This window comes from Phytophthora infestans, genomic scaffold (genome assembly GCF_000142945.1).
Source record: "Phytophthora infestans T30-4 supercont1.8 genomic scaffold, whole genome shotgun sequence".
Lineage (NCBI taxonomy): Eukaryota > Oomycota > Peronosporomycetes > Peronosporales > Peronosporaceae > Phytophthora > Phytophthora infestans.
In genome coordinates, this window is record NW_003303751.1 from 1,217,501 (window position 1) to 1,339,396 (window position 121,896).

A 121,896-nucleotide genomic window follows, 5' to 3' on the forward strand; every position below is an offset into this window, starting at 1 on the left:
GCAGTAACAGCTGCGTTTCCACCCAATCGTTCCAAGTTTAATTATGGGGGACAACCCCGCCATGCTACTTCCTCTCAGCCTGTGTCGGCGGGACGGCGCCTACCTCAACGAAAGACTAAAACGTGGGAAGAGCGAAAGAAGATGCTAAAGCGCATAAGCCTGTGGATAACTTTGTGCCAGAGCTTCCGTTCAACGTGTTTTTTACTTTCCTTCGATAAGAAGAGAAATACTGCTATGCAAAAGCTGTGTTTGAACCTGTGATGGAACATCTAGCGGAATTGTCGAGTCCAGTATTCTACTCCGCCCTGAAGGCCTGGAAAACAATAGTTAACAAAGGTCTACACGACGTTGGATCAGCCGAAGAGCAAACATCAGACGCTACAACAGTGCCAGATGAAGACGGATCAGGAGAAGACTTGGATGCTATCGACACTACGTCTGACATAACACCAGCAGATCTCATTGAAACTATAAATTTCATTCGTGAAATGGAGAAAAGTGAGTTTGTTCTGCAAAGAAATACTAAAAGGGCCGAGTCGTCGCAGGAAAGTGAGCTTGGTAGTTCAACCGCACGGAATAAAACAGCTCCATCCAGTGACATTGACATCGCCACCTCCACTTCGGTGAATCCGGGCGTGAAGCCCGGATTAACGAAGTATTACCCGACAAAAGCCGCGGTCACGGTAAAATCTACGGAAGAACCACCCAGTGTGAAGAATGATTACCCCCCAAAAGCTGCTGTAAAGGCAGAAGCGCACAAGAAAATATCGAAAAACGTTGGAACACAAGGAGGCCGTCTGGAAGTGCTACGTATTCCAAAACCCAAACCACGAAGCAACCAACGAAAAAAACTAAAGCAAGCTCGGCTGGAGAAACCCGCAAAGCCTAATGAGCTAGCCATTATTACGTTACCGGACATACATGTGCCATCTGTGTCTCGCGTCATCGTGTGGGCAACAAATACTTCCGACCAGAATCGTGTCAGCGAGATCTTGGCAGGTTACCCAACGATCTTGGACGACGATTTCATGAATGCGCGTGTTGCACACAGCTGTCGAGAGTCTGTGTCTCCCAAGGACTACGTCTACAACTTTGTAATTCCCAAACCGCTAGTAATTAAGCTGAAAGCGGTCATTGAAGCAGAACGGAAGAAGCGACCCAAGTCGAAGTATTTCAACCCCGTGGTTGAGCACCAGGACAGCAACACCGAAGCAAATTATTGCATATTTTCCTGGTGGAACGGCCACGATTTACAAGGTAAGCTTTTGTAGTGTTGCTCGGTGTGTGCTCGGTGTGTTGCTTGGTGTGTTGCTGTGACTGACTTGCTTCTACAATGTTGTTGGCTGCTGTACGAATCTGTTACAACAGTGAAGCCGTCTTCAAAATGTCGGAGTTTTACAACGTGGTAAAAAAAATTAACGCATGGAGAGCTGACATGGAATGGCTGCAAACGACCAAGTGGAGCAATATCCTTGCAAACCCCGAGTTGTTTAAAGCGGAGACTGACTCGGACGACATATTCTTACTGTCGGCGGGGGAAAAACATCAGGAGCTGGCAAACGAAGTGGTGGTACAGATCGAGGGTGCTTGCTTAAGTTCTACTTTCCGACTATCAAGTGGTGAAGGCGCCGTTAAGGTCGACACGCTCGTTGGAATGCTTGCGCGTGACAGAATGCTCTCTGATGTCATTATCAATTTCAGTGTTCGATGCATCTGCGATGCGCTGGGAGATTGTTACGCATTGGATTCATTTTCTCCAACTATGGGCTGTCCGAAACCACCACCGTCACGGATTTCAAGCTTCCACTACCTTGTGTTGCCTCTGCATTTAAGCAACATCCGTTGGGGTGTCGTCATCGTCGCCATTGCTTACAAAAGAGAAGATCCGTGCTTTACACCCTACTACTACGAGTCAATGTGCGGATCTTCGTATAGCGATACGATGGAAGCGACTTACACGTCTACGGTTGTGCCATTTTTGAAAAGAAGTGGCAATGATAAAACCATGCCGAATGAAGATTATCCAGTGGAGAACAGTAAAGTATGGTTAATGTCGCCCAAAGCAGCTCGATGGAACTTCGTGTGGTGTGCTGACTATTGCCCAAGTTTATTCCGTGTTGAAGGACAGCTTCCCAGCTTGCACAAGGTGCCGTTACAACAGACGATATCGCAATTATGCGGCTTCGTATCATGTGGATGATAGTTATGCAGCCAGAAGTTAACACTGTAGCAAACCAAATTGCTAAGGAGATAGAGGCGACTGACTTGGAGCTACTTGCGACCATAACACATTAACACGAGCAGTTGCCTTCGCCAAATGGTATCGATTTTTTAAATAGTTACGTCGTCTCGTCTTCTTCCTGTGAGTTTTGTATTAAGCTTATTTAAATGTGCTCTAATAGAGCTTCGCAGCACTGTTCGAGCGCCACTGAGAACGACATCACGTAGCCTGTTTCGTGCGTAGGTACTCCAGCAGCGGCGGCAAGGCGGATAGTCTGTTCCTTCTCGTGAGCTATCATCAGAGCCAACTCGTCTCGTTCATTCATAAGCTCTCGTGAAAACTGTGAGATTTTCTCCAGCTTTTCTTCTATCAGCTTGATATTCTGGAGGCGAGAGCGCAGCATTTGCTTGCAAACCATAGCCTTTCGAGTACGCGAGAGAGTGGTGCCTTCATTACTTCGTGGCTGTAGCGTTGGGGGGGACAGTGGCGGTGGCAGTTGATCGGAGTAAATGCCGTCGAAGTGTTTGCTGCTGCCTTGGTCCATTTTGTGTGTGCGCCAACAGCCGCTATTCCTCTTGGGCAACTGTGATATTTGTCAAATGGCTTATGGAACTTTCACAGTTCCGGTATTTTATTTCTCAAAAGAAGGAAGCCCTAAAATAAATTACGCCGTGTGTTGCTTCTGGGGGTTGCTTCTTGTGTACAGGAGGCTGGTAGGTTGCTGCAAGACCTGTCGTTTTGTCGTAATTAGGTTGCAGTAACGGGACCCCTCTAGTGTGGTACAATCTTCATCGGTGATGGGCAGTCCTGACAACGCATCGGCAGCGACGTTGCTGCTGCCGGGAACGTAATGTAAAGTTGGACCAAACTCCTCAATTCCCAGTCTCCACCGCATCATGTGCACGTCGTGGAACGTGGAGTAGGTTAGGTTGAGGTGGTCGTTGTACAGATGCAGTTCCTGCCCCAAAAGCAGTGTCTGGATTCCAGACACTGTTCCAGAGTTCCAGACTCTGGAACTCGCGCAATACCGCACGATGCTTAACAGCTCGAGTCTGTTAGCTGAGTATGAGGCCTGCACGGAGTTACACGTCTTTGACTATAAAGCCAATGGTTTGCCATCCTGAAAAATGACGGCGCCAAGCTGAAGATTCGATGATACATGGAACGGGCGCCCGCAAGTCGGGAACGCTAGAAGCACGCACTCTGACAGTGCTGCCTTGATTGCGTCAAAAGCTGCCTGTTCCCCTGTCGACCAGCGAAACTGTACTACTGAGAACGAGAGTCAAGTCAGCGGTGCCAGTAGTTGCGCTTTGCGTGGTAGCATGTCGCTGTAAAATTTGATCATACCAACGAATCGACGAGCTTCACGGCGGCTGCTCGGCGGGGCAATCGCATTAATCGCAGTTACTTTGTTAGGTAATGCCGAGATCCCATCATTCGAAATCTGAGATTCTATCACTGAGGCACAGATCTTTGACTTCGTACGGTGTAGTATTAGCCCGTGGTCACGAAGTCGGCTAACAGCCAAGTGCTGCAGATGCTCCTCAAAGGTACCAAGATGTCGTCCAAGTACACGTGGACATAGTCCAGGTCCCCGAGGATCTCGTCCATCGCAGCCTGGAGCTCGTCCGGAGCGGTCGACACGGCCATAGGCAGTTTTAAGAACACGAACTTTCCAAGCGGCGTCGTGATGCACGTAGCGGGTTGGCTGTTATGGGTGGGAGCAATGGTATAGTAGCTCGAAGGTACGTCAAAGTCGGACTTGTACTTCGGTCTGTCGACCGAGCGAATCACCTCTTCAGGATCGCGCGTTGGATAGTAGTTTTGCTGCAGGAACTTGTTCAGCCGCAAATCGAACGCTTTCAGCCTTTTTGGGGGCCACAAAAGTCGGGGAGACTCAAGGCGACGTCGTATCTCGCTTCAGCACACCAATCTTAACAAGTCTCTGGATCGCATGACGAGTGGCCTCGTAGTAAGCCCGTGGGATCGGAAATGGCCGTCTTGCAAATGGCTTCGCGCCAGGTTTGAAGGCGAAGACGTACGGCTCTCTCTTCATGCTTCTTAACTGGCTCGTAAGCAGGACTTCAAACTTCGATATCAACATCATGATTTTAGCCTTTGCATCTGCTGATAGTGTGCTGCCTTCACGCCGCCTATCCAGTGGCACTTCCTCGGGTGACGTCACGTCAATCGCTGATTTACACTCCATGCCAGCTTGCAGCACTGCTGCCGTCGTGTGACTAGTGCTTGGCTTCCCAAGCATCCTTACTTCCAGGCCATCCCATTCTACACTTCCCCGGTCAACGTCTGCACCATTCGCTGTTGTCTCTTGAAGTCGCTTCCGAGGTAGAGCAGTTTCTCTCTCACGCGAAACTCATGCGAGCACACCCTGCTCTGCAAGAAATCCAACAGCTTGAACGTCGCGGGCGCACAGTACGTCGTCGTGCCAACCGAGCCATCGGCGTTCCTAAATTTGGCAACATCGGGCCGTAGAACGACATCGGACGTCAGAAGTTCCGCCTCCGTGCGGTCCATGGCCGAGCGAGTGCAGCCTGTGTCCAGCAGCGCCCCTACTCGGTGCTTGCTCATGAGGATTTGCACCTCCATATTTAGGACCAGCGTCGTCGATGTCGGCTTCATACAAGCCTCCGTCCTCATAGCCGCAATTGTGTCAGAATTGCCGCTGTCGTAGAATCGCATGACTGCGAGCTCCTCGTTCTGACGCTTCTGCATGGCGCTCACCATTTCCACCATGGCAGTCAGCTGCTCCTGCATCGCATCCATTGTGCTGCCACTACCACCATCGCTAGGCCGTCCTGTGTGGTGCTTCCCAGTGCTACTCACATCCTCTTCTCGGTTTTCGCTGAGAACTGACATCACTTTCTATTTAAACCAACTGAAATATCAGCACACACATAATACTTTGACATGTTTTCAAAGATATCTAAGTATACTAAATAAGAATTGGAGCACTTTTTCGCATTAGTATCAGGGAATAACAATATTTCACAACAACCATTGTGCTTTGCAGTGATTTTGGCGAAATTTTTAGGAGTTAAAAATGGCAACCCGTCATCGTAGTAATTTCGAGGGTTTTACTTTCTGTATAGGGATTAAACTCCTTAAATTTATACAGCACACGGCACAACTTTAAAGCAAGTACATTCCTTAAATTTAGTGGGATTCGAACAAAATATTTCAGCTGGGAGTTTATGAAAAATCTGATAACACACCAGTCTTTCCGAGGTCTCTGCTGTGACACTTAAGAAGCCGACTTCCGAAGAAATTAGCGAATTTGATGTCGATACGAACCTTAGAATTCATCTACCATAAAGTACAAGAGAGTTGGGCTGGTAGTTCTGTTTTATTTTTTTAAAATTATTGTGCTTTGCAGCGATTTAGGCAAAACGAGGTGAGATTTGCTGGATTTAAAAGAAACAGGGCTGGATTTACAAAAATGTGAGTTCATAAAACCGTGACCACGATGATTTACAGTATAGTTTCTAGAATTGCACTTTTGAGAGTACAATTCTGGCACAGATATTGCATTTTGTTCCACTACACCCGTAACTGTACAATCAAAATGGAAAGCATTTACCAATGCAAACATAAGGCATTGCTTGCTGGTGTGGCCTAGTGGTCACATCGATTACAATTTATGCAGGTGCATTTAGGAAGTCATTTAGCTAATTACCAGGATTATAATACTTTTTCACACGCATCTACGCAAAAACGTGTTATGTGTCATACATGCCCTTCTATAAGTCAACTTGTTGTTACGCAAATAGCCTAGACCAATACGAACCAGCTGCTATCGGCGCGACTTGCCTTGTAAGAGGCCAGCCTGCCCAAGCTTCGGCATTCTTGGAATGCACATTTGTGTACAAAATGTATTATAGACCAGACTGAGTCATAAATTACATATTCGAACGGACCCATGCACGTACGAGGATATTACCTTTTGATTTTGCAGCTAAGGAATATTGTGTTCATTTAGAATTACCAACGAACACCAATATCTGAAACTAGCACCCATTTGCGTTGCTAGTTGTTGCAGTCTTCTATCTAAGAGCTGGTTTCTTCTTGTGACGTTCGCTCGGGCATGTCGATGTGAGTTGCTTGCCACGCGCCGATGACACCGCGTACGCCTAGTAATAGCGTGTCGCGCATTGGCTGGGGGTCGTCCGCCAATACCACCTGTCGCCTTATCTTCGTGTCCATACAGAGATTTGCTAGAGTGTCTGCCGTTTTGTCGTGGGCCCGATAACGATAAAAGCAGATTTGCATGCTGCATACATTCGCAAGTGACCTGCATTCCCTATAAATATTTGCAAAAAGTTGAGATATTGGCGGTTTCCGTTTTTCAAGTTGTCGAATGATCATCTGGCTGTCACCCACGACATGTAGCGGGCTCAGTCCATCTCGCTTGGTGTATTTCGGTCCATGAGGCTATTACCTTTGCCTTCGTAATGTGTGGTGAAGGTGGCTTCTTAGTTTAGTTAACGTTTTGTAATGAAGAATTTTATTTAGACACTCGCCTACGCCGTGTTTCTTCCGAGTAGCGCGTGCAAAGACCCATTAGGGCTTTGGAACCGCGAGCTCGGCTATCATAACATCAAATTCGTTACCCGCGTTTTTTGCTTGCATGTCATCTTGTTCCTATGTCGAGGTGACGTTGGTCCTAATGGCATTACGAACGTTGGGATTAGATAACTGCCACCGTTGCTCCAGCCCTCGCGAAAGGTTCCAATGGTCGATCTCGCGGAATTGTGTAGCTGCGTGCTACTAGACACCGTCTTTAAGCTGTTACAGCAATAGCACTTAGTACTATCTTCACGATCTTTACACTTTCACTGCTGATAAGCGCCGTATGGCTCTCAGTGTGATCGAACTGCGCGAGTGCAATTAGTTGGTAGCTCCGCGATCAGTCACCCATATCGCCTGAAGCGATGAAAACAGACCGTCTGCGCAAGTAACTTTAGAAAATGCGATTACCACGCGCTCACTAAACACCAGAATCCAGAGCAGACGCGGCTTTCAATCATATACGCCTTTTACGTGAACACCCTACCGAGGCGTTTCGTGGACATTCCACTCTCCTAGCGATCAATGACACAGATGGTGTCGGACGCTGCTATCACGCGCGGGATGATATAAGATGCGCAGCGGTCACTTCGCTCTCATAGTCTAGTGCACGACGCTTCGCCTGGCCCGCCATCGACATTGCCGTTGATCCCAGCCGACAGAATCAATTCGTGTCGCGTGATGTTGGCAGGACCTTTCACAACGACACAGCAGGCGTACGTCCATAAAATGCATCGTGGTCGCCGCCAGACCGCTGCCAACGTTCTGATATTTTGTAGGCAGCAGAATCCGTTGTACAAATCGGTTGTTGTCGGCTATTCTAAGTCCCAGATCATACAATTACAGAATACTTAATTCTCGATAAGGCTGCTGCTGACGTCGAAGTCTTAGAAATAAATGCCGATCACGAGCGCGTCGGCGGCGTGTCCGAAACTGACGCGTCTAGTACCAAGACATATGTCGTTGAGAACCGAGTTGTTTTCACTTCCTACGATCATAAGGAGACCACACAGGATGATTGAAGCGGGGCCGCCGTAGCGTTCGCGTCAGAGGAAGACATCTGACTCAAAGAGTCTGTAATACTAAGTACCTTATCCGAAGGCGACTTATACAGCCCAATGATCAGGCTGTTGTCAACACTAACAACTTTCTACCTCAGATCCGAAGTGATTTTTTTTTCTTGCGGCCAAGCCGCCTAAGGAGTAAATGAATTTGGTAAATATAAAGCATCGTTTAATCTAATCAAATGGCCTTCAGCTCACATACTGGGTCTTAGCTCAAAATATTATGTACTGAGATTCGTTTAGCTATTTGGGTACTTCGTAACCAGTGTGTCCCACACAGTGTAGCCCCGTTACACTCACCCCCATTGAGACGAGAACTCGCAGGTTCTCAAAAATTCCTCAGCGAGGCCCTGTCTTGTCAAGCCGTTTAAAGTAACTTCCTCTCAGCGCTGCGCTCCACTGCTCGCCGAGTTCGCGAACGCTTTCGCATTGTCAATGCACACCTCCACACCATTGGCCATGGCCCAACTGCTTCCGCACCAAGCGACCTCAGCCACTAAATGGCCTCTGACCGCCAGCTTTCTGAACCCCTTCCGTCCTCTCCGTCAAGGGGTATCATGTCAACACCATCGCAGCCACGTCATGCGCTCAATGAGCCGCCACCCTGATAAGAGTCGAACTACCAGCTCGCCGGGGTCTTGTGCGCCCAGAGTAGCCGATCATTTGTTTGAAGAGATCAAAGCAGAGCAGGTAAACTTAACGACCCCATGCGAAGTACGTCACACACTAACGCAGTCTCTCCTAGGGCTAATGTCAGTGACCCTCGCTCTCCACTGCAGTGTGCTTCAAACGCAAATCCATACCCAGAACGCGCCAACCCAGTACACGCTATGTGGGATGCTCCGCTCTTAGTGTCTCGGTATGATGAGACTGTTCGCTACGATCATGACGTCATTACCAATACCTTGATTGTGGCGCAAAGCCTATAAATGTCCAAGGCGCCGCGCTCACTACAGTCGCATCGATTCGTGTGCCAGCCACTCACGAATTCGTCGCTGTGTGAATATGGTCCTCGGGCTCCACGATCTGTCGAGATGCGCGCCGTGCTTCCCAGTAAACCATGAACACGTATGTTTGTGTGTCAGACCTAGGTACGTAAGTCCGGTCAAGTTCAAGGTTAAGAAGGGCCTTGCGTATACGCCCAACACTTCAAGGAAGATGCATACACCCGGTCCATTTTGCCGGCTTCAAAATTCATCTCATGATTGTGAGCGCACATGCGTTGACGCAAGCCCGGCATGTGGCTGGGCCACAACAACAGGCTGGACAGGAGGGAGTGGCGGGACCACGGAGGGAGAAGCAACAGCGGGCGATAGGGTCACAGGCTGAGGGGAAATCTGCTGGCGATGCAGCAACAGGTCAAACAGACCATGCGGTTGATCTAGCTCACGCTCGAGAGCGAGACCCGGCGACTACAGCTGGTCAAATCAATTCATACATTTGTTGATCTCTTCAATACCATCCGCAAGTCGTTGCTGTGCACCATTCGTATACCAAATATATGGTTCAAGGAGCCCACGCGTCGTTCTAGCTTAAAAATGTCGCTTAGCCCTGCGGCGCGGTTGTTCAGTGGAGGTTCGTCCTCTTCGCGCGTTGCTCGACGAGCATGGGGAGCTCCAAAATTGTGTGGAGCGCCTGGTGGTGCCAGAGCCAAACCCAGTATCGTGTGAAGCGGCGAGGTCATCCTCATCCACAAAACGTGTGGGAGCTCGAGCTCTCCTAGTGGCAGACGTCGTGGGCGCTTCTGATCATCACATCCGATGCCGACGCGCCACTACGGCGCACGACGGTGTGGCCAGGTGCTGAGCGCTTAAACTAGACTAGGAGGGGGTGGGGTTGTAAGCAGGGATGTGCCCGCAGCATGAGCGGAAGGCGGAGATGCCTCATAGTGCTGGGAACGAGGTCTGGGATGCGACGTCGAGCTTTTAACGTTGCGCAATCCAAGCGCAGACGTATCTCCAAACGAACGCAATCTTCGGAGAAATTACGGTAAAAATCGCCCCCAGTGCGACATACAGACCAAGTGCGACGTTTCCATTTTTGTGGGTAACACATCCTCCAGAGACAGTTCGTATAAATATGATATGTGGCCTGTTTAGCAAGGATGTCGTCAAAAGGGTTCATTAAAAAAAAACTTGCTTAGGTTTTATTTTTGACTTGACTTTGACCAAAAATCGATGTCGCACTGGGGCCGAGTTTTACGGTAGCGCAAAGAGCCGCATTTAAGAGGCGCCGTCGAAGGTGCTTACCCCAGATCAGGAACTGCGCTTCATAAGCGACTGTAGTATCTTCTGGGTGAATGACCGCAGGGGCTATTCGCATGGCTGGAACCGACTGTTAATTTAGCCGGAGGCGAGGGGAGTCGTGATTAAGAGAGTCAAGAAACGCCCCGGAGATGATGCGCTCAGCCTCATCCGCAATAGCGACTTCGCCGCTTAGCCCTAAAGACTACATACACTGGATATATAGGAAGGGTTTTACCGTTTAATAAATTAAAGCCACCAACCTCAAATCTTTCCGCATTGTCCCTGCCTCGACCATCCGCATGCGCCTTGTGCAGTCTCAGCCATAGCGTTCGAATCTGACGCATGACGCTTTGTCTCGAGTCGAACTCATCTATTTGCTGTCGAGTCGCAACAGGGCTGACATCAGCTAGCCGCTCGACTATTCCCACTCCCTGTGCCACCAATTTGTGGTGTCAGTGGGATGCAAGGATGCACTAAGCCGCTCACGTAAAACAAAGCCTGTCGGGGCATGAACAGCATTGTTCAATCCGAACTCCACCAAAATGTTGGAACATCTTGCTCTAGCGTTTGGGCGCCTCAGCGCATACGCCTTAGAGGGCATTCTCCATAACGTGATTCACGCGTTCGCTCTGACGATTGTTCTAAGGATGATTCGCTGTGGGCATGTCCAAACCACTTGAGCGTGGTTTTTCATTATGTTGCAAAATCCAGGGGTGGTGACCGCTAGGCTGGGGTCGTTTCTCGTTTCGAGACCGCGTTCTTCGATTATGTTTAAGAAAGACGAGCACCGTAATGGTGGCGACATAGGTCACGCGTGACAGACCTCGGAGACGAAACCCGCTATTACAGAGTGCGAAGACCTTCGGGGGTCAGGATGATAAAAATCCTTATCTGTGGAGCAAGGTCACTATGGCCATGGGGTCGGCCTTGCTCCAGGCTGAACTACAGTGCGTGGTATTTGCCATTTCCAAGCTTGGTGACCACGCTAGCAAGTGGGCACTTCGTCGGTTGACGAAGCCTTCCCCAGTTGAAGCATCAGTTGCCGCGCATGTTTGTGCCACATAACGAGGTGCTTCGGGCTGGCCAAAAACGCCTTACCATCCGGCAAAGTAAGGAGGCGTTGCTGGACTATGTCCAATATTGAGAACTTTGATCGGTGGGATGGCGACGGACACTCTGTCAGAGCTGGTCACAGCGACCGTGGGCGGAGCGGCCTAAACGGACGTGTTCCGTGTGCACCCTACCTCTTCTGGAGAGGCGGTGAACGTGGCATTGAATGCCCAGCACAACTTTATGTCAGCTCGACCCGGCTGGTTTGCTGGTAACGCGGGCCCTTCGAGCGGCCCAGAATCGATGGCGCTCAGCTATGCTAAAGATGAAGACGCGGAGCTTTTTGTCGCGGAGCAGCGCGTCGGCATCGGACGATGATTTGTGTGCAGAAGCACCAAACATTTTAGGGCTTATTGTTACTTGCGTATTAAGCATAATACTCCGGTCACCATTCATTCGGGACATTGCCGGGGAACATCAACTCCGCGTAGGTCGCCTCGCGCGCCTACGGGGAGAGAACTGAGTTCCGTTGCGCCTCGTGGAGGTAGATGGCAGCGGGGCTCAACCTCAAAGAGAGCTGGAATATCTAACGAAAAGAGTGTGTGCAAGTCGGGCTTAATGCTCGCTTAAGCGATCGTGAAGTATCGTGAAGAGTCTCGATTGACTCGGGAGCCTTGGGAAGCTACGACCGTCGCTCCACCTTAAAAAAGCGTTTGCTGTATGATGAGGCACGGAATGTGCAAACGAGAGATATCAGCGCTGTACGTACCGCGACGGGGACACTTGTGACTATTTCGAAGGTGCTAGTTGACCTTGACGTAAAGTGGACTTTGCCAGCGTGGAATGCAGTATGGGCTTAGGCCGGAACTCGAGGTGTGACCTCATCCCGGCATGACATACCTAGAACGTCATAAATTATAGATCGACCGGAGGTTGGAGGCACCGGGTGATACGCTCCCTTCCTCTAATGACGCTTTAACAAGGCATTAGCTCACCTCTGCTAGGACGCATAAGGCTTCTGGCGCAAGAATGATGCTGAAGCGGCCACGGTGATGGACATTGGAATGTGGGAAACAGCGAGCGTTCTGTTCGACCTGAGGGCGGTTGCGCTGTAATACATTATCTGCAGAGTGGTGTTGGTCTAGTCAGCGACGCAGCGCTGCGTTATGGTGAGGGAGAACGCGGAGTAGCGTAATTCCCTGGGTGGTATGAATGGGCTTGATGACCGACCGCAGCATGGTTCTAGGGCCGCGGACGACCGCGGATTAAGGCATCGTGGACACGGCTCAGAAGATACCCGCGGTGAAGTAGTATGCAAGAGATCCCGTCGATGGGTCTGTCTTCGGGTCGAGGCGTGTGTCATGCGATTGACTTGGTCACCGGAACCAAATACTACGTGACACGGCAGTGGTCCTTGCCGAAGGAACAGTGCGACGTCATTCACGTGCTCTTCCGTGTGAAGCACAAGGCTGTGCTGGTGCGTGAGAGCAAGTCTCCACATTGGACACCCCCTTCATATGACAGAAGACGAATGGCAACTGGCTCATTGTGGGTTTATTTTTACAAACTGTATGCGACCACGATTTCGGTGCGAAATTCTATCTCTCGTAAAGTTGTTTTGCAGAACAACATGATGGGCTGAGCGTTGCACAGTGCACTCGACTTAGTCAATGGTTAATACCAATTGCTCATGCAAGCGCCATTCCGCTGACAGTAGTGTGTACTCCGAACATGATGATCTGGGAGTGGCTGGTGATGACCCATGTTGAATAAACCAGCAGCATTTAATCCGCTTCTGACGTAGTTGGTCAGGCCCCCTCGGGCATACAGAGGTTCTTTGGCGACATATTCGCCCATAGTCGTGCTGATCACGGGAAGTCAGTCGCATTAATCATCTACAAGCGTTGCTTAAGTATGCGCAATAATAACTGGTATGCCAGCTTGGACGAGTGCGTCTTTGACACGGATAATATTTCTTGCCTCGATGGCTTCATTGGGAAGCGGGCTTGGGGGCAGATCCTGCCAAAGTCAAGGCCATTGTGGATTGGTCTATTCCTAGGAATCAAAGGGACTTACCCTAGTGGCTAGGCAAAACTAAATAATTGCACAAGTACAACGCAAACTACGCGAAGGTGGATCGGCCATAATCGGATCTCCTTAAGAAAGATGCATCATGGTACCAGAGTGTCAAGCACGACATAGTCTTTGCGTCTGTAAAGGTGACCTTTTTCGGTCTCCGATCCTAGCGCTATCGGACGTGGTTTATCCAATTAGCGTCGTCAGTGTTGTCTCCAAATTTGCAATCGACTGTGATAATCTCCAAGCAACCGCCGAGGGCGTAAAAGTGTGATCGCGTTTGAGTCTTGCCAGCTCAATGTTGCAGAGAAGAACTGACCAGTATATAACAAAAAGCTACTTGCAATCAAGTATGCTCTAGTCAAGTTAGAATACACCGGCTATGCTCTAAGTGTTTTGTAATTGTTACTGATCCTGCGTCGTAATGAACTGCGACACAACACCTCATCTCTCTGAGAGAAAGGCAAGATGACTTTACTTTCTTGTCGAATACAACTGCTAGGTGAAGTACAAGCCGGAACGGACCCCCAGGCTACATAAAGATTGACCCGTCGCTCTTGTGGACACCTGGTACGCGGTACCAGGTGCTCTAGGGGTCAGTCAGGGCATAACTATATAGCTCCACTATATGTCACTGGCATAGGGTGCGGGCGGGTGTCGCTATGCCAAGCGACGGTCCGGCGGCATATCAACGCCTCAGAACGCACCAAACGCTCAAGGGGCCCCGTAGCCCCGTACACCGAGTGTACTACCAGCATACCATCACCGCCCTTCACCGGTTTAAGAGGATCACGTCTCTCTGGGCTAAGTTCCGTGGTTTGTACAGCCTGCACACCTATCACGAGGACTTCGCCCTCTTCAGTAGGGCATACCGCCTCTACTGATGATCTGGGAACCTTCATCCACCTGTCCGTGGTCTGTGCCACCAGACTTGGGGCTCACGGACTATGTTCTTCCCAAGGGCTGGCGAGGGACATACACGCTGGTGTCCATGTTCGCCGCATCCGTAGCAGCGAGCCAAGCTCTTGGCTGAGCTTAAGTCCATGGGCTCGGACTCGCTGTACGCACCGGTATCAACGGGCTGCGTGACAGCAGGAGCAACAACGTCATTGTTGCGATGCTCCTCCTCTCGAGGAACGCCATCCTCATCGTGACGATGTTCCTCTTCCCGAGGAGTACCAGCCTGTTTTTGGATATAATCTTCTTGGAGGACGCTTTAAATCGCCTCCTCCATAGTTGGCGCTTGCACCCGGAAGAGCTGGGTGCGAGCAGAGCCGGTCTTCCGGTCGTCCATGAAGACTGTTGTCTTGATGTCTTCGGGCAGAGGATTTCCTGCCAGAAATACCACCAGCTTACGCATCTCTTGCACGTACTCCTGCAGCTCACGTTTACCTTGCTTACACGCGAGAAAGCGTGAGCGCTGGTGGAACTCGTTGTTCGCCGGTTAGAACGCGGCTCGAAGCTGTTGACACAGCTGAGCCCAGGATGCAAAGCATCCAGGAAATGTCGTCTCCGTGGCGTATGCCCAGTGCTTGGCACGTCTACCAAGGTTGGACAGATAAAAATGCTACACGAAGTGGCTCGTCCGAGATGAGACCCGCCTTCATGGCGATATCCACTTCACGGACCCAGAAGCTAAGGCTCGCTCCTTCCTTCCCCCCATACACGGGGAGCTTCAGCCATACCGGCTTAGATTTGGTTGCCTGGGGTTTCGGCATTCAAGCTCCCGTGGACGCGAGCGATGAGACCACGCTCGCAGGCCTCAAACGCGACCACACGTTCGTGTAGCTCGGCAGGTGCTGCTGTCGCCAAGCTGCGAAGGACATCTTGTCCAACGATGCCTCCCATCCTCCGAGCAGACTCGTACTGTGAGTCGCTCAAGCGAGGAAACTTACTCCGGTCCATCGTGGCTTAGACGTAGAGCACAGATAGGGTTCGGGTAGCTCGATCTACCCGCAAAGGCATAGGATTGGCCAATAAGTGCTACCAAGTGTGACGGGGTTACACAGCACCTTGCACAGAGGAAGTGCTTAAGGGTTTTTACTACCCGAGTGAATGTTAGGCCACGTATTCCCAGCCTCAGTAAGAACGGTTTGCCACTTGGAAGAGTAGATGTAAGACTGATGTATTTATAAGCAAGCTTAGCTTGATTTGTTTTACAAACTAGAGTGTGACGGTCGTGGGCTCGTCCTTGGTGGACTAGCCTTTGGCATGGCGAAGAAAGTACCAACGGTCCTCAATGGACCTGAGAGTTTTGTTTGATGAACTTGAGCACCGCAGTGTGGCTCGCAGCTCTCGCCATGAGCAACATGGCTGTGTCGACCTTAAGGCACAGCCCAGATTTTGGTGTGTCAAGGTTGGGAAGGGCCTGCCAGACCATGGCTATGGTGGATCATTGGTGAGTCATGTGTCCACCTCCGGCATGCCTTGGGCGTCTGATACAAACCACCAGGACGTAAAAGCGTCCCGGAGCTGTCAACGCGCCGATAGCTCTACATGCAGCAAGGCCATGCTCCGCTGCGTCAATGCCATGGGCATGGGTCTTTGCCCGGCGTCTGAACCTGCTACACCAGCAGGGTTCAACGCCAAAGATCGTTGCGCCGTCCGTCGTCATGCTTATTAGTGCTAGCCAGGTGAGTAACTTTGGTCCACACGGGCGCCCAGCATTAACGGAAAAAGATAAAGCTGGATGCGCTTCCTGTGTGGGTAACACAGTACCATACGCAGTCGCCCAGACCTTAGCTGAAGAGGAAGGCTTTGACTTTGCTTCCTGTGTGGGTAACACAGTACTAGACGTAGTCGCCCAGACTATAACTGAAGCGGAACGCATTGACCATGCTTCCTCTGTTGGTAACACAGTGCCACACGAGGTCTTGAGTGCCTCTGATGTCATCAACAAGACAGCTCGACGTGGGTAACGAAGTACCACGTCACGTTAGCCGCCACAAGTCCGGTCGGAACCTTGTTCTGGCCGACGTCAGCTCATGCGACACGGACGCCATGGCCCGGACCCCTCTGACGCCGTCGGTGGATGCCAACTCTGTCCGGTGTGTGTGCGGGTCTGCCACACCAGCCGATCCCAATACCGAACGTCGTCGCGCCGTATGGGCTTCAACAGTGGTGGTGCCGAAAGGCATTCACCAGGTGGGTAACATAGGTCGACATTGCGGGTAGCAAGTTCCTCAGGCAGCACAGCTGCTGAAGGAGACTGCCATTCAGTGCTCCAAGCGTGGGTAACAGAACTCCACGCAAGGTAACTTAGGCCATAGCCGATAAGAAAGTCGCTTTATGCGCTTCCTGGGTGGGTAACACAGCTCCACACATCTAGGCGGGTAACGAAGTTCCGCAACCACGTTGGGTAACAGTGTTTCACAACAAGGAGGGTTACATAGTTCCGCACACAGAGCCATTGGCTCGAGACGCAAGGCTGTCTTGGCCTCTCCAGACGTGAAAACTCGCTCGACGTCAAGTCACGCAGACTCAAACTGCGGACGCAAAGCCTGGATGCCTTCGTTCAGCACGGCCGACGCGGTGGTTCATACTGGCGCAGTGCACGGGGCAAAGAGCCGTCGCGCCTGCCAGTGGCTATCAGAAGCCACGAGAGACTCAGTAGTCTCAAGGTTAAGTGGGGGAGTTGCTCGGAAATACCTTTCCTCCCTGACTTCCCGCGAGGCCGGTAGCCGTCGTGCTGCTAGTGGCTATCACAAGCCACGAGAGACTTAATGGTCTCAAGGTGAAGTGGGGGTGAGGTTCGGATATACCTTTCCTCCCTAGTTGTTAGATAAGCCCAAGTTCCTGACGCTGTAGATCGACTGCAAGCTGGAGGCAACAGCCGGGTTAGAACGGCGGTAGCTCTAGCCAAACGAGCCAGGGTGGCGACGGAAGCCACTGATGCTAGGTGCCTCGGAATCGCTGAGCGAATCAGCCGTTTTGAGACTGCATGCAGCTACGAACGAGGCAAAGCATGGCCCTGGTGCAATCGCCGCACAGGTCCCTTGGTCATGAACGACCTGTCGAGTAGGGTGAACGGAAAATTATACCCGCTAACAAGGCGGTTGCGGTACGTGATATACACAACTTGCCGCGTATAATGGGCGGAGAAGCTATGAGTGCACCAGCGCATCCAAAACGGACCAGGTGGTGGTCGAGGCAACGCACGCAGTCGTAGCTGGTGCCGCGCCGAGCATGCCATCGTGGGGATGTCTGCTTGCCTCATCATAGCTTGGTACCCGTGGGTACTCGATGTCAGTGATAGCCTTCAACACCGCAGTGGCATGGTGGTGAGATATGCCTCACCACGGACGGGCACCATCAAGGTACATGGTGTCTGTGAAAGACTTTGGTATGGGTACAAAAGATATGCCCCATATCACGACCCGATGCTGCTCCATGCACGTAGCGTACATCGGCAATGGCTGCTGTCGGCAGCCAGTGGGGGTGTTCCGCACAGTGAGCTCGTCGTGCATAACACACATGAAGTCCACAGAGCACTTATGATAGCTGTTGTACGGGCTCATGGACCTGTACACTGTGCGTCATGCACGTTGCGAGCACTGGCCATGATTCCGTTCAGGCGACAGCACGGCAGAAGCTGTTGCCGCCAAGCATGGCAACCTTGTGGTGGGCGTACCGCACCAAAGGTTAGTACCGTCACGCTACATGGTGTCGATGAAGGACACCTACGCGCCGTTGGTATGACGGCCAAGATGCAAAAAGAGCGTGGCAGAAGCTCTGCCCGCAAGGATGGATCCTTGCTGGAGCCAAAGTCATCGCCTGAGGTGAGCGGAGAGCTCCCTCTAGTGCTGGGGAATGTGTTGCCCTTCTCGGCGTCGTCCCTCGCGGGAGACACCATGCTCCGGACGCGTTCACGAGGACTGGCGTGTCCTCTGGTGCGAGCTGTGGGCGAATGCCTTACGTTCTGATGCTATTGCACCCTGTGCCAAAGCACTGTACGCGCTGGCGCAAGAGCTAAGGCAGCTCTGAGAGTAGACTTTGCGGCCAACACAGTTGTGAGCATAGGGATCCCAGTGAGCTTTGGGAGCACAAGTCACTATGGGTGTGACTGAGAGCCGCGCCAGTCTCGTGGCTGCTCAGTGTGAGAATTCACCTTTTGGTGTTTTAATTCTCTCACTTCTGATTGGAGAATCAGGTGATTCTCATTTAAGTGGGGGAGGATGTAACGGGGTACAATCCATTGTGCCCCAGGTTACATAAAGAATGACCCGTCACTCTTGTGGACACCTGGTACACGGTACTAGGTGCTCTCGGAGCCAGTCAGAGCATGCCTACTTAGCTCCACTATATACAAACTCTCAGTGAACGGCAGTTCACAGGTCCCCTCTTTATCAAAAGAGAGCGAAGTGACCTATTTAAGGTAGAATGTAAACGGAGTATATTTATAGGTAGATAAAGCTTGGGTTTAATACAAACTATAAGTCACCTATAGAAATGCAATGTCATCAACCAATGGTCGGCTTTGGACGACCTTGGTACTTTGTACCAAATACCCCGAAGTATGACGTGTCATACTTCTGAAGTGTGATGTGTCACACTTCATGTAACCAGGGTACACTTAAGTATACGTACCCCGTTACATCCTCCCCCACTTAGGTTCGGCTTACCGACCAATCAGAATGAAGAAGTGTTCGTCACAAACTTTCATTCTCAAAGTCGAAAACCATCGACTTGGCCGCGCAAGCGCGGCGGAGGCTCACTTCACAGCTAGAGCCTCAAGCAGCAGTCTGTGCGCTCTTCTTCTAGGCCTTCCACTTCGACCGTTATCCATGCCTCGTGGCACTGCTAAGAGCGGTGCGAAGACACGCTCCAAGGCTGCTGCCGGAAAGACGCAAGCTAAGAGCACTATGCCTTACGGCAAAGGCTCGGCATTTAAGGAGGCTACTCAGGTGGCCTCCGAGGCGATCGGTCCATCGGGCGACAAGGCTGTGGAAAAAGCGAACAAGCAAGAGCCGCAGCCCGTCGCCCTCGGCCTCGGCCTCTCCAGACAAACGTCCGAACCCTCGGTTCGTAGAACGTGAGTTCGACTCTGGCAGTGAGGACAAAAGTGAGTCCGAGAGCACGCACGATGCTCCTGCGGGCTCTGTGGGAGGGCACAGCCCAGTGCCAAGCGAGCACAAGGACGACAGCGTGCAGTCGCTCGCTAATGATCAAGGTGATCACAGTCCGAGGACGTCTGTGCGCTCTGAGAGTCCGGCCGTCAAGGCTAAGGGCACTCCCAAAGCTGGTAGCGATGAGGAAGAGAATCCTCGCAAACGTCTCTTGCTTGCTGAGGGTCTTGCGCGTGATAAGGCCTCTAAAGCCAAAGGCGCCAAGCCCTCAAAGAAGCGTACGGTCTTTAAGTCCCCACTCCGCGAGGAGAAGGAGACTCGGCATTCCCATCGGGGCCTCTTCGGCTCCTCGGATGAAGAGGAGGAGAAGGAAGAGGAAGAGGAGGAGAAGGGTGCTATCACTGAGTCCCGGGAGGTCACGAATGACCTCGACCAGCAGCAGGAGGACTTCCAAGCTGCCCAACGTGTGCGTGGGGGTTCGGTGGTGGCACCCGTCAGCCAGGGAGCTGCCATCAACGCAAGAGGGTATTGGCCTCCCGAGGAGAGCGCTGGGGCTGACCTCTTCCTAGAGCTTCTCGTCGTTCCTCGTGGCCTTGTGGGTGACCACACTTCTAGGGGCATTTACGAACGTGCCCTTGTACAGAAGGAACCGTTGTTCGTTGACAACTTGGAGGCTGCTCGGTGTGTGCTTCTCGCGCCACACCGCACCCCCCCCTAAAGGATTTTACGACTTGTCGTAAGAAGCCCGAGATCCGGGGTGGACTCTATCCTCTTTGGGGATACCCCTGGGCTCTGCCCGAGAGCTGTCTCACCTGGGGTTCTTGTGAGGACATGTTCTGGGCATGGGTGAAGTCTCTCAAGTACTCACCCATGGAGTTACGGGAGCTCCATGAAGATCAGCTGCTGTCCCGCATCCTGGACCAGCGTGATCTTCGTGTTCGGTTTGCCCACTAAGTCCGCAAGCGTATGCTGCCAAGGACATCCTGAAGCGTGCGGCTTCCAGCGCTCATGATGAGCGCAGGTGCGGAGTGTCTTCTACGGCCGTACCCCGTTCGGGCAAGAAGCCCCGGACTACTTATGAAGCTGCCGCCGCTTCTGTTCCAGATTGCGACAGCCTTCGGGCAGTCAATCAGGCGCCGTTCAATCGGCTCCCACGAGTTTTCGGAGTGGGCATAACCCCTCCACTTCACGAGGAGCTGTCGCTTACCGCGACGCCTTTGCTCCTGGAGGATCCGCTCCACGTGAACGTGGACTTCTCTATTCCGGTCAAGCAGGTCCGGAGGTGCCCTTGTACGAGTACGAGTACTCGGCGCCTCCCAAACGCCACTCTCGTCCGAGTGCTCCGGCTGCGGGTCCGACACAGGGCCCTGAGGTTGACCGCCTCCGTCAACGTGTCCTCGTGCTTGAGATTGCACTTGGCCTTGGGACTGGCGGTGATGCTGCAGCCCAGGCCGGGAATCAGGGCGAGCTCGCTCGTCTTGCGGGCCGCCTGGACTTGCTGGAGCGTGAGGTCGCGAGCCTGCATCTGCGGGTGGAGCGCCGAGCCTCTTCGACCGATCTGGACGAGGCCTCCCGCATGATCCGACGGATCGAGGCTCTGTTGCCACGTCCGAAGCCGCCTTCGACGCACTCTTAGACGTTCGCGTATGGTGCGTACCCGGCGTACTCAGCGTACTCGGTGTATGGCTCCGGGGTCCGTTCGTACGGAGCCCCTCCTGCGTACGGTCTTGACCGCAGCGTTGCCGCTCCGACCGAGGCTTGGGCGCCTGCTCCGACGCCCTCGTCGACGTCTGTGACCCACCCTCGCTTTGCGGAGCTGGGCCAAGGTGGGTCTGCGAGTCAGCAACTCCCTGCGGATCAAAGTACCGCTTAAGATGTCCAACATAGAACGTCGGGTGCGTCGTCATTGCCTTTGGCAGGTCGATGGTGTACGACGCACCATGTCTGGCCAGGACAGCAAATGGTCCGATGAAGCGGTGCTTCAGCTTGTTGCTGCCGACAGAGCTGACAGTGTCAAGAGGTAGGCTCCTCGTGTCTAGTAACACTAAATCCCCCACTTTAAATACACTTAAGTTTCCTCTTCCATGTTTGTCGGAGTACTCCTTTTGTTTATCCTGGGCCGCTGCCATGGCACCGCGGACCCTGCTGACAACGCTCAGCTTGGTATCCATAAAGGATTCCACTTGTTTCCGCAGCGAAACTAGTCTCCCATCCGAGACCTGGGAGGAAAGGGCTTTCCGAGCCCCTCCCCCGCTTAGAATAGAGGAGTCAGCGTCTCCTCGAAGAGTGAGAGGCACTCTGGGGTGACGGAAGCCGTTCAAGTAGAACGGCGTGAGCCCCGTGGACGCGTGCACCGCGTTGCTGAGCGTAAACTCAACAACCGGAAGCTGCGTCGACCACGTATGTGGTGCTGCCGCGCACACATGTCCTCGAGCACTCGATTGACGCGCTCTGTCTGGCTGTCTGTCTGCGGATGGTCCGCAGTGGACATCTGCAGACGAGTTCCCAGTAAAGGAAACAACGTTTTCCAAAACGCTGCCGTGAACCGCTGGTCTCGGTCGGAGACAACCGTCTCCGGGAGACCGTGATAGCGGAACACGCCATCGACGAACAACCTTGCGGTTTGTTCGCCCGTAACAGTGACGGGAAACGGAACAAGATGTATTATCTTGCTCAGCCGACACACGATCAACAAAATTTCGGTGTTGCCGTGTCCGTGGGCGGGAAGTCCAAAAATGAAGTCAAGACTGATCGACTTCCAACAGTCAGCCGGGACGGGAAGGCTCTGTAGTAAAGCCGAAGAGGTTTGACCTGCTGACATGTTTCACATGTCTTCACGTATCGGGCGGCCCACTTGTACATGTCGGTCCATTAGAAGGCCTGAGAGACCGACAGAAAGGTCTTCTCGCGGCCCAAGTGGCCGCTGGAGGGCGCGTCGTGCGCCTCCGCAAGGATGTCGAACTTCAGATCCTCGTCGTTGGGTACACCACCCGTGGAGGTTCAATGGGCTCCACCCGGCAATAGAGAAGGCCATCCTTCAACTCATATCGGTGGATCCGTGAGCGCTGTCGCGGCGAGAGCCAGTCGGACTTCGCGCTCGTTCCTGCCATCAGGAACTTGACGATAGGCGCGACAGCCTCATCGTCCCGATACGCCATGCGTATCCGATCATATAGATCCGTTGTCACCCGTGTGATGTGGGCCAATTCAAAGTCAGGACGCCGAGAGAGGGCGTCCGCAAGCTCGTTGAGCTTGCCCGGTTTGTATTCGACGCGGAAGTTGTACTCCGCGAAGAAGGACATCCACCTCGCCACCCTTTGGGAGAGGTGAGGCGAGTTAGTCGCCGTCCTCAAGGACGCGTGGTCTGTGTAGATCACGAAGGGCCGGGAGACCAGAAGGTGAACACGAAACTTCATAAGGGCATATTTCATTGCCAGGAGCTCCTTGTCGTGGACAGGGTAGTTCCGTTCGGCGGCTTTGAGCTTCCTGGACTGGAACGAGATGACTCGTTCGTGTCCAGCCGTGTCGGCCTGCATCAATGCACACCCGATGGCGTAATCGGAGGCATCACAGACGACGCTAAATGGCTTGGTCTCGTCCGGCAGGGCCAGGACAGGGGCCTCCTGGCGACTGGCCTTGATGCTGTCAAAAGCATCCTAGTGCTCTTGCCTTCAGCGCCAGTCGACGTCCTTCTTTCGGAGGCCCGACAAGGGCTTAGCGAAGCCCGCGTACCCTGCGCTATACTTGTGAAGGTAGTTGGCCAACTTTCGAAGATCCTTTTGGGATCGGGGGGGGGGGGGTTGGTCATGCTGCTATGGCCTTGACCTTGTCTGGGTCATCCCGAACGCCCACGTTGCTTACGAAGCAACCGAGAACTTTAATCTGTGGTGACGCAAAAACGCACTTGTGGATGTTGTCGTAGAGCTTGTTTGCTCGCATTACGCCCAACACTCGACGGAGGTGCCCCAAATGCACCTCCATGGCCGTCTTGCCTCCCTCGGCACGGCTATGGACGAATATGTCGCCGAAGTACGTATGTACGAAGGTAGGCAAAGGGCGGAACAATTGGGTCACCAGACGATTGAACGTCGCCGGGGCGTTAGACAGGCCCTGCGGCATGACAAGCCACTCCCAAAGCATGCCGCTTGGAGTGCTCACCGCGGTGAGCGGGATGTCACTCTCTCCCATCAGGATCTGGTAGTATCCGTCTACCAGATCCAGCGCACTGTACAGTACGCTCCCGGCCATGTTAAACAACACCCTCTTTCGTGGGATTGGTGTTTGGGCCGGTACCGATGCGTCGTTCAGCTTGTTATAAGCATGACCTTGACGCCATTTCCCGTTCGGCTTCCGAACGCAGAAAGTTGGCGTCGAGTGCGGGGATTTCGACTCCCGCACCATGCCTGCCGCCGCTTTCGCAGCGAAGAAGGCATCAATGGCCTCGAACTGTTCGCGCGGAAGAGGTCATTGCCTCGTGACACAGTACTTTGTGCCAGGCACGAGATCAATTTCATGCCGTACGCCTCGATCTGGTGGGAGTTGGGTCGGTGGATGTTTGTTCACCACATCCGCATACTCCGTTACCAAAGAATACACCGGATCCTTGGGGTTCTTAATGAACTCAGAACCCAAGCGCGTCTGACGCTGCTTGTTTAGGTCTTCCAGGACGTTCTCGTCCAAAACAGAGGAGGCGTTCAGCTCCTCCCGAGTGGTCTCAGGTCTCATGAGTACCATCTCAGCAATCTCTTCAGCCTTGAGGTTGGTCAGGAAAGCCTCAGCCTTAATTTCCTCGTGGTGCAGTATCTCTGCAACCTCTGGCAACGGTTTCAAGTGGACACCAGATGCCTTGACGGGCAAACCGGTCTCTCCATCGAAGATGTGATAACACTCTTCCACCGGCCTTGTCGGAGGAGCCCGGGCCCTGGACTCCGAGTCGCTTGAAGCGACGTCGATCTGAACGAAGTTTGGATCCGACTTGAGGCGGCGGCTGCGTCGTCGTCGGCGGCGACTGTGACGTGGAGCTTTGCTACCCACGTCTGGGGCTGTCGGTGCTTCGACATCCGAGGCACTCGTGGCCTCGTGTGGTACTATGGTACCCACACAGGAAGCGTGTTCGACGCCTTCCTATTCAGTTAAGGTCTAAGCGACCGCGTGTGGAACTCTGTTACCCACACAGGAAGCGTATCCGACGTCTTCCTCTTCAGTTAAGGTCTGGGCGACCGTGTGTGGAACTCTGTTACCCACTTGGCCAGCGCCTCTTCTGGGCGCTGTCACCATCAAAACATCCTCGGAGTCGTCATATACGTCGACGACTCCCAAGCATCTGCCGGGTGCTTTGGTACCCTGGCAGCCCTTGCGGGCGCCCCGGGTCCTGACAAAGGTGTCATCAATGCTCTGTCGAATTGTGCAGGGCGGCTGGCACCGATGGCCTTGCCTCGCCAGTCGATCCAGGGTTCGTGCTTCTCAAGCCAGGGCATGCCCAGGATCATATCGTACGGATCCATGTCAAGAACAGTGAACTGTACGAGGATGTCAAAGTCTTCAAACTTGACGGCCAGATCCACTTGGACACTGGGGACAGTGACGACCTTCCCGTCGGTCAGTCCCACTGACACTGTCCCGTTGCCCTTGCTTTCTCTCAAAGCATCGGACAACTTGTTGCTGTTTCGAGCAACCGTCTGGCGGCGTGCGAAATTCTTCGACGCCCCAGAATCGACCAAGATTCTAAAGGGATGATCGTATCCCCGTACACATCCGTGTACTACGAGCAACCCGCCGCTGCTCTTCGCCGATTCGAGAGTGCAAAGACTCTCAGGGGCTAAGTCCCCGTGGTACGCGCCACCCGCGCACCCATAACGAAGACTTAGTTCTTCCCCAGTAGGGTGTCCCGCTCCTACCGGTTCCCGGTGTTCCCCTGTCCCCGGAATCCTGGCTTCTGCCAGCGACCCTTGAGGACGGGTTTGGGGAAAGACCGACTGCGAAGTCTTTCCGCGGGACAGTCGCGCTTGAAGTGGTCCATCTTCTCGCAGCCGAAGCAGCGGATGTCACGCTGTTCGGCGGACCCGAATTCCATGGGAACTGGTCCGTTGGGGCTTGTTCGACCGGGAGCCGACAAGGAACTCCCAGGCCACGCTGAGTCCGGCGTACGCGCCTGGCAATGGCTGTACTCTTCTTGAAGAGCCACTTGAATCGCCGCTTCAAGAGTCGTCCATGAACACAGTCATCTTGATGTGTTCGTTGAGTGGGTTTCCCACTAGGGACGCCGTGAGTTCCCGTATCTCTTGCACGTACTCGTGCAGTTCACGCCTCCCTTGTTTGCGCGAGAGGAATCGCGAACGCTGGCGGTACTCGTAGTTCGCCGGGAGGAACGCGGCTCGGAGCTGCTCACACAACTGAGCCCAGGATGTGAAACATCCAGGGGATGTTGTCTCCCGTGTGTACACCCAACTCTTAGCACGGCCGCTAAGCTTGGAGGGTGCAAAAGCAACACGAAGTTGCTCGGTCGAGATCAGAGCCGCGTCCATCGCGAGCTCTACTTCTCGGACCCAGAAGTGAAGGCTCTCGCCTTCCTTCCCTTCATACGGCTTAACCTTCAGTCGTATTGGCTTCGGGTGAGGCGGATTTGCTTCCGCCGCCGGAGCCTGCAGGTTCTACCGCACATGCGCGATGAGGCCCTGCTACGCGTCGAATGCATTGACGCGCTCGAGCTGCTCAGCCGGTGTTGATACCACCAGGCTCTGCAGGGCCCGAAGATGCCTGCCATCTTCCGAACCGACTCAACTGAGAGTCGTTCATATGGGAGAAGTCGTTCCTATCCATGGCAACGAACTTCGGAGAGGTTCAGGTAGTCTACCCGCGGTGGCGTGGATTGACTACAAGTGCTACCAAGTGTGACGGGGTCACACAGCACCTTGCGCTAGAGGAAGTTAGCTTCCGAGAGTATACAAACCCTCAGTGAACGGCAGTTCACAGGTCCCCTCTTTATCAAAAGAGAGCGAAGTGACCTATTTAAGGTAGAATGTAAACGGAGTATATTTATAGGAAGATAAAGCTTGGGTTTAATACAAACTATAAGTCACCTATAGAAATGCAATGTCATCAACCAATGGTTGGCTTTGGACGACCTTGGTACTTTGTACCAAATATCCCGAAGTATGACGTGTCATACCTCTAAAGTGTGACGTGTCACACTTCATGTAGCCAGGATACACTTAGAACTACATACCCCGTTACACTTATAAATACATCAGTCTTAATTCTACTCTTCTAAGTAGCAAACCGTTCCTTTTAGGCCGGGAACACGTGGACTAACGTTCACTCGGGTAGTTAATACCCATAAGCACTTTCTCTGTGCAAGGTGCTGTGAGACGTGGTACGGTTCGGGGAGCCGGCAGGCTCTGACGACTCGTCCTGTCCGTCGTTCTGCATTGAGAAAAGGAAGAACGCCTACGGACACCGGAGTAGCAAGGCAGAAGCCTTACAGGGACTTGAGGGGCTTGGCAGCGCAGTGGTGGATTCGGAAGTGAGACTCTAGGAGCCCCGAGTGCGCGCAGCGCACTCCACCTTCGCCGTACCCTCGCAACCCGTATGTTTATATTACTGTTAGAGTCCTCTTTAGCTGATCTTGTGCTGGTCGTTGAGCGTGCGCAGCAGCACTCGGGAGTCTTGTCCGCAGGACAAACTCTGCAACGGGCAGCGCCTGTGCAACGGCAGCAACGGCAGGGGTTCCGTCAGCGGGACGGCTTCAGCAGCAGGCAGCGCCTGCATAATCGCAGCAAGCTGGGACAGCGCAGCGTCCCGTTCCGGCACGTTGAGCGGTGCGGCGCACCAGCTTCAAGTGGCTTCTCCAGTGCTTCCAGGCTGGGCTTCGGCGGCGCCAGCGGCGTTCCAGCGCTGGTCTCCTCTGCGGTAGTGCAGCATACCCAGCGTGGTATCTCACACTCCCACTCGCACTCGACGCGCGTCGAGGCTTCACAAGTGTCGAGGGCGGACAGCACTTGTAAGATCGACGCAGGATCTTAACAGGAACCGGAGGCACCTGATCGCAGCAGGTCTCCGTGGCTTGAGTAATCAGCATTTGTAGCATAGCTTGACGCTTCAGTAATACAACGTTTATTATTACTCGTCCACACCGTCTTGGCATTCCTCGGCGTTTGTAGCTAGTGCTGCATAAGCAGTAGCAGCAGGTGAGGGCAGGCTGATAGGCATCACTTTCAGCTGGTCGCGAAACTGGCTGAATTTGGCACGTGCAAGTGGCTTGGTCATGATGTCAGCCGTGTTATCGTTGGTGGGCACGTGCAGTGTCTTCAATTTGCCGTCTTCGACCATGTGACGAATAAGGTGGTACTTGTTGCGAATGTGTTTTGTGTTTGAATGTTTCCAGGTTTCTCGGTCAGGTACAGCACCGCCTGGTTATCACCGCGCAGCAGTGGTGTGGCCGCAGGCCACTTCAGTTCCTCACACAAATCCACGATCCACAGAATGTCCTTGACTCCTTCGTTCATCGCAACGTATGCCGCCTCCGTGCTCGACTGGGCGTTGATACCCTGTTTTCTTGAAGCGTAGGAAATGACATTTCCATCAAGTAGAGTCACGTAGCCAGAGACTGACTTGGAATCATCAGGATCATTTGCGTAGTCGGAGTCCGTAAACGCAGTAATACAGACGTCCGTGCCGAGCACTTGATCCATGTGCAATGCGTAGTCTCGTGTCTGCAGAAGGTAACGCAGCACCCGCTGGGCTTCTCGGAAATGGCTCTCTGTGTAGCATGACAGATACTTCCCAAGACGACGGACTGCGTGAGCAATATCCGGTCGCGATCCGGATACAAGATACTGCAATCCTCCAACCAATTCACGGTAAGGCATGTCGACAGGCTTATCTTGGTCCTTGGCTTGAGCTCTGGATTCAGTCGTCGCTTGAGGTGTCCAGCAGCCGTAGGAATTAGCCAGTTCAAACTTCTTTAACAGCTTGTCAATATGAGATCGTTGACTGTAGATCACCTTGTTGTTGATAGCGTCCAAAGTAATCTCGATCCCAAGCAGGTATTTTGCCTCGCCCATGCTAGTCAATGTGAACTTGGCTTCTAGCTGCGCAGCAACCTTGGTACACAGCGCCGCTGGTCCCATTAGCAGTAGATCGTCAACGTAGACGGTCAACAGCATGTCGACCTCATCGTTGTTGTACTTCACGTAGAGTCCGTAGTCACTGTCAAGTCGTGTGATCCCGAGGTCCACCAGAAAGTCGTGCAACGTCTTGTTCCATACTGCAGGAGCTTGCTTTAATCCATACAGTGACTTGATCAGTTGGCAAATCATTTCACCTCCAGGTAATCCTTCAGTAGATCCAGCAGGTATCTCCATGTAGATTCTTTCCTCCGATCGATCGTAAAGAAAAGCAGTTTTCACGTCGTATGGGTAGACATCCCAGCCACGTTTCCTAGCGTAGAGAATAGCAGCTCTGATGGTCTCGAATCGGATCACTGGGGCATAGGTTTCCAGCTAGTCAACACCAAAGCTTTGTTTAAAGCCGTGAATGACAAGACGCGCCTTGAATCTCTTGATTCGTCCTTGGGCATCTCGTTTAACCGTGTACACCCATTTGTTTGTGATCACAGTTTGCGACTTGGCTATGGTTCTCGATACAAGCTTCCAGGTCCCATGCTGGCGCTGCGACGTCAGCTCGTCATTCATGGCTACTTCCCACTCCGGCCAGAAGTCGCTCTTTTTGGCTTGTTTGTAAGTGGTAGGGATTGGAACATCTTGCTTCGAATTGACGACTGACCCAACGATGTACTCCTTCAGGTGAGCAGGCAGCTTCTTCGCGCGACGAATAGTATTTGCTCTTGGCTCTGCAATAGCAGCTGCAGGTAGCTTCTTTGAAGGTGTGTATGCTTCGTTGTCGTTTGCTTTCCGTTTCACTAATCGGCTTGCCGTTCTGGTCTTTGTCTGCGCAGCAGATCACTTCAAGCAGCTTGCTTTAGAAGCGTTGGACGGCGCTATTGACAGCTGAGCGGGTACGTCTTGCTCTCCCACTTGCTCTGGACTGGCTACTAACTTGGTCTGTTTATCAAGTCTTCCAGCATTCGGCAATAAGGACGATCGCAGCGGATCTCCGGCATCGGGAAAGAGACGGTCTTCAAGCGAGTTCACGATCGGCACCACTGGAATCTCATCAGGTAAGTCGGCGTTACCATCCTTGTAGGTGCTCAACAGTAGCTGCTTCACGTAGGCTTGAGCAGCAGTAAATCTCTCATGACACAACACGTTTCCACTTCGCTTTTGAATGATGCAGCCGGTCTTCAAATTCAGCAGCTTGTAGCCTTTCGTGTTTGTAGAGTAGCCGAGGAAAAGAGCCAACTCAGCACGCGGGTCGAGTTTGTCTCGGGTAGACGTCCTTTCCTTCGGAATGTGCGAGTGCACCAAGCAACCCCAGGTTCGCAGGTACCGTAGCGTAGGTTTCTTGTCGTATATAGCTTCAAAATGTGACTTACCATCCAGCGCAGCTGTAGGTAGCAGGTTCACCGTGTCCACGACATGAAGGAGAGCTTCTTCCCACAACAAATCGGTCTGACTTGCAGCATGTAGCACAGCACGTAGTCGCGGTAGTACGAGTCCGTTCGCTCGCTCGACGATGGCATTCTCCTCAGGAGAATAAGAGTTGGTGTTCTCACTCTGGATGCCAAGCTCTTCGAAGAAGTCTTTCAGTCTGCTGCTCATAAATTCGCCTCCTTGGTCTGAATGCAGCGTGACCACCGTGCGCGACTGTCTCTTGAACTTATTGTTAAGTCTTAGAATCAAAGTCTTGATCTTGTCCTCTGCATCGTTCTTGTTTGCAAGTAGATAGCACCATTTGTACCGCGTAGCTTCGTCCACTACCAATAAGAACATCGTTTCACCTGTGATCGTCTCGTCGCCGACGGAACAAAGATCCACAGAGAGCTTCTCCAGCGGGTGTTTACGACGTTCTGGATTACGTTTGTAGGACATGTGCTTAAGCTTAGCAGTAATGCAGGGTACATAGTCGTAGGCAGAAAGCGAGTTCTCATTGATCTTAACGCCGAGGTCGGCCTTGCTGGATGCCAACTCTCGAATTGTCTTCATGTTCACATGGCCTAAGCGGTTGTGCAATAATCCCATCATGTTGGTACGAGCTTCGACCGCAGCAACAAGTCTGTGTGAGCGCTTCGTTCGTAGACGATAGAGCTTATCATGTTGATCAAATCGCAGCTTGATCTCGTTCTAGGTTAGCCATGCAGTTCGCTGATCCTCACTGATATGCACGACAAAGCCGCAGGCTTGCATGTAACCAAGACTTATGAGGTTAACGTGAGCATTCGGTGAGTAGTGCACGTCATCAAGGCGCCGAGGCTCCCACTGGCCTGAGAGCTGGTTCTTGACGCGCATCACGACACTCCCGCTCGCATTCAAAGTCTCTGTTTGGCCAAGGGCCATCTTTAGTTCTCCAGAGACTCCACGTTCAACGTAAGAAAAGCACGACAGATCTCCACAAAGATTTACTTGCGATCCGCTGTCAAGTAGCCATTCCATTTCATCCGGTGCCAAATCCGGAAAACAGTTGTCTTCATGACTGCCCATAACCATGCTAACCAATCCCCCTCGAGCTTCAGCAGAAGATTGTGGAGGTGTAGAGGTAGGCGAGAACTGTTCTGCACCCACCGCAGGCACAGGAGGCTTCGTTTCCAGCTCATCACGTAGCTGTCTTGCCGCTTGTTCACCAAGAACATGACGAACTTCATCGAACGTATAACCAGCAGCAGCGGATCGAGGTTGTTGGTGCGCAGCACCACCCATAATATTCGTGAATACACCACCAGAGAAAGCTTGTACTCGCTGGTTTCTTTCCTGGCTTGCAGCAGCTTGCTGGCTCGCTCCTTTGCATTCTCTGTCGCCCTTCCAATGTCCCTTCTGTCCACACACTTTGCACGTCGAGTTTTTCTTCTTCCTAGCCATAATGGGTAGTCCTCGAGCCTGTAGACGAGTTACTTGAGACGGAGCGACTGCGATTACCACCGTATCTGCCATTTCGCTGGCGTGGCTGTTTCCCGTTTCCACTCCGCTGAGTGAAGTTGGTTTGTAGTTGAGGCCGTCCGCTGGATAGCCCTCTTCCACCGCTAGAAGCACCGCCGCTGGCAGCTGCGCCATGTTGCTCGCGGGCACGGGCGGTTATCTCGGCGTTTACCAATTCTGCACGTGACGCATCGATAGTGAATTCATTCGGTTGAATACCACGGCGGGTTACGTCGTCGGTGATCTTAGGGTAGCCATTCATGGCGTTGGTGAGCATCAACCTTGCCACACGACTGACATGCATAGGATCATTGTTTTTAGCAAGGATGCGCTGCATCCGGAGCAAGTCCTTAATGTATTCTTCCACAGTTTCATCTGACTGGAGCTTCCTAGCGTAAAGGTCCGCCATCACCATGTCAGTGTTAACACCAGGTCCACGACCGAAATCCTGAAATATATGGTCCCAAACCTGTATAGGATCCGCCCTGAACACGATGTCCTCGTAGCGTAGTAGAGCCTCGTCGGAAATGCACGACACCAGCAGTCCTTGGGCTTTGCGACGTCGAACGTCCCAACAATTCTTCTGGGCAGGTGTCATGTTGTCGCGCAGCGGCTCATTGCCCTGCACCAGCTGCTCCAAGCGAGACATACCAAGTCCGGCCATGACACGCATGCGCCACGTCGGATATTCGGACGGCTGGGAAAGCTTCTTCTCTACGTCGAACTTAGTGATTGCTTCGATCTTAGGCATGTCTTCTTCTTGTTCTTGCACGCAGGCGGGATTCACCTCACCAGCAGGTACGTGTGCTTGGTAGATGTTTGCAGGCTGTCCGTAGTTCAGAGGGCGCGACTGAGGCCGAGTGATCGAGCGCGGCCGATCTCCGTAGCTTGTCTGTGAGCTTGGCTGCGCTCCAGGAAGCCGAAAGTCTTGTGAGGCTCCGTCGCTGACGGAGCGTTGGACAGCTAACGGGGTTGCTAATGGCGTCAGTTCTCCAACTTGAGATTGTGACAGGCTTCTGACACACAGCCAACCGATGGTGTGCTTACCCCCAAATCTTGGTGCTGATTGGTCGATGTTACCGTAGGGTTTGGGCTCATAACCTGAGACGTGGTACGGTTCGGGGAGCCGGCAGGCTCTGACGACTCGTCCTGTCCGTCGTTCTGCATTGAGAAAAGGAAGAACGCCTACGGACACCGGACTAGCAAGGCAGAAGCCTTACAGGGACTTGAGGGGCTTGGCAGCGCAGTGGTGGATTCGGAAGTGAGACTCTAGGAGCCCCGAGTGCGCGCAGCGCACTCCACCTTCGCCGTACCCTCGCAACCCGTATGTTTATATTACTGTTAGAGTCCTCTTTAGCTGATCTTGTGCTGGTCGTTGAGTGTGCGCAGCAGCACTCGGGAGTCTTGTCCGCAGGACAAACTCTGCAACGGGCAGCGCCTGTGCAACGGCAGCAACGGCAGGGGTTCCGTCCGCGGGACGGCTTCAGCAGCAGGCAGCGCCTGCATGATCGCAGCAAGCTGGGACAGCGCAGCGTCCCGTTCCGGCACGTTGAGCGGTGCGGCGCACTAGCTTCAAGTGGCTTCTCCAGTGCTTCCAGGCTGGGCTTCGGCGGCGCCAGCGGCGCTCCAGCGCTGGTCTCCTCTGTGGTAGTGCAGCATACCCAGCGTGGTATCTCACATGTTGTGTGACCCCGTCACAATATAGCTCCACTATAGGTGATCTCTAGTTTGTAAAACAACCAAGTTAAGCATATTAATAATACAACAGTCTTACATCTACTCTATCAAGTAGCAAACCGTCCCATCAGTGGGACGGTTTGGCCTAACATTCTCGGGTAGTAAATACCCTTTAGCACTTCCACTGTGCAAGGTGCTGCGTGACTCCGTCACACTTAAAGATGGTCCGTGCATTCGTCGTGTTGAGTATTGACCCAGCTGACGTAAACTTACGCTTCTAGCGGTCGTTTTACGCTGATGTGGGGTAGATACATGCATAGGTAAGGAAACGTGGGTGCAACTGGAATAACACTTCACGAGCTTAGTGCAACCATGTCGGAAAAAGCGCTCGATAAGGTACTGACTGACAGGCTCGTATCACCCGGCGATAGGATATGATTGACAAACTCTATAGAACTCGATCTGCACGCGTAGTGAACAGTAATCCAAGTGATCGATGAAAATTGCATTCTGGAAAACAAGTATTGTGCGTTCTATTCGAAATTTCCGCGATCGTCTGAGCACTCGCGTGAAACCTGTCTTAAAATATAAAACTATTGTTTCTTCGGTCACCACAGGCCGTGCGGGGCATGCATATTTTTTGGTCGTATTATAGCCAATAGGATAACGTAAGACCGCCGCATCAGCAATTTTGGACGGAATTGACAATATGAAATGACGGGTAAGTTACCATGGGCCGTACTAATACTACACAATTGAGTTAAATCTCGTGAACCAGCTCTGGAAATTGCTGCCACTTTAATCAGCTCGGGGAAATGGCGACATTCACTACTCTCGTCATTTAAAAAGCATCATTGCTTCAAAATCATGCAGGGAGTGACTTAATTCTTTTAAAAAAAGAGCAGCTATTGACGATGTGGTTTCGTTGAAGAATATGCGAATTAATGGTACACAATTCTTTTGGGTTTTCTTTGGAAAGCACTACTGTGAATCATACCTGACGGTCCATTCGATATTTATACATGTGCATGTCTAAATGGAAAACTTATACTTCTAAAACGATGACATGGAACCGTATTTGTGCATATACCATCACGTGTGAGCCGCCGTAAGGCAGAGTCACTGTTCTGCCTTCAACCACTAATGTGCTACATGTATAATCCCTCCAAAAAAGACTCCTCCAGTTCGTGAGACCTGTTGCAGATACTCTCTGTGATCCAGAAGGAAAGACATGTAGCTCGCAAGACTCTGTAAAAGAATGGTTGAGCCCCAGCCTTTAAAGCTCTAAACAAGGGCCGTTATCTGATGCGTTGAAATCTGATTTAGATGAAATAATGTTGCGGCGTTGAGCTCAGCCAAATAAATCAAGTGGGAGGAGATCTGAGTTGTTCCCGTGGTAACTCCAAACAGTGGCACTGTAGACGACACAAAATGGGTAAAATCACGAACTGCTGTTATACATGAACAATACAACAGCCTGTAAAAGTACCCATTTTAAAGCTTCCTTTTTTTGTAGACTCAAGTGAGACTCCCATTTCCGGTGGTAGGATTATCATCACATACTGAAGACGTGATCAAATGAAAAACCAACTTCGCTTATCGCTTACCGGTACATGTACTTCAAAGATAAATGCAAAGAAAAAAACGACGCATACAAAAGACTGCATCTGTACGTCGACTCCCTACAAAGTGAACATCTTGATCTTCATGAAGATGGCGGTCGTCAGGAAGCCCAACGTGGTCATAATGCCACCGATGAACACCGGCAGCTTGTAGCCGAGTGAAGTATCCACAATGGCCGTGCCGATGGCAAAGTTGAGTAGCTGGCCAAAGCAGTTGGCCGAATTCAAAGCCCCCACGTACATGCCGATCTCCACATCGTCGCCCATCACGTGGATAATGATTGGCACGATGAAGGAGAACCACACCGCAGAAGTCATACCGCAGATAGCGACGACGAAGACGTCGAATCCCTTGTTGCTGACCCATGCCATGGCTAGCAGGAACATCTGCGGCACGGTGGACAGGGTGAGCACCCACTTAAGGCCGAACTTGCTTACCAGGAAGGGCAGAGTCCACGAGAAGACGTAGCCGACAATGTTGTAGGCCAGATCGGCGTCACCACCAGCAAGACTGACACCGTCATTGTACGCGTCCTGTTCAGCCGAGCAGGGGTCGCAGCTGTCGGCGTTTGTCGCTGTTCCGCCGTACACTTCAAGGCCGAAGAACTGCCCCTTGTTGCCGTTGTAGGCCGTGTAGCCGTACTGCACGAAGAAGAAACCAATAGCGTACGCAATCAGATCCTTGGGTAGAGTCTTAATGCCAAGCCACACAGAGTAGAAGGCGTCCTTGACCTGAGTCCACGCTGAAACCTGCTCCACCTTGCTGGGGTCGAGCGGGATTTCGTGCGCGAAAATCGTCGCGACTGCCACGCAGACGAACATAATGACGGAAAGCGTGCCCATAAACCAGTGCATGGACAGGTAGGCAGCACCGAAAGAGCGGATGTAGACGGCCACAACGATCGATCCCAGGGTCGACCAGGCCTGGCCGAGAGCAGCTCCGGTCGTCTGGCGGTCACCGGCGAAGTCGGCAACTAGGAGCATGGCCGGGGTCTGCACAATGTTGACGGTGATGTCCATCCAGGCATAGAAGAAAATGGTGAAGACGGACGTCCACGTACGGTCCATGTCGTCATCGCCGCCATTGCCGTGGTCTCCAAGAGCGTCGCCAATTTCGCGCGTGTAGCCCATGGCAATCCAGCAGATGATACTTAGAATACCAGCGATAACCAGGTACGGACGACGACGTCCGAACCGTGAGGTGGTGCGGTCACTGAAGACGCCGATACTGGGGCCGACAATGACTCCGACAATTGGGCCAATGAACTGTGTGGCTTGCACAGCGGAATTGGACAGCATTGTCGACAGATAGGGACCTAGAGCTGCCCACTGAGCCGACCAGGCCATGTTGATTGCCATACGCGGCATCGAAACAGCAAGAAGCAGCCAGATCGGCGGATGCGATGGCGGTGGCTCGTCACCGGCCATCGACCCAGGCTTGGGGGATGCATGAAGCTCGTAGCCCGGTGTTCCGGCTTCAACGTCCTTCATAGCACGAAGCGTTCCCGGAGACAAATTGGTGAGAAGAAGCGGAGTTCTGCTTCGGAGGAAGCAAGTTGAGGAATGAGATCGATCAGAAAGCGCTTCAACCGATCGGCAAATCGGTCAAAGACGACTAGAGCTTCATAAAAACACAAGGCGGCAAGTTTCAGTCTAGCTTCAGTTGAACTTCAAACTTAACTCTACCGAAGGGCAATAAGTCGCTTGAATTTTTAGTAACTCCGTTTTCGGGTCGACTGTGAGTCTACCTTGCCGTAAAGTACTCCTACTTAATTAGAAGCATCATAATTACCTACAATATTAGATACAATTTGATATTACAGGTAGCAATATTGGAAGAATGAGATATAGCGCAAGTTTTTTGTTGTATTATATGTAGAAGGCTATCACGTTTTATTTATTTCTTAGCTGACAGAGATCATATTTAAGGGGGAAGATGACCAAAAAAGTATGCACTTTGTCAAATGTGCAGAGTTGTGTCCGTACGCGTATGTGAATGTTTCTGAGAAGATATGAAATTTTACCACACTAGTAACAGAAAGTGTATACCAGACTGGGGCTCTGGCAGAAGGTTACCCTCAAGGGTATCGCCAAGGACAAGCGAGTATGGCCGGGTACTATTTCAGATTATAGTGAGCATCATTCGATTTTGGCGACAGGTACACACCTTTCTGTGAGCTTTGCATCCATCTCGGCTACATCTATCTCCCCTTAACCCAAAACATTTGCTGCCACGACGGTAAGATTGTCAGCTTAGGAGCTACGACACGAAGAGCGTTTGTTTGCTGTTGCGTGTGGTCACGTAAAGACCGTTGGGCTAGAGGTGGATTCTTAGGACGAAGAGTATCTCACATTGAATGTATCATTCCACCGCATTTGATGATCTAGCTCACGTTTGACGCAGATGAAAACAAAGTGGACAATGCCTACCGCTCCTGAATCCGGACACAACAAACATGCAAATGACATAAGTATGTAGGCAACTCTGTGTCCACGGCGTCGATCTGTTTCTTTTGGTAAAATAGTCTTTGTGATTGGAAGTTTTGTTCGTAGCAAAGGTTGAGTAAAAGGCTATCCATTTTAAAGGATTATAGAATAAACTCGTAGGTATAGCCCGATCGTGTAGGTTTAGCCAGTTCAGGCACCAGTTTTTTATTTTCATACTTCTTTGGGCAAATTCCGATGACATGTAGAAAATGCACACCTGCAGATCATGCAAATCTTAAACTCTGGTCATTTTCGAGCCTTTTAAGCCACAGTTGCCGAACGGTGTTGGCTTGTTGTTGAAGTGTGGAAGCCCAACGCCGGACTTGGCTCTGCATGTGTCTAATAATTTGAGAAGTCTATGCAGGCTTCAGTAATTTTGGTCACTCATTTTTGAATGTAATTAGTTTTTCTACATGACAAATTTATTTTGCTCCTGGTCAGAGCAAATCGAGGCCCGATGCCTGTACCGTACAGTGTACCGTACGTGCTGATGGGCCATGCCGATGGGCAGCTGTAAGAACGGTGTCTTCGCACCCAGAGCTGAGCCAAAGGAGGCGAAGCGATTAACAAATAGTGGGATACTTGTACTTTGGTGACAGACGGTTTCAGTAGCTGCAGGCGCTGCGTCTGAGTGCAATCATTGTTGTGTGGAGGCTGCACACGCATTGCACCTTTCTTAAGTTGCAGTTAGACTTGAAGCCGAGATGCGGTGCCGTGCTGTGCTTTTTGCTCTATGTGGCTCATCAAATCTTACGCAATTATGAACACTGAACAGCGTCTTCAAGGTGCGATCGCGTGATGCTTTGGTTGCCACTTTGATCTTCGTGAGCTTACGTGAGATCCTGAAAAGCCGCTACTGTAACGGAAATGCACACGTACTGTACATATTGGGTCTTCACTGGAGACTCGACATGAAAGAGTTCCCTGTACAATGAAATTTGCATCTACACTGGACGACAAGTCGCTTTTCTATGGGCTGCAACGAAAGTCGCACCTCGGCAAATGAAAAAGGTTCCGGTACATGTACTTGTAGAGAGAGATCTGAGCCGGCGCTCCCTTTTGTCGTCTGGCAACGGTTGCGCTCTTCAAACAAGCGGAAGCCATTTCGACGCCATGTAAAATAGAGCTACCGGTATGGGCACTCATGTGCTAATTGCAAGCTATCTTTTATAATTGCCCTACCAAAATACATGCTTCAGTGTATCACAGGCGTTGGGCTGGCCCCAAACCGGTGGCTCGTTGCCTGCACCAGCATTTTATAATAGTGTTCTTTTTTACAAGCCTAAGAACGATGCAGCTTGGGCAACGATACTGTATCAAGGTTAAATAAACTGTATTCGTCTTCCCGAATCAGGAGAGCTAGACCATCATCCCCATCAACTTAAACTAAATAAGTATCCATGCACATCTCGTCGACTGTTACGATACCGAAAGTCTTCACAAATATTCGATAATCGAGCTCTTCGGCAGATCGAGTAGGACATGTCCGCAATGTAGACTCTATAGAGAGTTTGGGCTGCAAATGTCATCGCTGCTGATCTCATCCATGCAGCCGAGGCAAACGTGCCATTGGCCCATGAAGCTGAGCCGATCAAAAATTCGGCGTAGGCCATGTATCCTAAATGCGACCCCATGCCGCAACCTCACCACTTCAAAACATGTAGTACAGCTCAATCATCCAGATAATTCAAAGAATGCCCCTGCAGGTTGCGTACCGCACTACGTTTGTTTACTACCTATTAATACAGTACTGCACCCCGTTTTCGCGGGGGTGGACCATATAGGATTTGCAAATAAATCAGACTTTAGCTTACAAACTCTAGTTCTTTTAGATTCAGGACAATCGCATCCGGAAGTTTATCAAAGGTCCCAGGGGGCAGAGGCTACGTACACATTATGAGTCAGCAATTTTTGCAGTGTCTTGCAGAGCCTGCACAGTATCTGGTGGATAGCCTCACCATGTGCTGGGTATAGCTGCCAGATGGGCCATCTGGCAGCCATCTGATGGCAGCCAGGTTTCTCTTCATAGAGCGAGCAATTTGGACAGCCCTTGGCAGCTGTGGTCACGCTTCTCTTCATAGAACAAACAGCGCTATCGGCTAAACTGTCTTCAGACTTGCATCTTAGAGATTTCCAGCATTAAAAAAACACAGTGTCTAATACGGCTGCCTAAAACAACGAGTCCGCTACGCAGCTAATGATCAATTCTTATACGGTAAGCAGCGATGCAATAGTGTAGGCAATATGAGATTACATTGTGCTTACAATCTGACTGATGTACCTATAGCGGAAGTACTGCAGCGCAGTCGAAGTATCAAACCCGGCCGGAACGACATCTAGCAGGAGCATTTCAAAAACATTATCACGAAGACTCCGCAGTTATTGTAACGGGGTACGTAGCACTAAGTGTACCCTGGTTACATGAAGTGTGACACTTCACACTTCAGGAGTATGACATGTCATACTCCGGGATATTTGGTACAAGGTACCAAGGTCATTCAAAACCAACCATTGGTTAAATGACATTGCATTTCTATAGGTAACTGATAGTTTGTATTAACCTCAAACTTAACCTACCTATAAATATACTCAGTTTACAATCTACCTTATTTAGGCCACTTCGCTCTCTTTAATTAAAGAGGGGACCAGTGAACTGCCGTTCACTGAGAGTTTGTATACTCTCGGAAGATAACTTCCTCTAGCGCAAGGTGCTGTGTGACCCCGTCACACTTGGTAGCACTTGTAGTCAATCCACGCCATCGCGGGTAGACTACCTGAACCTCCGAAGTTCGTTGCCATGGATAGGAACGACTTCTCCCATATGAACGACTCTCAGTTCGAGTCGGTTCGGAAGATGGCAGGCATCTTCGGGATGGAGGCCCTGCAGAGCCTGGTGGTATCAACACCGGCTGAGCAGCTCGAGCGCGTCAATGCATTCGACGCGTACGAGCAGGGCCTCATCGCGCATGTGCGGGAGAACCTGCAGGCTCCGGCGGCGGAAGCAAACCCGCCTCACCCGAAGCCAATACGGCTGAAGGTAAAGCCGTATGAAGGGAAGGAAGGCGAGAACCTTCACTTCTGGGTCCGAGAAGTAGAGCTCGCGATGGACGCGGCTCTGATCTCGACCGAGCAACTGCGTGTTGCTTTTGCACTCTCCAACCTTAGCGGTCGTGCTAAGAGTTGAGTGTACACTCGGGAAGCGACATCCCCTGGATGTTTCACATCCTGGGCTCAGCTGTGCGAACAGCTCCGAGCCGCGTTCCTCCCGGCGAACTACGAGTACCGCCAGCGTTCGCGCTTCCTCGCGTGTAAACAAGGAAGACGCGAACTGCACGAGTATGTGCAAGAGATACGGGAGCTCACGGCGTCCCTAGTGGGAAACCCACTCAATGAACACATCAAGATGACTGTGTTCATGGACGGCCTTCGAGTGGACCCCGCACGCACTCAGCTGTTCCGGGTGCACGCAAGCACCCTTGAAGAGGCGATTCAAGTGGCTCTTCAAGAAGAATACAGCCATCGCCAGGCGCGTACGCCGGCCTCAGCGTGGCCTGGGAGTTCCTTGTCGGCTCCCGGTCGAACAAGCCCCAACGGACCAGTTCCCATGGAACTCGGGTCCGCCGAACAGCGTGACATCCGCTGCTTCGGCTGTGGGAAGATGGGCCACTTCAAGCGCGACTGTCCCGCGGAAAGACTCCGCAGACGGTCCTTCCCCAAGCCCGTCCTCAAGGGTCGCTGGCAGAAGCCAGGATCCCGGGGACAGGGGAACGCAGGGAACCAGTAGGGGCGGGGCGCCCTACTGGGGAAGAACTAAGTCTTCGTGATGGGTGCGCGGGTGGCGCGTACCACGGGGACTTAGCCCCTGAGAGTCTTCGCACTCTCGAATCGGCGAAGAGCAGCGGCGGGTTGCTCGTAGTACACGGATGTGTACGGGGGTACGATCACCCCTTTAGAATCTTGATTGACTCTGGGGCGTCGAAGAATTTCGCACGCCGCCAGACGGTTGCTCGTAACAGCAACAAGTTGTCCGAAGCTTTGCGAGAAAGCAAGGGCAACGGGACGGTGTCAGTGCGACTGGCCGACGGGAAGGTCGTCACTGTCCCCAACGTCCAAGTGGATCTGGCTGTCAAGTTTGAAGACTTTGACAGCCTCGAACAGTTCACTGTTCTCGATATGGATCCATATGATATGATCCTGGGCATGCCCTGGCTTGAGAAGCACGAGCCCTGGATCGACTGGCGAGGCAAGGCAATCGGTGCCAGCCGCCCTGCGCAGTCCGACAGAGCATTGGTGAGTCATGTTCCCACCTCTGTCAGGACCCGGGGCGCCCGCGAGGGCTGCCAGGGTACCAAAGCATCCGGCAGATGCTTGGGAGTCGTCGACGTATATGACGACTCCGAGGATGTTTTGATGGTGGCCGCGCCCAGAAGAGGCGCCGGCCAAGTGGGTAACTTAGGTCCACAGGCGGGTAACTTAGTTCTGCAGACAGCTGCAGCTGTCATGAACACTGAGAACAGCGTGTTCAGAGTGGGTAACAGAGTTCCACTCACGGTCGCCCAGACCATAACTGAAGAGGAAGACGTCGGATACGCTTCCTGTGTGAGTAACACAGTGCCACACGCGGTCGCCCAGACCTTAACTGAAGAGGAAGGCGTTGAACACGCTTCCTGTGTGGGTAACACAGTGCCACACGCGGTCGCCCAGACCTTAACTGAAGAGGAAGGCGTTGAACACGCTTCCTGTGTGGGTACAACAGTACCACACGAGGCCACGAGTGCCTCGGATGTTGTAGCGACGACATCCCTAGACGTGGGCAGCAAAGCTCCCCGTCACAGAAGCCGTCGGCAAAGACGCCGCCGCCGCCTCAAGTCGGATCCGAACTTCGTTCCGATCGACGTCGCTTCAAGCGACTCGGAGTCCAGGGCCCGGGCTCCTCCGACAAGGCCGGTGGAAGCGTGTTATCACATCTTCGATAGCGAGACGGGTTTACCCGTCAAGGCATCTGGTGTCCACTTGGAACCGTTGCCAGAGGTTGCAGAGATACTGAACCTCGAGGAAATGACGGCTGAGTCTTTCCTGGCCAACCTCAAGGCTGGAGAGATCGCTGAGATGGTACTCATGAGACCTGAGACCACTCAGGAGGAGCTGAACTCCTCCTCTGTCTTGGACGAGAACGTCCTGGAAGACATGAACAAGCAGCGTCAGGCGCGCTTGGGTTCTGAGATTCTCAAGAACCCCAAGGATCCGGTGTATCCTTTGGTGACGGAGTATGCGGACGTGGTGAATAAACACCCACCGACCCAACTCCCACCGGATCGAGGCGTACGGCACGAGATTGATCTCGTGCCCGGCACAAAGTATTGTGTCACGAGGCAATGCGCGAACAGTGCGAGGTCATTGATGCCTTCTTCGCCGCGAAAGCGAAGGCAGGCATGGTGCGGGAGTCGAAATCCCCGCACTCGACGCCGACTTTCTGCGTTCGTAAGCCGAACGGAAAGTGGCGTCTGGTTCACGCTTATAACAAGCTGAACAACGCAACGGTGCCGGCCCAAACACCGATCCCACGAAAGGATGTGTTGTTGAACAACATGGCCGGGAGCGTACTGTACAGTGCGCTGGATTTGGTAGACGGATACTACCAAATCCTGATGCGAGAGAGTGACATCCCGCTCACCGCGGTAAGCACTCCAAGCGGCATGCTTTGGGAGTGGCTCGTCATGCCGCAGGGCTTGTCTAACGCCCCGGCGACGTTCAATCGCCTGGTGACGCAATTGTTCCGCCCTTTGCGTACCTTCGTACAGACGTACTTCGACGACATTTTCGTCCATAGCCGTGCCGAGGGAGGCAAGACGGCCATGGAGGTGCATCTAGGACACCTCCGTCGAGTGTTGGACGTGATGCGAGCGAACAAGCTCTACGCCAACATCGACAAGTGCGTTTTCGCGTCACCAGAGATCAAAGTTCTCGGTTGCTTCGTAAGCAACGTGGGCGTTCGGGCTGACCCAGACAAGGTCAAGGCCATAGCAGCATGGCCGACGCCCCGATCCCAGAAGGATCTTCGAAAGTGGTTGGGTTTGGCCAACTACCTTCACAAGTACAGCGCTGGGTACGCGGGCTTCGCTAAGCCCTTGTCGAGCCTCCTTCAAAAGGACGTCGACTGGCGCTGGGAGCAAGAGCACCAGGATGCTTTTGACAGCATCAAGGCCAGTCTCCAAGAGGCCCCTGTCCTGGCTCTGCCGGACGAGACGAAGCCGTTTAGCGTCGTCTGCGATGCCTCCGATTACGCCATCGGGTGTATTGCTGCAGGACGACACGGCTGGACAGGAACGAGTCATCTCATTCCAGTCCCGGCAGCTCAAAGCCGCCGAGCGGAACTACCCTGTCCATGACAAGGAGCTCCTGGCAATGAAATATGCCCTTGTGAAGTTCCGTGTTCACCTTCTGGGCTCTAAGCCCTTTGTGATCTACACAGACCACGCGTCCTTGAGGACGGCGACTAACTCGCCTCACCTCTCCCAACGGATGGCGAGGTGGCTGTCCTTCTTCGCGGAATATAACTTCCGCGTCGAGTACAAGCCGGGCAAGCTCAACGTGCTTGCGGACGCCCTCTCTAGGCGTCCCGACTATGAGTTGGCCCACATCACGCGGGTGACAACGGATCTATATGATCGGATACGCATGGCGTATCGGGACGATGAGGCTGTCGCGCCTATCGTCAAGTTCCTTAAGGCCGGAACGAGCGCGAAGTCCGACTGGCTCTCGTCGCGACAGCGCTCACGGCTCCACCGATATGAGTTGAAGGAGGGCCTCCTCTATTATCGGGTGGAGCCCACTGATCCTCCACGGGTGGTCGTACCCAACGACGAGGATCTGAAGTTCGACATCCTCGCGGAGGCGCATGACGCGCCCTCCAGCGGCCACTTGGGCCGCGAGAAGACCTTTCTGTCGGTCTCTCAGTCCTTCTGGTGGACCCACATGTACAAGTGGGTCGCCCGGTACGTCAAGACATGTGAAACATGTCAGCGGGTTAAACCCGCAGGGCACTCTTCGGCTCCACTACAGAGCCTGCCCGTACCGGCTGATTGTTGGAAGTCGATGAGTCTTGACTTCATCTTTGGGCTTCCCGCCGACGGACACGGCAACACCGGAATTTTGGTGTTCGTGTGTCGGCTGAGCAAGATGGTACATCTTGCTCCAGTTCCCGTCACTGTGACGGGCGAACAAACCGCAAGGTTGTTCGTCGATGGCGTGTTCCGCTATCACGGTCTCCCGGAGACGATTGTCTCGGACCGAGACCCGCGGTTCACTGCTGCGTTTTGGAAAACGCTGTTCCCTTTACTGGGAGCTCGTCTGCAGATGTCCACTGCGGATCATCCGCAGACAGACGGCCAAACAGAGCGCGTCAATCGAGTTCTCGAGGACACTCTGCGCAGTGTGTGCGCGGCAGCGCCACGTACGTGGTCGACGCAGCTTCCAGTTGTTGAGTTTGCGCTCAACAACGCGGTGCACGCGTCCACGGGGTTCACGCCGTTCTACTTGAACGGCTTCCGCCACCCCAGAGTGCCTCTCACTCTTCGAGGAAACACTGACTCCTCTATTCTAAGTGGGGGAGAGGCTCGGAAAGCCCTTTCCTCCCAGGTCTCGGATGTGAGGCCAGTTTCGCTGCGGAAACAGGTGGAATCCTTTATGGATACCAAGCTGAACATTGTCAGCAGGGTCCGCGATGCCATAGCAGCGGCCCAAGATAAACAAAAGGAGTACTCGGACAAACAAGGAAGAGGAAACTTAAGTATATTTGAGATTGGTGACTTAGTGTTACTAGACACGAGGAACCTACCTCTAGACACTGTTAGCTCTGTCGGCAGCAACAAGCTGAAGCACCGCTTCATCGGACCTTTTGCAGTCCTGGCCAGACATGGTGCGTCGTACACCATCGACCTTCCAAAGTCAATGACGACGCACCCGACGTTCTATGTCGGACGTCTTAAGCGGTACTTTGACCCGCAGGGGGTTGCTGACTCGCAGACCCCCCTTGACCCAGCTCCTCGAAGCGAGGGCCGGTCACAGTCGTCGACGAGGGCGTCGGAGCAGGCACCCAAGCCTCGGTCGGGACGGCAAGGCTGCGGTCAAGACCGTACGCCGGAGGGGCTCCATACGAACGGACCCCGGCGCCATACGCCGAGTACGCTGAGTACGCCGGGTACGCACCATACGCGTACGTCTGGGAGTGTGCCGCAGGCGGCTCCGGACGTGGCAACAAAGCCTCGATCCGTCGGATCATGCGAAAGGCCTCGTCCAGATCGGACGAAGAGGCCCGGCGGTCCACCCGCAGGTGCAGGCTCGCGACCTCTCGCTCCACCAGGTCCAGGCGACCCGCAAGACGAGCGAGCTCGCCCTGATTCCCGGCCTGGGCGGCAGCATTACCGCCAGTCCCAAGGCCAAGTGCAATCTCAAGCACGAGGAGACGTTGACGGAGGCGGTCAACCTCAGGGTCCCGTGTCGGACCCGCAGTCGGAGCACTCGAACGAGAGTGGCTCTCGGGAGGCGCCGAGTACTCGTACTCGTACGAGGGCACCTCCGCCCCTGCTTGACCGGAATGGAGAAGTCCACTTCCACGTGGAGCGGATCCTCCAGGAGCAACGGTGTCGCGGGAAGCGACAGCTCCTCGTGAAATGGAGGGGTTATGCCCACTCCGAGAACTCGTGGGAGCCGATTGAACGGCTCCTGATTGACTGCCCGAAGGCTGTCGCAAACTGGGAACAGAAGCGGCGGCAGCTTCATAAGTAGTCCGGGGCTTCTTGCCCGAACGGGGTACGGATGATGAATACATACCGTACCCGCGCTCATCGTGAGCGCTAGAAGCCGCGCGCTTCAGGATGTCCCTTGGCAGCATACGCTTGCTGATCAAGTGGGCAAACCTCACACGAAGATCACGCTGGTCCAGGATGTGGGACAGCCGCTGATCTTCATGGAGTTCCCATAACTCCGTGGGCGAGTACTTGAGAGTCTCCACCCACGCCCAGAACATGTCCTCACAAGAACTCCATGTGGGACAGTTCTCGGGCATAACCCAGGGGTATCCCCAAACAGGATAGAGACCACCCCGGGTCTCGGGCTTCTTACGACAAGTCGTGAAGTCCTTAAGGGGAATGCGGTGTGGCGCGAGAAGCACACACCGAGCAGCCTCCACGTTGTCGACGAACAACTGTTCTTTCTGAACAAGGGCTCGTTCATAGATGCCCCTAGAAGTGTGGCCGCCCACAAGGCCACGAGGAGCGACGAGAAGCTCTAAGAAGAGGTCAGCCCCAGAGCTCTCCTCGGGAGGCCAATACCCTCTTGAGTTGATGGCAGCTCCCTGGCTGACGGGTGCCGCCACCGAACCCCCACGCACACGCTGGGCAGCTTGGAAATCCTCCTGCTGCTGGTCGAGGTCATTCGAGACCCCCCGGGGCTCAACAATGGCACCCTCCTCTTCCTCTTCTTTCTCCTTCTCCTCCTCTTCATCCGAGGAGCCGAAGAGACTCTGATAGGAGCGTCGAGTCTCCTTCTCCTCGCGGAGTGGAGACTTAGAGGCGGTACGCTTCTTTGAGGGCTTGGCCTTCGGCTTTAGAGGCCTTAGCGCGCGCAAGACCCTCGGCAAGCGAGAGACGTTTGCGAGGACTCCCTTCCTCATCGCCACCGGCTTTGGGAGTGCCCTTAGCCTTAACGGCCGGACTCTCAGAGCGCACAGAGGTCCTGGGACTGTGATCACCGTGATCACTAGCGGACGACTGCACGCTGTCTTCTTTGTGCTCACTGGGCACTGGGCTGTGCCCTCCCACAGAGCCCGCAGGAGCATCATGAGTGCTCTCGGACTCGGCATCGTCCTCACTGCCCGAGTTGAACTCACGTTCTACGAACCGAGGGTTCGGACGATTGTCTGAAGACGAGGGCGACGGACTGCGGCGCCTGCTTGCGCGCTTGTCCGCAGCCGCGTCACCCGAGGATCCGATCGCCTCGGAGGCCACCTGAGTAGCCTTCTTAAGTGCAGAGCCTTTGCCGTGAGGCTTAGTGCTCTTGGCCTGCGCCTTACCGGCTGCAGCCTTGGAGCGTGTCTTAGCACCGCTCTTAGCAGTGCCACGAGGCATGTTAACGGTCGAAGTGGAGACCTTGACGAAGAGCGCACAGGTTGCTGCTCGAGGCTCTAACTGTAAAGTGAGCCTCCGCCACGCTCGCGCGGCCGAGTCGATGGTTTTCGACTTTGAGAATGAGAGTTTGTGACGAACATCTCTTCATTCTGATTGGTCGGTAAACCGAACCTAAGTGGGGGAGGATGTAACGGGGTACGTAGCCCTAAGTGTACCCTGGTTACATGAAGTGTGACACTCCACACTTCAGGCGTATGACACGTCATTACTCCGGGATATTTGGTACAAGGTACCAAGGTCATTCAAAACCAACCATTGGTTAAATGACATTGCATTTCTATAGGTAACTGATAGTTTGTATTAACCTCAAACTTAACCTACCTATAAATATACTCAGTTTACAATCTACCTTATTTAGGTCACTTCGCTCTCTTTAATTAAAGAGGGGACCAGTGAACTGCCGTTCACTGAGAGTTTGTATACTCTCGGAAGATAACTTCCTCTAGCGCAAGGTGCTGTGTGACCCCGTCACAGTTATAGTCATCCACTTGCGTTACCCCTTCAACTCGCTTGAATCGGTAGCGCTTTGGTGACGGCGGCAGCGGCAACAACGGGACCAGCTCATCACGAAGATATCTTCTTAGAGTCTCGAATCTGTCTCCGGTTAACTGGGGGTCGAATATAGTGATAGTGGGCTCATTAAAGTTTACAGCGGTGGCACACCAGTGGTTGCTAGCATAGAGAATAACAGCAAACAACCACACTGGTTTTTCTGGGCCACTGACGGCAGTGTCAGGGGCGGTTTCCCCCTGTTTTGAAAATGCGCAACCTGTGCTTGGCAGGACTCAATCCTGCGTTGTGGCAGGATCGACCGAATTTTTGCGGGTTCTGTGAGAGGCATCTTTGCCATGTCGGCCACTACAATCTTGGTAAAGCGCGTTTGATTCAGCACAGTCATTCCCAACAGAGCCTGGCGATCTTTAAAACAAAACGCGGTCCTGTAGGCCACCAAAACTTTCATCATAGAGGGAATTACTCCATCCGCGACAGCTTCGACCAACCTCGATGTCTGCTTCAGATTATCTCTGTGGGTTTCTTTTCGCGCTTTTTTCGCCGCTTTAGCGTGACCATCCCTCTTCTTTGATGGAGCAATCATCCACGTTACAGGTTGCGGTTGGTGGGTTTCTGAATCCACTGGTTTGTCATTCCGATCACTTCTGGCTTCGTCGGCCACCGCTATTGCTCGTACAGTCTTGGGTTGTGCATAAGTTCAGACTGTGAACTAGTCTGAGTGCAAGTCATATCTTTCGCCGGACCACTACCGTCGCTCAGGTCTATAACAGAATCGGCAATCTCGTTCATGAGCTCGTGCACGGCGCGCTGACTTGGAGACGTGAGGATATTGTGACCATCACATGGATTCCCGCGTCAGTCTGGCAACCAAATTGTGAGCGTCCTTCATCGTTGGCTGCACTTCGGTGTTTTCTGAGATATACTCCAGAATCCGCTTGCGATTAGCGCCTGCTCGATGCAGCGTATTTGCTTTGTGACGCAAACTTCCCAGCCTCCGGTTTCTCTGACACAAGCATTAATCTGGAGTAATCACAAACAACAACATGACGTCACAATACTTGCCGTAGCAGCTCAGATAATAAATGTGCTCACCTGAGCAGGACATCCGATCTTTCGGGAATGCTGTTTGGGACGCTTGCCCTTGCCTCTGCTGCGCCGTGGCCTGCCGTGGTGCGTACAGACGTACGTTTTGTTGTAAGAAGAAAAAGTCACTGGAATCGGTTTGATTGGATTCCGACTCTTCTTAATACGCTCATTTCGTACTTGAACAGGTGTGGCAGTACGCACGGAATACAACTGTGGCAAAAGCAGTAAGTTCTCATTTGTTAATATCAAGACTTGTACACAGTCTGAGACTGACAGACATTTAGATCCACACAATAAACATACCTGGTGCGTTCGCCTGCTGTAGCTCCCCAAGTAGCGCTCTAGATCCTCCCAGTCCGCAAAGAGTTTCACATCCAGTTCTGGAACGCGGATAGTGTTCTCCAGAGGGCTAAGACGCATTGGTGTAGGTTCATGTTGATCTTCAGAAGACGAATCCGATTCAGCGTCCGAGTCGGATGATGAACTATGTCTCGGCGGCGACGATAAGCGCCGCGACCGCCTCTTCTTTAAACGCGTGCTCTTCTGGTGCCTCGGTTGAGAGCTGCTCTTCTTTCTTTTCTTGGACTTCCGAAACGTAGCAGGAAACGGACTCTGAAAATCGCTGTCTCCTCTCTCTTCTGTTTGCTCTCTGGACGACGAGACGTACCCTGAGCTTTCGCTCGCTGACGAGGCGTCTTCTCCACCCTCCGAGCAATGTGACACCTCTGCTAGGACGCCGGCGTGCCGGCGGCGAGACATCGTGGAGCTCCGGAGATGCTAACGGTGCTGTCGGAGCGCATGGAGGGAGAGGCACGCAGGACCGCAGATTTCTACGACGAGAAAACCACACAAATCTGCGTGGATAGGGGATACACTATCCCACAGTTGACATCCCACTTCGAGTTAAAAAAAAACCTTTTAATTACTGTGTACGAAGCCACTCTCGGTCCCAGGGCGCGAAAACGGGGTGCAGTACTGTACCTAGTCTGAGAGCTGAGATTAGTCTACCTACTGCAGCGCAGGCGCAACTCCCAAAAAAGATTATCTGCCAACGCAAAACAATTTGCCTGAATTTTGCGTTGTGAATGCACTGTAGTCTTCTATTTTTAAGGGTATTTATTAATCCTCCCGTAAATTTTCAGACGAGATCTCCAAATTTCCATCTTGCATCATAATATTGTTTGTTGCAATAGATCTGTTCTGGCGGACAGAAGGGGAAATTGGAAGTAAAGTAGCTGTTTAAGTTCTCTCACCAGCTCTTACAACCGGTAAAAGGACCTCGGTCTCTTCTCATGCAAAAGCCCGTGTCTCTCAGCTTCTCAGACGACTTGGTCTAGCCCGTTGGCCAGGTCTCATGTAGATGCTCAAATCACTCCGACATCGGGTCTCCAATATGCAGTCCAACACATCTTTTTCAAAGCAAAAGCTTTGATCTTCAGGTTGCAGGATGGAGGGTTAGCTTACACACACACACACACAAATCTCAACAAGGCCCTCTACTTGACCTTGTCCAGAGATTTGGTTTGCGAATCAGCCGGGTTCTAGTCTCCTTTTACCTTATAAGGATCCAGAACGCCTTTTTGCACTTGTTCACGGAACAAAACGCAAGCGGAGTTCAATGTAACGAGCTCGACGGCTGTAGGTTGGATTGGTCGCCAACCCATGTGTTTTTTGTTATCAATACCAAGTTCCAGTTTCACATCTTGATGTTTAGCACTTCTTGCACTATGTTGCTCGCTGCTGTGGCTTCCATCGTGGCTTCGTACGCTGCGACGTACTCGGCTTCAATCATAGAGAGAGCTACAATGGATTGCCTGCGAGACATCCACGAGACTGAACCACCTTTAAGTGTGAACACAAATCCTGTCGTACTTTTCCTCGACTCTGGGTCGTTCGCCCAGTCGCTTTCGCAGTATCCATCCAGTACAGCCGTGCTCGGCACCTTCGTCGAGTACGCATAGGTGATACCATGGTCATTTGTTCCAGCAAGGTAGCGAAGCGCACGCTTCAGTGCTCCTACGTGCTTTGCGGGTGGTTTGGCTACGAATCGACACAATTGTCCAATCACAAACGCTAGATCTGGACATGTTCCGGTAGCTAAGTACATCAGCATCCCGATCGCTTTTTCGTAGTCAAACTGGTGTCTGACTGTTGATCCTCTCCCAGTGGTATTAAACGCACATTAGTCTCCATCGGATTATCTACAGCGTGCGCGTTGCTGAATCCGAAAGTGTCCTTCACATACTTGCTCTGCTTTATAGTTTTCTCACTGTTGCTCTGATCCCCCTCAATGTCTAGATAATCCTTAAGAAGGCCTGGATCTTTGATTCCGCACTCATCATCTAGATACGCAAACAGCTGGCACTTGCGCTTCTCCTCGATAGTTGCCACCATGATGTCATCAACGCAGACTAACACTAACATGTTAAAATCGTTCTCAAAACTTGCAGTATAGACACGGTTCAGTTAATGAGCGTTGGTATCCATGCTCCAACAGCATACGGCTCAACTCCGTGTTCAATTCTCGCCCAGAAAGCTGAGGCCATATAGCGCCTTCACCACTACGTACACGTGCCCATCATCACACGGGTAGCCCTCAATCGAATGCAAGTACTGGCAAATTTCAAGCATCGCATTCAGATACGCCATGTTAATATCCCCACCGCACCACATGAGATGCAGTACTGCTGCCATTGCCACAAACATCCGAAAGGATGACATCCGCGCAACTGGCGCAAACCTTTCTGAAAACCAAATTTAAGGTCGTTGGTGATTGCCAAATGCCACAATTCGTGACTTAAAGCGAGCCACATATCCCTGTCGATCTGTTTTCACTGACTATGCCCACCAAGTGTTAGCTGGCTTTGCATCCGTTAAAACGTTTTCGTACGGTATCTCCATGACGACGCCTTTTGCATGCAATGCACTCATCCCTTCTATGTCGGCTTGCAGCCAGAACTCTCGATCCTTTGATATGCTTATCTCTCGACGGCCCCTCGGAATTGCTATTGAACTCGCATGAATGGATTTACCATTCTTGTCCATAATGCGCTCCGTTCGTTGAGCAACGTAGTCGTCTAGATAACGTGGTCGCTGCCGCTCACGGTATTCTCGGAGCCCAGTTCGTGTCTTCTTAAGTCCCTGCTTGTCAGCCCTTTGCTCCACCCGCAGCACTTCTGAGTCAGCCTCATCGCGATGACTTCGTTTTCCGGTAATCACAGTCGATAGTACAGCATCCTTGACATTCTCTTGGTGCTGCTCAATCATATTCTGGACGTTCTGAAACGGCTCGTCGTCGGTGATGTATTCATGTGTATCGTTCGTCTTTGAACCACAGACACTCGATACAGAAACGTCTTTATCACTATCTGTCTGCTTGAGCTGGACGTCGCCCACTTTTACACTATTCTGACCATCGTCCTTCGGCTCTGATATTAGTCTTCCTCTTGTGTGCACGTATCTTGTTCACCATCGATGTCCGACTCCTTGTCCCCGACAAACTTCGTGTCTTTATCCTCGGCTGTAGTGTCCAGTTTGACGATAGTAATTCTGAGATCTCAGTTGCATTAATTGGCTGTGTCTCCGCCTCATCAATGGACAGAGACTCCGTCACATCCTCCACAACTCCAACTTCAGTAGGTAACGCAACGGTCACTTCGTATACTTCGATGGCAGCGCCGGAATACAACTCAGCCGTGCTTTGCGACCCCTTCTCAGATTTAATATCAAGGCTAGCACTTATACACGTCATCGCTGTGTGACTCGCATCGCCTTCTCCATCATTCTCATTACCCGCCTCCTCGAGCTCCGAAGGATTCCGTTCGAAAATCCCGCCGGTGGTTTTGTTGTACACCCTGTTCTTTACGTAAACTGCATTTCTTAACGCTTCCGGACACAATCTGTTTGGGTACCCAGCGTGACGCATCGACGCATTAGTCATCTCAAGAAGAGATTGATGCATCCGTTCGCATAGGTTGAGCTGTGAGCTCTTGGTTCCGACAAGAATACGCTCAATCCCACGAGTTTGATACCAGTTTGGCATGGCCTCATTCACGAGCTCTCAACCTTTGTCCGTCAATACCTGGCGAGCTCGGTACTTGGCTCCTTCGCCTTCATTTTCAAGGTCTCTCCCTGCTTGACGTTCCGCCCAGAAAATGTCGTCCTTAATGCGCTTATTCCCCAGCTCACTCGACTTGGATGTCAACATATGCAACGTTACGAAGCGCGAATATATGTAAATGGGCCTACTTTCAGCCCACTAGTTCGGCTTACACGTTAGCGCACACGTATGAGGAAGCGTAAGTTGCGTTTCACTTAGATGAACTATACTTTCGTCTGAAAGTATAGATTAACTTAAAGAGGAAAGAAAGCCGATTTCTGGTAAAAATGAAAACTGTTTTGTTTGTTTGTTTGGGTTTCCTCCTAATCTAATATTCTAAATAAAAGGAATTTATCAACGAATGGCTGACAGAGTCCTATTATTCTAATTGGTTGAAGATATTGACTTTCAGCTAATGAATGTCTTGAATTCATGCAGTCCAACAGTCTGCCAAATGTAACCATTGGTGTACCTCACACCAATGTGAAAAAAACTCTTTCGTAACCAAGTGGCTATGTGTAGCCACTTTGCGTGTAACCACGTTACCCCCCCCCCCCCGTTAAGCTAATACTTCTCTGGTCTTAGCACATCATTCAAAGTATTGACGAGGTCGTCAAAACGTTTGAGAAACCTGAGCTCATTTTGCAGTGAGCTCGCCAAGGAAGACACCTGCGCAAGAGTCTGCTTCGGCAGACTCTGTTACGTTTGTGCCTGCACTGGCAGGCACCACCACTTCTGTATCCGCGCAAGCGGACACGCCCGCAATAGAAGGTAATATTTCTGTCACTCAATATCACGTTATCCTTAAGCAAAAGCGCGCACAAGCTACGACTGACAAACCGTCAGTCGCCATGGAGGGGTCGTCGCTTATGTCTACTGATGGAGGCATACCCATTAACTATGGATCTGACATTAAAACCGTTCCCATTGGAGACAAAGGAGCCTGGTCTACAGCTGTCGACTCTAAGTCAACCGTATCAACGCCCGATCCCCCTGTTGGGTCGCGGCGTGGTCGTGACGATGATCCAGACGCTCCTGAATCGAAGCATCCACGTAATGGAGAAGAGGTGCAGCCACCTGTGCCGGTGCTGCCTTCTTCTCCGCGTACTGCAGGTGCAGTACGCGCTCCCTGGATGTCAACTGCATCCGAAATTGCTGACAGGTTCGGCGCGACATCGCCGCCGAACCTGATATGATTGTACGTGTGCAGCGCCATCAATGACGACGCTGAGGCCGTCGACAGTTTGATGTGTTGACGGACCAAAGGCGCGACTACTACATCGGACTCTTCCATGAGCTTCGAAAGAATGCGTCAAAGAAAACTTTGCGCAAAAGCAAAGTGCCTCTTGGAACGCATTTGCTGTGAGCTTCAACAACAATGCGAAAGGCTACCGCGAGCGTTTTGTCACGGCTCGCCAGCGCTTCGGGACCTTCTCGAAACGTCATCTCATCGATCGCCTCCATCTTGACGCTATGGAAGCGGGAATCCCCTGCACAGTTTCATCTGAAACTGCGTGTTCGCACTATCGCCTAGGGGCAGTGCGCCTTTCTGAACGCGATGTTCTCGGGTACACTTCCGTACGTGTACCGGCTCCTCTGCGAGACCTCCGTGCTCAGCTTGAGCACTGTGATGCACCCCGTGCTGGTAGCTCTCGCAGGTGTAGTGCAGGCATTATGATTGCATTCCGTTCTAGGCCGCGTACGCCCTCACCATTTTCGAAACGTTCTTCATCAGGATGTTCCGTGGCTCCCATGTATCTCGATGGGGAGGAAATCATCCCCAAACAATACGAAGACAAGCCTGAGCTCGGTTCGTCTTCGGGGCTTCATAGTCCACGCCTCGCTCGACAATCCAACATGTTAAGGCGTGTGCGTCACATGGCGGCGGCGGTGGGGCGGAAAGATACCCTCCGGATGGTCAACCCCAGGTTGACCATGTCTCTCGCGCTCTGCACGATCGTGGTGTCGCTCTGGAACAATCCCAGAGCGTGGAGCTCGCTATCCGGCAACAGAGGCTGCGCCTACAGAAGGCGCAGGTCGGTGCGGCTGCTCATACTGCTTCGAGCATCCAAGTCGCACTTGGATCGAAGCTAAGGCATCTGCGCGACTGCTTCGTCGTCCTCGAGTCATCAAAACTAGATGGCTCGTGTTGCTCGTGAGGCTTCAGCCGCCCGACGTAAAATGTCGGATGGAGTCGCATGCTGGACGGTATGTCCAACATATACGCGTTGCCATGTAGTTCAAGTACTGCGAACGGGTCGACGAAGCGCGAAGCAATCTTACTTACATTGAAGTCAGAGACGGCATGCCGTAGTATGCTCTCTGTAGCTAACAGAACTAACGAACCCTTTTTGAATTTATTTATGTTGCCTCTACCGATATTGTCTGCGTTCAGCTTCTGTTCGTCTACAGAAGCTGCTATTGTGTCGTGGACTTACCGTATTACGGCTTGTCGGCGCTGGACAAAGCCCAGTGATTGCGTGCTAAATGGCTTATTCAACACGGCTTCTTTCTCCGCAGCAGGCCTGGCCTGCGCGCTGTCTGTGCCCTGCACAGATGTCTTCTTGTTCGCGATGCATGTGCCCTCCTCAGACACAGTATTCTTTGTCCTCGTCTCGTTCCTGGAAAACTAGACGATTGACTTCGCGTCGTCACCGCTGACACCACGTCGGAATCAGTGTTCGTCTGTGGTTGTTTCGACGCAGCCGTAGACCCCCCCCCCCCCACCCCCACCCACACACACACACACACATATATATATGTATAAGGAGGAACTCACTGTTTCGAGCAAACTCGGAAGGCGTGGATGCCGCATGACATTCACGTAAAGGGTGTATGCCCTGTCGAGGCATGCACCGAGCTGTTGATGGCAAACACTGCCATCGGCAAGTGGTCACTCTACTGCGGGAACAAGGGTGCGTAGCTCTTCAGTACGTCATCGAGCACGCATTTCATGCGCGCAATCTGTCCGTCCGTCTGCGAATGATCCGCAGTCGACATCGACAGCTGTGTTCCACGAAGTGTAAAAACCGCTTGCTAGAACCGCGCTGTAAAGCGTGGATCACTGTCCGACACAATGTCGAGCGGCATTCCGTGGTGTCAAACTACCATGTCAACAAACCGTCGTGCAGTCTGCACGGCCATGACTTCAGCCGGTACTGCAGCAAGATGAGCCATTTTGCTGAATCGGTCAACAAAGCCCACAACGCCAGTCCCCCGTTTGTTATTTAGCGGAAGACCGAAAACAAAGTCTATAGAAATGGACTGCCAACACTCCGACGGTATCGGAGTGGTTGTAGTGAAGCCTGCGAATACGCAGCAGGCTTCACGCGTTGACACACTTCGCAAGCACGTACGTAAGGCCTTGCGCACCCACTAGTACTGGTGGCTTCAGTTGAAGTCTCTCGTGAAAAGAGTGTTTGTCTTCTCACGGCCTGGATGCCCTGACGCAAGAACATCGTGATACTCGTACATGATCCGCATACGCAGATCATAATCATTCGACACGACGATGCGATTAGCATCATCGTCCACTGCGCTGTAAAGCAGCCGCGCTTCGTGCACACGATATTGGTATGCACGAGCTCGCAGATGTGGTGACAACTTCCGACGTGACACGTCGGAAGGTGCTAAGACAAAGTCTAGCAGTATGTTTCGCGTCTGCGTCACTCGCGTACGCGCTCTTCACGTCGTCGATCAATCTCGACGACGGAACACTTACTCATTCGACGCCAATTCGATTGACGTCGGCGGTCTTAACAGCGTAATCAGGTCGACGCGACAACGCGTCGGCCACCATATTTAACCTTCCAGGTTTGTACTCAACGTGGAAGTCGTACTCCACAAAGAGCGATAACCATCTCGCCATTCGTTGCGAGATGTGCAGAGTCTTCACTACCGTTCGCAGTTAAGCGTGGTCGGTGTAGACAACGAAAGGTCTACTCCCAAGTAAAAACACTCGGAGCGTCGCGAGTGCATACTTCGTGGTAAGGCGCTCCTTGTCATGTACAGGTAGTTACGCTCAGCTGTCTTCAGCTGACGCGACCGGTAGTCGACCTCACGATCACGGTCCTCGTGATCGTGCTGAATCAACGCGCATCTGATCGCAAAATTGGACGCGTCACACACGATGTGGAATGGACTATCTTGGTCAGTCATCCACTGCCAACATCGGCGCCTCAGTCAAGACGTTCTTGACTGTAACGAAGGCCTGCTGACACTCAGCAGTCCGAATCCACTCAGCCTCCTTTTTCAGGAGCTGTGACAGCGGGTGGATCTTGCCCGTGTAATTCTCGACGTACTTGCACAAGTACGTTGCAAGTCCAAGGAACTGCCTCAGTTCCTTACGTTGGATGGCGTAGGCCATTGATTGATCACTCTGACCTTTTCTGGGTCAGGGGGTACGCCGTTCTTTCCGACGAGACACCCAAGGGCGGGTATCTTGCCGAAGATACAGCTCTTCAGGTTTGGGTAGAGCTTATATTTACACATAAGCCCTAGCAGTTGACGGAGGTGCTCTTTGTGCGTCTCAGCGTCAGACTTCCCGTCCACAGCCCGGTTATGAACGAACACGTCGTCGAAGTAGCTCGGTGCGAAGTCACGCACTTCGGCGCGTTCGCTTGCAGCTTAGCCTGCTTCAGGCTAAACCCTTCTTGTATCGCAAGAGCAATCGCAACTTCATGTGCACTTGGGTACTCGCGGAAGAGATAGGTCCTAACCGATCCGTCCTTCAAGTCCTTCATGAACATGACGATCTGTGTCGTCTCGTCAATCGGATTGGTCACGATGTTCGAGACCAAGTATTGCACACGTCGGACGTAAGCATGAACGCCATGTTTATCTTGCTGCAGATCGAAAATTCTGCTCTCGACCGGAACTCATTCTGAGGGGGCTCAAACGATTGTCTGGGCTCCTCCTAATATATCGCATACGTGCTCAAGCACGTATGATCTGTGAGCCGGCGGCCATACGCCCAGCTCCTCGCTCGTCCGCCAAGACATGACAGGGCGAACGCAACCTTCGACGGTTCGCCAGTGGTATAACGAGCTGTTATGGCAGTGTCGACCTCGACAAGCCATCGGTGAAGAGGCTCGTCCTCTTTTCCCACATAACTACCCACGTGCAGTTTCAACAACTGCACGCGCCGTGTCGCCCCGGACGACACTTTCGTAGCTGCAGCAGCATCGCGCTGCTCGCTCACGATGAATCCCAGATCAACACCGTGTTGCTCTGTCGGCGACAGCGTACGTAGCATTGTCGCTACGGCTGCCTCTCCAATAATTGTTGACAGTCTTTGGAGAGCTTCTTCCACTCTGGTTCTACCAGATGGAGACCCTTTGCACGCACAATTGGCGCGGCAGAAGCACTTGGACTACGCATGGACGGATTACCGTCCATGGGCTGGCCATCCGCCTCGTGCTCGTATTCCATACGAACTCGTCAGTGAGTCGGTCGTTGGGCGGACTACAAAGTGCTACCAGGTGTAATAGGCCTACTTTAAGCTCACTACTTCGGCTTTCACGTTAGTGCACGTGTAAGGGGAAGCGTAAGTTACGTTTCACTAGATTTACTATACTTTCGTCTGAAAGTATAGCTTTACTTAAATAAAAAACAAAGCCGATTTCCGGTATAATGAGAACTATCTATTTGTTTGTTATGGTTTTCCTCCTTATCAATCATACTAAAGAAAGGTATTTATCAAGTACGGCTGAACTGAGCGGGTCGGTTTCCTATTCGTGTTCTGATCTATGCGTGGGGCATAACGCTTAAAGCATTCTAGAAGGTTTTCAAAGGCAAGGCTGTGAGTAATGTTTGAAAGCATATTTTGAGAGCGTTCATCATGTACACTTTATTTTTCATGTACTCACAGCAACATTGCACGTGGCCAAAAAGTGCCTCACTTCATTTGTGCCTTGAGTGCCCTGAGAGCATCAATGGTTGCGTCAAATGCAGAGGTACCTTAAACTTGAAGCGTTGCTCTCCACGCATATTCAAGCGACATCTCACTTGCCTTGCAGATTGGTTGTGTTTAAGCGTCGATCGAACGGCAGGATAATAGCCGAGAATAAAAACCCGAAAAAAAAACTAGTTTAAACCTTTTTTCACCACTGTCACTATTTATCAAAGAAAATGGGACTCTGACGTCGGTAGTTAAATTACAACTTATCGTCTTGTGGTGAGAACTACATCGGTTTCTCCATGAGATACCGCCAGATGTTCTGTGAATCGTCTATCTGTGACAATGAAGACGAGGAGTGTAACGGGGTTACACGCAAGTGGCTAAACGTAGCCACTTGGTTACGAAAGAGGTTTTCCACGTTGGTGTGAGATGCACCACTAGTTATATTTTGCAGACTGTTGGTCTGCCTGCATTCAGGGCATTCATTAGCTGAAGGCAATATCTTCAACCAACTAGCATAGCAGAATTATGTCAATCATTCGCCCGTCTTATACTCCTACATATGCTGCATGGCTACAGTAACACATCATACGCTACGAATCTAAGACGAAAAGCTCCTACCTTACTATCATTTGTTCAGGACAAAGGCTCTTTCACAAACGCCAAGAAATACACGCGATCGAGATAGATGAGCCAAATCGCGTTTGAACATCTCTCCCGAAGTTGATTATTATCTACCCCCCCCCCAGTAGAGGCAGGTGCCCGGTCTCCAAAGTCCGTAACGGGCTAGGGTTAATAAAACTCATGCAAATACGCGCGTTCTACTGGCTAGAAATGCCTTAAATGGCTAGGACTGACATTATGTGGTGTACATATTTTATGTGGCTCACATATCGTTCTTAAATACACCGTCCGAACTTCATGTGGACCTCATTTCCAGGCGCGAAGCACCACGACACGCAAAAGGCGCTGCCTGTGTGCGCGTCAGTAGGCGACGCTGAGGTGTACACTCGTAGAATATGGTCTTAAAAACTGTTAATGAAAAATTGTAAACCCTGTTGACGCATAAACCGGCTGAAACAGAATTTTTAGTACGTTTTGCCAAAATCATTATGTTTTAAGGCTCGTAGTACTTTAATAAAAGATTTATCTACAAAACGTTTGCTTAATACTATTCTTTATATCTTTCAAAGTTATTTTTGCAATTTTTTTTGTAGCAGTAGTACACGTAGTTATTATCTTGGCATTTGATAAAAAATACAACAGTTTTATAAATAATATTATCTACTGTCTAATGAATAATTCTAAATCAAACGCTAAACGCATTTAAATGCTACAATTTCTAGCTTTAATTGAGTTTGGTATGTAAAGGTCAATATTTAGTTAGTTACAGCCTTGAACGGGCAGTGCAAGCGGGTAATTAGTGCAAGCTGGACAGGTCATTACTATCTTTTTCGCTGATGTGAGCTAAGTTTCATAGCGGCTCAGAAACGGCCTGTGATATCGAGCACGACGCTAGACTAAACATATTGTGCAACGTTTGTATAAATGTTATTTAAAGTGCAGATGATCTTGGGTGGAAGGTGTAGACACAGTGATAGCCAACAATAATCTGGAGATTACATCAAAACTTAAACTAATAATCAAGGTATGCATGATGCTGGCGGATCTAAATAATTACACGGTCATTTCGTGCCTGGTAACCAGATTTATAAAATTAAAAATGTCGATTTAGGCACTTAGGTTCGTTTTTTTTTTTTTGATTAGTTATCCGGAAAGGGCAGTAACTATATAAGGACTGCGTGCAGTATTTTCAGTTCTACTCTAGAATATACAGTCTGCTGTACTTCCAGTAAAAGAAGGTGGTCAAGTTAGTCCTAGTGGCACTGGGCCAGTGCTCAAGATTCTAAACTTAAGAACCTATCGTAAGAGTAAAAGTCCGAGCAGATCACTTTCAATCCGCCTCTTGTCGACCACGAGTTGGGGCTAGTGTGTTGCTTAGTGCCTAAAGGCTTAGCTCGTCGTGAGCTTCGATACATGTCGGTTTACCATAGATGCCAAATGCAGCGCATCGGCAGTGAGTCTTTCCATATGAGGTGTAGATTGTACATTCAACGACGCTTGTTCTTAAGAAATTTAAAATAAAAATCTGGCATTGGCGAAAGTCTTGGGGTGTACTCGCCGTGGGACTCCACACAAAAGAAGCATTTCAATCAGGTTGAGCCATTCGCCCGCCGCGTACGTGTACATGTATTGCGCGCGCCGCCTTCTACATGTAAACGCCCACACCTCGAAAATGGTCAAATAGGCCTTCAGTGACGGCATCGGGTCTGATCACTCGACCAAGAAATAAAGTTCAAGTTGAAGTGTTGAAGCGCCTCCACTAATATCTGATTGCCGAATTACACTCGCAGGATTTGGGGGTACAGCTGGCAGAATTTACATGTAGACTCACGTGGGTGAACTGGAGAAACTGAGTTTTAGAGATGGAATCCAAGCAGCGCTCGCCAGCTGGTTCAGAAATACGAGCCCTGCTCAGCAATTCCCTGCAAAGCTGAAGGGGATTTGTGTGAGATGAAGGTAAAAGCAATATTGTGGCCAATGCGAGTCAAAGCTTGCGGCAATCCAGGCAAGCGCCGACGCAGATATTGGAGCGCTAATCTGCATTAAGAGCCGATACAGTTCTCTCTTTGCATCGCGGCAAATGACATTCCTACCGCAAACACCATCTGCTGAGCACCTATCCGACGTTGCACACAAATCTACGCGTTCCGGACCAAAGCCTGAAACAACTTCGATAAAGAATGCAGGTCACCTCTGTCTCCCCTCTTGCTCATTCTGAGCGTTATGCACACTTCATCCCTGGCCTTTGCAAGTCTCGTGTCGTCCTACAACATCGCCGACGCGTCTGAGGTCGCTGTTCATTCTTCTCAGGAGCATAAAACGATTTTGCCTCATCGTCTGAGCCTTCGACGACCACAACACCATGAAGGACATTGAAGCTGGCACCCCTGGCTACGAGCTCCATGCGTCACCGAAACCAGGCTCCGTGGCCGGTGCTGGCAATGAAGAGCCGCTGCCGCACCCGTCGATTTGGTTACTACTCGCAGTGTCGATGCCGCGTATGGCTATTCAGATGGCCTGGTCGGCACAATGGGCTGCACTGGGCCCGTACCTGTCGACGATGTTGTCCAACTCTTCTGTCCAGCTCACCCAGTTTATTGGCCCTATTGTCGGAGTCATCATCGGCCCAAGCATTGGTGTCTTCAGTGACCGCACTACGTCTCGTCTTGGACGTCGCCGTCCGTACCTCATTGTCGCCGGTGTCCTCAGTGTGATCTGCTGGATTGCTATAGGCTACACGCGTGAAATTGGCGGGTAGGAGAGAATGCGTCCTACTAGGAGTCCTAAAGTGTCCTATTGTCCTAAAACCTGGGATAAAAACTAGCAATTCGGCTCATAAACAAACCGATATTTAGGACAACACAATGAGTTTTAGGACGAAACAAGCCAGGGTCCGCGTGTCCTAATAGGACACTCGACAACTGGACACTCAGCTGTCCTATTAGGACAGACTGCAACTCAGACCACTGTCCTATTAGGACAACACCAAGCCCAACATGTACTGTCCTCAAAACATCCTCAACTGGCCTAGCTAGAAACAATAATCATCTTAACGCCCCTCTCTTCAAGAGCAGTCGACTCTTTGTTGTGCGCGAAAAGCACCTCAACGAAACTTTTCTACTTCAAAGTGTGTAACAATATTTTTAAAGCGTTTCAAAGGATGACAGTCATTGAAGCCGCTAATAACGGTTGAGCGACTTCAACATACACATAGCAAACGACGGTTAATAATCAGAACGTAACGATATAGGGGGGGGGCTCAAAAAGCAGCAAAGTACTCGCAAGGGCTACTTGGCTGCAAGTCGATCCGAAGACGCGGTTAGCAAGCGATGGGGGTCTTGGTTAGCGCGGCAGTGTGCTCGGCCTGGTTCGTCGAGTTGTCTGGCGTCGTCGGGGTGTCGACAACAGGTGCGTTTGTGGCAGGCGAGTCCGGGCTTGGAGCCGACGTCGATGAGCAATTGGACGGCACGTAGACTACCAGGTCGGCCTTCAGGTTGGAACTGACACCGACCGGCAGTTGGCACTTCTCCAGGTTCATGGCCTTCACGTCAGCGAGCAGGGTGTTGCAGGCAGTCGAGGCGCACATCTTGTCAATGGTGGCCTGGTCCGAGATCTCAGTGGTTCGTGCCGCACTGTTGAACGTTCGCGCTCGTGAGCAGAGCGGACAAGACATTGCTTCCGCAGGTGGCAGCAGAGGCCAGATAGACGAGCGCCCTAGCTGCAGAAGGAGTAGCCGCGATGGTCCATGATGCTCGAGGAGATTCAGAAATTGTGCCCCAGGACAATAAGTAAAGCCAATGTGAGTTTTAAGTAACTCTTACGTAAATTTACGTAGATAGTCCGGAAAAAGTTATTATTTGAGGTTTAGGACAATCTGGAGGACACAAATTATAATATTCTGTAACGAAGGATTAGTCGCTTTTTAGGACACATCTCCAAAATCTCCCTGTAAAATTTAGGACAAATAGGACAGTTTAGGACGTGTCTTAGGACGCATTATCCTACACCAATTGGCGAGGCTCTTGGTGACCACGGTGACGGCGGTGATGGCAACATGGACCGCAAGTGGACGTCCGTGTTCACTATCATCTTCTACGCCTGGATGGATATCACTGTCAACATTGTCCAAACCCCGGCCATGCTCCTTGTTGCCAACTTTGCCGGTGATCGCCAGACTACCGGTGCTGCTCTCGGCCAGGCGTGGTCGACACTCGGATCCATTGTCATCGCCGTGTACATCGACATCTTTGGTGCTGCCTACAAAACGATGCACTGGTTCATGGGCACGCTGTCTGTCATCATGATCGTCTGTGTGATCGTTGCCTGCATCTTCGCGCACGAGACCCCACTCGACCCCAGCAAGGTGGACAAGTCGTCGGCTTGGGTCCAGGTAAAGAAAGGGTGCTCTCTACTCCGTGTACCTTGGTATCAAGACCCTTCCCGCTGTTCTGGTGGTGTACGGGATCGGCTTTTTCTTCGTGCAATACGGTTACACGGCATACAACGGCAACAAGGGGCAGTTCTTCGGTTTCGAAGTGTACGGTGGTTCGGCTGCCAACGCCGACAGCTGCGATCCCTGCTCGGATGCCCAAAATGCCCTACAACGATGGTGTTACAACATCGTCGGCTACGTCTACTCTTGGTGCATCCCGTTCCTGGCGAGCAAGTTCGGCCTCAAGTGGGTGCTCACCCTCTCGACCATCCCGCAGATGTTCCTGCTTATCATGGCTTGGGTTAGCAATAAAGGCTTCGATGTGTTCGTTGTTGCCATCACGGGCATGACCTCTTCAATCTGGTTCTCCTGCATCGTACCTGTTATCATCCATGTAATGGGCGACGATGTGGAGATTGGAATGTACGTCGGAGCTTTAAACTCGGCCAACTGCTATGGCCAGCTCCTTAACTACGCTATTGGTGCTGCTATCGTCAACACCTCGCTCGGCTACAAGCTTCCAGTATTCTTGGGTGGTGTCATGTCTGCTCTGGGTTTCTTCGTCTCCGCCATATTCTTGAAGATCAAGATGTACAGCTTGAAGACGGCAAGAAACGCATACTATTTGGTGTCGAGACTGACGCTTATGTCGGCTTTCATTTGTTTTGTAAGATGGTGATACATGTAATGTATTTCTTTTTCCTTACGATGGTTGACAATTTTGCGACGCGTAATTTTTTTTAGGTAAGATGATACATGTACCGGTATCTCCCGACGAGACGGACGGTCGAAACCCTAGGCCTGAAGGTATTGGACAAAGCAGTTGCGAAATACTTAAGGAATTTAATTTTGTATCTCTATTATAGTAAAATACCTCTAGCAACCAATTCTTTTCGCCAACTCACCAGTCTCTGATCGACAGCGAGCACTCGCAGGCGCCCCCCCCCCCCCGTAGAGATTGTTTGGAAGCGTCTAAATGGACGAGTACACGCGTGATGATAATGCGAATTCTCAAGAAATTCATAAAGTGGTGACAGACATTATCACAGACCACGCCGCTGCGCGCCCTTCCAACACCGTTAAGCAGTACGCTCCAAAACAAGCCGAGTTTAAAACGTGGTGTGCAGGTAAAAAGTATTTGGATGGCTGTATTGTCACTGAAGGGAAACTAGTTACGTTTTTGAAAACGCACGTTATTCCTCGTGGTAACAAGCGCCAGAAAACCAAAGCTGGTGATGCTAAAGCTCTCAGTTTAGCTGGCGTTGAAGCTTATGCCAAAGCTGTGATAGATCTGTACAAGTTGCAGCAGGCTTTACTTCTAAATAGCCATCCACATCCACGTGGGAAGACCTATCACGACCTATTCGACACGCTGAAGCGGTCGGAAACTGAGCGCAAGCGAAAAAACTACGCAGATCGAGCGCTGGGTACCGTTCTTGATGGATATAATGTCGAAGACATGGTTCAGCTCACTGACTATTGGTTGTCTCAAAACGACGGTGTTTCTTTGCGTGATCGTGTGGATTTCTTTTTGGGGCATGCACTTCTTGCACGGGGCGAGAGTCGCCGCTTTATTGAATTCCCTGATATGTTGACACTGGAGCTACCGGATGAAGGATCGCAAACATGCACGCCACTTGTGATCATCATGAATCGAGGCAAAACTAATCAGCATGGCCGCATCGAGTACGGGGCAGCCATGCGATGTAAGAACGTGAATGTGTGCCCATTGAATGCTGTAGCGCTCCATCTTTTTTGGCGCTGGCAAATTGATTGTGAACCATTTCCCGATTTTACATGCCGCGAAAGGTGGTACGATATCCACCTCATTAATGGTGGTGACAGAACGAAGGAGATTTCGTACAACACCCAGTTAAATCGTATCAAGCGAGCTTTCGCAGCGTGCGGGATCGATTCAACCGTTTGGACACATGCTAATCGAGGATCGGGGGCGAAATTGGCGAAAACATTTGGTGCTAGTGAGGAACAAATTCGGCGTCTTGGGAGGTGGAATGCAGCGCGGATGGAAGGATGCTATCTTACATCCCTTTATAAAAAGGCTATGCGAGCCTTGGCTGGATATCCGACAAAGGGTGGCGGCTACTGGCTGCAGCGAGGTTCTGCTACTCCAAGCGCTGAGTTACAACAATTGGTTTACCCTGAGGTTGAGGCCGCAGTTAAACAACTGGCTCAAAGCTCGACGCGTGAAATTGCTGGAGCTGCCTTCATTCAAATGCTCCGTCACATGCGAGTGGTCTTTCTCCAAGACTCTGTGGTGCTGCGGCGGCAGTATCTCAATCATCAATTGTGGAAGCACAGTTTATTTTCCACTGCATAGTACGCATCCTTTGATCAGGAACTCTATTCGTTGATACAAGCGATTACACAGCCTGAAACAAAATCGCTTGCAGGTGTAGTGCCTCAAATTGCGGACGTGCTGAAGAACGGAATGGAATCTCTACACGGCAAGCTGGATGCGCTAGCAGCGGGGATAGATACTAAAGGCTCTCTCAAACAAACGGCTTGTACTCAGCTGGGAAGACAGCACCTCAGGTCATGATCCGCTGCAGTCAGCAGTAACGCAGCCGCCCTTTACATCATGTGCAATTCCGCAGTCACTTCAACCTCCTAATCCAAAGCTGAGCAGATCAATCTCGACGGTTGTGGACTTGTGGAAAGAGTACTCTGTGGGGCTTGCAGGAAACATGTCAATTTCGGAGGCAAATGAGAAGCTCGGGTCTAAATGGCGGAAAGACCCGACAGAAGCTCGCTTCTATCTCCGGCGCAAAAAATACTATGATGCCATCACAAAGACAGCTGCTACGCATAACATTTCTCCAAACCAGGCCGCGGAAAAGCTTGAGTTGGCGCGGAAGGGTGACAATTTGTCCCTTAACGTATTCAGCAGGAAGCTAGATACCTACACAATTCAGTTGTAATGGTACGTGACTTAGACATCGACTGTTCATTCTGTTCTGAACACAAATAAAAAAGATTGACCGGTCAGTTTAATGTGAAAATGGTGCTGTTGATAATAAACTGACTGGTCAATTTATTTAGAGCGTGCGTAAAACAACAGATCAGACTGTTTTGAACTGATTGACCCGTCAGTCTAATCTAGCAACCGATATATTCAGAATAGACTGACGGGTCAGACTATTCTGAATAGTCTGAAAGGTCAGTCTATTCTGCTAATCAATATAGTCAGAATAGACTGACCAGTCAGACTATTTTGAACTTCGACAAGACTAAAACAGACTGACTGGTCTGACTATTCTAAATAAATTGATCGGTCAGTCTATTCTGAATAAACGTATATTAAAATAAACTGACCGGTCAATCTATTCTGCATATCCGTTCAGATTGGTGTGACCACTCATTGTTCTCACTCTCGTTTAGGCAAAATCAATTCCCAAGCAGTGATCCGCGATGGCGCGTACTGAGACTTCCGTTCGAGAGCGGATAGCAAAACTTAAAACCTGGCGAGATCACTCCGATTGGAGCGCAGGCAAAGCCGCTAAGGAGCTAAACGTGCTGAAGCCGACGCTTCTATCATGGAAGAAAACATATTGGCATAAACTCGATACTTATGAGCCTGGGGACGCCAAGCGCGAAAAGGGAGGCGGGCGTAAGCACAGGATGGAAACGTACGAATGGGCAGTTATTGAGTATTGTGATACCTGCGCTCGCGAAGATGGAAAGGTGAAGAGGGAAGATGTATTTGACTACTGTAGCAGAATAGTGCAGTTTGCGCTTAAAACAGAGGGGGCTACAAACAATGGAGCGCGATAGTGTGGGGAGGCAGATAATAACCGGAAGTACTGCAGTGAAAACTACCGTGGTGCAGGATGTGACTGCATCGAGCAACAAGACAAACTCTAAGACCAGTATTGACCACATTCAAGAAATTACAATAGCGGGACTTGACCAAGATGGGGATATCCTCATGGTTTATGGTGGTAATGCGCCTGTCTCATCTGAGAGCACCTCACGCAGCGCCGAGCAATTCGTCGGCAATTATGAACTTCGGCCGCGGACAGACCAAAATATACCCATGGTGCGGCTCTCTGGCTCTGGCCACGCAAACCAATCCCTTAACACGTCGGAGGCGCGCTTAGCGGGGGTGGTTGACCCTGCCCCTGTCGCAATTCCGCTATTTGCGGATGATTTGGAGAGCTTAAAGGAAGGCAACATGGTAACAAATACGGCTGCCGACTTTTGCATTGCAGCGTATTTTGAAAAAGATAGGCTTGTGTATTCGGGCACGTCAGCAATTTTTCGGAGATTAATTTCGCGTATATTGGTCGAATGGCTACAGAACGGAGTGCTGATGAAATAACCCGGCAAGCTAATTGGATTTCGCACACATACGTGATCCTTCCGGTTGTGATGAGCGACCACTGGAGCTTTGTGGTAGTTGAGCGCCCTCTTTCCAGCGAAAGCACCCTCATATACCACGTGAATTCATTGCGGGGTGGTCATGAACCAGACTATATTTTTGCTGTGATCGAATGGTTTCTAGTTAAGGCCATAGCATCTGATACCAGCGGCACTACTGTAACAACCACGTACAACTACGTCACGAAGCCTCGTCAGGCTAACGTTGTCGACTGTGCAGTGTACGCACTCCACTACATGCATGCCGTAATGAAGTTTATTATCAAGCATCGTCCAGAATCGCTTCTCGAGCACATGCCGTCGCTGACGACAAGCACATTCAACGTAAAGAAGGCTTCGGCTTCGCGAGCCAAAATCCTCTCGACACTAGCGAGCTTGCAAGCGCAATAATCATCACGAATGTATGTTGTAGTTTTTGTGCTTTAATACATGTTCTTGCGTTACAATCTTTCCAGCACGCAAATATTAGAATGGAATGCACGATACTGTCAAGAAGATATAGCCGGGTCGTGACCTCTCAGTCCGTATATAAGTGGGGTCGCGGGCGTCTGAAATATTACGATTTTTGTATCAGACGCGGTCAGACACCCCCCGTGAGATACATGTACCCCCTCGGTATGTACATGTATCATCTTACCTAAATAGAATATTACTTCGAAGTACATACATGTGTACACCAAGATCTTATCACCTTGACCACAGGACATACACAGGGTACGCATGACGTGATTTTTCTCCAAATTTAGTATTTTTTAATATTACATGTACTACGTAGTCCTTTTTTAGTGCTCGTCGGAGCCACAGAATACAGGCTCCACCTGGTCTACAGTATCACCCGAGAGTCTGTATCTTCTCAAAAACATTTACATGTAGTATAAAATCCAAGTACTGTAGAGCATCAGCATCACTATTCTATCGGGATGAGAACAAAACGGAAGCTTACTATTGTGCCCAGCACGCTTATTGCGTCTCGACCGCCTCCTTTTCCTCTTCTGCAACTGTTTCTGTTTCCACATTTCCATCTTTTTGATCCTTCACTGGCAGGACCGCTGCTGGAACTTCTTTCTGTGTATCACTGTTACCCGCATCACCTTCACTTTTGATGCTGGCTGTTGGCAGCAAACACAGCAGCGAGGTGAGCCAACTTGGCTCTCCTCGCTGCTCTGTGGACTCGTTGTGCTCAGCCGTTGCTGTTGGCGTAGCAAGAACGTCAGACAAACCCTCACCCGATACGCCTCCATCAGCACCGCCAGCGCTATTTTTTGCCGTAAGCAGCTCCCCTTCCGCCGCCTCCTCGGCATCTTCCATCTTCACATCCGCGTCATCTCTGTTATTCTCACCAGCAGTAGTCACCGCTGCTGGGACTTTTTTCTGTGTATCACTGTTACCCACATCACCTTCACTTCTGATGCTGACGGGTGGCAGCAAACGCAGCAGCGGAATGAGCCAACTTAGCTCTCCTCGCTGCTCTGTGGACTCGTTGTGCTCAGCCGTTGCTGTTGGCGTAGCAAGAACGTCTGGCAAACTCTCACCCGATACGCCTCCATCAGCACCGCCAGTGCTATTTTTTGCCGTAAGCAGCTCCCCTTCCGCCGCCTCCTCGGCATCTTCCATCTTCACATCCGCGTCATCTCTGTTATTCTCACCAGCAGTAGTCACCGCTGCTGGAACTTCTTTCTGTGTATCACTGTTACCCACATCACCTTCACTTCTGATGCTGACGGGTGGCAGCAAACGCAGCAGCGGGGTGAGCCAACTTGGCTCTCCTCGCTGCTCTGTGGACTCGTTGTGCTCAGCCGTTGCTGTTGGCGTAGCAAGAACGTCTGGCAAACTCTCACCCGATACGCCTCCATCAGCACCGCCAGTGCTATTTTTTGCCGTAAGCGGCTCCCCTTCCGCCGCCTCCTCGGCATCTTCCATCTTCACATCCGCGTCATCTCTGTTATTCTCACCAGCAGTAGTCACAGATTCGGCGTCTGTCTCCACACTTTCAGCCTTGACAGCAGCAGCATTGTTTTCCTCCTCTGTACTATTGACAGCAGAAGTGTCCACTTGTATAGCTGAGCTATTATTCGCAGTGTCGGCTTTTGTGTCATCATTATCGGCTTCTGTAGGAGTCTGGACTTCCTCCACTTTGACACCTTTGCTAAGATCTTCGGCATTTCTATCTGTGACCGCGGCAGTAGCCTTAGTCTCGACAACTCCGTTTGTTTCAACGCCAGCTGCAGCTTCTGCACCCACAGCAGAACTCTTGCCATGCTCAGTCGCGGCTCCTTTACCACCTTCCGATTTAATGCCCACATCGACGGGCTTTGCATCAGTGATGGTATCGCTTGATGTCACATTCGAAGCGTCATCTTGAGCCTTGAATTCGACATTTGCTGGATCGTTCTTTCTTTTTTGCACACTAACCGGTTCATCCTTGACATCTGATGATAACACAGCGAAAAGCTCCTTCTGCACGGTTTTGCACTTTAATAACATTGGCTCGTAGAGTTGCCGACACCCAGAGAATACAGTGCTCCTCCACAGGGCTTCAAATACTTCTAACGACGGGCAGTTCATACGTAGCACGCCCAATGTTTTCTTGAGATACGAAGTGACTATCGCATCACCCCCCGCTGCTGAACCTCTCTTTTCAATCATTGCGAATAGCGATGACAGCACGGCGACTGTTTTCTCGTGGAGCACTGGAGTTATAAAGTTTTTGACCTCATGTTCTCGTTTGCGCTTTTTTGACGCTGTTTCGCCCGATACAGCACTGTCTTGCTCTTCTTCAACCGCCTCGACCACACCATCGGCAAAATGAACAACAGACCCAGTCGACTCCTTGGCTGCCTGGATTCGCTTTCCGAGAACATCCACAAAAAAACCGTCGAAAATTTGCTTCCAAATTGGTAGAGCTTGCAATTGCTCGCTCAGTGTCATCGTCACCTCACCATTTTCAGCAGAGCTCGACCCACCATCGTTGCCATTACTGCTGCTTGTGCTCGCTGCAGCTATTTTCACCTGCTCCAGCACGACTTCAGCGACTGCATGGAGTAAAACACGATCACGTAGAAGCGATTCCTCTTCTGCCAATAGCAAATGATGCAGCAGCTGCGAACCTGCATCAATTTGGTGGTCCACCAAACATTGCACGGCGAACGACTTCACCATGGTGCGAATAGCTGAGCTTGCACGTAGCACGTTGTCCCACAACATGGTACTCAATGCGTCATCCTTCGCTTTTGTCTTTACTTCACGCTGCAATCCAGCTGAAAATGCGTAATACACACGGGAATCCACCATCGTGCGCAGCAGTAGCGGCAGTACGACACGCATAGTTACTACTTGCGGCGCACGCAGCACGAAGTCTTGCTTCCGAATCATACGGCGCACGCTAGATGAATTACCAATCTGAAGAAGTTGCACCAGTGCACGGCAGATCAGGTTGTCCGTGGGCAGCTCCTTTTTTTGCCAGCAAACCACAAGGTTCTTCATAAGGGCGTCACAGATAAGTTGCTTTACAAGTGGATCCGATAAAACGAGTGCCACATCCGCGAGCAGTTCATTGCACAAGCCTTCCGGAATCATCCCAGATTGGTCAACATCGCCAAAGTCCTTGATCGTCACAACACCGGTACTTGTGAGCATACTGATAGCCTCGCTGGTGGGACCACTTCCTGCTTTGCGACGTTTCTTAGTGCGAATTCGCTGAGGCTCCCCAAGCAGAGCAGCAGCACTTCGCTCTATCAACTCGTTTCCTCGCTTGCCAATACGCTTTCCTTCCTTGTAGAAAATAGTCGTGTCCGGGTTGAAAGTCATACAATTGCGGATCATAAGGTTAAAGTCGGCCACAAACGCATCCAGTGTTTTGTACTTGCCGCGTTTGGCTTTCCTCCGCATCATTGACAGGTCCATGGGATCCTTAATAATATCTCGATACTTCGGCACATCATCCGGTACGGGTTCAGCGAAAATCAAGCGGGCATCGATTTTCGCAATCTTGTCCAACACTGCAAGAAGCTCATCCACAGGCGGTGGCCCTAATACGACCTCAAAACTTTCCTCTTCCTCCTCAGCACCACTTTTCTTTCGAAACTTCTTGTTGGCCGGCAAGTCAGATGTACGTAATCGACCAATAAAGCCTAGCAGTTCGTGAAGTAGAGCGCTCTCTAGTGTCTGGTTCTTCAGTGCCCGATCCAAAAACCAAATGAATTTGTGTAATGGATCGGTTCGCAATAGGGGCGTTGTTTTGTCACGCTGAAGGTTGGCGAGGTCACTGCGCATAGCTCCGAGAAGTGCTACGTAGTCCACATATTCTTTCGGATGATTGTTCGTGGCGCTACCAGGAATATTCGCAGCCACCACGTAGCTACGCCAGATCTCCAATGTCGATAAGTATAGTGACTCTGAGTCTCCCAGCATCTCCACTAGCTTTATAAGCGCCGGGTTATCACGTCGCCGTTCGTCTGGAGCGTACAATGGTCGTCGCTCTCCGCTAAACCCTGACGCTGACGATGACGACCCAACAGCATCAGCTGAAGACGGAACATGGCTGGAGACGTTCCACAAACTACCACCTGCTGATTTTTCCAAGCTGCGCTTCCTGTTCTGGTTACTAGTTCGCATATTGGTGTTGCTATTCCTCCTCGATAATGAGCGATGGGTTGTCGTGGACCCTGGCGTTGGGTGGTTGAGATACCACTCCAGTTGCTCGGTCACATACTCGCGCGTGCATTCCTCTACGAGCAGCTGTAGCTCTCTCCTGTCCACAAGCAAGATCTTTCTCCTCACATGCACAGGCAATTCCGCAAGTATCCGTCGATTCTCCGTCAGCTCACGTAAATATAGCTCCGGTGTGTCTTCTTGTCTAGCCAAAACAGCAATCGGGATGGCTCGAAGCTCACGAAACTCAATATACGGGAAAGTCTGCTCCAGCACTCGTGGCAGCTCGCTCTGCGGTAAGTCTGCAATACGCAGCAGCATCTCCTTCTTCATCTGCTCAAGGAGCGAGTGGTACATGTTAGAACGAGGCACTTGCAGCAGATCCAGCAGCTGCACCACCGGCTCGAAGGTAGTGGGTTTCTCCTGCCTCTTTGTCTCCTTCTTGCGCACGAATAGCTGCGCATGCGCCTCCGCGACGCCGTGGGCCGCTTGGAAGTCCCGAATGGCGACCTCGATATTGGGCGCTGTGCTCAGCAGCTCTTTGACGGCAGCGCCGCCCCGCGCGCCAATCAACAGCTTCTTTTGCGCCTCCTCAGCCACAGAGGACACGGACATGGACCGCGGCAGCTTGAGCTTGAGCCGCAGCTTCATCGCGTCGCTCGCTGCCTCGCTCATTCTGCTCTGTGTCCTTGTATGGCGTCAGTAAAGGGGGAGCTGGGAGCCTTAAGCTTGGCGCTGGACGCTGGACTGGCTTGAACTTGTGGAGCAGAAGGCAAATTGAATACTAAAACGCCACTTGCAGGGCGCGCAACGACGCCCAATGCGGAATTGGCAGAGTGCATGTTTTAGCTTGAAGTTTGTAGCAAACGGGGAGCGGCCAATGAATCGGACTTAAAAGGAATTCCGCACTGAAATGTACACCCTTCGCCGCCATCCACAATCCAAAGCGCGATCTGGTTGACCAAGAAACGCGAGGGCAAGATGGTGTCGATCCGGAACGCTACGGTGCGTGGGCTGTGCTCCGTATTGGGAAATACAGACGGCAGTGTTGTGTAATTATCAAACGCGGGCCTATGGATCTTCTTACAGACGGCAGTGTTGTGTAATTATCAAACGCGGGCCTATGGATCTTCTTACAGACGGCAGTGTTGTGTAATTATCAAACGCGGGCCTATGGATCTTCTATTTACGTGCTGACTGATGTCTTCCCCTTAACTGTTATATTTACTGCAGGCGGACGACCTGCTGCAGGTGCAAAACTCCAACCTTTGGTGTCTGCCAGAGAACTACCAAATGAAGTACTACTTCTACCACATCATGACGTGGCCCCAGCTTCTCTATGTTGCCGAGGAACGCGGCGGCAAGATTGTTGGATATGTGCTGGCTAAGATGTAAGGAATCTGACGGCAAGTTGAATTATACTCTGTAGAAACTGACATTAGTATTGTTTATAGGGAGGAGGAGGCGTCCGTGCCCCACGGCCACATCACGTCTCTAGCGGTGTTGCGCACTCACCGCAAGTGCGGCCTCGCCACTAAGCTCATGCTGGCTGCCCGTACGTAGCTGCACTGCTACCATTGCCGTGATCTATAGGGCTTTCCTCACTGATTCACGCTTTTGCTGCTATGCAGAGCGTGCTATGGTGGAGAGCTTTGGAGCCGAGTACGTGTCGCTGCACGTCCGTGAGGGTAATGTGGCGGCCATCCACTTGTACCGCAAGACGCTTAAGTACCAGTACGTGCTGCTGTGCCGCGACTGCAATGGAATTATTGTGGATTATATATTTACTCTTGTTGCTGTAGGGTATACGATATTGAGAAGGGATACTACGCCGACGGAGAAGACGCCTACGACATGCGTATGCCCTTTACGGACAAGTGCAACCAGGCGTTTTCGTCGCAGGTAAATCGCTTCAAGAAGGTGCTAGCAGAGAAAGATGCGGAGAAGGCTGCCAAGGAGAACGAGGCTTCTGCGTAATTTCTTTACGTCGGTTTGCCACGAGGGCAAGTGCTCTTAGAAGGTGCTGGACAATTGTTAGACGGCTGAGGAGGAGGACATGGAAAGGTGATCGATGGCTAACGTAGATATTTAGCAGCTGACCGGCCCAGCCATTTTGTAACCTCTCTTGGCCCTAGATGCCGATCTGCGTGTTGCCAACAATTGAAAACTTTAACAGTAATTCTGCGTGTACATGTGGTTAGTACTGTAAGACATTGCTGTGGATTCACTTGAAGAGTGTAACAATTGTGTTTTGGTTCAACGAAAATAAGTTAAGTGCAAACGGTGGTATCAGCAAGACAAACTCAAGCACAGAGTGGTTTGTGTTTTGCTCCATGGGCAGCGAGTGTCAGCATCGATTTCGGTGCTTCTGATTCTCAACGAGATGGTGACCAGGTCAATGTCATAGCCGTACCAACTTTTCTTCTATGCTCAAAATAACTAAGTTATGCTTGTGTTGACATTCAGGGCTCCTGAGTGCATGAGCTCCGTGGTTACTTGACCCGTTGCTCGGCCGAATCAGTTACGACTGCTGGGTCCTCTTGTATCACAGAATTTGCGGATACCACCGCGTCCTCTGCAATTGTGGAGCTGGTCGAACTTCTATTGGCCATCTTCCCTTTTTCCGATGCAGCTTCAGTCGTCGCATCAGCTTCAGTGTCGCTTTCAAGCTCGCTATTGTCCGCAATAGTATTAGCGATCTGCTCTGGATTGAACTTTTCTTCTTGTTTAAGTGAATTCGCGATAGCAGTGTCCAATTTGGCTGGGGTTGGAGTATCAGACAGTACCTGGTGTAGATCATGGTCTTTGGCGGATAACGCGACTAAATCCTCAACTCCCATAGCCTGCTGACTTATTGCCGCCGTAACAGGCTGACCTGGCGACTCGGCGAATTCTTTCTGCTCGTCCAGACCATTTTCGGCTTCATTCATCAGGGCACCATCGCTCTCAATAGTGGAGAAATCGATTTCGTCGTTTCTCGCATTCTCGGCCTCTAGCAAGGTTATAGCAGGTTGGTTCACAGTTGTTTCTGCCGTCGAAGGTGCCTCCCACACCTCTGCTCTCACACAACGAGCCAGCTCACATGCCTCAGATAATTCCGGTGTCGTGTTTTCCGGCGTGGCGGCGGCTCTCGATGACGTTTCGGTTCGACTGGTGTCATACCTTGACGATTGCACTTCGGTATCAACCGTGAGATTCTTCAAGTTGACTGCAGCAGGCTCAACTGATCGGGTTGTGCTACGTTTCGCTGGGGATGAAGGCGCACCTCGAGTTGGACCCGAATTTAAGTCAACATTTCGGATCTCCAGCTTGTTTGATGTAGCTGCCGGCATCTCCAACGTCGGGGCCTTCGTGCTTCCGGTTTCTTGCATGGCTGTCGGCGCTACGATGGTTGTCATTGGTATCGCCACGTGGGTCTTGCGCCTTCGCGTTGAGTGGACATGCACCCAACAGATTGGGCAGAAGTGTACACTTTCCTCGCACTGCTGACACTCCAGAACAGCGCGCTGGTCGCCACACTCCTCGCATCTGCCGCGACGAATGGCACGCCCACGCACCATTACGAAGAACTCGGCACGCACTTCGCGTGCATGTTTTCGCCCCTGCATACCGCGCGCATAGCGTTGAATTGTCATCGCAGATTGCTGCTCGCGTGTAACCCGCGCTCGACGCTCCACCTTTCGTTGCTCAATCTCAAGGACCAACTGCGTGTTGGCTTCGACTTGAACTTCCATCTCATGAACTTGGCGCTCGACTCGAGTGACCAAACCCTTGATTCGCTGCTCGACATCCTGTTCGAGACTCCTCGTTCGTGCATCAAGCTTAGCTCGTTGCTGCAGTCTGTACAAATCATGGTTGGCCACCACTTCGGCTGTACAGACCGGGAGAACGTCACCTTCGTCGGTGACGTTGCTGCTGAACTCAGCACTGTATGGCTTCTCTATCAGCAATGCTCCGTTGATAGCCAAGTGTGACTGTGTACAATGAGCTCGCCACCATTCCGATGCTTCATCGTCAGCAATCGGCTGGTTGGCTGGCTCCTCCAAGCTCTTGTTACCGACCAGGAAGCGCTGAATCTCCGTTGAAGGCCACGCAGCGATCGAGGAGACTTGATCGTGGTTCTTCTGGTTGTCACTTTCAGTGCGAGGCCACTGCCAGATCTTGTTCTCGTCTTCCCACGGGCTCTTCGCCACCACTACCTGCCGAATGTCACGTTCATCACCGGCAAGTTGAGTCTGCCACCAATGGCGCTTGTCCAGCACTGCACACACAGCACGACGGTGATGACTCCAAGCACGACTGCGCCGTACCGAATCCCACTTTTCCATCATCTCTCTCTCGTCGTGGGCGAATTGGTTATCCAACTGCGAAGGTATCATTTGCTCGATTGACTCGGAAAGTAGGTGCTCTATTCGGTTCTCGCAACTTTTTGCCAGCTGAGCAGAAAACAATTCCCGTTCTTTCCGTGACGCTCGAGATCCGCACTCGTACTGCAGCACTCGCTGTGCGGTGGCGTATTTCATCGCTACCACTTGCTCGTACAGTTCGCGTCTTCGGTTCGCCAATTGAGGTGGGCCCTCTTTTGTGTCAGATTGTATTGATGCTCTTCTGGCCGAGCCGGCCTTAGTTTTTTCCTGGGCCGCCTTACGCTTGATCCTGTTCAAAACCCCACGGAAATGAAACTGGCGAGAGAAAAAATGTGTCGAATTATGCGTTGAGCTTACCGTTCCTGGACCACCTTCCGCCTTGACTCGAATGCCTTTTCATCAGATACTGTGGCCGGGAGCTGTCGACTCGAAGTGAGATCATTTTCGTTCAGGTACAGTGAAGGACGGAACTTTGAGTGCGGACTCTCGTTATTGCGTTTGCATTCGCCCGAGTGGTCTCCAGACGCTAATCCAAACGGGTCGAACGTGTAAATGCGATCGCTCGCAGTAAGAACCTCCTTCTGCTCTTCTCTCGAAGTGACTGTGGAGTTGTTCACTGATCGCCAACATCGTTGAATCAGCCTGGCCGAATGCTGCTGCTGGAAGGCACGCACGCGCTCGAGGTCCGCTGCATTGATATGCTGCAAGAAATAAAGCTCTTGTTCGTTGCGCCAGATACGAATCTGTCGGCGCCGTGTGGCGAGCTGGAAGCTCTCCTTAACAATACAATCCGAGGTTATAGACAGTATACCACCGACTTAGGCGAGATTTGATACCTGCTCTCTGGAAAATGCTCGCAGTTCAGCGAACTCGCGCCGTGTGAAGCGTCCTCTTTGTAGCGCCTGAACCTTTGTTACGGCTCTCTAAACCAGCCACACATTCCGTGAGTGATTCAAACAGCATAACACCGCTAAAAAATCAACAATATTCTCTTACGACACGTTTACGCTGCTGCTTCCGCCATCGAAAGCCTCGGAATCGCGCTTGAATACATGTTACTGCCTGATCCTCCGTCGACATCATACAAATTACAACTGAACGCTAGTGATCTGAAGCGGCGCGACTGCTGAACGATGACATGGCTACAGTTGATGAAAAGGTCATCATAATATTATTCGGACCGCACTTTGACTGGTAATTTTGCAGCCCAAGCTCGTGTTCGAGCTCAAGTTGCTCGCTCTGGCTGGAGATGGCTGTCAGATACTACCTACGAAATTATAGCCAGAAGCGCAGGCTTCACTCAAGCTCACCATCGTCCGCCCAGCGACACACATACATCAAAACTGACGCACCAGACTTCGACAACGTAGCTTCGAACAGCGACTTGTGCGAGTAGTAAATAAGGTCGAGGAGAGCAATACCTCAATCGAAACTTGACCGGCGCAGCGCACAGTCCACGGAATCGACAGACATCGGAGAGGACGCTTCGAGAATAGGTACAAACTCTTCGCTCATCTTGTGAGGCGTGGGGTTCTCGTCCTCATCTTCTTCTTCATCTTCGTCTTCAAACAGCACGTTCATGCTCTCACGGCCCAAGAGGTTCGCAAGCGCCGGAGTGAACTGGATCCGCGTTGACCCCCGCTCTCGTCCCAGCTCCTCGTCGTACCCGTCGTCGTCCTCCGAGTCCTCGTCACTGTCCTCGTCATCCGACATGGACTGAGACACCTCCTTAATGCGAGCCAGCTGCATCTTTCGTTGCTCCATCTGCCACTGCTGCCTCTGCTGCTCGCGTGCCTTCTCTGACTTCACCTCGTCATCTATCTCGTCCTCGCTATCACTGTCGCTAAAGCTGAACCGAGAGCTGCCTCGAGGGTCCAGTGTACTGGTTGCAGTGCTCGACAAGGCGATGGAAGAAGATCCGTTATTCAATGACGTTTTCCTTTTGTCCACAGTATCTCGTTCGTACTCGACATCATCGTCAAAGTCCATTCGAGAGCTTTCCCGAGGGTCCAGACTGGAGAGCACGCTTAGTTTCGTATGATTCCCCGTCCAGCGTTTAGTCGCCGTACTGTTGTCGTCATACTCGTCCAGGTCATCATCATCAAAGTCGTCGTCTTCCTGAGAAACCCCAGAATTTGACATTCTAGACGATCTGGTTGACCTGGATATCCTCGACGTCCGCGAGATCTCCGTCGTCTTCATCTTCGAGCGTTCTGCAATCACAACTAGCTCATTAGACTCATCTACATTCAATCGTCGCAGTATCGCACTTACCAAGTTCTGATCTCCTCATGGTGCCACGATGTGCGTACGACGCGTCCAAATCCTTCGTCCCTGGAGGCGACTCTGGCGTCGATGCAAAGCTGTCGAACGACTCCCGGGACTCTGCTTCTGGGTGGTCTTCTTTCGACGCCCGCTTGGGCACTGGAGAGGGAATCGGAGAGACGGACACTTCACTGGCAGGTTCCGATTCGTCGATCGACTCGTTCGACGTAGCACTAGCGCTGTTGTCCCGTAACGTCGTGGGGGTTGTGGGTACGCGCTTCTTCTGATCGTCGTCCTTATCGCTCGACGACTTGTTGCTGCCGCTGCTGCTACCCAAGACGGAAGACGTCACTGGACGTCCGTCGAAATGTCTTGCCGACCTGTGGTACTTGTGGTCCCGACGCAGCGTTTTGTTCCGTGCAGCGACCTGCTCCGGAGTTTCCTCTGCTGGGAGGCTCAGGTGAGTGTCACTGTTCTGCTGGTTCCTCTGTCTAGAGGGATCGACAAGTCTCAACTGCAATCGGATCCGTCCTGCGTCCTTCTTCCCCCGCTTCAGATCGACCCAGCGGTCTGTCGTCGAAGATCCTTGCATCGTCAAGTATTTGAGCGAAATCGAGCAAGCGCCAATAGCGGGGGACGACATGAGTCTCGCCGACTTGACGCGGATGCTCAGCACGTCTTCGTTCGCGTCTAACACGGGGATTTCGAACTTTTCGTTCCAGACAGGATCGGGTCGCTTGCCCTTCTGCACCTGCGTCTTAAGCACACGCATCTTGCGGTTCGAGCCGCTGAGATCTCCTTCTGACGATGATGTAGGGGGAAGCGGCGTGGTCGGGGGCTGCGCCGTGTTGCCGCGACTGCTGTGCAGAAGCCCACCGAGACTGTGCGTGGACGCAGACGGCTTCAGTTTCTGCGAGCGACGCGCAAAGGCGCCACTACCGCGCACCATCTCGGTACTACCGACATAGATCTTGCAGTAGGTACCATGGCTGGACACGTGCCGCAAGCATTCGGCCGAGTATACACGGAGCAGCAGGCGACTGGGCGGCGCGGGGCGGGCAAAGTATGACGAAGTGGACGCCGGCCGCTCGTATGCGGCGTCCATCTTCGAGGAATTGGAGGACCCCACAATGGGAGCGGACAGGGAGCAGTACTCGGCCAGGCGAGTGACGGCCGCGGACTGCAGCGAGCCGACGTTGTTGAGCTCTTCTCCCTCGTGGGGCAGGTCTGGCTTTGACGTTGTGTCATTTCTTGGCAACGGCCCGTCTGCGCACAGTAGTTCCGCTCTCTGGCGCTTTCGCCATATCCAAAGTCGATGCGAGATAGATTGTGATTGAGTATGCAATACTCAAAGAAAGAGAACAGAGTTCAGATACTGGCGTAGGTTGGCCACCTCCTTTTCGTATATTTGTTTGCAACATTTTTTAATCGCTGAGGGAAGCTCCATTGGATTTGCCTCTGTTAATAAATAATCCTTTAGGATTAGAAGTAAGCGTCCACCCGCGCTTATGGAGAAGATCTCTGTATTGCCTGTGCGAAACAGCCGGTGGTTTTGATACCAATTCCCTGTCTGGCTGCTTGGGCATTGCCAAAGACAATGGACAGGCAAAGCAACGTTAGCTTCATGTAGCATGACGTCCTCACCTCGCCAGGATGCCACTGTTTATTCATACAACGCTATCAGCGCTGCCAACCCTGGATCGCAATCTCGAGTGCCCGACAGCTCTTCGAAACGTTGATGACAAGGCAATCACGTATTGACCAAACGAAACCACTGGATATTCTCGGCGTCAACGAGTTCATCATTCGGGGCGGAGGCTATACCGGTGGTTATTACCAATTGCCAAGCTCGGATAAAGCGTGGCGGCAGTGCTCGAGCTCAGATAGAGCCGCGCGAGAAGTCACCTTGAGCTGGACTTGAATTGTGATGAAGCGTCTTGCCTCGAGACTGGACTTGAATTGAGATGAAGCATTTTGCCGCTCCTGCAGTGCAGATACCGCAACGTCCATCACTATGCAACCACAGGCAGAACTTCTGCCAGAAGAGAGGTGCTATGTTCGCGTCAGGTATTTCGGGGCAGAGGTCTTTAGTTGCTCACTGATCGCCGGTCTCATGGAAAGTGGTGCATCTTCACACCAAGAGAGTGCAACACAAGACTGTAGCAGCTGTAGCCATGATGTGGACACAAATGCCATCGTCTTTTCCACTCGTTTCAGCTGTTAAACGTATGGATTCAAGCTAGTCGCGCCTACCACATCACCACAACACAAACCTGTCCAAGTTGATTACTCGAAAAGGTTGACAGCACCTCGAGGTGTTGTTGTCAACTGGGCGATGGCAGCGGAAGACGACGTCGTGGTGGAGGCGCCCTACTGCGTCGTGTGTCGCCGCTCGAGCGCCGGCAAGTGGCGCAAGCACGTATTCTCCCGCAGCCACCAGCATGCAGCGCAGCAGTTCTTTCTGCACCAAGTGACCCGGCTCCAAGCCGTCCTCAACGCGACAAACGCGTCAGAATGGCGGCGCTGTGTCTTCTGCGACGTCGCGTTGGGTACAGCCGACGCACCGGCGCATTTCGGCGGTGATGCGCATAGGAAGCAGGTGGAAGCGTTCTGCCGCCACCACCGCTGCGATGCGGACCGCCAGATGAGGCCCCAGCTCTGTCTGAACGCAGCCCAGCGTCGAGAGGTATGCTGCGATCGTCGAGTGAGCATTGGGCTGAATCTCACGGCTCGTGTCTTGCGTGGAGCAGCTTGAGGTGGCGCATGCCGCGAGAGAAGCAGACGGTGAAGAGAAGGAAAAGCAGCAGGGAGAGGCGGAGACGGTGGACCAAGCCGCGAGCCAGCGAGTCGATGCCTTCTTGTCGTCAGCTGCCTCCAGACTGGAAGCGGTGGAAAGTAATAGACGGAGAGCTGTGGAGGAGACCCCCGCTGACGAAGTGCCTACTCGGAAACAACAGGAGGCACTTTTGGGGCCGCTGGGCACCGGAGCAAGTCGATGCAAGACGCTCACTTCGTCGGAAGGAGTGCTGCAGAACCCTCTCGGTCGCCATGAGGGCAAGCGCGTTTGGGGTGGCGGGATGGTTACGCTTCGAAAGAGAGAATGGATACCCTGGGCAATCGATCAACTCGTCAAGGAAGAGCAGGCCGATCATCCAGAGTTCCAACAGACTGGAGCTGACTACGCTCCATTCGCCCATCGAGTGACCGAACTGGCAAAGGGTGAAGGACTGAGCTCCATCTCGTCGGTGACGTGGGGCGCTAGTGTGGGTAATGTCCACACGGCAGCTGTACCGCCCTGGATGGTGCAAACCGAAGAAGAATACAAGCAGTGCAACCGAAGAGAGCAGGAGACCCCATCACCGGCACTACTGACACTAAAAAACGATAAAGTAGAAGTGAAAGAGAAGAAAAGGAGAGACATTTTCTCGAAACTACAAGCGAAATCCGAGTGTGGTCCAGACTGGCTGCCGAATTTTGGCGGCGTCTGGCAGGAAGGACCTCGCTCCAAGACCAAGCAAGCGTTCAGGAAAGCGACAGATGCAGCAAAAAAACCACATCCGAAAGCATATAATCCTTTGAAGAGTATGCCACCACCTCCGCCTTTGCCATTGCAACCTCCTGCACCCTCGGCCGCCGCCGCACCTTCAAAACCACACCACGAGGCTCCAAACTCGACCTCACAAATCCAAGACAATAGTAAGTTGACTGATCCGTTAGCTGCCAAGAAACAGTTGCTGTTGGCTCAGAAAGAACGTCTGCGTGCCAAGATGGCAGCAAGAAGACGACAGTAAGAACTGCTAAAAAATGGTACGATGGCACTTCATACCGTTGACCACATTTGCTTGCTTGCAGCCTCAAAATGCGCGTTCTTCTCCGTGCGGAGATTCATCGACGCCGTTAGCAGCTCACACAAATCTGCCATGCTCATTTGTGACGGCCCTCGCTTGACAAGACCTCCGTCGCACAGCACGGGGTTGTCCTGCACCTTGACGTTGCACGGAATAGACAACACGTAGCGAGCCAACCGCGCTAGAAACGGATACTTCATGCGCATGTTCTGCCACCATTCTAGCGGATTGGCACGCAGTGCGATCCGTCCTTCTTCCTGGAAGAACGACACCTCCACTTCTAGCAAGTTGCTGGATTTGGTGATCTCCAACGCAGACTTTGCCGAGCTCAACAGCATCTCTTCTTGGGCACAAGACGCCAGGTTGGCTTGGAGATCGTCCCACAAGTCTGTGCTCTTGCCCACATCATTCCCGTCTAAGTGATCGTTGTCTTCGTCCAGCGCGATTGCACCGTTCGTGTTCTCCTTGCCCTTCATCTTAGTGCCTGCAATGTTTGCTGCCTCTGTCTTGACAATATCCCAGAATTCCTGTTGTGGTAAAGACCCTTTGATGATGAATGATCGAGTGCGAGGATCCAATATCGTTGCGGACCATAATAAGTTGAAGGTTTGACGCTTCTCCAAGCTCCAACTAGCCTCCGGGAACGAGAACAGATGACCGAAACATGTCGACAAATTCACGAATGCAAGGTCTCTCAACGCCTCGATATCTTCCGGCAGTTCTCCCATCACTTCCCCGTCGTTTTTCTTGGCAAGACTATTGGTAGAGGACTCACCAGTAAATCCAATACTCAGCGGGTGCGAGCCGCGTAGCTTCTCAATCAGAGTGAAAATGGACGGCACGATTAACGAAGAAACGACGTACTGCTCACTGTCGAGCTTCGTCGTAGCTTCAGCGAAAGGCTTCAGTATCACAGTGAGATAGCGCACTCGGGACCACTCGTATCGAGATAGACAGGATAGCTGGATCAGCTTAGAGAAGTCGGAATCGCTGTCCTTGTGCACCGAGAAGTACTGCTTCAAAGCCGGCATCATGACTTCTACAAGCGATAGAACGGAGTGAATTTCACCCAGTGATATCGCCGTGTCTCGAAGACGGTCAATGAACAGCCGTTCATAGGAGTCTGCACTCATACTGCACTGCTGTAATGCTAGTCTTCGTAACACCGCTCGTGATCTCGGCGACTGCTTGAAGTGAGCGAGTAGATACATCACCTTGTTAATGAGATCACGGTAGGTGTGTCCAGTGAGACTCGTCGGCAGCTCTTCGAGAATACTGGACGCGATCTCAGTCGAGACGCCATAAAAGGAGTCTGTGGTTAATACAGCAGCGGAGCTCTCGATGTACTCGCCCTTGTCCAATCTTCGGGTACGAAATCCCGCAGATCCTGCGCTTCCTACGTCCGTCAACACTTCGCTGCCTAAACAATAGCTGCCAGAGATGGGAACGCCGTTGATAGTAGCGACCATGATGTTCTGCAGCACTGTCGGGACGCTTTCCAGAGACCGCAACTTGTGATCATCGCAGAAAGATTGATATTCGTTGGAGGGCGCCTCCACGGCGAGGATTTCGGGCATGTAGCGACACGGAACGACGCGGTCCATAGCCTTGGTCAGCTCTTTATCACCGGCGAGCTTAGCGACGATGGAATTCCCCTGTCCAGAGAGATTATTTCCAATCGACAAGACGTGCAAACATCTCCGAAAAGGGTTAAACTCCTGGTCCAGTCCAACTGCAAAGAGCGCGAGAAAAGTGACGTCGTTGTCTCTACGGGGCGCGACGTAGCCCATAGATGACGTCGCCACGGTATCATTCCCACCGAGATAGTCAGAAGAACGCCATTCCGACAGCATAAAGTGCGAGAAGTCGGTCATTTTCATCTGCATAGCTGTTCGCACTTTGACCTCTGCAGCCATTTTCTTGGCATACCCAAACGAGATCTCTTTGGCGAATAACTCAAAGCTGTTGGAGTCGTCCACGTAGCCCCCCGGTCCCCCTGAACACTCCACCATGAGATTGCGGAACGCATGACTCGAACACAACTCGAACGGCAGCATTTCATACAGACACAAGTATCCCATCGCCTCTCGCACCTTCTCCGAGTTAAATTTCCCAGGCGACGCTGCATTAGTAGCAGCTGGAACAGTCTGTCGACTTGGAACTGGATGTAAGGCACCCAAGGCATAATGCGGGTACGCTTGAGTGTCGTAGTCTCCTCTTCTCGGCTTCTTGGCTGATGGACGCATAGTCGACTGTACGTTGTTATCCCCAGGACTCTGTGACTTGTTTGTACCTCCTACGTCGTGCGCGATATCAGCTGTAGGAGGAGGAGTGGGCGCTACGACCTTCTTCTTCCTTCCGCGCTTCTTGACGCCCATGACTCGATGCATCTGCACGCTCTTCTTCTCGCCTCTGTGTTTCTCGTACATGTCAGGGTGGTTCTCCTTCAAATGGCGCCATAGATTGGACGTCACGCTCTTGCTGAACCTCACGCATGTCTTGCGTTCTGGCTTTCCCTGCTGTCGACACAGTTTGCACTTGGCAATGGACGATTCTTCGCGCTTCTTGGCGCTGAAAGCCTCCTCCACCTCGTACCAACGATACACGGCTGATACGTTGCTGGAGCCGCTAGCTTTGGCTTTGCCACATGCTGCGGTGGCTGATCGCGTGGCGGAGCTGTTACTCTGAGGGCTGCTATTGGTCGCGACGAGTTCGCGCGGAGGGTGGTCAGCACTAAGAAGCGCCAGCTCCTCGTCCGCGCCGTCTTTTGAGGCTCCAATCGCTGCTTGTAGCGTCATGTCCGCATTCTGCTCGGCGCTCGAAGCCGCGGAAGTTGAAGTGCCTGCGACCATGGTGAATTGCGCGTGGTTAAAGCGATTCACTCGTTAATTTAACACTGAATTGAACGTTAGAAGAGTGGTGTGGTGCACAACAGCTGAGGACCCTTCACGACTGCGTACACCGTTTTTTTTTTTACGAAGAAAGTCCAATACAGTGGGATGTGTATCCCCTTCCCCGACCAGATGGACTGAGCCATTCCATGACCATCACTCTGACTGGCGACCCCCTCCCTCCGTCCATTTCAAATTCAGTCCACACAGCAAGCACGTAGCTTGGGTTTAGCCTCCGGAATGCCGCGCAGACACGCCCGCGCGCCAAAACGGAGCGATGAAGCATCCGGAAGTGAGGCTTCCAGTAGTAAAGATAGTGACAGTGCTGCCGAAACTTCTAGATCATCGCTACGCCAGCGAGCCCCGACGCGCAAGAAGAAACGACTGAGCACGCATATTTCGCGTCGTAGAACCCGAAGTGGGGGTAAGCTGCCTAAACGCCGAAAACGTGACCATAAGAAGAGGCGCTCTCGCTCACACAGCCGTGGAATGTCTTCGGACGTCTCTGGATCTGACGCTATCAGCACCAATGACAGCTCTGAATCCTCCGGTGCGTCTGAATCGGACACTACCAGCGGAAACAACGCTACCGTTTCGAATCGTGGCTCTGGGGATGGTGGTATCGTCGCTCGGGATGATTTGGTTCACGTTTCGAAGATTGACGTGAAGATGTTCGATGACTGGAAGACACTGGAGGCGTACTTACGGAACTACGGTCGCCGAACATACCAGGTGTGTGTGCCAATCTCAAGTTGTGGCACAGTCTGAGACTGTATCACATTATTACAATGCTTATCATTGTATTCTTGTCGATTGATGCTGATTCTGTATTTATGCTGTGTGATAGATATTTTCTGTTCGAACAAACACACCCGTTCGCACAAGAAACCAAAGAATCAGCAAGAGCAAAACCCCAGGCACCATTCTGCCAGAAGAAGTGCAGTTCTACAACAAGACCTACGTGTGTACACATTCTGGAAAGCCACGGTCTAACAGAGGTCAAGGTTCGCGCCCTAACCAACATTCAAGAAAAATCGGGTGTCCTGCCAATGTACGTGAAGTCTTCGAAGTGAAAAATAACTGTAACTGATTTGTTTCGCGGTTAGATTAACGCATGTGTACGAGAAACTGGGAATTGGGAGGTTTGCATCACCGGACAGAAAACCGGGCACAACCACGACATCAGCCAAGAGATCTATCAGACCTACCACGAAGCACGCAATGTCTCTGAGGGTGAGGTGTTATCTACTATTCGAACGCTTCACAGAGCTGGAGCCAGTCGAAAGCGTATTCTCGAATACATAACAGAGAACAGTACCGTGGAACCTTCGATGAAGGATGTGCACAACCTGGTAGCTCGACTTCAGCAAGAAAGCTACGCGTTTCCAACGATTGAGGAGCGTATTCAATCCATCCTAGAGGATTTTTCCTCGCAGAGTGGGAATGTTGCAAGGATCTACCTAAACGAAGAGGTACGTGCTACGTCTTCTAACTCTGTTTTACGTCCGCTAACCTCGAAGGTTTTGTAATGAGGCAAGAGCGTCGCACAGTGTATATCCATCCAGTCTGTGCACATGCGATCCATGTTCGGACACTTTCCAGAAGTGTTGCTGATTGACGCGACCCACGATACCAACTCCTCCAACTACAAACTGTTTAGTTTCATGATTCATGATGCCATGGGCAAGGGCCAGCATGTACAGGTGGGTTGTGCAATTACGCAGAGACTGGTCCACCGTCTAAGATTGTGTGCGATGCTGGGACTGTGGCTTACGATAACATTGATACTTACTCTAGTATTATTTTTATAAAACGCTTTTTTATTTCGTAGCACTGCCTAGTCGAAAACGAGAGAAAAGAGACTCTTCGGCTTGCCTGTAGTCAGTTCAAGGAGTGCAATCCATGCTATGATGCGGTGGCAGTCATCATTATCGACAAGGACTTTACGGAGCTGCCACTGTTAGAGGAGGAGTTTCCTGGGGTCAGGATCTTAATCTGCCATTTCCATGCAGTCAAGGCTCTGCAGGAAGAGGTCTCAAAAGATGCGTACAACCTCGACGCGTGGACCAAGAAAGAGATGAAGAGACTAATCCAACTGGTGGTCAGCGCGCCGACCGAGACAGCGTACGACAAAATCATTTCCACAATGAAAGTGGTATTGCGGGTGGATGAGAAGGTCAAGCTCTGGTTCAAATACTTCGATGCCAATTGGACGTCCTGTAAAGAGAAATGGAGCTCAGTATTTCGTGGCAACACTCCTCATATGGGAAACCAAACGAATAATAGGTCAGATTTTGATTTACCAGTGAGCTGTTGCTGATACTAACTGTTATCAATATAAATAGACTGTCTTCTAGCTGGCAGAAGTTGAAGACCCTCGTTAATAGGTCTACTGCCTTGGATGACTGTGTAGTTTCCATTCTGTTTTGGCAGACAATAAATGAGAAGATGTGGGCCCGAAATGTCAAGCGCATCGGTGTGTATATGAACGTGGAATACGATGCAGAGATGAACTTACTGCTCAACACCGTGTCTCGACACGCAGTGGAGCTTGTGAAGCAGCAATACGACTTCGCACTCCTCCCGACAACTGAATACCGACACTATCCCATGGGGCCGTATGTGATGATGCAATATTCTGCTGGAAAAGAAGACGACGTGCTAGACGAATACATGATGAATCCCAGCGGCTGGACATGCTCGTGTATTTTTCGTGTTACAAGACTATTGCCGTGCCGCCATATCATCTATTACAGAAATGTTACAAACTGTAACAGTTTGGTTCCAGAGAGCATTATCCACCCACGCTGGCTCGTGAAGAGCTATCGGCGACTGAGACAGGGACAATATCTGGAGGACGATGAATTAACGAGCCCGTACGAAGTGCGCACGGTTCAGAGGCCGTGTATAGGACGGATCAAGACCGAACGTGAGAAGTTCAACGAGCTTTTTGGTCTTGGAAGACAGATTGCAGACGTGGGTTCTCGGTGGGGCACTAGGGCACATGAGACGCTGTCTAAGGCGATGATGCAATTCTTGGATAATGTTAAAGCTGGTCAGTTCCCCACTGTTAGCGTTCTTGAAGATTCAGAAATAAACCTGAGTCTACAACGAGATGACGGCGAAGAGCAGCGTGAAACAGAAGTGCTGGATTCTCGTATTACGGACACAGCTACAGCTCAGTCTGAAACGGCTCCACAACCTGACTCTGATTCACAGCTTCAGACTGTGTTAGATGCTATCACTGATGATCAGGATATGGAGGAGGTCCGGTTGTCTCCTAAAGGAAGGGCGCTTTTATCGCTTATTGAAGAGATGGAGGATGAATCTACATACAGTGATCAAGGTACTACTCGCTACGAGTGCGAATCTGAAATCATGTCTCGGGATATGGACCAGTCTGAAACGGTGCGCCAATCGGAAACTGGGTACCAATCGGAAACTGTGGACAAATCCAAAACGCTGTGTGAAGCTGTGAACCCTACCGGAGCTGCGGAGCAGTCAGAAAACGATGATGTGTTCAAGAAGCGAACTGTGTCATTTCCAGATAATGACCCATCTAAACCAGAGAGCGTAAAACTAAGCTGGAAGGTGTCTAAAACAGCAAAGAAGTCGGGACGTCCAAAGATAAAAAGAGCAGAGCGAAAGAAGGAGACACTTGAAGAGCTTCGTCAGACGAATCGTCTAGTGGACGTCGTGGCTAATGGAGATACACCTTCGTTGTCAATCCTGGAAGAGGCTGTTACAAATGGGGCCACATATAAATTCGCACCTGCGATGCGAGCACTTTCAATTATTCAAACGAAGCGAGCAAAAATTACGGTGATTCACCGGAAAAAAAAAGCAGCCAACCCCCACAAAAAATGTGATGACTGTGCTACCAAGGCAAAGAATTGATGCGTGTGAAGTTCAAGTAGCCCTATTCCAGAATCGTTGGTTCAGCGACCATGAACATCGAATATCGCAACAGGATGTAACCGTGGTGACAGGAAGAACCGCGTATGATGTGAAAACGCTCAAAGCAATGCGGTCGTGGCATACAGCAGTCTCGCACTTTGATATCATTGATGAAGCCATAAAGTGGGTGGAAGATTTTGATAACTGTCAATGGCAACCACGTGAAGCTGTGTGGGCTGAAGGAATACTAGAAAAGGACGATATTTGTAAGGGACTGAAGAACGTGGACGTGCTTGGCGATTTTTTCTGGGCTACATCGCTGTGTGGGAAAACAATGATCGAAGGGCCTTGCCTCGATACCGCGGTGAAAGCAATTGTGAAGCGCAACAGCGACAAAATTATTGTTTTTAGTATTCCTTCCGACGTGCTTCGCTTCCCCAATTTCGACGTCGAATCCATAAAACATCAAGCAGTCTGGAAAGACCTTAAAATTGCCAGATCCAGTATGGATCTCGACAAGGATAGACTCCTTTTTTTCGCGGCGATAAACTATGGGCTTAATCACTGGTGCGCTGTGACTGTGGATTTTAATTCCAGCGAGGTGAAGGTTTACGATCCCCAGCAAGCTGGAGATAGGTTCAAGCAACTTCGAGCGTACTTGAAGAGTAAATTGCTTCTCAACTGGAGTCTCCAAAGCGATTTCGATTCACGCGATGCCAGTGGCTCACGCAACTGGATAACTACAACTGCGGTGTCTTCGTTCTAATGTTTTTTGAGCTGTGTATTCTCGGATATGACTTCGCGCCAAGTGATCTCGAGGGAAAAATTAGTCCTGCGATGCAGTTCTATCGCTACCGATATCTTAGCCAGATAATAAGTGCTATGTAAGCATGCTTTCTTTTACAAATTGAGTCGCATTCATAATAAAATACGTCAGCAAACTGGCACGGGGCGAGCACCTTTTCGACTTGGGGACAAACATCATCAAGACTTAGATGAAAATGACTCTTAGTTCATAAATCTCACTTGACACCGACATTCACTCCTGTAAGGTGTTTCTATTCTACACGAAGCCGCACCGACTTCGTCCAAAATCGACTTGCTTATGCATGAAAAACTGATAATCAGATGGCGGCACCAACGTTGACTTTCCAATCCCTTGACCCGGTTATGAACTCAAACTGTGTAAGACGGTTCGGAACGGTGCACCAGGTACACAGTCAAGAAAAAAAACGGTGTACATAGTCTCTGCCCTTCACGATTAGTCGTGTATCGTACTTATAGGACGTAGTATGGTACTAGTACCGTATTTAGTCGTGCACCTTAAATAGACAAGCGCATATTTAAGTGTGCACCGTTGTCTCCATCCGTTGTCAACGGCACCTCACAAAGCCCGTCATATTCATTTCAGCACAGCGGACACGTTATGGACGACGGAGTGAAGCGTGCGCTGCAGCGTGTCGTCAGAATCCGCGATAGAGTGAAGGTCGTCGAATGGATGGCTTTGTACGCTGCAGAGAACGGAGAGAAGGGGCTTGCCAGTGAGGCGGTTGACGAGTTTCCATCGCTTTTCCGCTCGAGCGACCGTCGTGTGAATCTCAATAAGGCAAGGGACTGGTGGAGAAAGAGAACGGCGGAGAACGGCCGCGAGGACCCCGACGTCACGGCTCGTAAATATGCACGCAGTGGGGCAGGAAACAGGCACCATTTTATAGCCAAGGCAGAGCAAGATCGAAGTCCTACGCTAGGCGAGCACTGTTTGTGGCTGTATCCAATCCTTCTGGCTGAATTTGAGCGTCTACGAAAGGCTGGTGTCAAGATGTCCACACGCCTGCTGCAGTCACGATGATTAAGGAGAGCCAGCATGCAAAGTGCAACGATGGGTTTCGATTTAATGACAAGATGTTTTCTAGTTTAGTTACCCCATGACAAATTAAACACTTTACGGACCGGTTCAATATTGGTCTTCGTCGTTTGAAAGACAAGAAGCAAGTCAGTGCCGAAAAGCAGCGAGAGATTCACATCAGTGTCGCTGCCCATCTAGGCGAATTGAAACATTTTGATGACAATCTCATCAACCCTAGTCTCCAGCTCAACATGGACGAAAGTCACCTCGTCATAGACCTCGATGACGGAAAAACACTAGACTCTCGCGGTTCGAAGCACGTCAAATACCGCTGTATTGTTTCAGGTAAGTAATGTGGCATGTGTAATCTTTTTTCAAATGTGTAACTAATTTTGTATGCTTTTTATCGTAGGACGTGAAGGAATCACCATGTGTGTACTAATTAGAGGCGGCAGCATTATGTGCCCCATGCTTATTTTCAGTAATAAGAGCGCCAATTACCCAATCCTAGGTCTCCCATGTAATGGGCCCAACTCCAATTACATAAGTAGGTAGATATTTCTTTAGTTATTACATAAGTAGGTAAAGTGGCACACGGGTAGCGTGTGCCAAAGTGTCATCATCTGATTGGTTGATAGTGAGGAGCCAGACTCACTTATTGACCAATCAGATATAGACATGTGTTTGAGTGGTTCACACGAGGCCAGGGGTAGCCGCCCTGGTCCTAAATAAATCAGAGTTGAATTTGACACAAACCTAAGACTTGGTTTCATTATTGCGAGCTTCCTCCGCACTATAGTGTAAGCTAGTAACGGTATCTCTTACCCCGTTACACCTGGTAGCACTTTGTAGTCCTTCCAACGACCAAGTCTACGATGAGCCAAGTCCAGATCTCCGGGGCAACCCTGGAGCATGCTGCATTCCCCCATCTCACTCGCGTGGAGTGGGAAGCGCTTCACCGCCTCGTGGCGGTGTCCGGAGACGCTGTCGTCGCATCGCTGCTGAGCTCAGCGACGCCCGACCAGCAACGCCTTGCAGCACAAGAGTTCATGGAACGCGAGCTCGCCGATGCGAATCGGCGGGTGTCAACTCCCTCGCGTCCATCCCAGAATGACGTCGTCAAGATGGAGACGTCTACGTATTCTGGCGCCGGTGAAAACCGGCTTCCGCTAAACCGGTGGTTCCGCGAGATCGACATCGCTATCGCCTCGCGACGCATCGAGGCGTCATCGGCCAAGATGAACTTCCTCCTCTCCCGGTTAACCGGGAAGGCCAAAGAATGGGCCCTCGGGAAGCTGGTTGTCGACCCCGAGGCTTTCCGACTCTGGAAACTCTCCAGAGCGACTTGCCCCTCGCGTTCGAGCCCCCGCAAGATGAGTCTCGCGTTCGCGCAGAGTTCTTCGCTCTGCGGCAAGGGCAGATGTCCATGCGTGATTACGTCCAGAAGACGCGACATCTGGCGTCATGCATCGTGATCAAGCCAATCGACATGGCCTCGCAAGTCCACGTATTTGTGTTCGGCATGCGCGAGGGTATGACCCGCTACTGCCTCACCAGAGCTGAGCCCTCCTCTCTCGAGGAGTCGTTTGCACTCGCGATTCGCGAGGATTACATGGTAGCTGCATCGTACGCCGCAGCCATACCTGCGGAAGCCCGGGAGTCTACCCCCGAGCCCATAAAGATCGACGCCATCAACGCGTCGAGCAATCGACGTCGCGGGTCCTACCGCGGCAGCTCTGGGCGAAGCAATCGCTCCCTCATTTGCTTCTGTTGTGGGAAGAAGGGTCATCGCGCGGCGGAGTGCCGCGCGCCAGCTCCCGTCGTCTCTCACGTCGACGCGGAACACTCCTCGGTCGCTCATTCAAAAAACGACCAGGACCAGTAGGTGCGGGGCGCCCTACTGGCTTTGACGAAGGACCGGGCCCTCCGGTGGCAGCCCAACCTTCGAGCCCTCCCGTGCTCCAAGCACACACCAATGCCACCACTACGCCGGGCGACTCGAGACTGATCGTTGTCAGCCTCCACGTCACCGGTGCCCGGCGACCACTGCGCGCGCTCCTTGACTCAGGAGCGACCAACAACTTCTTTCGCGCGTCGTGTTTGTCGGTACTACCCAAGAACGTCCGCGTCCGGAATGGTCCGGGCGAGATCCAAGTCAAACTCGCAGACGGTAAGGCTCGCCGCGTTGCGCGGCGTGACGTGTCTTTGTCGTACACGTTCGACGGCTTCCGTAGCAAGGACGACTTCTTGGTGATCGAGATGAACTACGCGTTTGACTGCATCCTGGGCATCCCTTGGCTTGCGCGATATCAGCCAGAGATTGACTGGCTGGCCCAATCAGTCAAGCGTCGACGTGGATTCGACGTGAGCGAGGTCTTCACACACCTCTTGGTGGCGCCAAGAGACTGGCCCCACGTCACAGTCGTCGACAAAACAGCAACGACACAAGCAGTGCACAGAGCGAGCGATGGCCCTCTCTGCATGGCTTGTGCTACGTTGTTGAACGAAGAGCCCTCGCGGTTTCGCGAGGTAGATGATGAGGTGGTTGAGCAGCGGCTCCCACAGTACAAGACGGTGGTCGAGCAGGGACTTCCACAACACGAGATGATGGTCGAGCAGGGGCTCCCACAACACAAGACAGTGGTCGAGCAGGGGCTCCCACACAACGAGACGGCGGTAGAGCAGAGGTTCCCGCCGAACGATTCGGCGGTCGAGCAGATTGGGCTCCCGTCAAACGATGCCGCGGTTGAGCAGGGGCTCCCGCGTGTTCCCGGCCCGGTCGAGTACGGTCTCCCGCGCCTAGAGGAGGGTGATGCATCGTCGAGTAGCAGTGCGTCAGACTCGAGCGTAAGCTCGAGGAAGTTGAAGAAGAAGTCGAAGCGACGACGCCTGAAACCTCGTCGAGACTACACGACCAGCGATAGCCCGCCGATGGAATCGGTCAGCGCGCTGGAGTACGTGGAAGGAGGCCCGAATCGGTCGCGCAGCATCGCAATCGCGAGCCTGCCGCGCGAAGCGGCGGCGATCACACGCCTTCCAGGCTTGTCCTGGAAGAACTTTCTTCGGGACCTCAAGGCTGGAGACGTCGAGCAAGTATGCTTGGTCACCGAGGCAGTCTCGGTGGATGAGGCAGCAAATGCGGTCGCAACGGACAGTGAACGTTCACGTCCGCTAGGTGCTGAACCTAAGTCTGCTCGAGAGGAACGATTCCAAACGCAGTCCTGGGAGGCCTTGCGTGAGTCAGCGAATCCCGTATACGACACCGCCTGCGAGTACGCCGACGTCTTCCCGGATGAGATCCCCGCCGAGCTACCGGCGGATCGTGGGGTTTAGCATGAGATCGACCTCGCGCCAGGTACGAAGTACTGCGTCACCAGACAATGGCCACTTCCTCGTGATCAAGTGAAAGCGATCGATGACTTCTTCGAGGGCCGCCGAAAGGCGGGTCACGTGCGTGAGAGTACCTCTCCCCATTCCAGTCCAACGTTCTGTGTGAAGAAAGCTACAGGGATATGGCGTATCGTTCACGCATTCAACAAGTTGAATGATGCCACCATCCCCGCACAGACTCCGATCCCTCGGAAGGACATGGTACTGGACTCCATGGCTGGCAGCGTCATCTACAGCGCGATCGACCTGACCGATGGATTCTATTAGATCCTGATGAGAACATCTGATGTGCCTCTCACCGCCGTAAGTACACCGAGCGGGATGCTCTGGGAGTGGCTCGTGATGCCACAGGGCCTCAAGAACGCGCCTGCCACCTTCAATCGCATGGTCTCCCATGTGCTTCGCCCGCTTCGAGACTTCGCGCCGAGTTACTCCGACGACATCTTCGTGCACAGCCGCGCTGAGGGCAACCTCAGTGCCGTGGACGTACATCTAAAACACCTGAGACAAGTCTTCCAGGTGATGCGAGAGAACAAGCTCTACGCAAACCTGAAGAAATGTGTCTTCTGCGCACCGGAGATTCCGGTGTTGGGATGCTACGTGAGCAAGAACGGTGTGCGCGCGGATCCCGAGAAGGTATCGTCTATCTGTGCTTGGCCAACGCCGACAAGCCCCACTGAGTTGCGTCAGTGGCTTGGCATGGCCAATTACTTGCACAAGTACACGAAGAATTACGCTGGGTTGATCCAGCCGCTGTCCTCGCTGCTGAAGAAGGACGTGATCTGGGAGTGGAAATCGGACCACCAAGCTGCATTCGACTCGGTGAAGAAGAGCTTGGCGTCTGCGCCGATACTGAAGCTTGCTGATGACTCAAAGCCAGTCCACGTCGTCTGCGACGCGAGCGATTTTGCCATCGGCTGTGCGCTGATGCAGTTCGATGATGACGAACACGAACGCGTTATCAGCTATCAGTCGCGCCAACTGAAGCCAGCCGAGAAGAATTACCCAGTCCACGACAAGGAGCTCCTGGCAATGCGGTACGCTCTGATCAAATTCAGAGTGTACCTGCTCGGTGAACAGTCATTTGCGGTTTACACTGATCACGCATCGCTGCGGACAGCGATGAAGAGCCCTCACCTGTCGCAACGGATGGCCCGTTGGCTGTCATTCTTTTCCGAGTACAACTTCGTTGTTCACTACAAGCCGGGCAAGAATAACATTCTCGCCGACGCGCTGTCTCGGCGTCCGGACTACGATCCCCGTGAAGCGCTAGGACATCAGCTCGCTGATGAGGACGACGACGAATGTGCGGTCTGCGTGTCGTCAGGCATCAACTTGACGTTGACCACGCCCACGCTCCCGCTGGGCGACGAGGTTGCTACAGCGTACGATGATGACCCTATATACGGCGCCATCATGAAGCACCTGCGTGCTCCTAGTAGTGACACGCTAAGTGCCCTGTCAAAGACCACGCGGAATCAGATCGATCGATATCGACTGGACGGTAATCTACTCAAGTACAGCATCGACAGGTTCGATGGTCCTCGAGTCGTCGTCCCAAACGACGCTGATCTACGTGCGCGCATAATCCACGAGTATCATGACGCCCCGACTGGAGGACATCTCGGTCGCGAGAAGACGTACGCGACTCTGTCGAGAGACTTCTATTGGCCGCACATGTACAAGTGGGTACGCAAGTGGGTCCGCACATGTACAAGTGGGTACGCAAGTGGGTCCGCACATGTACAAGTGGGTACGCAAGTGGGTCCGCACATGTGAAACTTGCCAGCGAGTCAAACCGTCTCGACGTCTCAGGCCCCATTGCGCTGCCACGGAAGCCTGGCGCTCCATTTCGATGGACTTCATCTTCGGTCTTCCGCCCGATACAGCCGGGCGCACAGGTGTACTTGTGTTCGTTGACCGTTTCAGCAAGATGGTCCATCTCGTTCCGGTGGCGGCCTCAATCACCGCGGAAGAGTCCGCGGCCCACTTCGTCGACGTGATTTTTCGTCACCACGGCCTGCCGGAGTCTATCGTGTCCGACCGCGACCCGCGGTTTATATCCGCGTTCTGGTCACGCCTCTTCGAGCTCTTGGGAACCAAATTGCTGATGTCAACTGCGGCACATCCGGAGACGGATGGACAAACAGAACGCGTCAACCGCGTCCTTGAAGACGTTCTCCGCAGCTATGAAACTTCGTACACGAGCTAAAGCTCGTTCCTACCGCTAGCCGAGTTCGCACTCAACAACGCCGAGCACTCCTCGACGGGTATGACGCCGTTCTTCGTGAACAACGCTCGCCACCCACGTGTTCCGGCACTTCTCGCCGTGGGTCACCCCACGAATGCTGGCGGCTCCACCCTTGGTGGGGGAGAACCTCCTTTGGTCGACATGGATGCTGAAGCTGCGCTCAGCTCTGTCCGTGTCGTGGTCATCACCGGTACGTGAACCGGTGTCTCAGCACGCACCGGTAGCCTCACCGGTGTCAACAAGCCTGCCGGCGCACTCGACTTCAGGGTTATCTTCGGGTGTAGCCAGTGCGAACGCCCTGACTCGTTCTCCGTCCAAGCAGTCCATCGAGCCTCCTCGGCATACTGCATCTCCGATAACGAGATGGACGTCGGAGAACTTGATCGATCCAGGCAGCAAGATTCGTGAGCAAGAAGTTACCACGGCAAACTATACACCGAAACCCTCGGTGCTTCCTGCCGATCGCTCGGCAGTTGCGGAATTCGTCATGCAAAGGCAATCCATCGCAAGGTTCGTCCGCGACGCACTGCAGAACGCAGTGGACAAGCAAAAGGAACAAGCTGATAAGCACGGTCGAAAGAACGTGAATGTATTCAAGATAGGAGATCGCGTTCTCCTATCGACCGAGGGAATCCGCGCTTCCGCCGTGACCAACCTCGGCGCCAACAAACTTGCCCCACGCTTCATCGGTCCTTTTCGTGTAACCAAGGCTGTGGGCGACGCCTACACCTTGGACATCCCGTCATCACTTAGACTCCACCCGACGTTTTACGTCGGGCGACTCAAGCGGTACTTCCCTGCGACGATTTCTGATTCGAGCCAGCAGACGGAGCATGCGTCGGGCGACCAGCCCGACGAGCCTGACGCGCCAGAAAGCCGTCAGCCCCTGGCGCCCGCTCTCGCGGACGATCTCCCTGCTGGGCAGAGCCAAGCACATGCGTCTCCAATCCCCGTAGGCGAGATAACAGCTCCCGATTCGACTGACGAAGCTCCGACGCGATCTGCTCAGCCCGCCAGGCACGATCTTCCGCCCGCTCAGCCCCAACCTGAGCGTCCAACGCGCGGTTCAAAGCTGCCTCCACCTCGCCCTGAACGTACAGGGCGTACGCCGTATCATCGTGAAGGCCCACCACCGATAATTGACTCGGTGGGTGATGCGCGCTGGATTGTGGAGCGTATCGTTGACCACGAAGATCCCCACAGCGCGACCGCTCAACGAAACGTCCGTAGTCGTGTTCCTCGCGCGGTTCCGACCGCGCGCCGCTACTTGGTACGTTGGCTCGGTTATCCCCCAGAACATAATACGTGGGAGCCCCGCGCCAACCTTCTCCGCGACGTTCCGAACGTGGTCCACAAGTATGAGACCATGCTGCTTGAGAAGAAGAATTCCGCGGGTCACCCCGCGGAGACTGCGAACGAGATCGAGAACGGCCACGAGAACGACCCGCACGAGGAGGCGACAACGACGCCGCGCTCCGACGCGTGCAACGCCGGCGTGAGCCGCCGCGATTAGCCGCCTGATCCATACTGGACAGGGTGTGCTCGTACTTTCCGATCCATCCCGACTCCTCGCCGCTGAGTGGCCGCTCAGCGAGATGTTCCCTCCATTCGCGTTGAGTCGGACGGGTTGAAGTACCACAGGACTCGCACCCCTCTCTCACGTGCACGAAGCAGAGTCGATCCAAATCCCACGCGTTGTTGCAGACCTTCACGCGCAGCTCTCCAATCGAATGATCCGCGAGGATCTCCTCGCGATACGCCAACCAGTCGACAAAGCTTTCTCCAGCACGCGACATCCGGTTCCATCGCCGGATGAAGGCACACCAAGAGCGACGAAGTCCCTCACGATCAGCGCCTTCAATGTATTTCTTCCGCGTCGCGCGGAAGCGACGAAAGTGGTTCTTCATAGTGTCTAACGTATCCGGATTCTCCGCTCCTGACAAGTCGTACAGGTCCCAGGGAACCAGGGCGTCGTCCATCACGCGCGACCGCGTGCTTCCGGCACTGATCCTCGTGACTATCGGCTCCGCCGGTGTCTCGGCTGTCTGGGTTACCGCCGCCGTTAGTGCGTCGATGTTTGCTGCTGTCACCAGCGTCGCGCTGGTGCTAACGCCCGTTGACTGCGTCGTGTTGTCCTCGGCCATCTTCGCTCCGTTGGGTTTTCGAGTTTTCTTCAAATGTGTTACGTGCGCTTATGTTGCGCAAGCGCAACTTAGAGAGGAGGGTGATGTAATGGGCCCAACTCCAATTACATAAGTAGGTATATATTTCTTTAGTTACTACATAAGTAGGTAAAGTGGCACACGGGTAGCGTGTGCCAAAGTGTCATCATCTGATTGGTTGATAGTGAGGAGCCAGACTCACTTATTGACCAATCAGATATAGACATGTGTTTGAGTGGTTCACACGAGGCCAGGGGTAGCCGCCCTGGTCCTAAATAAATCAGAGTGGAATTTGACACAAACCTAAGACTTGGTTTTATTATTGCGAGCTTCCTCCGCACTATAGTGTAAGCTAGTAACGGTATCTCTTACCCCGTTACATCCCAGACTCCGTCGACGAGGTTTCATACCGCTCTTCGCCAAAAGCGTTCATCAACAACTCAATTATGCAGCAATTGTTTCGTGAAGCGCGGTGTTGGGAACCGGGGGGGGGCATTTGCTGGCGAGCGCACCATTTGGATAGACAACGCAAGTGGGCACAATGGTGATGACGCTACCAAAGTTGCGCGAACTCCGTACGCGTGTACGATGTTTTCCTCCAAACGCTACAGATTTAGTGCAACATGCCGATAGGTTTCCAATTCAACGTATTAAGGAGCATTTGAGGCGCCTTTGCGAGAAACGCAACATGCAAGCTATTCAGCGCGGGGATTAACTAACGCAAAGGCTCAGGTGCTCTGCACAATCCAGGCAAAAAGTTCTTTTTACAGACTGCTGCAGAATACTTGCGCCTCATGAATGGTGAGTGCGATAAAAATGGTGCTAACTGGGCGAAGAAGTCTATGGTGCTGTGCGGGTTGGACATCGGAGCTGACGGGATCTGGAAAGTTGAGCAGCTTGGTAAAGACTTGCAAGAAGTTATCGCTGAGTATGCGGACGCATTCAACCATGGATATGAGCAGGCAGTTCAGTCGATTAGTTTGCGACTACATGTAGGTCTTCTGGCAATTCACCTAGTTATGCACCACGAATAGACGTACATCTGATTTAGTCATCCCAGATTTCGTACATGCTTTCCTTACACCGCAATTAGTCAGGGTATGACTAAATAGCGTGAAGGGTGTAGCTACCTAATTTGGTTGAAAAATGCTACCTACTTGTTTACCAACCGTGATAACCACTAATCATGGTTATCACGGTTGGTAAGTGTGTAAGTAGCATTATCTAATCAAATCAAATTTTCTTGTTTGAGCCATGAGGACCCCATTTTATGTGGCGTGGCAGGCGCCTTTGTCTCAGACCGACGGTCTACCAGTGAGCCGCGTGCTGCAGTCATGACACGCAGTGAGCGTGCTGTAACATTGCTTTGATTGTAGGCTGCTATGATAGCCAACGAGCTAGAGGGCGACACGGACGGCTGCGACGAGCAATCCATGGTCTACAAGGCAGTCAGCAGCAAGCGATACCTGGAACGCAACCACGTAGAGAAGATTGGAAAGTGGGACGCATAGCGAGTTGCCAGGATAAACTCTATACACGCCCAGCGGGACCTACGGATGAATAAAAAAAGGTTTGAGCTCTTGCTAGAGCGGCTCCATTTACACCCTGTCGTTTTGCGGGCCCCGGAAAGCAAAAGCAAGCCCCTGTTCAGCTCCAGCTCGCGGTGCTCCTGTATTCACTCCAGCCACGGAGTGTTCTCTAAATCGCTCAGCATTCTGACATAGCAGAAGGTAATCTCGCTAACATTCTCCTCTCTACTTTTATTTACTTGACGAACGACTTTGCTATTTAGGATCCGTGTATATATTCTGTACAAGATCCACTGAAGCAATTTTAAGCCTCGAAACTGAGTTTTGTCGTGGCCTTCGGCAACCCAGAAGACTGATGTCAAGACGTAGTTTGAGAACGTCTCGGGGGCCTCCGGCGTGTGTTGAATGCGTCGATGAGACTACATTCAGGATATTTTACGCTCCCAAACGAGCGCGGAACACTATTATTCCCAGAAATAGAGCTACTGTCTAGGATCACAAGTGTTTTGCGACCATCTCCACCGCATAATATTCTGATAAGGTACTTTAACATCTGGCTCGGTATTTGCTCTAAATCTACTAATACCTGTTTAAGGATGGTGTCCCGATTCACAGCATGACACCAATTCAATGAGCTTGACACGTGTGTCCACTGAGCTCAGCAAGTATTCAAAAGCCGGGGAGTACATGCTTGGAGATAGTCCGTATTCGTGCAACTTTCCGCTTATTGTAACGGCCTACAAGATACCACACAGCTCGATCCCAAGGAAGCGCTCGTTTAGCCGGTTGCTCGCCAAGCAACGCATTAATGTGGAACATTCGATTGGTATGGTGAAATCAAGGTATCCTATATTGAGCAGCATCAGGGATGGAATTTTAAGTGACGAAGACCTGCTCTCTGTTTGTAAGACCATTATGTGTTGCTTTGTTTTGCACAGCTTATGCATTGTCTTTGCGGACGATGCATTTCAAATTCTAACGCCTACCGCTCCTTTGGATGAAGAAGATGATGAGCAAGAATGGACTGATGACAACAGCTAGGACTCGCGAGTTTGCGCGCAAGAGGTAGTGCTACGGAGCTACCTAACATAAAAAATGATTTTTATTTAAATAATGTTTTTAAATAAATTTTGCAATTCTATGAGTGTTTGGCAAGTTGAAGCTCCAGCTGCTTCGGCTGTAGAGTATTTCGCTAGAAAGGCAGCTCGAGCTGCTTATCCATCTTCTATTTCTTAAGCCGAAATTCTTTCTTATACAGAGCGAAGTTATCGCGTTTTAACGCCAGCTCCTGCTTTCAAAGCTCCATGTCAGCCTTGTGTCGCTTCACGGAATCTTTTTCGTGATCTTCGCGAGGGCGGTGTATCAGTACTACAGCATGTGGAGAAGCTGAACCTGATATTGAACTAGATGCTCCCTTGGTATCCTCGGTAGTCTCCGCAGCGGTCTGGTTAGCTCCGCAATCGGCCGCTGAGGCAGCTGCAGCCGACCGTTTGGTTCCACCATGTAGCGCGAGCTCAGTGCGTCCTGGTTCCATGATTACAGGAGGAGCAATATTGTGCTGGGCACCGAAAACTTCATCCATTCGGTGTAAGTACTTGTATTGTTTTTTGCCAGCAGCTCTACTATCATAACCTCTAAAGGCTTGCATGTTAGATTTATATCGTCGCACTTGCGAGTATTTTAGATTAAATGATCCAATCCCTTTAATACTGGACGGGTCACTTTCAGCCAAACCCGGATCAATTCAGCTTCACCTTCTATATTCGTATAAGCTTTACTTGATCTGGTGTTTTAGAAAGAGAGAGGCGCTAGCGCTAGCGTAGAACTTGGTCTTCACACCCGTCGTGTAGTCCTTGAGGTTCGTGTCAAGGAAACTTATAAGAACATATTTCTCCGACTCAGACCAGCGTTTGATCCCCATTTTACTGTGCTTGTTGGTCAACGTCATCAAATGGATCACTGATTTTCTGCCAATAAAACCGCTCCTAGTGCTTTTCAAAATAGCCAATAAAGCGCCGCACTGGTCTTCTTCCTTTCAAACTTTCCTCGTTTTAAAGGAAAGTTTTAGCAGGTTTGAAGGTTTGCTCTGATTGAGTGAAAACTTTTTATTTTACTTACTTAGTGAAAGGTTTAAGTCTTTTATCGGCCACCTCTGTTCAAAAATAAGGCGATCTTATTGGTCAGTCCGCTGTCGCCATCTCTATCCACACAGCTCACCTCGGCGACCTCTGCTCAGTCGCAAGGTGCTATGTTATTATATTTGACAGGTATATGTTTGGCAATCCAAAAATATGGCGGAGAAAATCGACGACGAATTCGTGGCCGTCGCTGCCGCTGTGGCTGCTTCACACGATGGACGTCGCTACAGAGAGCCATCTACGGCTATTTGGTCTACGCGTGCATGCCCGTGGGATTCTGTGCGTGGAAGTGAGCAGTTTTGTGGATGGAATCGGCGCCATCTATGGTGCACATTCGCCACCTTCAAGATGACCGTCGGTCGTATCGAGTCTAAATGGACGGACATCAACTCGCCTCTGGGGAGCAGTGCTGTGTTCGACATCAAGACGTGCGTCAGCGTTGCGTTATCTCACGCATGAGGGGTCATATGAAGTAGCTGGTAGTATTTTCGGGGCAAGCAAAGCTCAGACAATTGCCCATGTGGTTCAGGTAAGCTCTATTGTAGCTGGTTGTACTGTACAGCGAGCTTGAGCCGGCGGCACTCCCACACTATCAAAAGCGGAGCGATGCTGCGGCTGCCGGAGAAGGAGGAGGTCATCGCGCCATGGCGCAGAGACAGAAGGCACTCAATCGTCCCCTCAGACCACACAAACCGCTTTCGTGTAGTTGAGGTCGAGGATGCTATGGTCTTCTCCGGCGTCGAGAGCGTGCTGGCCCCGTCACGATCTGCTTCGCTGCTCGTTGATCGTCCTGATTCCAAGTGGCAGTGTCCAGTCAACATACTAGGCTGTATAGTATACCACGGATCTTTATGAGCTGAGAGAGGTTGATGTTTCGGTGCCATCTCATTTAGTCCCTCTGTTGGCTTCTTTCAACAGAGGTGGATTCAACAGACTTGGGCGTCCCCTTATTAACCGTAATAACCAAAGGCGATGTTCATGAGCAGCTTCCTGCGGCTGCCAGGGGTTCGTGAAGCGCTTTCTGCACGGCGCCAGGTCGTGCTTCGTCGTGAAGCAATCCCTCGTGAGCCTGAGGTTATTGTTTTCGACGACGATGACGATGGCCCCTGGACAGCCAATGTCGACAAAGTAAATGTGTCACGAAACCCAGAGAAGATTATCTTCCCGACACTATTTCTACTGACAGGTGCACTTGCGCTTTTGACTGCTTCAGATACGAGTTTCTTAATGCCGATACCAGCTACTATTGTATGCAAGCCGACTGTGACCGTAACGGAAACTGCTCGAATAGTCTCTTCGAGTGTATGGGTTTGAAGCTGATGGTTTGCAAGGGAACTGGGATCGGAGTCAAAGCAACTGCAACAATTCATGCTGGGTCATGGTCGGAAACTACACTGGGGTGCTAACAACGCACGACTTTGCGGTAGGGCAGACCAGTGACTACGCGTTGGAGCTGCAGCTATGGAGCACCAGAAACAAGATAGTGTACATTAACGCGACAACGTGTGGAGGTATAACGCGAATGCTGAACCCCTCGTACGATGCAGCATATCACTTGTGGAGATGTGCAACTGCGTGAACGTTGTGGTGACGGGGGTGGCCAAGCGCACGATTGAAGAGGGAGAAGAGGGGGCTGTCGACTACGTGGACCCGTGGTTTGACTGCGTGTGTGACGCCCCAAACTGCCGCGACTAGGACCAAAAGCCGTGCATACAAGCTCAAGAGCGCCACGTTGCAATGCTGTTGGTGATACTCAGGTAGCATTAAAGCATGAATTGAGCGTAAGCAGAGCCTAAACAGACTTTGGATTGTAAAAGGAACTGCTTCCGTGCTTCAATGTTAAACTAAACGTAGTGGTCTGGTCGGAAGTGCCGTAGCAAGCACATTAACTTCAACCTGCAACATGAGCAGCTCCAAATCGAAAATGCTTACATTATTGAGTTACCTTGACGTATGAAGCGCTGATTACAGCTACCCGCACGGTTCTACCTGTCCAATCGTCCGTGAGCAGAACCAAATGGGTTGATACTCCACATCAAGGGCAAAACCATTGATGTGCGGTCTTCCATCAGGTACATATGACTCAGCTGGATCGAATTTGCGTTGCCGTTTCTTGGATGTGCAATGATAGACCAATGTGGCTCTCCCAACTGGCTGAGCTGCACCAGACACTTATGACAAAAGAACGGCATCAATCGGATATTCCACAAACCAGCACTGGATATTCAGCTTGTGCAACCTTAAATGTAGCATCCGCCTGGAAAACAAATGATTCAACAGGTCGATCCAGCTGGAATAGGAACCTTTTCGACGTTACGTCGACCACAAAAGGTTTCTTGTCTGAGCCTGTTCCAGCTATAACCATCTTCATCTTTTTGCCAACTAATGGTGTAAGAAGCGCTATCCACCTCGTTTCCATTGAGCTCCAATTCGCGTATATACTCAGCAAGCTCGTCCACGAAATCGTTGCTCATCCTTTTTGTCTTGCGGAAGTAGTTCGAGAAATTTTGCACCACCTTCAACTCTGGTAGATCATCAATTGAAACGGTAAATTTTTGAAGCATCAAATTTCGAAAATCGGCCGGGTCAAAGTCCTTGAGCGGCCATCTGCCTGATGTAAGTCTTGTGCGCTTCTCTTAGCTTTTTTTCTGTGTATCCTTCTCGAGGCTGTTGTGTAGCCCACACTCGTTAATGGTCGTATTGTCGCACTCCATGACACGTCCACGTCACGGACAGGTTTGGCAAGCCGTCGCTAGCTTTCCATTTTGAAAATGAGCAGCTTAAAGCTGATAGCGCATTTCGTGAGGCGTCGCCACAATATATATCGTGCTTGGTATTTTTGTCAAGTCATATTATATCTTTCACACCAATGAAGCGAAAAGAAGAGAAACAAACATGGTGATTAATGTACTACTAGTAGATGTCTTTATTGAATATCCTCCCAGGAAAAATCCTATTACACAAATTTTACTACCACTAGTATTTGTAGTTTCCACATCAGATTTCTTGGACTCTACACTGCCTGTTAGGAAATATATAAGAAGTCGCCCAAGCCAAACTAATTATGCAAACGCAGTACCTTACTTCACAGCAACTCTTAAAAAGCGCTGCTACAGGGCATACTGAAATCAAAGATGACAGGTCATTTGTGACCACGTGCAGTAATACACGCAGCGCGGTCTGCATCATCTTGAATGTTCAGCTCTCCGCGCTGGCGAGCCGCCAGCAGTAACACCATCCGCCACAGCATAGAGCATTGCGTCCAAAACCAGCTTGATCCGTCGACCGGATGCAACAGCCGCTCAACTCTGAAAGACAGTCGGCTAACCAGCATACGACGCCCCCTCTTCACAGCTTGAGCAGGACATGCTTCCCGTGCACGGACTCAATCGCCGGTCTCCTTCAGGGCAAGATAACCTTCAAGGCTACGGCGATGACGGACGGACGGTGCCTCAAAGCCCTTGCTTTGCTATCAACAAGACAACAAGCGTACTGTAACGATTGCTAGCCCGGGAAAATAAGGTAAACAACATACCTGTGTGTTAGAGAATATTTCCTCCGCCTTTATCACGAACAATTCAGCCTGGAGTGCTGTGAGGAATTCAGCGTGTGTCATGCCTTGTTTTTCTAGATTGGCATAATATGTACGATGCACAACAAGTGCGTTTTCCAGAGCAACATCTAAGAGTCCCAGAAACAGCCTTCATAGCAATATACACTATGTCAGCGCTAGTCAACTTTTAAACACAACATCATACAATATTTCTTGAACGTCATCGCCAATTGAACCGAATACCGCTGCAACCAAAGTTGGTCATGAACATCGACCCCACCCATATTGTGATGGTAGTCCTTGACCAACTTCGGACAAGCTATGATGGATGCTACGCCACCAGCGTACGCATTTCTGACTGTGATACGGAGCGAAAATAAGTTCAAACGAATTCACAGCGTTAAAGTGTGCCTTCATACGCATCAATCGTCAGCTCTCGGGCACCCGCGCCCGTAGCAAGTATTGTGTCTTTCAACTCTTTTGGCAAAACGGGCAACAAAAAACTCACCTCCAAGTGCAGAGGTTAGGTTTACTCATCTGTTTTAGTAGGGAGTCTACCAGCGAATTATCCTGATACTTCTTAGATAAAAAATATTTTATCCAATTAAATCAGGGTTTGCGCAATTTATCAGCTAATCACGTTTATACCGTCGATCCCTTGAAAGGACCCAAGAAACTAGTCTCAAGCTGGGAAAAAGTCTCGAATGGCTATAAATTTCCCAGCCATTCGATACTAAGTACTCCACAGAGCAGTTTAGAATGACCTACTCAATCGACATGCGCTGGAGAGCCATCGTGCTTATGTACGTATACTCAATCCAAGCAGAGACAGTGGCTAGTGTTCTAGGTATTTCTCAGCGCAGTCTAGGTCGATGGTTCAGACGATTTCGCGCGACCGGAAATGTACTGAAAAGCGAGCCAAGGAACAGGACGTCAAGATGGCCAACCGAGGTGTGTGCGTTTGTGCGTCAGTACGTAAATCAGCATCCATGCTTCTATTTTGAAGAGCTACGGCTCGAGCTACGAGCTCGCTACACTAGCACTATTAGTGTATCAGACTCAACTATTTGTCGAGCCCTCCGATTCGATCTCAACCTCACCAGGAAGGTGCTTACGAAGCGAGCGCGGGAATGTGTACCGAGGGAGCGCCGTGAGTATGTTGCTCGACTCTTACCGTACTATAGCGGTCCAGACCAACTCGTATTCATCGACGAAACTTCGAAAGATGGGAGGTAAAGTATTCTGTTTAATAAAGGTTACTATGCATTTAATCTAATTAGCTTGAGTTTTGTATGTTTAGGTCAGTTCTTCGTCGGTATGGATGGTCGGCAAGAAATACTGCAGCTCACGTTACAATACCTTTCAGTCGTGGAAAGAGAGTGTCAATTTTGGCCGCGATGGATGTGAAGGGCTTTTTTGGGTGAAGAAACGTGGAGGGAACATTTACGCGTTTAGAATTTCATCACGTGTTTAAGGAAAAGATTCTCCCGTTTCTCAATCCATGGCCTTTGCCTCGATCCATTGTAATCATGGACAATGCCAAGATTCATATGTACAAAGAATTGCAAGCTTTGATACACGCTACTGGAGCTCTGCTGTTTTTCCTGCCTCCGTACTCACCAGATTTAAATCCTATTGAGGTTGGCTTCTCGCTTCTCAAACGGTGGATTCAAAGACACGCTAATATGGCATTTCGTGAAGATCCTCTCGCTGTTTTAAAAGTGGCAATGTATAAGTGCACCAAGCAGAAAGACGAAGTCGGAGAGAATTTTTATAGTCATTGTGGGTACATGTCAAACGAGATAGCGATAAAACAGTAGCAAACAGTAAAGGTAACTTGTCCTACTCTACTACTCCATATTTGCATCGGTATCACTCATGTGTTCTTCGTCTTCAATGTTGGTCGCTGGTGCCGGCGTGTCTGTTTGTGTTGGCGCTCTAAACGGAGGTCGTAAGCTATAGCTCGGTAGTCCCAGCGCCTCTCGTAGATCACTTACGCTCACATGTAATGGCACAGGAACACCATGAAGCTTAACGCGCACGACTCGATACTCACCTGCGCTTTGCTGTCGCTGTTGTTCTTCCATTGCACTATTCATTGCTGCTTGCTCGACGTCAATGTGCTGGAGCTGGCGGAATGTAACACTGTCGGGTACTTGTAATGGAGTCTCTTCAGGCAATCTTGCGTGTGTGATGGCCATGTATCGCTCTGTCGCAGGCCCAGCGTCAACCTGCTGCTCTCTCAGAAATGCTGCCACACGTGGCATTTGCTCCTGAATACGGGCAGCACTAGCTCGACGGAGTGACGTCTGAGCTTCAGGCTTGGGTACGTACACAAAAAGCTCCAGCTCAAACCCTGCTTGCCCATTACGCCTCCGTTTCGCCCTGTTCCAGACATCCTTTAATTGTGCAAGAAGGGCCGCTGTGTCTTGGCATGCAATCTCAAACTGTTTTTGCTTGGCGTTATTGCTAGGCTTCAGATAGATGTCGAATTCAGGTCTCCATTGTCCTGGCAGTTTGCTCTCGAAATGTTCTTCGACTTTTGCTCGCAGGATGCTGTACCCATCGGATACCTTGTACAAAAATGCTGGTGACACCGGAACCTTGTCCCGACACGCAGCGAAGGGTTCTCCATTCTTGATGCTGAGACGACAGGACAGTGACTCTGGCAGCGGAATATTCTCCATTTACAGCTCAGGTGTTTGAATTTGATGGTTATTGTAGTTGTGAATCGCTATCCTCCGCTGGTAAACTGCATATAAACACTCCCTTGTCTGTACACTGTACAACAACGTCCTCGTATTTACCGCCCCTCTTATCTTATTCACACCGCTGGTAAACTGCATATAAACACTCCCTTGCCTGTACACTGTACAACCCCGTCCTCGCATTTACCGCCCCTCTTATCTTATTCACACCGCTGGTAAACTGCATATAAACACTCCCTTGCCTGTACACTGCACAACCCCGTCCTCGCATTTACCGCCCCTCTTATCTTATTCACACAACGCGCTGCACTTACCCGTAGAGTGTGAGCTAAACCATAGCAGCCGTCTCGCACTACCTTACCATTCTTATCCATCGGCAACTTGTAACGGTGCCACCGCAGACCACACTACACAACACGCCAACACGCCAAATAATACCATCGAGAGGAATTGAACCTCCACCCCCCGAAACCAGGACTCTACCGTTGAGCTACGTTGGTGCTGAAGCGTAGCTGTGAGCCGTGTTGTGTCTTGGTGGGCGTAGCTTGGTCCGCACGCTGTTTGATCTTGACCCGGTGAAAGCTTGAATGGGAGCCACGTGTGCGACATACAGAGCGTGCCTGTCGCTCATTGACGTATTTCGGCCAATCACATTAGCCTTGAATTAAGATAAATATTACGGCACACCGTTACAGATTAGAAAGCCCTTTTTAGATCAAGACTCCCTTCGGAGCTAGTTATAAAATGCGGCAAAACGACAGAAAGGCACAATAAATATACGGGCTTTGAGTCCCACCAGCAGCACGCCGTATTTTCAGGAACAACCTTCAGTCTTGCTATGCGACACGATCCACGCGAAACAGTTACAGACCGCATCTTACGTATGTCCTTGAGAGTGAGCGAGAAGCCGATACGTCTAGGTTGAATCGCTTCGACCGTATAGATTTTGTTTGCCAGTAGCTCCAGCGCAAGCGCGACAGACGTGTAAAGCCTATCAGTTTCAACGAGATGATAGGATTGTCGGTCCTCGGGAAGTATTATGCTAAGATTGCGAAGAACAGCCGCCGGGGCTGATTTGTCGTCTATTTGGGTTCCATCCAAATGCGCCTTTTTCTTACAGTCAATCTCCAGCCTATTTTGTGCATTGGATTGCTAAAATAAATATTGAGCGCATAGTAGTACCATGTAATAGCGTACCTCAATCAATATGAAGCTCGTGCGCAACAAATTCGAAATTTTTTAGTTCCCCACTTGTGGGGTTTGTCAACACGCGTCTTCCATTGAATTTCGAATGGGAAGGAAGTGTTCCTTCGTCGACAAGACAGGGCCCGGTGTAAATCCAGCTTTAAAGGTTTGCTACAGTGTTTTAATAACGGGCCTTATTTTGTAGGCACGGTCAGTCTTCGCTTGCGGGTCGTGGTTGCTCGAAAAGTGTAGATGATGCATCAGCAAATCAAACCTGGAACAAACACGTCAGAGACAGCTGAATTATCGTGTCATATGAGCCCACTATTCATACCTGCTCCCTTACATCTAAGCACCGAATGTACCATGAGGTAACGAAAAAACTGAAGTCGTGCTCCAGTGAAAAGATATGCGACGTCGCTGGGGGCATAGCATTCGAGCTATAAGTAGCCTAAATAAGTGGGTGTATTTGTTGGGCTCAAAAGGTTTCATGGATCGAAGGCGTTGGCGTACTTCTTTTAGCGCTTTAACATCTTTGTCTCGTTTGCCGCGCGGCTTGTTTCCGGCTTGCCTTTCTCTGATTCCTCTAGCACAGGTCATAACTGTTTGAGCTGCATAGCGGCTGCTTTCATTCACAATCGTCTGGAGAAGCGTCTTTGGAAAGAAATACCAAAAGAGCTCTTTCAGGGATTTAGCTTTGTCTTAAACCTCACGTGTTGGTCCCCATTGGCCTTGAAACAGACCACGATACTCTGGTTCGTGTGCGCCGCTAACTGGGACTGCAACAAAAAAACGAGAGATGTTAGATGCCTATTACCATCAGCGAAACGCAAATATTGAAATTACCTCCCTCCCAGCCTTTGATTTTTTTGCGGTCTGGCTAGTTTGAGCAATGTGTCGTCATCGATGATGTTGCCGCCGAACTCAGCCATAAAGTCAGCGATGACTGCATCAGTCCAGTTTGTGCTTATGTCGACATGTCGAATTTTCTCATCGGTTTCCAAGCTTCAATCTTTGTCTTCATCAGAGGAGCAATTTGAATCCAGCACTTTGAATCCGTTTGAATCATTGTCGATACAAATGTTGATATCTGCCATTGTGCTCTCTGCGCCGTCAGAGAGCACGTCATCCCGGCTCGTCCAGGCGTTTTCTTGGTCATAGTACCCAGATATTATGTCAGAATCACTACTACCGTCTTCCCTTGTGTCACCATCCTTACTAGAGTCGCCCGAAGAGGAGCCGCAGTCATCATCACTACCCCCTCGTCTTCCCCCGAGCTGCCATCTACACGGATTCTGTCAGAAGAGGAACGAATGCCTCCACTAGAAGACCTTCTTGGCTTCCTCATCTCATCACGACTTGTGGCATAACTGGCTACTGTGGTGGGGGCTCCACCGACAGCTTCGTAGTCGAGAGCCTTTTGCTTGCCACATGTGATACTAAACCCGAGGTACTCAATGCATCTCTAGGGGTTTTAGCCCTCAAATTGGCACAGTTATTTGGTTGCGATAGGCGTTTCTTTCCCGACAGATCGCTGGTACTTTGTTTTTCTTTTTGCAGCCACAGTTCGTGTAGACTTCGTTCGGCGGGGTGCTCTGGTCTGCTCTCCATCAGCAGCCGCCGAGGCTGCACCCGCTGGCCGCGAATCGACTGCTACCGATGTTGCAGCCGACTTATCCCTCGCACCCACATTTCGTGTCTTCACTTGGAGGACGGCTCTGGTCTGTCTGCCGCTTCACCCACCAGTAGCAGCCGCTGAGGTTGCTCCCGCCGGCCGCGAATCGACTGCTACTGGTGTTCCCGTCGAATTATCGTTTGTACCCACTCTTTGTGTCGTCTTCGTCCGGCGGGCCGCCCTGGTCTGCATAATAGTACTAGTGCCGGTAACTGATGGCGCCACAACGGCTGATTCCGAGCTGGTGGCTTCATCCGTCCTCAATAAAGTGTTTTTCCTAGTCCTCGGGTGTCGCGCTGTTTGCGATAGCTGATCATGTGTAGTAGTGCTCTTTGCCGTCGCTCCTGGCGTACTCACACGCTCTGTTGGCATTTGAACGAAGAGCTCCGGTTTGATCGTGGCAAATAACAGCTACTCACCAGGTACACTGTACCGAAGAGACTATTTATACTGTTTTTTAAAATTCGCAATAAATATCTGCCGTCCCCTAATACCGAGATAATTCACGTATTGAGAAAAGCATTTTTTTCTTGTTGTGCAGGTACTTCAATAATCATTGTTCTGACTAAGACTAAGGCTTTGCTTATGCGTGTTATCTAGCTTCTGAGCGCGCGCGAAGAATTGTTTTAGTACTTTGTCGCTCTTTATTTGTCTTTGAGAGCGACACTTATGTGAATTCGTGTGCAGCACTGGTGCTGGTGTACGTTGACGTAGTGCGATATTCTGACAAACTGATAGTGTCCTTCACAATAAAGTTCTCGAGTATTATAAACCCTCTGTAAGATTCACGATTTTATAAGAAGGAGCTGCATTTGTGGCTGCTTCAACTCAAATCGGTAGTCTCGGGATAGAAATACGCCTAGCAGGTGTTGAGCTCATGGCAGCAATTCTTGGCGTCAATCACGTTCACAAAAAAACAGTTGGCCGCAAAATCTCGCCAAAAGCATTGACCAACGTACACGGTGGCAGCATCGCACCGGCGGCTAGCCGCGGTGGTATTGGCGGTAAACTGGCACGAATTTATCCATGCGAATGTATCCTCACGGTCACCAACGAACACATACGTCTTCGTCGGATACTCGTAAAATCGGGTCCTGGACCTGATGAGATCTTACTCGAATCTCTCGTATGTGTTTCACAAGCGGTTCAAGTTTTAAATTACGCTAGAAATTCGCACACACAGCTCCTCGAAACGATGCAGCATACGTGGGCTCTCCGGTCAGCAAACTCAACATTGTAAACACCACCTAACTCCGCAATTGCCGTTTCTCGTTTCGGTTTTAGGCTTACGGTACCGTACCGTCCCAAACGGTATAATACACAGGCATCATGCGATCTCACAGGTCCACAGATAGTCACAGCAAAGCGCAATCATATCCTCCGGACAAACATTCAACATGAACAGACAGCAGTCCACCAAGCCTTCGGATTGTCACCTCCAAGACCGATGCATATGCCTCTATGTCAAAGTCTGCAATTTCTATTACCAGCCCCACTGCTTTTCTGAGTTCCGTCGCGTCCTCTGGCAGTGCCACGAGTAATCTTAAGCATGGATGAGGACGAGGCGCTCGCGCTACTGGTAAAATACTCTTCATTCATCCTTACTCAAAAGTGGCAGCGGATCATCTTGTGGGAATGTGTTCGTCAAGTAGCAATTATATGCCTGATAGCGCATATTCCGCCTTGGTTTGGTCTCTTTCTTGCGGTCCTCCTCCTCCATGTAAGTCGGTGATGTGAGCACAACCTGGCCAACTGGTCTCTCTGCATCAGTCCGCAAGTCGCAGGCGAGCACACGCTCATCTCGTAGTCATACATTGACCCCCCCCCGAGGCTACGCAAATTTCATTGGCATAGAGAGCGCGGCAACTGCCCGCAGAAGACCTAGCAAGCAAACTCGATTCATTTCAGTTAGGTATTCCACAACACAGCTGTTATGTAAGCGACACAACCTTTTCACACATTGGAAAGAGAACGTGGTACGTCCTCACTGTGTCTACGTCAAGACCAAGGAGAAAAACAAGTCGCTTCACCTCATTATTTCCCGCGGGGGTGTTTTAGAATGTGTGGTGGTCAAACAAGATAAAAATACTTTTTTACAGATGGAAATCGTCAAATTACAGAGAGGACGTTGTTTTCACAGAGCGCATGGAAAGGTACCCTGTCTTCTCAAATCACATATGGAAATCAATGATGAATTAGAATTTGGAGAAAGAGGACATTAACAAACTTCCCATTTTAATTATTTATATACTATTAATATTACATATTTTGTCAACTTCGTAAATTCCAGGCAGAACTATTAATTCCAGCATCTCTAATCCACACGGGCAACTACAAATACAGAAAATGTATTAGATTAAAAGATTTGTACTGGGTCTCACTATGCTAGCTGTAACGCGCGTATATCTGCCGGCAGAATTGTACTTGCTGCCACTATACTACTGACTACAGGCAGATTGCTACTTGGTGTCAGTATACTAGTCAAAGTGTCCGTCAAAGGTGCCGGCAAATTTGTACTGGGTCTCACTATGCTAGCTGTAACGCGCGTATATCTGCCGGCAGAATTGTACTTGCTGCCACTATACTACTGACTACAGGCAGATTGCTACTTGGTGTCAGTATACCAGTCAAAGTGTCCGTCAAAGGTGCCGGCAAATTTGTACTGGGTCTCACTATGCTAGCTGTAACGCGCGTATATCTGCCGGCAGAATTGTACTTGCTGCCACTATACTACTGACTACAGGCAGATTGCTACTTGGTGTCAGTATACCAGTCAAAGTGTCCGTCAAAGGTGCCGGCAGATTTGTACTGGGTCTCACTATGCTAGCTGTAACGCGCGTATATCTGCCGGCAGAATTGTACTTGCTGCCACTATACTACTGACTACAGGCAGATTGCTACTTGGTGTCAGTATACTAGTCAAAGTGTCCGTCAAAGGTGCCGGCAGATTTGTACTGGGTCTCACTATGCTAGCTGTAACGCGCGTATATCTGCCGGCAGAATTGTACTTGCTGCCACTATACTACTGACTACAGGCAGATTGCTACTTGGTGTCAGTATACTAGTCAAAGTGTCCGTCAAAGGTGCCGGCAGATTTGTACTGGGTCTCACTATGCTAGCTGTAACGCGCGTATATCTGCCGGCAGAATTGTACTTGCTGCCACTATACTACTGACTACAGGCAGATTGCTACTTGGTGTCAGTATACTAGTCAAAGTGTCCGTCAAAGGTGCCGGCAGATTTGTACTGGGTCTCACTATGCTAGCTAATACGCGCGTATATCTGCCGGCAGAATTGTACAACCTATAAGTACACTAATAGATGTTCCATGTACTCATGCTATCTTGAATGCACTATCAATAGCAATCTATGAGGATGAATGATCTTCCTTTAGATTTTACCACATTATCGAATTTACCTCAGAGATCTCAATACAAAGACCGGAATTATGTTTGTTCATGAAGCAGTTTGGAAGTTCGCAGAGACGGATGGCAATCGTTACGCTAAACTGCAAGCCTCATCGCGGAAACTGTTAACAGGCGCACCTCTTAAAATCGCCGATTCGAAATGGCTAGTAGGACGAGGGGGTACCCGCTTACGTGAGGCCTGGCTATCACTCCCTGTCGAGACTCGAAGAAATATGATGGCTACTACTGATGATCCTGATTTTCCTCCATGTGACTCCGGCATTGTGGATGAAAGACACATAAATTCTTCACGAAAAACACAAATAACGACCACGACACATGAATCCCGAAAACGAGCTTCACAGTCACCAAAGATCAATTCAGATGGAACTTCATCGTATATGCATAAGAAATATCGATTTCTAAAAGCTCGGGCTCGTTATTTTGAAGTGGCATCCAAGGAAGAGATCGTCCGCCTCAGTATTGCGTACGACTCTGGTAGTTTGAAGGGTGTGTTAGACGCTGCAATAAAAAGCGCTGAATATGCGGTGATGCTTTCCAAGTACAAGGACAGGGCAACGACCGCGGATGAGGCCTACGTCGCCGTTGCTGAAAGCTTAAGTGATGTTTTTTCGTCTATAAGCGGAATAACCTGTTTTGATCCCGAGCCTAATACGGATGGACCTTCCGATAATTTTGCAGTGTCGCGGATTAGCGCGGCATACGTGAAATATCAGGAGGCCGCTCAAGACGCACAAGATGAAATGACAAAAACTTCCACAACAGAGGACCTCGATAAACCTATTTTAACAGGTACCGTTCGATTTTTTGGGAAAGCGACTGGAATGGAGATTTCATAGCTCACTTCTTTTAAAAGCTTGGCAACATCTTAAATTTCAAAAGATTCAAAGACGTATGGTGTTTTACTGTTTTTTTTTTAAGAAAGACTTAAAGCGTGACCAACGTCTTTTGGGCGTCCTCGTTTTTTGTGGGGTCTCTTATCCGGAAAGGTTTCTCTACGGGCGGATCTTTCTTCGAGCGAAATACCTAGTGTGTCTTTAACAGCCATGAGATGAACACATGAGCCCAGTTTGAACATAGTTCTACAATCGCAAAGTCCGTTCTCAGCTGTCACAATCCATCCCAAAGTACACTGTTCTTCAGCTTCAAGTTCCTGGTCAGTTGTGGTTTCAATCTCTTCATCAGTTGTTTTCTTTTTTCGAGTATCGGTAGGAGCTCCTTTTAGTTGTTGAACACGAAATTCTCCCATACTGTGCCCCGATTCCAGAAGAAAAGCAATTTTCATGCGAGCTGAACTAGTAATGGTTAAAAGGCGCTCTCTCTTTAATTTTCTGAAGTCTCTAATAATGTGGGGTGCTGCCCGTGTCGATGTCGCAAAAGTAGCTGTCAAAATTGATCTTGCCTGGCTCACTTTAAGTAACTCCATGAAAAGAGGGTTTAAATGAAGCAATCTGCGCATAGAATGAGTGTTTTTCAATTGGCGATTGAAGTTTTCACACGGGTTGTTAGTTTTTGCCATTCCAGTCGGAGTTTCCACACACTGCCATTTACTGTAGCGCCCCTCCAGCCACTGAGCCGAAAAATACTCGGAGAATGACTGCAAGTCGGTGTTAACCTTCCATGATTCCAGAGCATCGTCGATTCGACTCTGTTTATCCACCAAGGTTCGCGCGTAGTGAATTTTGTATACATGTCTGTATACAATTCTCTTGTTTGCCTCCGAGAACCCCACGGTATGTTTTCTAACATTTGACATCACGTGAAAGAAACACATCAAGTACGTTGGCTGCTTATCTGAAGCGAGAATAGCACCAGCCACACTTTCAAATGCATTTCGTTGAGCATTATCTGCATCCATCATCACGAATCCAAACGATACACTCTGTGATGAAATGTCGTAATACAGATCCAGCAATACCCGAATTGCTCGAGTCCATTGGGGACTCTTTAGATCGGAGACTAAAAAGAAAGCCACAGGGTGAAATTGTCTCCACATATCTGATAGACCCATAACTATAACCGGAAAACCTCTAGTATTAAGTTTGAAAGTGGCATCCAAGTGAAAAATAAATTCAGATGCTCGACCGAGTCTCTTGACCAGTGATTTGGTCGAAAACCCAATAACTAGAGGGCTATCTTCAGTTCCTTTACCAATTAGAGCTTCTCCAATGCTATCAAGTGTGAATCCAAATGTAAATGGTGTGGTTTCGCTGCAGCCATCTCGAAAACGATGTTTAACAGCGTTTGCAACCATCACATCGACGAAATCATTGTCCACTTTACTTTTGTTTCTGTACGTGCGTACAAAACACTGTACTTTTGGTAAAAGTGTTTTTGGATTGGTCTGCGGCAGCCCCAAATCAACAGCCATTTTGTGCATTATTGCGGCCGGCTTCAATCCGACCTCGGCCTGGCTTCTTATGTATCTCTTCATTGCGCAATTCAGATCCCCGGGCTTACGATATGCAGGTGAGACTGACAAGTGGTGTGAATTTTGAAAAACACTGATTTTATCGGTGATCTGACACTGCAGAGCTTTCAAGACCCACTTGCACGACCCTAACAGCTTGCAAGTTTCGTCGGAGCAAATGAAAAGCCGATAGCGCATAAAGTGAATGTCGAGATTGTATTCACAAACACTGCATATCTCCAGCTGACTCTTGTTCTTACATCATGTCTTCTGCGCGTCGAGATAATCTTCTAGCTGCACTTCGTTTTCATAGGAGCTTACAAAGTTCCACTCGTACTTCATTTGTTTCTTTAGCTAATGGAGAATACAAGGACTTTGTAAATAATCGTTTCGTAACGACACACAAAACATCTTTATTTATAAATAGTCGTTATACGCATTTATTAATTACTTCGTAATACCCAAGGATCTAAATCGGCCTCATATTTGAATACTGATGTATCTAGGTAGTATAGCGTTTTCTTGCTCTCAGTAGGTTCCGATTCGATTGTATTGCAAACTTGGAACACTTCGGAGCATGTATCTCAGATTGGTTAGTGATAACACGCGGTTGCAAATCGGATATGGCGGCGGAAGACAACGAACATTCTGCAAAACTACACCGTCTGGTCTTCGCATGCGACGTCCTAGAGGTCGAAAGTCTTCTACTGGTTGGCGAAGACTTAGCGGTGCCCTTGCTGACAGTCCCGCACCTTCGGCAAGGCGCAGGAGGCAACCGCAGGTGAGAGCAGCACAAACCACGATCTCGATTATCGGTATGTATAACACTGCGGTGAATGTTGGATTGTGACTTCCTTTTTATTACTGTTTAGGTTTGGTTTTTTTTTAATGAAGTTAGGTAACATATTCCCTTGAGGCAGATGGGATCCTCGGTCTGTGAAAAGGAGGCATGTCCTGTGAAGGTTACATACGATCTGTGAAATTGACGCACCCTCTGTGAAATGACCATTTTTATCTGTGATTATCACGCCCTCTCGTCAAACAAGTACAAGTTGCGCTGACAAAGGCGCAGACGAGACTGAAGGCGGCTCAAAAGAGTTAGCTTTTCTCTAAGACAATTGTTGATGCTGGTACCGCTATCGACACCAAGAAGTCCGAGGACACAACACATATGTCTATGCCCCTTAGACTTCCGTAAGTATGGGCTGAGCGTTCGCATCTGTCCGCTCCTCGGTCGCGAGAAATTCGAATGCTGCGACGAATGCGTGTCCGTATTGAAGGACGAGAACCAGATCGCTGTGGGCAAGAACTGCCTCTTCACAAAAGATTGCGCTGCTGAGCGACATCAGGCGCTACGTGGACCCGCTCATCTGCGTCACCTTTGACGGCACAGGTCAACCATCTTCGCGTACGCTTGGGCAAGACCCTCACTACAGATAGTGACAGCCCTGTGCACATTCTGCGGAAAGGACTAATGTTTCATCCCGCGTGTCATCCGCTAATGTTCGACTAGATCGTCATAGAATAGCAAAAATTGCAGGAGAACGCGCATTTAAAGACAGATCTCCGCATCCGCGTTTATAAGGTCTAAGGAGAGATTCACAACGTGCTCGTTACTCATGAAAAATTGACGGGGGGATGCAAAGTGAGTCTCGGGGAGGGTGAAAACGGAGAAATAGAGATCACTGGCGCATACTTAGACGAGTGTATGCGGCTCCTGAAGAGAGGCATGATTAGCGGAGCTCGGCCACACACCACTGTCCCTTCGCGCAGAGCCCGGTCAGATGGCTGCGTGAGCGGAATGTAGCGAGTCGTCCGCGTTGAACTCGTACGACTGCGCCAATTCCGGCAGGTTTAAGTGATGGTTTTGCGCTCTCGAGAGCCGTCAGATATCAGCAGGTTCTTCTTCCAGTCCGGCTATGATGATGAATCTGACTGGGAATATGATCCCAGACGAATGCGAGGTGATAAGGGCATGTCTTCTCGTCCGTGCCAGCCGCACGCTGGCGTGCTTCTGGAACTTACCAAATGGGTTGTGCTACCAATATGCTTATCCTGGATGATGATATTCTGCGATGTTCCTGTCCCTCGCGGCGGAGAGACTGCATTTTGTCCGAAATTCAGACTTGGCTGTCCAGTTTTTATAGTTTCTCACTAGTAACACTCACTCATGGGCTCTGCAAAACAAAGCATCCTATTAATAGCTACGTGTGTGTTGAGTTCACGGTCCAGACCGAACTGGTCGTACTTTGCGGGTCGATTGTAGGGCTCGACTGGTTGGGCTAATAAGCCGTCGCGGATATCATCTGTCGGCGCTCGCGGTGATAGTGATGGTAGGGCTCGTGTGGGTGGCTGTCAGTGGCGGCAAATATAACATATGCCAGGTCAGAGGGCTCATTTAAAAATCCACGGAGAAGCAGGTCAGGCACCATGAGGGAGACTGTGGGGCGGAAGACTGCCGAGCACAGCTAAGGGCGGGCTGAGAAGGAGGGACCGGGCGTGACTGTGAAAAGGGGGCTCGTGGTGGAGGCAGTCACGACTGCCAAGAGCATTCAGACGTACAAGCAGCGCAAGGACAAGAAAAAAAGGGAAGAAGAACAATCCCTGGAATAGAAGCTCGCGGAAGAAGCAGTACTCGGGGCGCAAGAAGCCCGTTCGCACCTCCTCCAAAATGTACAACGTTGGCAAAATGAAGGCGATGTTCTTCAACAGCTTCCTGCGGCTGCCAGGAGTTTATGAGGAGCTTTCTGCGCGGCGCCAGACCGTGCTTCGTCGTGAAGCAATCCCTCGTGAGCCTGAGGTTATTGATAATGATGACGAATGCTGAACCACCCGTGCGATGTAGCATGTCACCTTGTGAAGACGCGCAACCGCGTGAACGTTGTGGTGACGGTGGTGACCAAGCGCACGATTGAAGAGGGAGAAGAGGGGGCTGTCGACTACGTGGACCCATAGTTTAAATGCGTGTGTGACGCTCCAAACTGCCGCGACTAGGACCAAAAGCCGTGCATGCAAGCACAAGAGCACCACGTTGCAGTGCTGTTGGTGAGACTAAGGTAGCATTAAAGCATGAATTAAGCGTGACCAGAGCCAAAACTGAATTTTCATTGCAAAAATGAAATGCTTCCGTGTTTCGGTGTTAACCTGAACGTAGTGGTCTGGTCGGGAGTGCCGTAGCAAGCACATTAACTGCAACCTGCAACATGAGCAGCTCCAAATCGAAAATGCGTACATTACCAAGCTACCTTGACGTATGAAGCGCTGACTACAGCTACCCGCACGGCTCAACCTGTCCAATCGTCGTTTTACATGTCGCCTTCTCCGTCAAGAGCGTTTTTAGCATG

The 121,896-nt window shown here is 51.1% G+C and overlaps 10 protein-coding genes across 10 annotated transcripts in view; 4 read left to right on the forward strand and 6 right to left on the reverse strand.

Annotated features, from left to right (window-relative positions):
- Positions 1 to 2,448, forward strand: part of PITG_06335 (uncharacterized protein) — a gene marked incomplete at both ends in the record, with an annotated part of 3,335 nt that extends 887 nt beyond the window's left edge. The window contains 3 exons of the mRNA XM_002998428.1: positions 563 to 1,257; positions 1,626 to 1,917; positions 2,403 to 2,448. Of these exons, the coding sequence (XP_002998474.1) occupies positions 563 to 1,257; positions 1,626 to 1,917; positions 2,403 to 2,448 (1,033 nt within the window). The remainder of the gene's footprint in view (positions 1 to 562; positions 1,258 to 1,625; positions 1,918 to 2,402) is intronic.
- Positions 2,449 to 34,694: 32,246 nt separating this feature from the next.
- Positions 34,695 to 36,125, reverse strand: PITG_06336 (Glycoside-Pentoside-Hexuronide (GPH):Cation Symporter Family; the record flags this gene model as incomplete). The annotated part of the gene is made up of 1 exon (XM_002998429.1): positions 34,695 to 36,125. The coding sequence occupies one exon, from the start codon at positions 36,123 to 36,125 to the stop codon at positions 34,695 to 34,697; it is 1,431 nt and encodes a 476-aa protein (XP_002998475.1).
- A 27,458-nt stretch (positions 36,126 to 63,583) lies between these two features.
- On the forward strand, positions 63,584 to 64,563 carry PITG_06340 (uncharacterized protein; the record flags this gene model as incomplete). The annotated part of the gene is made up of 3 exons (XM_002998430.1): positions 63,584 to 63,919; positions 63,963 to 64,504; positions 64,545 to 64,563. 3 exons carry the CDS (start codon positions 63,584 to 63,586, stop codon positions 64,561 to 64,563), a joined length of 897 nt encoding a protein of 298 aa, XP_002998476.1.
- A 4,756-nt stretch (positions 64,564 to 69,319) lies between these two features.
- PITG_06342 (uncharacterized protein) lies at positions 69,320 to 73,684 on the reverse strand (the record flags this gene model as incomplete). The annotated part of the gene is made up of 1 exon (XM_002998431.1): positions 69,320 to 73,684. The coding sequence occupies one exon, from the start codon at positions 73,682 to 73,684 to the stop codon at positions 69,320 to 69,322; it is 4,365 nt and encodes a 1,454-aa protein (XP_002998477.1).
- A 271-nt stretch (positions 73,685 to 73,955) lies between these two features.
- On the forward strand, positions 73,956 to 75,180 carry PITG_06343 (N-terminal acetyltransferase complex ARD1 subunit; the record flags this gene model as incomplete). The annotated part of the gene is made up of 5 exons (XM_002998432.1): positions 73,956 to 74,014; positions 74,243 to 74,400; positions 74,464 to 74,564; positions 74,641 to 74,743; positions 74,812 to 75,180. The coding sequence occupies 5 exons, from the start codon at positions 73,991 to 73,993 to the stop codon at positions 74,984 to 74,986; spliced, it is 561 nt and encodes a 186-aa protein (XP_002998478.1).
- A 1,223-nt stretch (positions 75,181 to 76,403) lies between these two features.
- PITG_06344 (uncharacterized protein) lies at positions 76,404 to 77,388 on the reverse strand (the record flags this gene model as incomplete). The annotated part of the gene is made up of 2 exons (XM_002998433.1): positions 76,404 to 76,425; positions 76,493 to 77,388. The coding sequence occupies 2 exons, from the start codon at positions 77,386 to 77,388 to the stop codon at positions 76,404 to 76,406; spliced, it is 918 nt and encodes a 305-aa protein (XP_002998479.1).
- Positions 77,389 to 78,798: 1,410 nt separating this feature from the next.
- Positions 78,799 to 81,651, reverse strand: PITG_06345 (uncharacterized protein; the record flags this gene model as incomplete). The annotated part of the gene is made up of 3 exons (XM_002998434.1): positions 78,799 to 79,589; positions 79,651 to 80,872; positions 81,547 to 81,651. The coding sequence occupies 3 exons, from the start codon at positions 81,649 to 81,651 to the stop codon at positions 78,799 to 78,801; spliced, it is 2,118 nt and encodes a 705-aa protein (XP_002998480.1).
- Positions 81,652 to 81,976: 325 nt separating this feature from the next.
- PITG_06346 (uncharacterized protein) lies at positions 81,977 to 83,432 on the forward strand (the record flags this gene model as incomplete). The annotated part of the gene is made up of 4 exons (XM_002998435.1): positions 81,977 to 82,327; positions 82,389 to 82,425; positions 82,552 to 83,223; positions 83,359 to 83,432. 4 exons carry the CDS (start codon positions 81,977 to 81,979, stop codon positions 83,430 to 83,432), a joined length of 1,134 nt encoding a protein of 377 aa, XP_002998481.1.
- Positions 83,433 to 83,461: 29 nt separating this feature from the next.
- PITG_06347 (uncharacterized protein) lies at positions 83,462 to 86,341 on the reverse strand (the record flags this gene model as incomplete). Its single annotated transcript, XM_002998436.1, has 1 exon — positions 83,462 to 86,341. The coding sequence occupies one exon, from the start codon at positions 86,339 to 86,341 to the stop codon at positions 83,462 to 83,464; it is 2,880 nt and encodes a 959-aa protein (XP_002998482.1).
- A 22,655-nt stretch (positions 86,342 to 108,996) lies between these two features.
- Positions 108,997 to 109,833, reverse strand: PITG_06348 (uncharacterized protein; the record flags this gene model as incomplete). The annotated part of the gene is made up of 3 exons (XM_002998437.1): positions 108,997 to 109,197; positions 109,261 to 109,685; positions 109,761 to 109,833. The coding sequence occupies 3 exons, from the start codon at positions 109,831 to 109,833 to the stop codon at positions 108,997 to 108,999; spliced, it is 699 nt and encodes a 232-aa protein (XP_002998483.1).
- Positions 109,834 to 121,896: the final 12,063 nt, after the last annotated feature.